This window comes from Coptis chinensis, chromosome 8, assembly GCF_015680905.1.
Source record: "Coptis chinensis isolate HL-2020 chromosome 8, ASM1568090v1, whole genome shotgun sequence".
Taxonomy (NCBI): Eukaryota; Viridiplantae; Streptophyta; class Magnoliopsida; order Ranunculales; family Ranunculaceae; genus Coptis; species Coptis chinensis.
Window position 1 is genome coordinate 93,202,637 of NC_141463.1, and position 144,179 is coordinate 93,346,815.

Below are 144,179 nucleotides of genomic sequence, written 5' to 3' on the forward strand. Positions count from 1 at the left end.
GGATGAATGGTCCCATAATGTCCATGCCCCATGTGGAACCGCCAAGGGCTCGCGATGTTGATCGGTTCAGCGGGCTGGGTCAGATGATGTTGTGACCAAATGTTTGACATTTGACACACTTCGGACATACGATTTGGCATCAATCTGCATCACGGGGCCGAAGTATCCTTGGGAGATCGCTTTGTGGACCCGATGGCGACCTCCCGCATGATTGCCACACTCTCCTTCATGAATCTCGGCGAAAATTAAGCGACCTTTGCTCGGGTGATGCACCTCGGATAGAGGTCCCCTGCGGACTTATGGAATAACACATGGTTCACCAAACAATAGCTACGTGCACGTGTGGAACCTTTTCTCGCTTTGAATGCGCTCATCCGGGAGTGTGTCGCGTCTTTGGATGTATTGTATAATAAAATCGCATCCATGTTTGACTCATCGATCTTGGAGAGTGGGCACAGTCACCGATTGCCAAGACATGGTCCGCTTGGTAAGCTAGTCGATCGACCAACTTCAATGGTCGGTTGTCTAGGGGCACAATTCGATTATGCGAGTGGCTAGGTGCGCTTAAAAGCTATCTGGCGTGACGGTTCGTCCGCAAAAAATGGTGTCACCGTAGCTCTGCTAAAAGAAGGAAGCAAATCATTAACAACTTGAAGGTACTTGGAAAGGTTACCTTCACGGGTAGTGTAATACTCTTTTTCGCGATCGGGCGAACGACCGATTCAGCGAAGTCACTAAAGATTTGGAGCTCCCTTTACACCGAAATGGATTGCCGCCGCGCATTCCCATTATTAGTGCCGATACTTTCTGCCGTTATTGGAAGTTGTGAAGTCTATGCGGTCTGCTTTCTCTATCATAACTCCCTCGGGGGATACTAAGATGATTCCGTTACCAATCGCCTCTCGGGTTCTTTGGAACCATCGGCGTAGAGGACAATTTCGCCTTTATGTTAAAACTTTGTGGGTGCGACCTCTGTTTCGGCCTCCCAATTAGGGTTGTCGACTAGAAAATCTGCTAGGAAATCTGCGACGACCTAGTACTTTGATTGGATGGGCTTGGAAGTAAGGTCTGAATTTTCTTGCCGAGTATAACAAAGCAAGGACTGCTCTCTCTACGTGGGAGTAATTCCTCCGGCCGGAGTGAGTGTCTTACTTGTGAAGTAGATCGGCTTTTCTGAACTGTGTTCTTCTTTGAATAGGACCCGAATCGATGGCGAAGTCCGATCTTGCCGGATAGAGCCCCGAGTTTCTCCGTCTGCATTGGAAAGCTAAGGCGGGAGGTGTTGTGAGGTATTCCTTAAGAGTGGAGAATGCTTGGTGGCATTGATCGTTCCATGAGAACTTCTCGCCTTTTTTTAGTATATGTAGGAACGGTCGGCACTTATCTGATGCTCTCGATATGAATTTGTTAAGTGCAGCGACCATGCCTGACAACTTTTGTATCTGTTTCTTTGTTTGTGGGTCGGGCATGTCTAAGAACGCCCGGATTTGATCTGGATTAAACCGATACCTACCATTGCGACCCGATATCCGAGAAATTTTTGGAAGGCGGCGCTCAAAAGGCACTTCTTTGGGTTCAGCTTCATTCCGGTTCGTCGTAGTCTGGAGAACGCTTGCTAGAGGTGAGTAAGGTGGTCGCCTGTTTTCTTGCTTTTGACAACCATATCGTCGATGTAGACTTCCATGGTATCTCCTAACATGTCTTGGAACATGTCAGTTACTAGTCGTTGATATGTCGCCTCTGCATTCTTCAGTCCGAACGGGAGAACGTTGTAACAATAAATTCCTTGCTCAGTGATGAATGAGGTCTTCTCCTGATCTTCTTCAGCGAGTGGTATTTGGTTATACCCACTATATGCATCCATGAATGATAGCAGCTCGTGCCCACAAGTCTGGTCGACAAGTCGGTCGATCCTGGGTAGTGGGAAGCTGTCCTTTGGAGTTTCTTGGTTGACGTTGGTGAAGTCGACGCACAGGCGGACTGTACCATTCTTTTTCGGAACGACCACTATGTTTGCTACCCAATCTGGGTAATCGACCTTCCGGATGAAACCTACTTGTTTGAGTTTATCGACCTCATCGTTGACTGCTTTTTGAAAATGTAATGACAATCTTCTAGGTCGTTGTCGAACTGGTTTGACACCAGGGTTGACGTTTAACCGGTGGCATGCAACGCTAGGATCTATACCAGGCACGTCGATATACGACCAAGCGAACACATCTTTATTCATGGACATAAAATTTACAAGATGAGCCTTAAGTGTGGGGTCGAGGTTAGCCCCGACATAGACGAGTTCTTCTGTTCCCAGATTCACTTGCTGCCTTTCTTCAGTCGGTGCCTGGTTCTGTGCGTTTTGAGTGCTCTCTGGAGGATTGCACTTTGCAGATGTTGTCTTTGGTCGATGATAGGGCCGGAGTAGCCGTAGGAGCTGGGAGCGTCTTACGTGGTTCTGACAACGAGGTCGAGGGTGAATTCTTTATTCGCGACAAATGTAAACCGGTTTCTTCTGTCGACTCCTTTGGTTGTAGGAGAGCGGTGGGGCGATCTCTAAGCTTTGTTTGCACGTGACGTTCTCCACTGGGGCGACCTCAAGGATTTGCAACGTTGGTACAACTGCTGCCTTGGTGGAGGTCGGGATCTGGGCTGGTGAGAGGAAGTTCTTGTTGGAGCCCCCCGTTGCTTTGGTCTTGGCTCTCACCTCGCCACTAAGTCTTTGACCATTAGATAGGTGGGCTCGTTTCTGACGGTGATGGGAGATTCGGCGATCTTGTTTGCTGCGATGATCTGGTTACAATGATGGGCCTCGAGTGGTTGCTTCAAGCTCCATCATTCCCCTGGGGCGGGAAAACGGATCACTTGGTGCAAAGTGGATGGTATCTTTACCTGCATTTGATGGATCCACCGTCGTCCCTAGAATGGCGTTGTAAAGGCGACTTGGTATCGAGGGCGCTAAAACGGCGTGTTGAAGCCGACCTTGTCTTCTCGAGCCCACCGAGATTTGGGAGTATGATGTCTCCTATTGGGTCGACCCCGGAGCCATTGAATCCGAAGAGGGTGCGATTGGGTCTATGAAGACCGACTTTGGCGAGTTCATCTCTTGGATCGTGTGGTAGAACAAAAAATATCGCAGAGCTGCCGGGATCTATCAAAACTCGCTTTGACGGTCTAGTCGGCCGATTTTGACGTGGACCACGAAAAGGCGTCGTTGTCGCGGGGAGGCAAACCTTGTTGAATGATAAGCACCCAAAACTGTATTATAAAACACGTAGAGACATAACATTTCGGTCAATTTTGTGCTTAATAATCATGAAATAATCGCGATCTTCGTGCTTTTGCAGTTTGGAGCAACTAATGTAAAATTATGATAAAGCCAGATTTAAGCACGGAATAGGGAAGTATACACATGCCTTCCGATCAAGCCCATGTGAAGCCCAACAAATTCGGACTAAAGCCCAAAGACTCAAATAGTACGTAATCCAATCGAAACGGGATTACATTTATTTAGCATCAAACTTCCGAAGCTCATATCTCTTGAACCCGGGACTCGAATGTGACGAGTGAGTCTGCTCCGACCGATCGCTGTGATGAACTCTACAAATAGGCGGAAGTTGTAAAAATGCTAAAAGACCGGATGCCACTAGACAGTCGTGCGTGGACCCACTAGGGCGTGCCCATAAGATTTGATGAGTCATCATGCAAGTCAAGACAAAGGTGCAAATAATTGGTGCAATTTTGACACCTTGCATGAAGTTAATGAGTTAGTTGGATTTAGGTGATGATTATCTAAAAAAATGAAAGGTGTCAAATGGGGAGTTAGTTGTGGATAAGTGAAAAAAATAAATGAGGAGAGTGTTTCCGTGGGGAGAAGAGAAAAAGGCTCTCTTATGTAAAGGGGGGCTGATTTTGGGAGTTGGAAGCTTTTACTTCCTTGACTTTTACTTTTCATTTACATCCATGTCTTTAATTTTGTTTTTAGTTCTTAGTTTTGAGAGAAAAGCTTGTAACTTGTTAATGGGGAACTCTCTCTTTTTAATAAACTCTTCTTCATTTAGGTAAGCGGGTTGTAGTTTTCTTGTTTCATTCTCTTTCTTTTTTCATTTCACATATCTTCTTGTAGTTTAATTCAATCCTAGGATCATGAGCTAAAACTTCTCCCAAGGGAGGGTTAATGATGCTCATGTGAGGATCATCTTTACAAATTTAGGATTCCAAAATCACTACTTAAAAGACTTAGGTTCTATTTTTCATCCACGTCCCAAAATGACAGAGATTGACAATTATCGATCAATTGTTGTAAAGTAGAACTAGGAGTTGGAATGATATTTCGAGATGAAATATCATTTCAATTCTACATGCTAGCATGATATGTTTAGAGATAGGTATATTATGTTAGGGATTTGAGATGGTAGTGACTGTTTCTAAAAGACTTGTAGCTAGGCCTTGCATGAGTAGGATTAATCCTTCCCTATCTCTCTCTCTCTTTTCATTTAACTATAAACAAACTTACAAATTTTAGATAACTTGTTGTAAAAAAAATCTATCTATAAAATCCTTCTCACTTAGTTCTCCAAAGTGTAGATTCGGTTGTGATCATTTAAATTCTTGTCTTAGAAGTTGGAGCGAAATCCCTACTTTCGAACTAGACCGACATTCTCAAAGAAAAAAAAAAAAGTGAGTAAGGAATTATTGAGTTTTAGCACGTAGTAAGTCAACTTCTAAAAACACCTGAAAAGTGCAAAGATCATTGAGGGTCGGCCTCGAGAAAGGTGATGTCTCCCGCCCCTGCGTCTGAAGGCTGCGTGGCTGGTGCGCCCCGTGAAGAAAAGTTGTAAACTTCATGAAGGGCTTCAACGCCTTCTCTTTTCTCGCTAACTTGAGGCGGAATCATCCCGTGTGATCATGTGGATGGTTTACGTCATACTCGCTGACCTCTTGATGGTGATGGCGATCTTGGCGGGGCGTTCTCACGAACGTCCTCCTCTGTGAGGGCGACTTTGGGACCGGGATCACTCGTCGGTGAGGGGATCTCGCTTAAATGATTCTCGCGGGCCATGAGCTTGTGGCCAGGGTCGCCGTCGGGTATATTGGTGTATTGCTTGATGTGTCCCGCCAACCAGGTCCTGCAAATAATGCTTGAGCCCCGGCAAGACATGTCGGTCTCATGGCACCTAGCACCGTGAAATCTTGATAGAGGTCGGTTGGGCGTCTGGCTGGTCCCTTATCTCCGGTCGGTAGAAGGCGCTCGCTTTGATCTTCTCTAGTATGTAACTAGGAGATCCGGTGAGCATGGCGAATTCGGTTATTGCTTGGTTTGGGTTTGGAGGATTGCCGCTTGTTGTCGGGTCGCTTTTTAGAGGATGATGTTACCTCGTAAACCTCTCCTTCTTACATTTTTTCTTCTTCTTGGTTCTCGATCTTTCAAACCTTCTTGCGGCTTGATGTATTTATCAACTTCGAAGTCTGATTTCGGCCGTTCTTCGGCCGGTCTTTCAAGAGCGATCCGGTGAGTCGCGGTATTGCGGTGGCGGCGTTTGTGAAAGCCACTGCAACAAATGACTCTTTGAGGCCGTTTTCCATGTCCAAAAGTTCGTTTTGAACCGGCTTAAGAAGGAGTCAGGGTTTCCTCTTTACCAAGAGCGAGCTGGAAGAGTGAATTGAGATCACCCTTCTTACGTCTGTTATGGACGTATTGGCTTGCGAACAGGTCGGTGAGTTGTTCGAAGCTTTTTATTGAGTCTGCCTCGAGGGAGAAGAACCAATCGAGTAGGCCATCTTTTAGACTCGCCGGAAACAGTATGCAATGGAGATGATCGAACTCTGGTGCACTGTAGAGTGCAAGACTTTGAACATACTGGGCTATATGCTGGCCTGGGCATGTGCGGCCGTCGTACATCGGGAACCATGGTTGGACAAAGTCTGGAGGAGAGACTTTGTGAAGTATTTCAGCAGCAAATGGAGATGCGCGGTAGGTTTTCAGCATCTTTTGCACTATCTGGGTGGAATCTTTCTTTACCGGCGTTTTGTCGAGCCTTTGGCTCCGACTCGTTGATCTGTTGGTGATGTTGATGGCGCCGCGTCCTCTGCTGCGGTGACACCTAGTGGGTTATGTGTATCCACCGCGTGCGTAGTGTGGCGTTTTTCTTACTGAGCTCGGCTATTTGCTCGTTCACCGTCCCTAGTTGTCCCGCTAAAAGGTGGAGTTGAGCTTGAGGCTTGCCATGCCGTGGGCTTGAGAGTTTTGGCTCTGATTTGTTTGGAAATGATTTGGTATCTCAAGTAATCGAGACCACGAGGCGGCCAATGTAAAGGTGTGATTTGGTTTTCCCTTAAAAGCGATCACCGGGACTGGAATAGGTTATTGGATGAGACCGAGTTCAACTTGAGAGCGAACTGCCTACGTATCTTACTCTGAGTTGTATGGGGGAGAGTAGAATCAGGTCTGGCGTAGTTCATAGGAGAGATATTTATAGAGATTGAGAGTGTATCCTTGCTCACCACGTGTAAAGGATGTCCCCAAATGAGGGGTGGAGATTAGGATAACATGTGAGAACTGCCCTCCTAGGTCTGCTGTAATTATGTGGAGTGGCGATCAGTACAAAATAGCTTTAAAGTCGCGTGACCGATGGTGGCCGGTCAAGATATGTGCAAGTACACCTTTAGTCATGATTGCTTCGGATAGGGAATCGTGTCACTTCCTCGTGTAGTTAAGCTTCTAATCGCGACCGTTTGTAACGTTCTACTAGCTCATGGATGCGACCTGTATCCAAAGGTCGATGTGTCATTCCCCCCATGCTAGACGCGTGCTGGATAGAGAATATCACTACCCTACAGGACATATGTTAAAAAAACAAGTAATCAAACTCAAAATGATTAGGGCATTTGTAAGTTTTAGATTAGTCTATTTTTTTTTCTAGATATGATCTCTTAACTATTTTAAACATTATATTATCACAACAAATCAAAATAATCAAAATTTTATAAACTTGCCAAATATAGCATCAAAAATCGTAAAAATGAATGGTCTACAATTATTAATTTGTCGAGTACATTTTGGGATTTGAATAATTTTTTCTGACAATGTTTAAAATAGTGATGAGATCATATTTTTTTATTTTGTTTATGTGTTTTTTTGAACATGTCCCTAGAACGGTAGAACCCCTCCGGTGCAATAAATAATCTTTAACATGTTTTACGCGTCTCTCTCTCTCTAGAGGTGAAAATGACTCTCTCTCTCTGGAAGTAAAAATGAAAGTGATTTGAATAAAATATCATATCTAGAGAAGGCTTAGATATTGAGCAAGCAAGGCACTCACTACATTCTTCACTATATAAATACACCCCTCACTTGCACACAACCCATAAACCACTCACTTCAAGCCATGGGGATGCCTTCATCCTCTCTATTCCTCACCATTCTCATATTCCTCTCATACCTCTTACTAGCCCTAGGGTCCGACCACAAATGTGACTCATCGGACCAGGGCTCAACCCTTAAAGTCATGCACATCTACGACCAATGCTCGCCTTTTCGACCAGCCAAAGCTCTCTCATGGGAAGAGACCGTGCTGGACATGGCTGCCAAAGACGAGGCTCGACTTCTTTACTTGTCAAGCCTCATCGCAGGCAGATCGTTTGTGCCAATTGCCTCTGCGAGGCAGATTACTCAGAGTGCTACATATATTGTAAGGGCGAAAATTGGCACCCCAGCTCAAACAATGCTCATGACTATGGATACTAGTAATGACGCGGCATGGATTCCGTGCTCTGGATGCGTTGGGTGCTCTTCTACTGTTTTTGCTTCAGCCAAGTCCACAACCTACAGGCCCCTTGGTTGCCAAAGTGCTCAGTGCAAGCAGGTACTTCATTATCATTTTGATTCATTTCTACCAAGATAGTGTTTGTCTCTGTAAAAGTGCACAACCACTTTTTAAATAGATTTACAACAGTATCAATGAAACTGAAAAATCCTAAAATTTGGACGCATTTACATTTTTCTAGCATATTCCTTCAATCCTACATTCCTATTATAAAGAGTGTCATTAATTAGCTCATGGCCAAGGGGCGTGTACAGACCTACATGGAGTGCATATTAAAATTTACAAAGGCTTATTCTGCTAATATGTACCTGCTTTGAATTTTCAGGTGTGGAATCCTACCTGTGCGGGTGCAACCTGCTCGTTTAACCAGACTTACGGCTCTTCAACATTTGCAGCCAACCTCTCCACTGACACCTTCACTCTCGCTGCTGATACCATTCCAAATTACTCCTTCGGCTGCCTTAGCCAGGTCACTGGCACCTCCCTTCCACCGCAAGGACTTCTGGGCTTGGGTAGAGGTGCATTGTCTCTTCTCTCACAAACCCAGAACCTATACAGATCGACATTCTCTTATTGCTTACCGAACTTCAAGTCCTCCAACTTCTCAGGCACTTTGAGACTTGGACCAGTTGGCCAGCCCAAGACAATTAAGACCACTCCACTCCTTAAAAACCCAAGAAGGCCTTCTCTTTACTATGCTAACCTGATTGCAATTAGAGTTGGACGTAAAATTGTTGACATTCCACCAGCTGCATTAGCCTTTAATCCAACCACTGGTGCGGGTACAATTTTTGACTCTGGCACTGTGTTCACTAGACTAGTTGCACCTGCTTACATTGCAGTCCGAGACGAATTCAGGAGGCGAATTAAAGGGTGCTACTGTATCTTCACTAGGTGGTTTCGATACTTGTTATACGGTACCAATTGTCGCACCAACAATATCGTTCCATTTTACTGGGATGAATGTCACATTGCCACTAGATAACATATTGATACATAGCACCGCAGGAAGTACTACATGTTTAGCCATGGCTTCAGCACCAGATAATGTGAATTCAGTGCTTAATGTGATTGCTAATATGCAACAGCAGAATCATAGAGTGATGTTCGATGTTCCCAATTCAAGGCTTGGCGTTGCTCGTGAACGTTGCACCTAAAGAGTCATTATCTGTTGTCGGGATGATGTAGTTTTGTTGTTTTTATTTATTTATCTCTATCTCTAATTGGTTGTCTGTAGTAAAGGTAGACAACTTTGGATGCTTTCGGTGGTTTGTATGCTTTAGAGCAAAAGGAGTGAAAATATGGATTTATTGAAGATGTTATGGCGTTACTTACATTCACGGGTTCTATCAAGTCAGTATTTCTATGACCTTTCTTTGTTTTATTGTGATTCTTTTCAGACTTTTGTTGGAGGTGATAGAAGTGGAAGTGGACCACTTATCACTGGTTTTGCTCATGTGACTCTTTATGCCATTTTTGAGGTGATGTTGAAGATTTGTAAGAGCCATCAGTCATGATGAATGTGGTTGTTATTAAAGAGACTAAGAGTCATGGTCATGATGAATGTGATTGTTTGCTCTCTTCATAGAGTTTATGCACCCATTTTGTTCGTCATCATTCTATTTTTTCTTCAATGGCGGGGGAACACCCAGGCTACAACACTCCCTGTCTTAGACTTTTAGTTCAATTTTCATAAGTACTCCATACCAGCTCAAGTTTCCATGGAAAAGTATCACAGCCATATATAAGACTTGTGGTCCTCTGAACACCCAAACATGCCTCCATGATCCCAGCAGTTTTGGGAATCACAGAAGGGATAGATGTGACTATGAGAGAGAGAGAATATGCTTTTACTTCAAAACAGAGCCAGAAGCCCACAACAGCGTTGCGAAATCAGAATGCATTGCTACGAATTAGCTTCTTCTTATATACAAAGGGATGTTTCCTTCATCAAAATTCAATCATATTCCTCAGTAGTTAACACTTAACACAACCCTACCATGCCACAATGGTATTCAAAACTATTTTCATCTCAATGTTATCTGTCAAATGGTACTCGCCACAGAAGTTTCAAACAACACAAACACCAAATTTGCATGCCACTAAGAAAAATAGATATAATTCATACAATGTTGGAAACCACCACCATTTAGGTGACTTTAAACGAATGTTGACGGAGATCATAATTGTCAACTCCTTTGCAGGGCTGTCCGAGTGCAAAGCAACTGCCTCGGATGATTTGGCAGAATTTTGGGCTGTCAAAGAAGGTCTAGCTATCCCAAGTGCTGCGCCCAAAGTCTCCATCTGTTTCTCCTTTCTAGCAGCAATTTGATGAGTTCGTGTATCTGAAACCCTGAAAACGCAACCCAAGTAATTTGAACAAATTAATTTTTTTGTGGATAAGCATATATATGAAAAAAGTAAAAACAAAAAAAAACTAACACAAGGAACATCATTTGAGTGAAATCTCAGCCACCGTTACAAATTTTTCATAATATTTTGACTACTAAAATAAAGTGGTGAAGAAGACAAATCCCCTTGCAATCAAACACAACCATAACTGGAAAAGAAAATACCGATAACCAGGGACAAACCCAGGAGTTTCGGATAGGGTATTCAAGTCAGAACTTCAACAACCAAAAAAATTCTTTAGTGTTAAAAAAAAAAAAAAAAATACACCCTGACCCGACATCTGAATGCAGAATTTGTTTGGATGTTCTCACAATGCCAACACATGTTTCACAGAGAAGAGAATGTATATCTAAGTGGGTGAAGTCCTCTGGGATCTGGCATATCATGTCCTGTTTGTCGAACTAAGCTTCCATTGATTAATGTGTGAGTTTGGAATCATATGTAGCCATAGCCCATAGAACCAGAAACAAGACTGAATTTTCTTTTTTGTTTTACGGTTTTGTAGTAAACATGTGATTACTTAAACTAACTCTTTCGACTTTTCCTGCTTATTTTTAGACTAAACTAGTATATACTTTGCTAAATCTGCTATGGTGACTACTCCTTACGTTTCTGTTCTCCTTGCATAGACACTACATACAGGCTTCTAGCTAGTAATATGAAGTTAAATACTAATAACACTACTACTTTTGTTTTTGGCAAACTTGAGGGTATTCAAGTGATTATCCTCCTCATACACTGGTTCCGTCCCTGCTGATAACAGATTATATCAATTGTAAAGCTTGCGACACTAGCGAACTTGTAATGTACCAAGTATCCTGAAGACTTGTCACAGCTCGAATTTCTAAACAATTAAAAAAAATGAATATTTGAAATATAAATATCTCAAACATCACTTGGTTCAATTGTCTAAAAACTCAGGCTATGACGGGGTGGATACAACACATGTCAAAACCTAAAACCCACATCATAAAGAATCTTAACAACAAAAATAATCTCCAAACATTCTCTTTATTACTTTATGCAAGTCTATCTTCCATAAAAAAATCATCAATATAACATTCTAAGAATAACAGGTCCTCAACATCGTATTCTCATGTCATATGAAAAGAAAACTATGTTATTACATCCTTCCAATAAGAATCGGACTAAAAGAAAACTAACGGTTGCTCAGGGCAAGAATCCCAAATCAAACGCGCCCGGCGGTTCCGCTTTGCGCTTCCACCTATGTTCCCAAGAACACACTCCGTTGCCAAAACAAAGCAAACATGGGTTGAAATAAAATGGAATTTCTTTGGTATGAATAAACTAACCACATATAAACATTATCATACTTTAATTATCCAAACAATCACGTTATATTTTTCCATAACTTAATCATTCTCCGACTTGGAAGATAGGTAGTTCCGTCATTTCAACCCAGGCATAGTTTCTTTCCAAACAAAACTTCCATTATATTAACTTCATTCTAATACTTTCGTTTAATATCTAAATCATTGAATTAAAACTTACCGATATCCATTCTTTGTATAAAAAGGTAGGACCGCCCTTTACCTGAAAAATGTTATTAAGTCTATCCTCTGCCGAAAGTTAGAACTTCTATATAACATATGTAGATATTATATTAGGTATTCAAAAGTAAGCTCAAACACACTCACATAATCAAATCAATACCACTAACCCCTTGAGAGCGAATACCTTAGTTCCTTCCTGCAAGAGTTTCAAACAATCACGGTCATTCATGACACATTCAATGAATACGGGTCATTCATGGCACATTCAATGAATACCCCTATATAACGCAATATTACGGGCATTTGGCACGACATTCAATAAATGCTCACCTAACATATGACATCAACAATCGTAAAAACTCAATTTCAAAACTTGAAGTGGAGAGTTCTAAAGAGGTGGTAAAATTGGTTTTACGCATTATTGAAATTTATTACATATATTATTTTAGAGAGCGAAAGAGTATCTTGATTAATGTATTATTAGTTTTACGTTATTAATTATAGGGATGTCTAAGTGTCATATCGTTGCATATCATAAAAGCTAAATATCACATAGTAGTTAATACACATACACACGTATATATAAAGGTCTTAAATGAAAGCCAAGCAAGCTAATAGCCACAGACCTATCTTAATAGCCCAAATCATAATCCAGGTTAAAAGTCAACTTGGGTCAACCGTCAAAAATCAACTCGGTCAAAATCAACCACGGGTCAAAGTCAACCACGGTCAAAGTCAAAGTCGACACAAAGGGTCAGCAATGATCAACCCCCAAACTCCTCTAACCCCAAAGCCTAAAGTCAAAGCCAGAAAGTCTAATTGGTTTTAGACCAAGCCAATGTGGTCTAACCCAAGAACAAAATAGAACTGGCCCAACCCAAACTAATAGATTTATTTAAAATAAAACTAATGTCTCAAATTGCCAACTAAACAAACTAAGGCCCAAAACAAAAATAGATCTCGGCCCAATCTCGGCCCAAGCCCTACTAAGGAACAGTGTCATCTTCTTCACTAACTTCTCTCCAGCAGCTCCTCTCCACCGCCAGCCACCACCGTATTTCTCTTCCTCCTCCAATTCCATCATATCGGTTTGACTCCTCGAAAAACCCTACATGCCGATGTCGCCCCAATTGAAATTCCATCACTCTTCAAAAAAATGCGTTTTGGCGCCATTCTTTGACATTCAAGCCTCAACACCACCCCTTAACAGCGACCTCACACACTCACTACACTACCCCATCACTAACAATCCATTCCAATTACATAACCAAAACCCCACTTTTAAATAATCTAAGCTCTTGAAGTGATTTCTCGGCGCCATTAAGCCCTTTAGCTCCAATGACCCACCCAATCATCAAATCAACAAATCCACAATCCATACAATTCAATGTAACCCGCAACGAGTTAACATCACCACACAATTAAACAAAATTCATCATTCAAACACAACCAACAATATATGGGGCCGGTTTGGTTTTACGATGGCGACACCATTAGCAACCCGATGTCAAGATGTCAAGGCCGACGGTTTAACTTTTTAACTTTATCAGAGTTTTACATACTGTAGTCAACACCATTAATGGGGTTTACACTATCTCAAATTTGGAAAACTGTATTACTGGTATGAATAGCATAAACAAATATAACAAAAACTTCAGACTACTCACCTTTTATAAACCCGAACAATGAAAAACTTCGAAAGACCGAAGTCATTTATTCTTGTGAAGCGGCGATCTTCCTCGTTCAAAACCTTTTCTTATATTTCAGAAAAATCCCATTTTTCTGTATAAAACCCTCGCTGTGTTTTTCCCCAAAACTCTACGTTAGAAAACTCACCGAAAAACAAAGACAACCCTTATCTATTTACCTACGGGCTTTATCCGTAATTGCTGGATATCCTATATCTGTTTTATCTATTATCTATTATTATTATTATTAGGAAAAATAAACGAAATAAAACACGGGGTGTTATAATACCCATAAACATAACTCGAGGAGAAAGCCAGGTAGCAGAAAGAACTAAACTATCAAATCGTTGCTTGCGTTTCAATATGTTGTTACTATACAATATTTCATAAGTTAAAATAATCATAAAACGGGATCTTTATTCACATGCATAACACTTTACAATAATCTCATAAAAATATAACATAACTTTGTCTGAAGTCTTAATCATATCGCGAAAAGCTTTATGGGAAAACGACATCTCTCTCTTATAGCTCATAAACCTTCATTGTGTGCTTTCAATGGTGTTAATTGGTAGAAATTAAAAACATATTTATAGGCAGAGAGAGTACTTTAGTTTCCAAATACAATAATATCTCCACTATATATCATAGTAGGAATTTTTTTTTAATTAAGGAAAATTTCTATTTATTAAACCATTATTATTAGCAATCTTTAGATATATATTATAGATGTACCATCTTGGCTCTATTTTTGGAGCCTTTACAGAGTCTCCAATATTTGTAAAACTCTTTGACTAATTACAAAAAAGATGGAAAAATCAGAAAATTGGAGCACTCACAGAGACTCCAGTTTTTTTTTCTAAACTCTATTACTAATTATGAAAAAAAAAATGATATAAAAAAAGAAACAATCCCATCTAGAGTTTCACAGATTTTCCAACTTTTCCTAAACACTACTAATTATGAAAAAATAGGAGACAAAAAACTAAATTGCTAAAAATAATAGTTTCCACTTAAAACGATTTTCCTAAAACCCTTACGCCACGAAGAATAGTTTCCACACTAATCTTAGGTGAAATTTAACATAACAAAGTTTCTTTTTAGAAAAAGACAATGAAATAATGAAGGAAAAAATGAATTAAGTTGCATGAACATTTACTTTCTACATTTGTTAACCAAACATGTGACTGGGACAAAAAAAAATAAAAGTCAACTAATCATAAAATAAGTAATAGTGTACACTCAAAACTAATCGGACAACAAATAAAATTGTATTGTATGCACTATGCACTATATGTCTATATGGGCCTAAACAAATAAAATTGAATAGATTTAATGCATCATCCACTTTGGGATTTAGACATTTAGTCATCGTTAAGGATTTAAAAAACCACAGTAATTACGACATATTCAAAGTAATTACAACATATTCCAATTAAATTTATGAATTTATAAATTTTTTTTCAACACTATAATGTAATTTCCAATTTTATAATATATTAGTGTTCATTTTTTTATTTTTCATCTAACGGTCCAAAACTTTTGTGAGCATGTTCTAGGGTCAGACTTCTTTGAATGAGATGAATTTTTGTGAGCATGTTCTCCATAGTGGGTAGATCCTATCTACAAAAATTCAGCACTTCATTCAACTTTTAAATCCACAATTTTGCTTGAATTCGTTTACAATGTGGCTACAGTGAATGAAGTGCTGAATATATCCATCCCCTATATATATATATATATATATATATGAGGAGGGGTTCTAGGGACATATTTTATCTTGACACTTAAACAAACTCAAAATCATTGGGATATTTATAAGTTTTGGATTATGCTAATTTTTTGTAGATATGATCTCCTAACTATTCTAAACATTGTCACAAATAATCAAAAAAATCTAAAAAATCTAAATTTGCCAAATGTAGTTAACAATTTACAAAATTTGGCTAATTATAGACAGTTCATTTTCACCATTTTTGATACTATATTTGGCAAGTTTAGAAATTTTTGATTTTTTTAATTATTTGTGACAATGTTTAGAATAGTTATGAAATTATATTTACAAAAAATTAGCTTAATCCAAAACTTATAAATGTCCTAACGATTTTGAGTTTGTTTACATGTCAAGATAAAATATGTCTCTAGAGGGGTTATAGGGACATATTTTATCTTGACACTTCAACAAACTCAAAATCATTATGATATTTATACCAAACCAAAACAAATTACAATGGAAAATTAAATTATACAAAAAATAATATCACAAAATATATAATAGAAAATTTTGCATTCATTCTAATGTAAGCTCACATGTATAAAAAGTAAATAAAAAAATAATGGCAAACCAATAATGACAAATATTTTAAAATATATATAATACTACATGAAAACTAAACTCAAAAAACAATTAATTGGAAACCGAAAACTGGATGCAAATGCATCGAACTAACCTCAAATAATATTTAACGGAAAATCGGAAACTTGATGCAAATGCAAACATTAAACTAATCTTAAAAAGTAATTAATGGAAAATCGGACTATGGATTCAACTATATTAAACTAATCTCAAAGAATAATTAACGAAAAATCAAAACTTGGATGCAAATACATCGAATTAATATAAAAAAATAATTGTCGGGAAATCAAAAACTGGTTAGAAATCTATTGAACTAACCCTCAATGATTAAATTAATGGGAAATCGGAAATTGGATGCAACTACATTGAACTAACATCAAAGAAAAATTAACTATAAATTGGGAACATTATATGCAAATGCGTAGAACTAATTTTAAATAATAATTAATGAAAAATCGGAAATTGGATGCAACTGCATTGAACTAATCTCAAAAAATAAACTAGATGCAACTGCATTGAACTAACCTCAAGAAATAATTAACGGAAAATCGAAAACTAGATGCAAATTCATTGAACTAACCTTAAACAATAATTAACGAGAAATCAGAAATTAAATACAAATGCAACCTTATCAAATAATAAATGAGAAATCAAAAACTGGATGCAAATGCATTAAAATAATCTCAAAGAATAATTAACGGGAAATCGGAAATTGGATGCAAATGCATTGAACTGACCTCGAAGAACAATTAATAGGAAATTGGAAATTGGATGCAAATGCATTGAACTAACCGCATTGAACTAACCTCAAAAAATAAATAACGGGAAATCGGAAACTATATGCAACTGCATTGAACTAACATAAAAAAATAAATAACGAAATTGAAAATCAGAAATTGGATGCAAATGCATTAAACTAACCTTTTTTTTTTTGCTCGATAAGTGTAAATTGAATTAAGAAAATAAACGAAATAAAAGAACTGTACAGGAGTGGTAGAACCTATATGCTATACGATGTAGGCTCAAGATATTCTAAAATTGCAACCATATGGAACCTCCTATATTCATATAGCCATGGGGGTCTTCCATTTGATACAAAAGCATCATTCTCAACTAAAAAGATCCAAATTTTGCCGCCTGGTCTGCGGCTAGATTAGCCTCTCTCCAGTTGTGCGACACTTTCAAGCTTTGCACCTTCGACGTACAAATTTTCCATCTGCATAGGAGTTGCCAAGGGATGACCTTGAGTTAAAAGCTGTGACAGCTGCTGCCGAATCTGATTCCACCCAGAGATTGCTCCATCCATTTGAAAGGGCAAGCTCCACACTCTCCAATATAGCCATGCACTCGGCTGTATAGTTGTCTGCAATTCCGATACCCTTGCTCAAGAGTAAGACAAAATCACCATGAACATTTCTAAAGGATCCACCCAACCTAGCTGGACTTGGGTTCCCTCTAGAAGCCCCATCTGTGTTGACCTTAATTTGATCACCAATTGGAGAAAATATTAAACTAACCTCAAAACATAGTTGTGTTATATGTTGTGGGAGTATCTCAATATGTATAGTTTTACATTTAAAATAGTGTTTATCTTATCTCTTTTCGTATGATTGGGAACACATTGCTATTCAAGTAGTTTCAATATGAACTTCGCCTTATTAGGCAATTTCACAAAACTTCAATCAAACTTCTATTATTAAACAACAAAATAAAGTTGAAGGGTTTTATGAAGAGTGAGTTTTTTTTTTTTTTTTTAATGGATAGTGGGATTTTCACGTTATAAGAAATTTGGATGATTGATTAATATAATATTCATATATAATAGTTATGTATATATAGTTGCAAATATTTTTCAGAATAATTAATATAACATTACACGTTCGTAGATAATCTTTGAAGATCCCATATAGTGAGTCATGTATAATTTAAAGAATAATTAACAAGAAATCGAAAACTGGATAATTTTTTATGGTCCCACATAGTAAATCAAACATAATTTATTTTTATGTCCTGTTTGAAGTTGATATTACACACCGCATTGGATAATTAAAAGGAAATCGAAAACTGGATTCAAATACATTGAACTGAGCTCAAAGAGTAATTAGTAGGAAATCGAAAACTTTATGTAAATACAATAAACCAGACTCAAAAAGTAATTAACTAAAAATCGGAAACTGGATGTAACTGCATTAAACTAACGTCAGAAAATAACTAACGAGAAATTAGAAATTGGATGCAAATCCTTGAAAAATATTTAACGAGAAATTGGAAACGGTATGCAAATACATCAAACAAACTTCAAATAATAATTAACGAGAAATAAAAAACTGGATGCAAATGCATTGAACTAATTTCAAAAAATAATTAATATAAAATAAAAAATCGAATGCAATTGCGTTGAACTAACCTCTTAGAATAATTGGCAGGAAATCAGAAACTAGATGCAAATGTATTTTAATAACCTCAAAGAATAGTTAACGAAAAATCAGAAACCGGATGTAATTGCATCGAATTAACCTCAAAACATAAATAATAAAAAACTAGATGTATATATATTGAACTAACCTCAAAGAGTTATTAACGGGAAGTCAGAAACTGTATGCGGCAATGAACTAATTTCAAAGACTAATTAATGAAACATCGAAAAATGGATGCAACTACACTGAAGTAATCTCACTGAATAATTAACGAAAAATCATAAATTTGATACAATTACATTGGACTAACCTCAAAAAATAATTAACAGGAAATCGAAAACTTGATATTGAACTAACCTCAAAGAACAATTAACTAGAAATCGAAAATTGGATGCAACTACATTGAGCTAACCTCAAAGAATAATTAACGGAAAATCAGAAATTGGATGCAACTATATTAAACTAAAATTAGAGATTAAATAATGGTAAATCATAAATTGGATGCAATATCTTGAGAAATATTTAACGGGAAATCAGAAACTTGATACAAATGTATTGAAATAACTTCAAAGAATAGTTAACTAGAAATCAGAAATCGGATGTAACTGGTCGAACTAACTTCAAATCATAAATAACCAGAAATTTGAAACTAGATGCAAATGCATTGAACATCGAACTAACCTCTAAAAATAATTAACTGGAAATCAGAAACTTGATGCAAATGTATTGAACTAATATGAAAGAGTAATTAATGAGAAATTAGAACTTGGATGGAAATGCAATAAACTAATCTCAAAAACTAATTAACGAAATATCGAAAACTAGATGCATGCAACCGCACTAAATTAACTTTAATGAATAACTAACGAGAAATCATAAACTTGATGCAACTGCACTGAATTAACCTCAAAGAATAATTAACGGGAAATTGAAAACTTAATGCAATTGCATTGAATTAACTTCAAAGAATAATTAATGGGAAATCGGAAACTAGATGCAATAACTACATTAAACTAACCTCAATAAATAATTAATAGAAAATCGGAAACTTAATGCAAATGCATTGAACTAGCCTCGAAATATAGTTGTATTATTTGTAGGGGGAATATAATGTCTCAACAAGTATAGTTTTACATTTTAAATAATGTTTATCATAATTCTTTTATTATAATTGAGAGTGTCTTGTTATTCAAGTAGTTTCAATATCATCTTCGCCACATTGAGCATTCTAACAAAACTTCAATCAAACTTCAATTATTAAACCTAATAACTAAAAGAAGTCAATAGGTTTTATCAAGGTTTGGTGTTTTCTTTTTATTGAGAGTGGTGCAAGAAATTTGAATGAGTGATTAATATAATTTTCATATATATCTCATAGCTCTGCATAATTGTTAATATTTTTTAGAATAATTTAATATAATGGTACCCGTTCGTAGGACGAGTTCGAAAACTCTAGTATCCAATTATATCTATATTTCATATTATTATCGAAAAAAAAAACCTATATTTCATTCTCACTGGACCATAATCTAGGAAAGGTTTCCATTCGTAGGAAATCCTTGTATTTAGAAGTTTCCATATCGTTAATGGTTTAATGTGGAAAACATAAGGCCTGCATAATGCCGAGTTAATATTTAATGGTTATCGTAAGTACCATAGTTAATGGAATCATTAATGTGAGTCATAGTCGTTCCACGCAGATTAAGTTACATGGTTCCTTCCAGATATCATAACACCAATGATCTTCTCAACTAGGTCTTTAACAAAAAGTGTCAATAATGGTCCAATAATGTCTTACCAAAAGACTATCTATTATTTTTCATCCATTTACATACATGTACATAGATAATGGAAAACAGAAAAATTCAGAATATTCTAAAATGAGCTCAAAATTATGTCAAATAAATAAGCACTAAGCGATCCACAAAATCATAACTTACTGGCTACGCTCAAAACCCATATATTTAGCATGATGCTTGAATATCTTTGGTGATAGCCCTTTAGTAAGTGGATTTGTTATATTAAGACGCGTACTATCAACATATGCAATCTACAGAAATAGATACATGTGTGTAAATTTTATTACATTTAAGGATTTCCTAATAATTGAAACCACAGATTGTGGTCCATATAGACTATAGGAAATATATGGAATATAGGTTTAATTGGATAGTGCCGATAATAATGTTTTAATAAATAGAGGTTTTTACTTAATTATAAAATTCGTACTTTGATAGATAGTGGAGATCTTATATTGTATTTGGAAACTAAGGTCCTCTCTCTACCTATAAATAAATGTTTGATTTCCGTCAATCAACACACTTGAAAACACATAATTAAGGTTTATAGGTTAAATAGAGATATTGTTTCCCCATTGAAACTATTCGTGATACGATCATGGTTTCAGAAAACAATAAAATTTATTTTATAAGATTAACGTAAATATGATTATATAAACTTAATAAATATTTTCTATGTGGTATCAGTCGCCTTGTTGCAATCACGTGTTCAGTCTTATGATTGAATCACGTAGTATGTAGTATTGTTATCGTTTCCGCATTATGTTTATTATTTTTAATGAACGAATTTCCCATTTCTGACATACTATGAAGAGACCTTATTATACTGTATGTAATAGGTTTCATGTTACATGCATGTCTGTTTCCATCGATTTCAACTATGTAAAGGAACATTATGTTTAACTGTCAAAGAGTTTCATGTTGTGATCATGTGATGGGTTTACTCTTTCACATCAAAAGCTTGTCTTTCTCATGTTATTGTTATTACATGTTTAAAGCTTATGTATCGAACCTTTATGTTTTGCTGCATTTGGGTAAATCAGTAGAGGACATTGTCGTTGTTATTGGTAGTCATTAGCGCCAGATTCTGGTGATTTAATATGAGGTTTTATTGGAATTTGTTAACTTACCAAGGGTTTCCATTATTAGACTAACAGCATATGCAACTTAGAGAAACAGATACATGCGTGTAAATCTATTTTACATACAGTACAATATTATTTCTTCAAAATATTTTGGTAACGGAAAATGCATTCATTAAAAATTAACAAACATAATGCTGAAACGATAACGATACTACGTGATTCAATTATAAGACTAAACACATGATTGCAACAAGGCGACTGATACCACATATAAAATATTTCTTAAGTTTATATAATCATAAAACATGATTTTTATTCACATGTGCATAATCACTTTACATTAATCTTATAAAATATAGTAAACTTTTGTCCGTAGTCATGATCGTATCGCAAATGGTTTCAATGGAGAAACTTCATTTCTCTCTTAGCCTATAAACCTTAATCGTGTGTGTTTATAATGGTGTTGATTGAAGGAAATCAATCACCTAATTATAGGTAGTGAGAGAACCTTCGTTTCCTAATTCAATAATATCTTCACTATTCATCATAGTAGGAATTTTGTTATTAAGGAAATGCCGCAAATTTCAACAAGGAGCTCTATATTACTCTCCAAAAAACAACAACGGCTAACCAAAATAAATAACAAAACTCCAAAGTGCAAAAGTTGCAATACCAACGCAAAGAACACACAGAATCAATACGAAACATAACCAGGATAGACATAATTACTTGTTATCCATAAGTATGCTAGCTCCACCACGATCAATAGCATCAGCAGCTTCTAGAGACTTCCTCAATTCTTCAAGCTTCTCAGCAATCTCATCTTCAGTATACTCTTGTTCAATCAACTTATCTTCCAATATAACAAGCTTAAGCTCAATCTCTCTTTTCCTATCATGCTCAAGAATTTCCTTATTAGCCTTCTTAACAGCCCCAGTCCCATGATCACCTTCAAATCCTTTAGTTTCCAACTCGTTCCTGATCCCCTTGGACTTTGTAATCCAATTCCGTCATTCATTGTTTAAAACCAAAACCTTAAATCAAGAGAGAGAATCAGATTGAACGGCCCAATGGCCCATACAAATTGTGTATGCAGGTGGGCCGACATGGTTTTGTTTTCCTTTGCAAGTTACGTATGTTACTCAATAAGATTCTACTTCATATCGTTTTTAAAGAGGAATCATAAGTGCGTTTATGTACAAGTACAACGTACATTTTGGTATAAATAAAGTCCTTAATTATTAGTCTTAAGGGGGTGGAATGGAGGATCTGGTGGTGAGGGATGGTCTCATTTTGACAATTTGTTCTCCATCAACACCCATTCTTTTAGCGGAAAGTCCAGCCTCAAAGAATCCTTTCAAAGCATCTTCCATGTAAAGTTGCCCATCCTTGACACTCATTTGCTTTCCTATCTTTTCTGGGTAACTAGTTAAGACGTCATGACCTTTTAATACTGCTGCAAGCTGCATTAACTCTTGTTGGAACTCACTTAAATTTGCATTTTCATTAGCTTCACTCTGTCTGATCCTCACTGGAATTGGAAGTTGAGCTGCATGTAGTATTTCAGTTCATAAACATATCAAAGATTCGAAGTTAATGTCGAAATCAGATTAACAAAAGAACTTGTACATAGCCAATTGATACAAGAAAAGAGACTAACCTGGGCAATCAGTTCTTGGTTGGGCCCTTGTGAGGACAATGCCCTCAAAGGTTCCGCCCATTGGTCTCTTTTTGTGAGGGATGGAGAGGAGAGGTTAAACACTTTCCTTACTGTTGCTGGAATGGATGAGTGCTCAAATTCGGACGTAGAGAAAGGTGATCCATTTGGCCCATGAACCACTGCAAAACTCAAAGAGCTTTTAGGTCACTAGTCTGCTAGTCCAATAAGTAATATGTTCAGAATACAATAAATTGAAGTCCCCTTATCGCAAAACTGAAAGTTTGTCAGATCTTCTAATGAATAATGATTAAACTCAATATTGTCAACTTAGTTCATCTAGCTGCTCAAAATCGAGAAGTTACTTATGGTTGAAATAATGAAGAATTTAAGAGAGGAATTTATTGGAAAAAGAAGGACACATAAACCAACTTATTAGATGAACATCTCTAACCACACTAGAAGCTAAAGAACTTATCTATTCGCCAACACAACCTCTAGACTAGTTAACAAAATGTCAAAAAAGCACTCTGTTTGGTTAATTTGGGTCTTTTTAATTTAGATTATGCTAAACCTTGGCTTTAGCTTCCTAATATTTCCGGAAAATATTGTGTGGACATGTTGACGGCACCAGTATCCTTCTTATCTTGTATTTGTATTTGAAACTAACCATAGTATTAAAAATGAATTTAATTTGGACAGTACGTGCTAATCAACCACTAACCAGTATCTTATCTTATCTTGTAAAGGCCAAAGGAGTAACCGGCAGAAAAATGGTTGGACTATAAAGATTGGTGCTAAAGATTCGCACCCCCAATTTTTTTTTTCAGAAACTCCACTACCGCACCTCCTAATTCAATTACTGAGATGCGTATACTCTTGCACCCTCCATAAATTGAATCCTAATTCCGTTACTGTTACAGGGGCAGTTGCAACAATAGAATCTCCCTAGACTGCTAGATCCTAGTTCCGTTACTGTTACAGGAGCAGTTGCAACAATAGAATCTCCCTAGACTGCTAGACATATATGCTTTAGCATGGGCTTCTAATTCACTAATCCTATTTTTAGTAGTTATAATCTGGCTATAGACCTATAACTCTATAAGTTATAATCTGGCCTGAGGCTATATTAGCCAGTTGTGGCCTTTGAGAAAGGCAATGTACGTGGTCTTTAGCTCGCAACATTGTGTGGGGGCTAAAAACCCTTGGCACTAGACCAGCCACTAGAGGCTAGGCACCCACACCTAGCCAACTGGGTTGCATGCGACGAATATGAAAAATGGAATTTTCTCAATTATTGGTCTTTCCACATCTATGATATGGAAAGGTGTGTGAATGTGTGATATGACACCTAATTCGATTATTGGAAGAAAAAAATTCACGTACCAGTACCCTTGTCGATCCAAGGTGAGACCATAATAGTAGGCACCCTAACACCCAACCGATCAAACCTAAACAAAAATGGTTCAGGTCCAACAATACCATCCGGGCTAGGAACGCCACTCACTGGCGTTGCAACATGATCATAAAACCCGCCATGTTCATCGTAGGTAATAATAAGCAACGTTTCATTCCATTGAGGACTAGCTCTCAATGTCTCATAAACTTCCTTCACAAACATCTGGCCTTGATACACATCATGCGAGGGATGATCATCGTTCGCCGGTGTCAGTTTCGAGTCCATATATCTTTGCTCCACCACTACATAATTTGGTAATTTGGCCGCCTTGGCATCGCTCTTAAAAGCGAGACCATATGGATGGAATTTTGTTAAGTACTTAATTTTTCGCAAACTTTGGTAAAATAGAGTTGCTGGTATGTTTTGGTAATAGATACCAAATGAAAGGCCAGCCTCGTCGATTTGATCAAATATAGTCTTTTGAGGATACCCTTTGATGAGTAGTGAAGGAATGTTACTAGTTGCGCCATGGGAAGTACCCGAATGCACGTAGAGTCTATTAGGCTGTGTAGAAGAAGGGACTGAAGCAAACCAACGATCAAAAACCGCGAATTCTTGTACAAGAGTCTTGTATACAGCCACCATATCGGGGTCAAACCCGTTCATGACACTTTGGGACATGTTTGTTGAATTACCCATTGAGTAAGCCTGTTGTGCAAAACCATTCATGGGTGGAGGAGAGGCAGAAGTAGTATTGGAACCAAAGATTTGTTCACGAATAGCTTGAAATGAATGACCAGGATCTGGGTCTACATAGTGTGATTGGTCTTTGAAGAAAATATGTGGAGATGTGTGATCAGTAGTGGAAAGTGGATTGAATTCAGTACCATCGACACCATTTATGTTGGGATTGAGTTTTTTCATCCAACCAAGCATGTGGTCAAATGAACGATTTTCCATTACTAGGACTACCACTGTTTTAATAGGACTTGCTGCATGGCTTGGACTACATAGAAGAAAATGAACAAGAAGAAGGTGTAGGGTAGCCATTAAAGATATCTTGATAACCATTTTTCTTGCATAGGGAGAGGGAGACAGACAGAAAGAAGGATATAGGTAGAGGTAGAGAGATGCGTTTATGCGTTTCTTGATAAAAACAAGGATTGGTTGGGGTGTTTGTATTCACTGCGGCTTGAGTGGAACCCGTGACATTGTTTTTGACCTCTGCCTTGTGCTAATAAAGAGATCAAATTGATCAAAATTCAAAACCATGTCCACACCTGATAGCTGACCACACTCGTCGCCTATAACTGGCCACAGCTCAAAGTTTTTGTTGTTAATTTGACAAATGTAGCCTTTGGATTGCAATCACGTTCACATATTGGAAATTTAATTGGGCCTTTGAATAAAATAAAACCGACAACAACAATATCGGTGGTATGGAGAAGAAGTGTGAACTTGTTAACGTTCTCTTTAATTAGTTTTTTTTTAAATGATAGTAACTACCTGATTACCTTGTCATTAGTCGCCATTATTACTCCAGGAAAACATCCAAGATATAAATGTGAAATTGCGTGATTCAAAAGGCAGGTACAAATACAATTGAATGCGACTCTGGTGCTTTTCAAGTTTAACGCTAAACTACTAAAGTATTAAACAGTTAAACTATCGTTTTGTACGAGTAAAAACTGCACGGGAAAAACTAAACTTGAAACTCTTTGCTTTCCTGTGTATTCAGTATAAAATAGACTTACAGACAGTCGTTGCATGCTGCAACTATCCATCTAATTTTTAGAAGCAACTTTTCAGAATCGATGGAACATATTACGGTCACACATCCTCCATGTCCATTTGGTTGAGACGGCAAAAGAAAATCAGAAAGGACGAAAAACTACAAATTTGACTCTAAGAATCACGCACGCCTCAACAATTTTTTCCTTAAACGTAACAAATATTGACGTCCCCTTTAATGAAAAACCCAGCACCTTGGCTTTTGACTCCAGATATCAAGTTCACTCGGCATCCTTCTGTCCCAGGCCAAACAACTACCAAAACGACCGTACAAACGTAGACTGAAATTTGGGCAAGTTTTTCAAACAATTACGCGTGATTCAGGATTTCCAGTTTGTGTTTCATCAAAAAAGGATTCTTCCCAGCGTACCTAAATAGAATTTGAACTGAACATATTTGAGAAATGTTCATTGTTATAGATTACTTTGAGGCTTATATTTGTGTGAAGTCAAACAGTGTAATCTCACATCTCTGCTCCCATATTCTTTAAAAACTCTATGCTAACCCCCCAAAAAATTTCTATGTTCAAACAAACACAGCTGGAGTTAAGAACATACTCTTTATCAAAAAATAAGTTAACATACTCAAGAAATGAACCCGACTAACCACACACGAAAATAACTGCAAACTTAACATGAGATGTCACCCCAGTAATCATAAGACACGTATCACAATCAATCAACAACAAATATCTTCAAATGCAAAGACATCAATTGCACAAGATAACATACGAGAAAGCAAAACCAATGTAAACATAATCAAATTTATTATATATAACCACAGACAATAGAGGTCTGCCTTTAGGCCAAATTTTAAGAAAGACGATTACTTCCACACCATCATATAGTTATCATACCAGGATAACCAAAACCACCAGGTTTTGCCTAGAAGGCAGAAACAGAATCCGCTGTAGACCGAAGTACACATTATATAACTAAACATATTTTGATGGAATATTTATTATAGTCATTCTGTGGCATCAGACTTCACCATATCCCAGCCAACCCAGTGACATTCAATAAGCACTTTAAACTTTAAGCAGCAAACATGCACTGGTTATCTAGCATATCCACAGCCACTCCGAACTACTCTCTGCTGGATTCAGCTGTGACAGTAACAGTCCTACCACTTCTTGGAAGGTTCTGACTAGTAGAATAGCAAGCAGTTTACTCTGATCCAGTCAAGTTCTAGGAACTACGGAGGCAAGCCCGTCCAGTAACTTGACACCCTTCTAATAACCAGCATCCACATAAGAAAAGCCACTACTAACTCTTCCATAGATATACTCGTTACCCCCCTTCAACTTTTCTATTCCTTTGGCCTGGATGCTCGGCACCAAGCTGCACAAATAAGCACAGAAATTAGCTAACACTCTTGTTTAAAAACTGTCCTTCCAAAAGTCAAGACAAACGGCACAAAGGGCACTACTTAATGGTTGCAAAAAAAAGTTGTTGTAATAAAAGTAAAAACAATTGTCGGAGAGGACCATACAAAACCGGCTCAAATACATTTGTCATGCCCAAATTTTACAACAGAATGCTTATCTACAACTGCTGTATGTTCAAGCGAAAACAGTCTCACCTGTTTCAAAGGCAGGTGCCTGCAAAACTCCATTACCATTCATGCTCCAAAATAATTATGATAACATTGACAAACGCTTCAAATGAGGAGTTCAATCACGATATGTGCCTCTGCAGAACAATCACCAACACAGATTCTTGACACTCACAAGAGTGGAACAAAACCGAATCATCCATACTGCTGTCAGAAAACCATGACAAACGGTTCAAAAATAATTTTCAGCAAATTTGCAAGAAATCATTAAATTATATCAGTGAAAAACTCAAAATTAGAAGAGAATGGCTAATCAGATCAAAACGACATGCATACTTACCCATCTATGCCCTGCAGTAGTGGATCTCACACGAAGAAACGGCCTGACCACAGGGACTGTCCCTGATACTGCTCCGGCAGTAGAGCAGACTGCTGATTTGCTTGCTGGAGCTGCTGCTGCTGTTGCTCCTGGTATATTTTCAACTGCTCGAGAAGCTGGTAATCTTGCCAGTTTTTCTGGTTTTCATCTTGGACCGCCATAGTCGGAACTTGTTTCCCAGGAAAAGGAAAGTTGATAGTACCAGTTGTGTTACTCTTGCCATTCATGACATGTGGATACATTAGTGCCGGGTGATTGATAGAATTGTTTGGGGCCATGCCCATGGTTGACGACAAATTATATCCATCAAGCCAGCTGTAATCATCAACTAGTTGATTCTCATCCCTAAAATTAGATCCATTTATGAATTCGTCCAATTGCTTTGGAGGAACATTGCTGAACCCAGGCGGAGGACCAAGGTGCCTAACAGGCCTGCTCACAGGGTTCTTTCTCAAACTTGCTTGCAGGGCAGCAGATGTGTTCAAAGTCATACTATCGGTGTTACCACCTGAAGACATAACTGAGTCAAACTTGGATGGTATCATAGCTTCAGGGGCTATGATTTGATCAGAAAATATACTGTTCACAGGGAGATTAACAGGCTTTGGAAAAGGAAGTGAATGTGCAGGTGGCTGAGAAGACCCAAATCCATCCTTTAACTCGGAGCTTGTGACAAACCCATTTCCCGCAATGCTCAAATTATTAACTCCATTAACTAGATGAGCTTGTTGGTCCACATACCAGTTTGAGGCAGCTGAAGTAATTGGTAGCTGATTTTGAGCGGCAAACCAAAAGATCGAAAGTGGCTGCTTAATGGCATCCAAAGTGTTTTGCAGGCTAACATTGTTGATAGGAGCTGAAACAGATCCAGTGTAACTTACCCATTCAGCTTTAGGGCGATTCTCACCAGGCTCAATAACCTTGTAGGTGGTCGACTTTGGGGCAGGAACAGTATCAATCTTCTCAGCAATTGTTGGTTTAAAGACAATCTCTTCATCATCTTCTTCTCCCTCCATATATGACATAACACTGGGAGGCACAAGTGCACTGTTCCTCATCTCTACTGGATGATCTTGAGATATACCATCTGATATACCCATCTCAGATGAACTAGTAACCAAGAAATCATCCGCACTTTCAGGTTCCACCCCAATTACGAATTTCTTCAGCTTCTGATCAAAGTATATATTTTTCTCATCAATCTTAACAACATTCGTCAGCGCCCTTCCTGCAGCTAATATCCTTTGGACACGGGCCATCTTCTCCTTGCTTCCACCATCACCACCAGTGTGTTGCTTTCTTGAAAAATCCAAAATCAGCTGAGCAGGAAGAAGCGGTAAGAAACCTCTCAATTCAAAATCCTCCCACAACGCGAGCCGGTTGTCTGTTTCGCCTTCATCGTACCGGCTCATATTAAAGAAACAGGTCTCATCCTCATCCTCCGCAACAGGCACAAACCTGCTTGACATGAGCTTGTTCAGAAAGAGTGTACATTGATTCCAAAAAAAAACCCTAGCAGTAGCCTGTTTCTCGTGCACATCACTGCCAACTGCAATATCTGGACGACAAGCTAACCACTCAATGAAAACCAGAATGCCAGGTAAGAGATAGCTTGATGAAGGATCATTCAACTCTATAGATCTCTTAAGTATGTGCCCCATAAACTCAAAAGCAGCACTAAATGCATTCTGAACCAAAACTGAACGCTGTAAGATCTCAGCATACGACTGTCCCTCGGTTTCCCTGTTCACATTATGAACAGTGAATATGAGAATTGCGATGAGCCTGACTATGACAAGTCCATTCTCAGCAGCACCTGTGCCAAAGTTCAACTCCTCTTCCGGTCCTGAGAACAGAAGCTCGCGCAAATCTCTGCTAACCAATGAAAAGATCTCTTCAAACGTTTCGAGACTGGAGAAAACAGTACAAAAAAAGTTTTGTTATAAGTTTGAGTCTGTAAGTGTGAGTAACAAAACATAATGTAATACGAAGATGATGTACCTTGTGCGTGTGAAAAGAACGCCATTTAGTCGAACAAATCGAACGCAAAAAGCTTTCAAAATCTCAGGTGTATTAAGTGTCCTTTCTTTGATAGAAGTGACTTCAACTTTATTATCTTCTGGAGGATGGACCGTCTCTCCTTTCCCTCTTCCTTTTACAGTCTTTCGTGGAGGCACCGTCTTGACGGAAGACACTTTGGAATCCCCAGGCAACTGTGAGTAACTCTGCCGATTCTGTAAAGCACAGATACGTATAATCACACTCAATTTCATGACTAAAAACATGCAATAAGCAAAGCATCGATTTCATGTGGGATAGTGGCGTAATCTATCAACCCACTGGGAGTCTGTTTTCTAATCAGATAAGACGCTTTCCATTAATAGCAACTAAAATATAACATGAAGCTATGCACCTCCCTGCATCTTGAACTAACTACAAACCTTACATCCCTGATAAATGATTATGCACAAACTGGCAACGCTTCTAAATGCCAAAAAAATAGGAGATGAAACTACCCATCATGTTTAAAATCCATAAAATTATTACCACCTTATGACAGATGTCAGTACCTAGCACTACCGAATCTAACTTCTCACAATCAGAGTCTCACTCCGAGAGCGTACTCAGTAAACTCACTCGAAACAAGAAACCTTCAAGTTGTTTACAAAATCGCAGCTAGCTTGGTAAAAGTAAAATTAATCGTAGGGCATGTCATAGTAGAGATGAGATATTTCTTGCACTGTATTGGATAACAACTACCTCAACTGATATCAACGTTACTAAAACAGTAAAATGCATATTGAGAAAAAAATTGAAGGAAGACTAATATAGTTGTTGCAAGAGTACATGACATGGAACTATTTTTCATTTTTTATGATAAAAAAATGTACATCAAACAATTGTACCTTCTCAAATGCAATAATTAGATTGTCTCTTGCCGTTGTAAAAGGACTATTCACAGCCAAACTTCGGAAGTAACGATAAATTGATCCCAGGTCATCTCCTGAATAGGAAGCCAATATTGCCAGCTGAGAGAGCAAAAAAGTTAGCTGTGATAAAAACTAAACATACTTGTACGAATGACAGTTCAATAAGTGGACAGATAAAAATGTTAACCTGATGATGAGGGTTGCCACTTGCAGGCCAAAGCGAAGCAGCCTGCATGTAGTAACTTGAAGCGGCTGCATATTCACGAGTTTTGGAGTCACCCTCCCCATATAGACCTTTGTAGCGTGCAAGGTCTCCCAAATAAATCAGACAGCGGTGACATGACATCAACCCCTTCTTCACCTCAGAATGTTTATTTCCATCCTTATCTGGGACATTCACATTCTCGGGTCCTGAGAAATGACCAAGAGGCAACCCATACTTTGATCGGATTTTTCAGTATTAGGTCGTGATAAAATCCAGTAGCTTCTGAAAGAAAAGTTTTAAACTGAGAACGGATTTTCTTAACTCGATCAGGTCTGGCAGGACCTTTACCCCCTGGTGTGGCAGATCCAGAAGACGCTAAAGCAGCACTGAAATGAGCCCTCAACTCCTCAATTCTCCTATAATGCAACTGCCACAGAGCATACTCTATTTCATGTTGTTCAGAAAAAGCATGATCCTCGAGGATTATGGCTTCATAATTCTCACGCATCTGTTGCCATGCATTGGGGTCCGAGGGGATTCTTGCTTGGGCAGACTTACGACGCTTGTTCTCCAACTCAATATTCTGTACAAAAGGATCAATGACAATGAGTACCAGTAACAATTTCATACACAAAATAATAATAATAATAATAATAATAAGTTCATCCTCAACTAAGATCCACACCAATAAACAATAAAACAAAAGCAACAAGTACATATAACATACTAGAGATCTTATTTCTTTACTGAAACTTATTAGTATCAACTATCAAGTCAAGCCCTAATTGGATAAATTAATTTCAGAACAAATTGCAGCATCTAGGATTGCCATGTGAAACTATTCAAACTTCAAAGAAGAAACACATTCATTCCACTCAACACATACAAAATAAACAAATGTACCTTCTTGTAAAGACGTTGAACAAGCTCCCTTGATGGAGGAGCAGCCAAGTTATCCATTGGAACGGTCATCATCCATCAAATAAGTGTGACAAATGCTTCTCCAGATCACAACCTTCAAATAGACATGCATATCATCTAATCAGGGAGGCCCACAGAGGTTACCAAGACTTTGAAATATACAGAACATTAAAACTGATTATTTTTGTTCGAAGCCAAACGTCCATCAACTAGAACATGAAGCTTTGGCAATTCACAAGATTGTCAAAAATAAAATTTCGAATCATTATCATATTCTATATCACAACAAACAAAACAAATAACTTAAAGCAGCAGGCCAATGATTACCAAAAACAGAAACAACCTTGTCCAAAAAATTAGAAGGATAAAGTATCCCAGTAATCATGGTCATATTTCATTTTGAGTAGGTCTAACAAGAACCCCAGTATCCCACCAGAGGAGTACAAACATACTTGAAAACATCGGATTACATAAAAAGAGTCGATTAATTGAAATAAGAAAAAAGGACAACACAATGCCGTGAAAACCTGCCTAATACTACAAGACAAAGTGATTTGATGCAATACAATTTTGCTCTATGACCAACTATCACTGCATAAACAGTAACTCTTCTGGTAACAGCTTGTCTTCCCAAAAGAATATCACTTTTCATATCGATTTAATCCTAAACTCCTACCAACAGATTAAAGGTAACAGACTTCTACAATTTCACATATATCAAAAGTCCAAAAGAGATGTCCTATACCAAATTTCCCCTCATCTCAAATCATACAGAAAGAGAAAACGAAAACAAACAAACATGCGATCCTTGGATTACAATGAGTACAAAACACAACCAAAGGAAAAGTGAAACACCTTTATCTATCCTCAGTGACTACTCCAGTGCTATTATTTCACCAAACAAAATATTTTATTAAACACGATAACTTTTCTGCTTTAACAATTAACAATTATCACCATCAAAAACATGTTACCTTCAATCTAACACTCAAAACAACAAAACCCACCTTTTAAAAGTCAACATAGCTCTAAACATATAATCACATGTATACTTTTCCAAATTAAAGGTTAACACCACAATAATATCATGATACCGACAAACAAAACACAAAACATTTAAATAAATCATGATCAAAACCTCATAACAATCTAAACTAACCAGATCAAAGAAAAACTTGAAAGAAAACTTCAATTTCATCGTCAATAATATCAAATATAACTAACCTAACAATATTAACCAATCCGATCTACTATAAAGATAAGGAGATAAATCGTACCTGAGGAACGAGATCTGAAGAAATCGATTGGGGTGGGGGGGTGTTTTTTTTTTTCTTTTCTCTTTGGAGAGAGAAAGAGAGGGAGAGAGAGAGATGGGTTTGTGTTATGAGAGGAGAGATGGGTTTGTTGTTGGTTTGTTTGATTTGTTTATATTTTGGTTTAATTATTTTGAAGTCCAGTCGGCGGAAAGGAACCTCCCCAAAAATCACGAGATGACTTATCCTATTTTTAACATACACCCCTCGTTAATTTTCTTTTTTTAATCAAAACTATTTGTTTAGTTGAATTTTCTAGTTTTATCATTTTCATATTTTAAGGGCTTTTGTGTTAAATAACTAAAATAAGACTATCTAAAAAAATCTTTTTTTGGGATTCTCAACACGTATTATTGATGTGTTGTCCACACTTAATTGGACTCTACCATACTTAACTGGACTCTTTGACGGGTTTATTGACTTACGTTGAGCCCGAATCCGATGTTTCAAAAGTGGACAAATAATTTGGTTATTCCCTCCCCCACACATTCACTCATACAAAGTTTATAAGTCACTATGAACATTGTCAGAAAATTTAGTTCGTGTTTTAAACGAAACGTTTCAGGAAAAAAACGAAAAAAGAAAGGAAAAAAAACGTGGGACATAAAAAACGGGTTCAAAACGTATAATATGTAAAAGAAATGATAAAACCGATGATAAATAATATAATAGATAAAGAGTTTGATTTTTTATAAAAGTGGAAAAAATAATAGGCACATAAAATACAAATAATAATAATACAAATGAAAAAAATTCAAATACATGAAAATATCAAATTATCATTACTCATTCAAATGTTATCAGTTTTAGATTCAGTACCAAAACACGACTCTAAATAATATATTACTAATTATCAACCCTAATGGCATGATTAAATACTACAAATAAGTTAATAACTTTAAAATTTCCAATTATTTAGCAAAATAGAATTGTCTCAATAAGTTAATCTAACGCCCACTCTTCAAAAAGGTAAACTCCAAAACCCCATTTTCTTCTCGCATTTTCTTTTAGATTATTTAAAAAAAAAATTAATAAAATTTTAAACGGGAGATTTTCAAAATCTCGGGTTTTAAACATTTTTTACGTTTAAAACGCGTTTTTTTGAAAAACCCAGGTTTTAAACTAGAACAATATGCTTTGGCAATATCTCGGGTTTTAAACGGGTTTTTTTCACCTTTGTGATAATGACTATAAAGGAAAATGGAGAATTTTCACCTTTGTGGACTAGAAAACACTTGCCCAATGCAAATGTGACAATGACAGTGACTTGTAACTAAATCACAACGAGAGTAGAAGTTGCTACTGAGATTGTCATTGAGTTGTGAACTTCGGACGAAACTTTTTATTCCGTCTCATGTGTTATTTTATTTTTTTTTAAAAAAAAGTTGATTTTTTTTTTCTTTCGAATGGGATGTTTCATTCCGTCAGACAATTTTTTTTAATTTTACATTCAAACGGAATGTTTGATTCTATCAGAGGTTTAAAATCAAATCTGCATTGAGCAACCTTTTATTGTTTTTCACCACAAAAATCGCAAAGAGGAGAAATAATCCTACGTGGAGGTGGAAAAAAGTGACTTGCATTGGAAATGCTTTTAGGAATTGAAAATAATACATTCAATTAGAGGACATCTTCTACATAAACACCTAGACGTTTGTCTCAATGTAATAGGGACATCAGAATTACAAAATTCTTTGAATGTTTTTCAGGCAGCAAAGACATCTTGAAATTTATCATGAAGGGATTGATAAAATATTATGTCCATGATAACTTGTTTTTGTAATAATCCCGGGACCTTGAAATTGATATCGGTTGGCCTTCAAGATGATGAATGCAGAAGTCCATTGAACAGCTGTAAACACTATACTTTCAACCTTCCTTCCAATAAGACTAGGAAATTGAGTTGGAGCGCGAGGCTCTACAAACAAACAAACAAACACACAAATAGAAGTTGATTAGCATTTCTCAGTTCTCACAGATTAAACAAGGAAATATAAAAGCATCTCCTAGTTTTTCTAGGACAAACCAATCGCTTAAAAGATTCGCTTTGTGCAGTTCTATTCGACCCCTCAGAATCAAACTTTGCGCGATCCAGAGCCTGTTGCAATATAGATTTAGATTATTGTTGGCGACTTACATTACTTTAGTGATAACTGAGGAAGAAATGCATGAAATGACTCCACCATAACCCCATGGAATTGAGCCAATCAGGTTTAAGCACTTAACCCAGAAATCACCCGTGCATACACACGTACGTGGGCATCAGATTATCAGGGTGACTGAAACATACTTATTGGCATATTCGATTAAAAAACAAAACTTAGCTAAACAAAATTAAATTATAAAGAACGCATTTGTTGCAATTTGTGGACAAAATATTTTACAACAAAGAGGCAGGTTTGTTGCAGGCTGCAGCAGCCAAAGGATTTTTGCAATAACAACTATTTTTCAGGGATAGTTTGTGGTCTATCTTATTATATAAGTAAACATTGTACACAGACAGGCAAATAATGGCATTAAGGGAACCATGACACAGGAAAGACAGTGGAAATCAACCGCAGAGAAAGAAATGTCACTTCAAGATGCGAGGAACATTAATGTTGGTGTTAGTCCTATTGTTTGGAACGTGACATTTCCTCCCCCCTGTTAGATCTGGGGTCCTTTCGTATATAAACAATGTTATGCCACATGGTATAGTGCTAGGTCTTACATATACATACTAGTATATGAACCAGTATATGAACCATATAGCAGGCTCACACAAAACAGAGTCTGCGGTTGGTGCATGGAACTAGAAGTAAATAAGATGGTATACTTATGCTCAATACAGTCAGCTTTTTGCCGTGGATAACCAGTGTTACCATGAAGAGCGAGTATTTTCTCTAAAACAGGTAATTTACAAATCAGACTAAGTGAAAGAGAAGGTACAAGTACTATTAGTCTGGCAACATACAAGCGTATAGACGTATAGTTGAATGATTGGTACTGAAAAGACTAATTGGATCACAATATACGCTATATGGTACATGAGAACTTTGAAGTTCAAGTAGCAACTGGAGTTGAAAAGGCCAACCTGAATCAATGACTCCACCCGACGTCTCATTCTGGTATGCATAAAACCTTCAGAGCACTGCCAAGAAGGGAAAGACAGGTAACAATTGCTGAGAATAGTATGTTTTAGTTGCATCTGATATATAACACTACAATGAAATGGGAGCCCTCAGCACTCTCTGTTATTCGTAGAAAGAATTTAAAATAAAATATAAAATACATAAATAAGTAATAATACAAACACCGAAAAATGCACTCACTTGCATAGTTGCATTTACAAATTCGGAATTTTCTTAGAATATGTCACCAAAATGATTCAGCTAAAAACTAGATCCTCAAATTTTGAATTATGACAAGCAAAACATTAACAATCTAAAGCTTTAGATTGCTTCCCTTAATCAATGGTCTAAAATGAAAAATCAGGAGTTTCAGTTCCCCAATTTCCCAAGCAAACTGCACAAAATCAATTTCTAAAAGTTTCCTACGAAGCGAAAGCCTTCAGCATTCTGAACACTCTCAATGCCCGAATTGAAAGGCTCAATAACCCAAACACCATTAAGAGTGGTCCAACAGTCTCGATTCCACTAATTTTTATTTTTATTTTAACTTTTTATTTTTATAATTATTTCTTTGGCACAGTATCAAAAGTATGTTGTAGATCTGAAATGGGAACTTATGTACCACACCTAAGATCAGTCGTCTTCCCTGTTTTATGATGGCGTCCCTTGGCGTGCTTCCCAGACTTCTTGCCTTCCTTTAGAGCCCTAAATATGCACTTAAGTCTAGACCCCTAAGGGTTCCACCATCAATGGTGTGGAACATGTCAAAACAATTCTATTTGGCTTTTTCCGCAAATATCCTCTATTCCTATTTTTCCTGTTTAAGAATTTTGAATTATCAGTCTTGACTTCTCAATGCTGCTGGCATATAGTAGCGTAACTAATGCAATTCAACTAATACAAATTTATCAAAGGAAAATACTCCTTGTGGACAAGCCATGTAAAACAGTAAATTAAGAACTTGAAGAGCAACTGAACAAGCGAGATACATTGACTAAGAAGTGATTAAAGAAGAGAAATTTCACCTTGACATGATAACTAACGTATGCATGAAATGTTAATAAACTCCAAACTGTTCTGTCCAATTTTCTGCCTTCCACATGATGGGCGGAAGTCACTGCAATGCACAAGGATGAAAATGACACCATGAGACTGCACACCCGCGTGTGTGTGATAGATAGAAGAGGGTGTCAAGCTTCTGCTAATTACCAAAAGTGAAGAATCCTGCATTTGCAGATAATGCTTGAGAAGGAGCCCCTTCCAACTCTGGAGGTGGAGAAGGAGACCAAAAACATGGAGGAGTATTGTTGAGACTAGCACTGCGCCTTGCTTCGACAAACTCCTGAGTTATTATTTACCACCTGAGAAACTTCTGATATAAACTAAGGCTTACTAGAGTATGTTACAAGGATGTAATAGCATTATCAAGTGAAACTACCATTTTTAGTTGCTCTAGATATATTAACAATGAACCTAATATCACTTGGGGATGCACTTTCCATCATAAATCTTATGCAAGGAAATAAGCAGACCCCATATAGCATTACATTTATGGGAATCTGAGTATTTGGTATTAATGAAATTGGTAATTATTTAACTGCAGGAAAGAAGTTGCCAGAACCGTATCTACGGAGTCCTTGAATCTCATGGGAAACACTACGGTGACTTTATCGTCCTGCCATATTATAGAAAAATGCACTCAATCCAACAATCGTGAAATTACATATACACAATAGTTTATCTTTTTTTTTCCACGTTCTTCTTTTAGCTTACTGTTACTAAATTCAAGTATAACAATAACAAAAAACAAAAACAAAACATCCAAGAACCATCAGAATCTATTAAACTATCAGGAAGTACTAGCTCGCTTCTCTCAAGCATATAGATATCGCGTACATGACAGATGGGCATCCATGGGGGGGAAATGTTGTCCACATTGATCTGAATGAACTCAAGCATGAACAAAATGTTTGCCACACATGAATGGTCATGAGTAGTGATTTAATGCCAAGAAGCAAGAGCAAACAAGCTTTATTTAGTAAAAGAGAAAGAAACTTATTTTCATAAGATGAAATAAATCTTACTTCGGGAACAAGGAAGAAAGACTCCTTTGGACGGTGCACAAGAGCAACAAGCTGGTCTATATCTGGAGCGACTGTCCTTGAAGCAAGATGCTTTAATACCACGCGTAACGGAGCTCCTAAGATCACTTCTCTTAGAGATGCAACTTTTATTAGTAGATCGTACTGTTCGTCTACACAAACAAACAAAAGATCATTATACTGCCACATAAAAGGCCCAAACAATAAAAGATATAGTCATTTGAGAAATTGTTATAAAGTAAAGACGAAAAAAACTGATGTTTTAGAAAAAAGTGTCGTGTGTAAAATGTGGTTATGTGGATTATATGTTCAAAAAGAATAGAATGTACATATAGGTACCTAACTGCTTAGGATTATTAGTTATTACCTTTCAAGCACACAAATGCTGCCGTCAAACACACCCACACACACCAGTGAGGCAGTGAAATTTGTGCATGTTGATTTTTTCTTCTCCGGAACGTTATCTACAGAAGGTCAGATGCTTTGAAATTACTTCCAAGATCAATACGTGTCAAATACATAGGAGACACTCACAATCTATATCTTGAAGATGGTGATTCAACAATCCCAGAATAAATGCGAGACCCAAACTTTGAGTTCAGTTCTTTGGTACATTTTCCTTTTTAAGTCGTCCTCCAAATTGTCAGTTTTGTGCATAATATCTTCCTATAAATGAGAATATGTGTATGACCGTGTATCTATTTGTGTATGTACAAATCAGTTTAGTGCACTGACTCTCTAAGAGTTCTATTTGATACGACCAACTTAAGGATGAAACAAAAGTTAATTGCAGTGACGCAAGGACTATTATTTCCATTGATAAGGGTATGGTAATTGGTCAGACTACAATAAAGACACTTATTAGCTTCCTTGAATTGAATTGTAATCCATGACATCTATTATACAAGTTGGACGTAGAAGAACCAGAAATAAATATAAAAAATATTAGGATTACGGTTTTAAGAGAATACCTACTGTCTTTATCTTTTTAAGTAGGAATGGTCAAACTAATACATTACGCACTACAATCTTCAATGTTAAAGCAGAGCAATATCATAATGGCCCATGAAAAAAAGAATGTACCTTCATCTAGGGGAAGTTTTGCGAAGTTGAGTTTCATGGTGAGATTATATCCATCTTTTGGAGGATCAAGAATTTGCACAATTACACCGTATGTCGCTTTCACAGCTTCTATGGCTCCAAAAGGAAGGCCGCCAAAGAAGACAGTTTCTGGAGGTGGAGTTGGCAATGACATTGATAGTTGCATGAACTGGGGATACCTCGTAGCCACCTGCAGAGGGGAGGGCGGGGGTAGTTAAGTGAAAATATAAAACTTTGAAGTTAAGTTGGCGTTTGATGTTACAAAGTACAGACTTACGTGCATATGGTGAGCATCAACACTGCAGAGTGCCAAAAGCTGTTACTTATATATAAGTTAAATAGATGAAGATTTAAGATGTTCTGGAAGAATGATAAATGAAAGCATCTAGACAGATAAACAAATATTTCCTCATATTCTCTTGCTAGGAGTTCATGAATCTGCATTTATACCAATTCACCATGGCTACTTTAGCCCAAGTTACAAACATGACTAAAAGAAAATAAAGAACCACATCGTTCAAATCTCTATACAAAATCAAATCTCTTCCAGATGAAGAAACGACTACACCAAACTAATTACATAGTTTCACCCTAAGCTCAACAAATCATTAGTGTATGTTAAATGAAGATCTAGCACCGTGCATATATGCATCGAAAGTTCGAAACAAGCCAAACCAAAAATGATACCATAAGCCCCTGGACAGTTGCTGAGTAGATCAACGTAGGTAAGAAGTGGATGACTATGCATGTTTGATAATTATTATCCCGGCAAACAGGATTCAGTTAGCATTGCGAATTTGAAAACCCCATTTTCTTTTTTATCCCCTTATTGACCACGGTTTGAATTAGTGAGATTGTGCTTCAAGAAGGATGTTTGTAGCCACGTTGACGTCGCTTCTGGCCTGCACAAGTGCATGTCTTGCCGAGTTCCTGTCAAAGCCCATTGAAACCAGTGTTGCCATGGAATTGCCAGATGGCTTCACGGTAGAAGCAAGAGGAGCAGCAGAAGGATAATATCCCTGAACCAAGAAAATTAGTTTGTGATTCAGAAGGAGAGAATAATTAATTGTAAGATGAATGAATTATTTGTGGATGGTTTGGCTGTGGAAACAATAATGAGGTTGTAGGTCAAAGGTTTTCCATCCTGGACCATTGTTAATTTGTTACAACTTATAAGGATAAGCATGACTGAGAAGCAGTAATTAGTCTAAAGCTCTTACATCTTTGGATAGAGAAAATAATCATGGTTCTACGGCTATCGATTTTCTTCCAACAATATTGAAATTGTTTAGGGCATGAGATGTTGATAAACATGCATAGGCATTTAGGCTCTCAATGGGCCTAAATTAAATAGTTTTCTCGAACATAAGTTTTAATTAAATAGTTTACCTATAAAATTAACTTGTAATGATATTCATGATCTTACTATTTATGTCATATCAAATCCACATCTAAAACCCAGGGAGCAAAAACTTTAATAAAAACTACTTGGATAATATTCGTCATCTTACAACTATGAATTTGCTACTTCTGCTGATTTAGATTTTTTAAGAGTGCTCACAATTTTTCAGTTTAATAAAATATTGCGAGTATATCAAAGCTTTCTTGTTAACAAGCCAACAACTGAAGACTTCCAAGTTCCAACAAATCTACTAAAGCCCAAGATGAAATACACATTCGCCCCTGAGTAAGCAATAATACAAAAGTACAGAAGTATGGAACCAGACATCATCTTTAAGCTGATGATAAAGAAAGTAAAAGGTGACTTCACATAAAATCAAAGTCACATAAATCAGAAAGGCAACCCATAATTCTAAATTGAAAATAAAAGAAGTGCACCTTTAAAGAATGCCAAAGCAACAGCCTCAAACAAGGATGGGACTACCACGGAGAACAAGATAAAGGCCTGCACAACAGAAATGATAGACATGAAGACTTTGATTGATATAACTAACTAGTTATACCACCATTAATATTTTAGTAGTAAAAAAAAATTGCAAGGCGGCATAGACCAACGAGGGACCATGATTCGCATAGAGGTTCTATTGTCTACCAGTAGTGAGAATATGAATTTTCAACACAGTGAACATGCAAAAATCCAGACAAACAAAGGACTGTGTGGGGGTAGATAACTCACTGAGTATTTATTGGACCCAATTTGCCTCTCAAATACCCTGAAGCAGTAGAGTAAATACAGTCCAAACATCAATGCCAATGTCGATGAAATGGCAAAGACAGACGCAAATAACCTCCAAAGACGACGCCTCCTAAAGATGTCCTGTCAAAAAAAATAAAATAAAAACTCAATCCACAGGTAAAGAGATCTATAAAGAGGAGTTTTTGTGTACAAAAGAGATCACAGTGCCCTGGAATGAGCCTAATTGCAGCTTGAGTTGAAGAACACAAACAAACTGCGAAGTGGAGGAAAAAACGGAAAAAACGACATGAAAATCCTCGTACTTCACACTCTTCTAAAATTCTAAAACACAAACTTAATAATTAAGAACTCGACAACAATGCATTACTCATTATAAACAACAACCAATAATCAAAATATATACCAATCATATATTTCCAATCTAATCAATACCCAAATCTCTAAACACAAATTAAAGTCCCAACCCCACATCCAAAACAAAATTCAAACAAACCCCATCTCATAAAATTAATAAAAAAATCACTACAGAAAAATAAAATAAAAATGGAGTACCTGATATGATAAACCGAGTTTGCAAGAAGAACCTCAAACTCCAATCAAGATCGTAAGAAGAGCAGATGCATAACTGGAGCATTATCTGACAACATGTAGTATCTGCTAACAATTAGACCAACTCCACCGGTTTCGGTGGATACATCCTTATATTCTCATTCTACAGTGGAGAGGGTTACAATAGTGAGCGCTAGAATGGTTTTGACTTCTGGGTATGGGACGCCACTCGAAATGGCTTCTGGTGTTTGACGCCAGGCTAGTGAGAGTGGCGCCTAGTGTAGTCAAACTTTCAAACGATAAGGATTGTGTTCCATTGGGAGTGGGATCATCTGCTCTCTTCTGTGGCCAGACCTGAGCCACCCTGCATATTTAGTTGCATATACATGGTGAGAAATTCAGCTGCAGGTAGAGGAATACGGTTATGGGGGCCATTGAAGGGAGATTTTCATGGTTTTAGAGGGGTATAGAAGGGACCATTTGAGTTGATCTTAACAAAGATTGCATAATAACCAAATTGATACAAAATCAACAGTAACTATCACCTCACAAAAGTAGAGCTTTTGGCCGCTATTTTGTGAATTATGTAGACCTGTACTAGTTGGTAGCAAACACATGTATGAAGAATCTACCTTCAATTTCCTTTTTGCTCTAGTTATATATAGATGTTTCTATACATCTCAGATTAACATAAACGAAGGAAAATTATAGTGCAAAACAATGAGCTCTCTCTATCTTTTTCATATTCATTTATTTGTAAAAGATGTGATTTTACCTTTCAATTAAACCTTCGTTGGATTCAGTTACATTCTCTGTGAACCCTAGTACCAAGAAATGTGTCTCTAATAGCGTGCAATTTGTTACTGACATCTCTAATATCCATCCTCTCTGACGGTGATTCAACAGAACATGCAACCCCAATTTTGACCATTGCAGTCATGCACTTTAGCAGTTTTGTTCTTCTATGATTGCCGATTCCCAAATTATTAGCATCTCCTAAAGCGTCATCTCCTTCAGATAGAAGTATTGGATCTACGATCTTTATAAGTTGATCTTGTAAACTATTGCTAGCATAGTTATGGAGGCTTAAACCGTCTTTAAACATCTCATCGGTTGGTCTCCTTCCTGTGGACATTTCCAACACAAGAATTCCAAAACTGTACACATCTCCTTGTGTGGATGCATCAGCTCCCATACCATATTCTGCAATATATACATCAATCACTAGTTTCCATAAAACCATTTAAATCTAACAAAAATATATATATTAAGTGCCATTAGCCAGTAAAAAGAAAATGAAAAAAATTATAGATATAATAGTAATATCGTAATGCTTTACATACGTCCATTAATATACTACAGATCGAGAGATTGAAAAGCTAGCTCCTCACAATCGTCAGTTAAGATATTGATAGAAGTAAACAAACTAGCTTAATTACCACAACCACAGTTCTTTAGTCCTCGATCTTTTGAATTTTAACTCCACTAACATAAATTGAAAAGAAATTATATCAAATTAATTAATCGTTTTATTATCTCTAACAGCTTTTTATTCGCACTAACATTCCTTTATCCTCTTTTAAGATATCTAAATTAATATAAATTAATAAGTATGCTATAAGCTCCGGAGATGAAAACATCCAACTATCCAAAGCCTTCCTTAAGCTCGTGTACCTAGGTGTTAATGGTGTCGAACTTAACACGGGGAATAAAAAAGATGCAAAAGAATTTGAGTTTCACTAAAATGTAGCTGCACGGAAAGATTAAAACTAATGCAGTATGCCAGATATTGATTTTCATGCATTTATGAATTGTAAAAAGAACTGAAATCAACATACGTCGATCTTTGAATTCCTACCTGGAGCGGCATAGCCAATAGATCCCTTTACCCCTGTTGAGGTACTTTGATTATCATGCAAGTTCTCTATTGGTCCCGAAAGAAGCTTTGCTAAGCCAAAATCACCAACATGGGCTACCATATCATTATCAAGAAGCACATTGCTTGGCTTTAGATCACGATGAATAACCAAAACGTGGCACTCGTGATGAAGATAGCAAAGAGCAGAAGCAACATCAATCGCGACATTTAGTCTTTGAAGTAGGTTCAAATTCGATTCTTCGTCTTGTTTACTGATCTCTTGATGCAGCCACTTCTCTAAACTTCCATTTGGCATGAACTCAAAGACTAGTGCTTTGAATTCAATTCCTTCATAATCCACACTAGAGCAAGAAGTTAGAATCTTCACAAGATTTCGATGGCGGATATTGCGCAATGATTCACACTCAGCCACAAAGCTCTTTAAAGCTCCTCTCAATTGAAGTTTGAACACCTTAACAGCAACAACGGTTTCATATTGGTTGAGCATTCCCTTATACACACTACCAAAACCACCTGAACCAACAAAATTAGCTGGAGAAAATCCACCAGTCGCTTGAGAAAGATCTCCATAAGAGACCTTGAGATGCTGATCACTAAATGATGGCAAAGAAGCCGTTTTAAGTTTACTTTTTCTTCTCAAGTAAAATATTAGAGACCCTGATGCCAAAAGAATGAACACGGCCACACTGATCCAAATTGCTATCCTGGAAGGATCGGACCTTCCATGTTTTTTTACACCTTGCTTTACAGATTTGTTAAATCGGCATGGCAGCAATTGCAATTCAGGTATACCCCCACAGAGATCAGAATTCCCAGTTACTGAAAAATTGCTTGCACTTTTAAAGATCCCGCTCACTAGTACCTCACCCTCAAATTTATTGAAGGATAGATTCAACAGATGGAGATACGGAAAGTCCTCCAAATATTTTGGAATTTCACCTGACAAATTGTTGCTTGATAGATCTAGCTCTTGGACATTCTTTAAAAAACTCAAAGATTGAGGAACTCTCCCTTCAAACAAATTTTCGCCCAAGTACAACTTTTCCAGACTCAAACACTCACCAAGAGTACTAGGCAATAAACCAGATAACTTATTTCCAAACACATCCATTGTGCCGAGATTTTTAAGTTTTCCTACTTCTAAAGGTAGGGGACCAGTGAAGGAGTTCAGAGGGATGAAAAGTTGGAACAGAGAGGAAAGATTAAAGAACTCTTTAGGTAGGGTACCATTTAGGTTGTTTTGTTCCAGACTCAGTTTTTGCAATTGGCTAAGAGCACCAAGACTTGAAGGAATGTTTCCTTCCAATCTGTTGTTTCCTAACCACAACAGATTCAATTTAGTATTGTTTGCTAGAGAAGATGGGATCGGTCCAGACAATTTGTTTTCGGACAGAGCTAACCCCTGTAAACTATGAAGTTTTCCAACAGAAGATGGAATACTGCCGGAAAAGTTATTAGACTGGAGACCTAATACAAACAAACTGACCAAGTTCCCAATTCCTTCTGGGATAATTCCAGATATTTGATTTTCTCCTAGAAACAACTTCTCCATTTGATTGGAGAGATTGGTAATTGAGTTTGGGAAAACACCTCCAAAATTGTTTCCATCCAAGCCCAATTTCTTTAGATTACTGGAGTTGGTCAAATAAGTGGTAAAACTCAAATCATGAGATTCTCCTGTTCCTAGATGATTGTATCCAAGATTTATCACTTCGATAGTTTGAGGAAATTGAAAATCTTTAGGAACTGGTCCTTCGAAATTGTTTTTGAAAATATCAAATTCTTGAAGTTTAGAAGCATTAGTTAATGAAACTGGGAGTAGTCCAGAAAGTTTATTACCACCCCCATTAAATTCAACGAGATTAGGAAGAGTGATGCCCATGTCTGGTGGAAGACTACCACTAAATTGGTTAACGGCAATTCCTAATTTATTCAGGGATGAGATGTTGAAAATTGCTAAAGGGACCTCACCACTTTCACCAGACAGTCTATTATCTCCAACATAGAACACTGTTAAGCTTGGCAGTCTACCAAAGCTGGCTGGAATACTTCCAACCAATTTATTTGCAACTGCAGAGAAGACTTGAAGTGACGAAAGATTACCTAAAGAAAGGGGTAGCACTCCTGTTAGATTGTTTGTTTGAATACTCAAGATTTCAAGTTTTGACAATGAGCCAAGTTTTGCCGGAATATTCCCTGATAATATATTCGAACTTAAATCAATGTACCTGAGTTTAGTACATTGGGTTAGATTGACTGGAATTTCTCCTTCGAAAGTGTTATCCCACATATTGAGTACTTGAAGACGAAACAACCGACCAGTTTCTTGTGGGATCTCACCGTGGAGTTTATTCTGCTCTAGACTGATGAACCTTAGGAAAGTGAGGTTTCCAATATGAGGCGATAACGATCCAACCAAACTCTGGCTGGAAAGATCCAAACTTATGACTCTTTGATGACGCTTGCCGCATTTAATGCCTTGCCACTGACAGAAATGGAAAGATTGGTTCCACGAGCTTAAGCCGCCTTGAATTCCATCTCTAATAGCGATTAGAGAGTGAAGATCAGTCTCATTTCCAGAAGTGACCATAGAAGGTTTTGTTTGTGACATCAACTGGTTAAAGAGTAGGAAGATGATGTAAAAGTTCAGTAATATAAATGCCTGGTTTGAAATCATTTTTGCGAATTGTATAAACTAACAAGTATGTGGTGGAGTAATATAGAGGAGCATAGCGCCTCTTCTTTTACCCCACAATCGCTGTTTTTTTGTTTTTTTTCGCTCTTCTTTTTCTTCCCTACTTTACAACTGTAATCCATTCATTGAATGTGTGCATAACATACTTTTTTGGCTGCTTTGGTTGGCTTGTAAAATAATTTGGTTTCAGTCTTCAAATTTGTTGGCTTATGAGTCAATCTCTCCATTAATCTTGCCTCTTCTTTTACTCCACAATCGTTTTGTTTTTTTGTTTCTTCTTTGTTTTGATATTTAAACAAAACATTTTTTTGGCTCACAGAAATGCCAACTTAACATGTTAGTGGCACCCCACACCTACAGGCTACAGCTACAGCTACAGCTACAACATGAGAAATTGAGAATCTAAACTTGGATAAAAAGTTTTATCTACTAAAGAGTCACAGAGTAATGCCTATAATTAACATGAACATAGAGTGTTTGTTGGCCAGACTGTAAAGAAGAAATATCCATCTGTACATACCACTGAACTTGAGGGCCAAAACTTCAAAAATAGATGAGAAAACAAGTGGTTTTCAACTTAATACAAGAAAAAGGACTTAAAATGACAACAAAGAAAGCCTAAACAGCAAGTTGGTGTTGATGGGAGGTTTCATCTTCACTGAAGCAACAATGAAGCTTTAGAGATTTTCCTAAGCTTAGAGAAGAGTCTGATAAACTTAGAGGAATTGTTTCAACCAACATCTCCCTATGGAGATAGGAACAGTAAGTGTGAAATGTGTTGGGGGTCACATTTAAGTGAAAGCTGAGGCCAAATAAGAAGTCCACTTCAAGGAAGTTCATCTCTGTTAATTTGTTATAGAAAACCTGAAGCCACAGCAATACAATTTGGCAATCAGACGAGCAGTGTTCCTGGCATCATCAAGGCCACAGTGTGCACGTCCCTCCCATGCTAACCCAGCCAGCTGAACTGCCTCTTTGAGATTGCAGCGGACTCCACCAAATACCTCATTGAATGGAACTCTCAAGTTGATCCATCTGATCCAGAGTTCAAAAGAGAACCAAGTCAGAAGCTTTTATGATCGTCGTGAAAAAGCATTCTCCAAAATTAGATAATTCAAATATAGATGGGATTAAAGAATTCACTAGAATTACCTGTTGAAGTAGGGAGGCTTCCGGATCCTCTTAAAACGACACTCTGATTCTAACATCACACGACAATCCCAGTTAGACCATGTAACAACAGCAAAATTTGTGTGCTTAATTCCCTTGTCTTCCAACCACTTATCATGCATCACTAAAGCTTCACTAAGAAGAACGCCTCTTTCTACCTGGCACCACACCCAGTCGTTACAGGATTATTATTAACATTACATACTGATGCATCAATAGTATGGTTCAATTATCAGAATGAGCACGATAAGAACTACTGTATGGAATGGGTATTAATAGATCACTCAGACTCATTGTAATCAGAGAAGACAGAATAGCTGATTAGGGGGACAAAATATTACCTAAAGAAGGTGGTAGCACTCCTGTCAGATTGGTTCTTCCAATACTCAAGACTTCAAGCTTTGACAATGAGCCAAGCTCTGCCGGAATATTCCCTGACAATTTGTTCCAACTTATATTAAGGACCCTGAGTTCAGTACATTGGGTTAGATTGACTGGAATTTCTCCTTCGAAAGTGTTATCGAACAGAGTGAGTTCTTGAAGACGAGACAAGCGACCGGTTTCTTGTGGGATCTCACCGTAGAGTTGATTGTGCTGTAGGCGGATGCGCCTTAGGAAAGTGAGGTTTCCAATATGAGGCGATAACGATCCAGCCAAACTCTGGCTGGAAAGATTCAAACTTATGACTCTTTGATGACGCTTGCCGCATGTAATGCCTTGTCACTGACAGAAATGGAAAGATTGGTTCCACGAGCTTAAGCCGCCTTCAATTCCATCTCTAATAGCGATTAGAGAGTGAAGATCAGTCTCATTTCCTGAGGTGGCCATACAAGGCTTTGTTTGGGACATCAATTGGTTAAAAAGTAGGAAGATGATGTAAAAGTTAAGTAATGTAAATGCCTGCTTTGAAATCATCTTTGCGAATTGTATAAACTAATAAGGTAGGTGGCGTAGTAATATATAGGAGTATTGCGAATTGAAGTGTACTTGGTTGATTTACAAATGTGAATCCTCCGTTTTGGTCTTCAATGGTTTTCTTGCCTGTCAAGATCTCCATTAATATTGCCGTGTAGAATGATTTGGTAATCAGGTTCTTTTCCAATCTAATTAATGTCGAGTATAATTTCTTGTTCAGTTATTCCAGTTTCTTGTTAACCCGTGTACTACTTTCTCACTTATCTAAATGAAGGCATATCGACACTTCGACTGACTTACAGATGTTTTGATTTATAATTAGTCTGAGGAAAAACATGCATGTGTTGATGTAACTAGAGTCTTGCTGTTAATAGAGATGGGGAATGGTTATTTTGGGGTAGAAGAAGTAGCTAATATAGTAGCAACAGGGAAGATGGAGAAACACGAGGAAACGTGTAGGGCTAACCAATATTTATTTTTATTCTGTTTAGTTTCGACACTTTCGGATTCTTGGCACAACAGTTTGTTAAACTCTTCAAGAGACTTCAGAAAGTTATAAACAATAACGTAATGACTAGGGCTGTCAATGGGTTTTAATAACCCGATAACCGACCCGAACCAAACTGATAAAAAATGGTTTGGGTTTTGGTAATTTTGTTTGCCCTCTACCGAACCAAACCGATAAGATATTGGTTTGGTTTCGGGTTTGCCCTCCACTGAACCGATATAAACCCGAACTGATAAGATGACATTTTATTAATATTTATGATTAATTTTGTATATATTTATCAATTGTGTGGCTAAAATTAATTTATTTAATTTAGAATTTAATTGATTTTATAGGTTTTGGTTCGGGTCGGTTCGATTTCAGTTTGCAATATATCTTATTGGTTTGGTTTGGTTTCGAATAAAATATAATATTATCAGTTCGGTCCGGTTTCGGATTCCCAATTTTCTTATCGGTTTGGATTTGGATTTTTCATAACCCGACCCAAACCGATCCATTGACAATTTTAGTAATGACAGCTGGTTCTAACGAGTTTGTTTTTAGAATGATAGGATTTGCTATTCATAAAAGACTTTTGGGTTTGCTTGTTGCACGATTATGGGTGACTTCGGATCGGATCTGATTGGATTAACGTCCTTCGAAATTTTTCCGAATTTTTTTTCTGAACCTAATATGCTAACTAAATCCGATCCAATTTTTTTTCTGATTCAAAATATATTTTCAATTTCGAAACTTTCGGAAATTTCGGAATAACTCGGAAATTTCAGAATACTTGGTAAATTTTTAAAGATCCCTTTACTTTCAATTATTTTTGGAATATCATACGCCAATGTTCATTGTAGGGAGAGAAAACCATGTCCACAACACCAATGTACCAACAACAATACGCACTTGTTTACTGAGAAAACCCATTTTCATTCAAACAAGTGATTTAAGAAAAAATGAGAAAAAGAACTTGCAGCCACCAACAGCAAGCATTGCATTCTGTTGAGGTCTCGATATTTGTAATGTTTCAATCTTTTTGTGTGTGTGGAAATTGAAGCGTGAAGTGTCTGCATGAATAATGGATCCCGGTCTTGGACTCTAAGTAGCTTTACATAACATTATATCTATTGGAATTTGGCTTTTGGATTGGTTTGGAAGTCATTGTATGACTCAATGACATTTTTTTTCATATCATTGTTGTTATGGCAGACGATGTAATGACAATGGAGTGGTCTAATTTAAGTGGGGAAGTAGCTGTTAGGTTATGTTTTTGTTTTGTTTTTGGAAGTAAAAAACTAGAAAATGAATGAAGGGTCGAGATCTAATCAAGTGGATAGTGAAAGAAGTATATATTTCGGAATAAATTGGCAATAATATCAGAAATTTTGGATTGGCTATATATCGGAACTTTTGGATCGGATCGGTTTTTAGAGTTATATCCGAATCCGATCCAATTTTTTTTTTTGAATTTTCGGAAATCGGAAAATTGGCCCATGAAAACTACAACAAATTTCGGGTCGATTTCGGAAAAATCGGAAATTCGGCAAAAAGAGACACCCCTATGTACGATTGTCCTGATTATTTGTAAAACTCATTATCAATAAAATTTCCCCTTGATAAATAAAAAAAATAAAAATAAAAATCTCAAAGGCTTTCAGTTGAGTTTAAGAGTCAAGAATGACACTGTTTTTTGTCCTACAGTTGTGGAATTGAATGTCTTGGATTCTATTACTTATTAAGGTCTTGCCGTGTAGGAAACTTTTCTAACTCATCCCTGTCAAGTGTGATCATGAACTCAAGGATTTTATTGATACTAAAGTTATTTATAACCTTAAACAGTGCGATTAACCTTAAACACGAAACCTACTGGCGTGAGAAATCCAGGTTTTTAAAGCTCTCTTTGGGTGATAATAACACAAATTTTTTTCATAATGTAGCCAATGGTAGGAGAAATCAAAATAAAATCCTTTTGTTAAAAAATGAAAACGATATTTGGTTGAATAACAGGCAAGACATTGGTGTTCATATTGTTGACTATTATAAAAAGCTTTTTGCCTCCTCTACTCCATCCATCCCTGACCATATTCCCTATATAGAAAATATGATTACAGATCAAGATAATGACTTGCTAACGCAATCTATCTCATTATCTGAGATACATGCTGCTCTCTTAGCTATGGACCCAGGTAAGGCTCCTGGCCTGATGGATTTACTCCATTATTCTATCAAGATAACTGGGATTTGCTTAAAAATGATTTACTACATGTTATACATGATTTTTTCACTAATATTAATTTTTTACAATCTTTTAACCACACAAATATTACTCTCATCCCTAAGATACCTCATCCTAATAAAGTCACTTCCTATCGACCTATTAGTCTATGTAATATTGTTTATAAAATCATCTCTAAAATTCTAGTTAACAGGCTTAAGCCCTTTCTAGGAAAGCTAATTTCTCCTATGCAGTCTGCTTTTGTTAAGCAGAGGCAGATTTCAGATAATACTATCATCCTGCACGAGATTCTTCACAAGCTAAAAAAGAAAAAAGGTATTCATGGTTGTATGGCCCTAAAATTAGATATGCATAAAGCGTTTGATCAACTTGAGTGGGCTTTCATTTTGAAAATGCTGGAGCAATATGAGTTTTGTTGAAAATGGATTAGTTGGATTACAACTTGTTTAACATCTACTTCCTTCTCCATCAACCTTAATGGTTCCTCTTTTGGTAAATTTACTGCGTCTAGAGGTCTTAGACAAGGGGATCCTTTATCCCCTTTCATCTTCATTTTATGTTATGAGTTTTTATCTAGGAAGATTTCCTCTCTGTTAACTTCGAAGCATATTCATGGTATTCATATTTCTCGATCAGCAGTACCTGTTACTCACCTTATGTTCGCTGATGATTGTTTTATTTTCATGCGTGCTAATATTGCAGAAGCACATCAATTTTTAACTAGTTTAACCCAATATTGTGCTATGTCTGGTCAATCTGTCAATTTTAGTAAATCTTCCTTGATTTTTAGTCATAACTTGCATCATAAGCATAAAAAAATTATCTCTAAGATTTTCAAAATACCTTTAGCTAATACTAGTAATTCTTATTTAGGTATAGACTTTAACCCGGTGAAACCTAATCATATTAGTACCTCTCGCATTATGAAAAATGTGCTCTCTCGTATCAACAACTGGAATAACAAGTTTTTGTCTATGGCGGGGCATAGTACTCATTAAAAGTGTAGTATCTGCTCTCCCTATTTATTCTATGCAAACCACTTTGTTTCCTAAGGCTTTTTGCCATTCTTTAGACATGATAAATGCTAATTTCTGGTGGGGGCATAAAGAACATGGTAGTCATAAGCTACATCTGTTAAATTGGGCTGCCTGTTGTCGTAAGAAAAGCTTGGGTGGTGTCGGATTCAAGCATTCCTGGTTTCAAAATAAAGCTCTTATAGCTAAGTTATGTTGGAAGCTCTTGACAGAGCCTGAGTTGTTCTGGGCCAGGCTTATTAAGAGTAGTTCTGCTTCTAAGTGGTGGAAGAACATTATTAAGGTAAGAAATGATATCTCTCACCTTCATTGTTGGAGAATAACTGATGGTAATAATATTAGCATTTGGGATGATAACTGGATCCCTTCTCTTCATTTTAAGAAGCCTTTTGGACCTCAACCCAACCCTCCGACCTCTGTTAGATATGTTTTACGAGGTGATTGATAATGTTTCTCATTCTTGGAATACTAGTTTGTTAGATAACGATTTTCACTAAAGCTATTGTGGATGAGATTTTACAAACTAAGTTATTTCCTTTGGATTTAGAAACGTAAAATTTTTGGCCGTTAGAAAAAAATGGGGTATTCAATTGTCAAATCTATTTACATTGGTTTTGAGTCAATCTCGAAATTGTAGTCTTACCGTGTCTATGGTATCTCATTAAATCTATGTGGAGTCATGTTTGGAACACTAAAACTCCTCATCGTATTAAGCTCTTCATGTGGAAGCCGATTAATGGTATTTTGCCTACTAGGAAGTTGTTATTTGAAAAGCATGTATGTTCTGTTTCCATCCGCCCCTCGTTGTCGGTCGGTGTGTGAGAGTTTAGAGCATGCTATTTTTTAGCTGCCCTAGTCTTGATAAGATTTGGTTCGCTTCCCCCCTTGCCATGCGTTTCCAAATTTGGCCTCCAAACTTTTCTGTCTCTGATGTGGTTAGAAAAGTTATCTTCAATGGTAACTCAAAAGATAGCATTATTCATAATTTATCTATTCTAGCATCTATCGCATACATGATTTGGTTAGATAGAAATTATATGGTTTTTGATCCTCATTATAAGGCCATTTCTCATACTCAGATGCTTGAGCAAGCACGTAGGAGTATTATTCCAAATACTCCTCCTATAGTTTTGAAGTATTTGATTCCAGAAGGGCATGTTTCTGAGCTTTTTATGCTTGCTTGTGATGGCAGTTTTGACCCCATCTCTTTGCAAGCTGGTGTGGGCTATACAATGAATAGATGGAATTTTGATATTTGCTATGCAGGAAGCAAGCTGTCGCAGCCAGGATCAGTCGAAGAGGCAGAGCCGCAACCAAAACCGGATTGGAACAAGCCCGTCGACTAAGTGTTAGCAAAGTGGTCGCCCTGCGTTCGATAATAAGAGCATCGTCCCAAGAGCTGAATGGAGTATCGCCAGATGTTTCTTGGTCTTCTGTTGGAATTTTGCAAGAGATACATCATCTCAAAACTAGTTTCAGTTTACGTAAAAATTGTCTTTTGTCCTAGAGAGCTGATCAAACATGCCCATCTTATGGCAGCATCAGCGTCGTCTAATCTGTCGATAGTATGTAACAGCCAAGTTCCTACGGCAGTGAAACTTGGGTTCTATGCAGGGCCGGCTCAAGCCTAGATGTGGCTTTAGGCGACCAATCCAAGCGAGGCCTTTTTTATTTTAAAATTTTATTGAAAAATTGAAAGTAGTGTGCGTGAGAGAGATGTTGAGAAGGAGAGACGTTGGTTAATATGTATTTAATATGTTTTTAATTAGTTAAGTTGATAAAGAGTGGAAAAAGCGCCATAGAAAGCGGAGATTTTTGCATATATTGTAGAATTTTATATTTTCTTTGATTCTTTCTAATTAAGATATCTAACTAAATGAGGACACTCCCACAAAAATTAAGACAACTACACACTAGCAACCATTAGATTCATCCTACAACTCCGAGACGCAAATTGTGTAGTGGTCTATTGGATTAAACTTTCTTCAAACCAATTCACTTATGAGATTTAGTGCGTGGGGAGAAAACAAATAGACTCCTACTATCCTTTTTTGTTTATTTTTTTTTTTATAAAAGATGATAATATCAAATTTATGTAAAGAGAAATAAGGAAATTTGGAGGCCTTAGGCGGCGAACTTTTTGCTCTTGGTTAATGGAATGGAAAGTTTGTGCAAAAAAAAAAACAAAAAAAAAAAACTGGTGAGGTGATATCCAATGAACCAGTGTTACTCAACAGTCAACACACTCGAGATTCTCATGTTACTTATTATTAAGGTCTTGACGCATTGCTTCTAGGCTAGGTAAATCAAATTCTGCAGATTTTGAACATTTTGCGTAACAATTTTACAGGTACCATAACAATTTTACATTTTGCTTCTGTCCTCTCGTTTATTTACATTGAGCGGGTCAATACCATTGGAAGTTGGTAACTTGAAAATTCCTCAGACCTTTAGATGTTTCTATGAACAAACTGTCTGCCACTCTTCCACCCCCACCCCCCCAAAATAAATAAATCTCAAGACTTTCAATTGACTTTAAGTGTCAACAATGGCAACTTTTTTTGGCTTACAGTTGTGGAATTGTGGAGGAAATCATCACAATCAACGTTCTCTTTACTTTGAATGTCTTGGATTCTCATGCATGGTTTACTTATCAATGTAGACAAGGTGTTCGATTAAATTCCGAGGTGAAACTGTTTCTTTTGGGTTATTGTGTGTAACTTGAAAGATGGCTTCCAAGATGTCAAACGCAAGGTTTGAAGTAGAGAAGTTTAATGGGAAGAATAACTTTGGGATTTGGCAAGTCCAAGTAAAGGACATCCTCATCCAACAAGGTTTGCACAAGGCTTTGAAGGGGATTAAATCTAAGGCGGCAAGTATGAGTAATGATGATTGGGAAGAGTTCGATCTTCAGGCTTGTTCATCAATCCGGTTATGTCTTGCTAATGAGGTCATGTATAGTGTGATGGGAGAAAATACCGCTGCCGGTATTTGGCTCAAACTAGAGTCTATGTATATGACCAAGAGCATGACGAACAAGATGTACCTTAAGAAGCGTCTTTATCGGTACATGATGGTCGATGGTTCAACGATGCAAGAGCACGTGAGTGAGTTCCGTCGACGTCTAGCGGATTATTTGAATGTTGGTATGAAGATGGATGATGAGGATCAAGCGGCATGTTTAATATTCTCCTTGCCGAAAGCTATGAGCATCTAATGACTACATTCATGAACGAGAAGTCGCCGATCTTGACGAAGTTCGAGTGCTCTTCTTTCTTATGAGTTAATGAAGAAGACACGCGAGAATAGCATTGATGCAAGTCGGGCTAGTGGCAAGAGGAAATTAAATGCGAACGAGAATTATTCAAGTAATGATAATTCTAGGTCCAAGTCAAAGAAGCCTTTAAAACATGTACATTGCTACAATTGCAATGAAAAAGGACATTACATGAAGTAATTGTCCTCACCCGAAGAAAGAGAACAAGAGAGATGGTCAGAAGAAAGGTAAGGTAAAATTTGAGGCAAATTATGCTTCAGGCTCTGAAGAGGATGAGTTCAGTCTTTGTGTGTCCACACAAGACTATATGACCGAGAGGTGGATTCTTGATTCCGGATGTTCCTATCATATGTGCCCGAATAGAAAGTGGTTTACTTCTTATGAGAGCATTGATGGTGGTTCGTTTTAATGGGTAATGACGTTGCTTGTAAGACGGTAGGAATTGGAACTATACGGGTCAAGATGTATGATGGTGTAGTGAGGACTCTAACCGATGTGAGACATGTTCCTGAGCTAAAGAAAAGTCTTATTTCTCTTGGTACCTTGGATTCCAAAGGCCACAAGTTTGTGGGAAGGTGGAGTCCTAAATATTGTTAATGGCTCTTTAGTTGTTATGAAGGGTCAAAAATATGGAACCTTGTATACTCTGATTGGTAGTACGGTGATAGGCGATGTAGCAGTGGGTGCATGTAGTAATGATTCTGAGTGCACTAAGATGTGGCATATCGCGTTTAGGGCATATGAGTGAAAAGGGTTTGTCCGAAGTTGTGCAAGCGGGGTTCTTGAAGAACTTGAAGAAGCCAAGTATGGGGTTCTGTGAGCATTGCGTCTATGGAAAGCGGTCAGAGAGTCAAGTTCAAGTCAAGCAAGCACACGACAACAAAAGCATCCTTGATTATGTGCATACGGATGTTTGGGGACCCTCGGGGTGGCTTCCAAGGGAGGTAACCGCTATTATGTCTCATTCATTGATGATCATACTCGCTATGTGTGGGTGTATATGATGAAATCGAAAATGAAGTGTTTGAGACATTTAAGAAGTGGAAGGCAAGGGTTGAGAATCGCACGATAGGAAGGTAAAGACATTACGGTCCGACAATGGTACCGAGTATACCTATGGACCTTTCCAAGAGTTCCGCAGGCGCTAACGAGGAATTGCCGCATTAACCGGATGGGCGATCGAGGCACGCCGCCAGAATGGAATGGAATGGAGAGGATGAATAGAACTTTGCTTGAAAAAGCAAGATGTTTATTGTCTAATGTCGGTCTAGAGGCAAAGACTATTGGGCGATGCGGTGTCCATGGCGTGTTACCCGTATAATAGGTCACCGCATTACCGCCTATAGATTGCGGGACACCTTATGAGGTGTGGTCGGTAACCCAACCCGATTATAGTATCTTGAAGTGTTTGGATCGACTTTACTACCATGTGAGGGACGACAAGCTAGATCCTAGAGCTAAGAAGGCCATATTCTTAGGCTTCGCCAAATGGGTAAAGGGATACGATTGTGGTGTCTAGAAGCCCACAAGTTCCCCGGTCGCCAGAGATGTTACTTTTGATGAGACTTCCGTGGTTATCTTCGATGGCGGAAGTAGTCAAGCGAAATGGTGAGTCTATAGAAGTTCAAGCTACCGAGCTTGAGTTATGCGATCGCGCCAGATGACCGGTTAGATCATGATGAGGTACCAAATCATGGAACCACACAAAGAACGGGGAAGAAGAGCAAAGAGCATCCGCGAACTTGTAGTGGTGACCCAGGCCACGAGACAAGTTAAAGAAGTGCACAAGTATGGGCACGAAGCCGGGTGAAACACTATGGTCGGTGGATTTAGTGGCATATGCACCTTTGAATATCGAAGATGATGAGCGGATAGCTTCAAGGAAGCCGTTAGAGATGCTCATTACGTGAGATTGGTTGGTAGCTATGCAAGCGAGATGGAATCTCTTGATAAAAATCACACATGGGACCTAGTTTTATTGCCAAAGCGGCAAAAGGACTATCGGCGATAAATGGGTGTTCGAAAGAAAGAGGTCCTTCCCCGAGTCCGGCAAAGATCGGGTACAAGGCAAGAGTGGTAGCAAAGGGTTTTTCACGAAAGGAAGGAGTTGACTACAATGAGGTATTTTCCCGGTGGTCAAACATACGTCCATTAGGTGTGTTATTAAGTTTAGTTGCTCACTTCAACCGGGAGTTAGAGCAACTTGATGTGAAAACCGCTTTCTTGCATGGGGACTTGGAAGAAGAGATCTATATGAGACAAACCCTCGGGTTTGTCGTTCTTCGAAAAGAAGATTATGTATGCAAATTGAATCGGTCAACCGCGGGTTAAAAGCAATCGCCCGTGCAATGGTACAAGCTTTGACACATTCATGATGCAACATGAGTACACCCGGCAAGTATGACTGCGGTTCTACTTTAGAAGGCTTCGTAAATGACTTCATCTATCTCCCCGCTTTATGTGGATGACATGCTTATTGCTTCCAAAAGCATGGTGGAGATAGACAAGTTGAAATCTCAACTTAGCTCGAGTTTGAGATGAAAGACTTAGGTGGAGCCAAGAAAATACTTGGGCATGGAGATTGACAGAGATAGGAAGAAGCGGCGGATAGTTGTATCTCGAAGAAATAATATTTGAAGTAATTTCGTTTTGGTATGGAGAATGCAAAGTCGGTTTCTACTCCTTTAGTTTGGGCATTTTAGGCTTTTCAGCCTAAGCTCTCTCCTAGTTCGGGGAGGAACAAAAGCATATGGCTAATGTTCCTTATGCAAGTGCCGTGGGTAGTTTGATGTATGCTATGGTGTGCACTGCCTTGGACATTTCCGCGCGCTACGGTTAGTGTTGTGAGCGGTATATGGCAAATCTGGGAAGCGGCATTGGGAGGCGAAAATGGGTACTAAGGTACTTGAAGGGTACTTTGGATGTGGGATTAGCTTATGGTGGAGGCACTTGTTATGTCGATGGGTTTGTGGATTCTGATTATGCGGTGATCTAGATAGGCGGCGATCGACTCACCGGTTATGTGTTTATGATGCATGGTGCACCTCGTTAGTTGGAGGTCTATGCTACAGCTACTGATTGCTCTATCTACTAATCCGAGGCAGAGTATATGGCGATGGCGAGGCGCTGAAAAGAGGCACTATGGCTTCGAGGTCTTCTAGATGATTTGGGTATTGAAAGCGAACAATGTTGTTTGTGTATTGTGATAGTCGAGTGCTATTCATTTGGCGAAGAACCAAGTTCATCATGGTCGGACCAAGCATATTGATGTCCCATATCACTTTATACCTGGATGTCGTTGAGGATGGTGATGTAGCACTTGAGAAAGTAGACACCCATGACAACCCCGGCCGATATCTTGTGAAAGTTGTCACCGGAGTTAAGTTCCAACACCGTTTGGACTTGCTCCAAATCCTACATGTTTGAAAGAGCCCCGTATGGGGCATAGCCCTTCAGGCGGTTGATCAGCGAAGTCTTCCTTCTTTGGAGGTGTTCCTACTGGATGTGATCTTGCTGGATGTGTTCGGCTTGGTTTTATGTGTTAAAACCTCACCGAGGTGGAGAATGTAGAGAAAATTCTTTCTTCTCGGGTCGAGCTGCCCAGGCCAGAGAGTGAAAGCGACTTCGCTCACTACTCCAGTTGATTTAAGCGCCCCACAAAGAAGCGCGCCAGCCAGCGCTTCTTTTTATGGCCTCGCTTTACGCGAAAAGCCTTCAAAAGATTCTCTCAATGCCTCAATGCCCTCGAATTGAAAGGCTCAATAACCCAAACACCATTAAGAGTGGTCCAACAAATCTCGATTCCACTATTTTTTTATTATTTTAACTTCTTATTTTTATAATTATTTCTTTGGTGCAATATCAAAAGTATGTTTTAGATCTGAAATGGGAACCTATGTACCACACCTAAGATCACTTCGTCTTCCCCTCTTTTTACGATGGTGTCCCTTGGCGTGCTTCCCCGGACTTCTTGCCTTCCTTTAGAGCCCTAGACATGCACTTAAGTCTAGACCCCTAAGGGTTCCACCATCAATGGTGTGGAACATGTCAAAACAATTCTATTTGATTTTTTCCACAAATATCCGAAATTCCTATTTTTTCGCTCAAGAATTTTGAATTATCGATCTTGACTTCTCAATCTTTCACGGCATATAGTAGTGTAACTAATGCAATTCAACTAATACAAACTTATCAAAGGAAAATACTCCTTGTGGACAAGCCATGTAAAACAGAAATTAAGAACTTGAAGAGCAAATGAACAAGCGAGATACATTGACTAAGAAGTGATTAAAGAAGAGAAACTTCACCTTGACATGATAACTAACGTATGCATGAAATGTTAATAAACTCCAAACTGCTCGTCCAATTTTCTGCCTTCCACATGACGGGGATATCACCGCAATGCACAAGGATGAAAATGACACCATGAGATCAAGCACCAACTGTGTGTGTGATAGATAGAAGAGGGTGTCAAGCTTCGCTAATTACCAAAAGTGAAGAATCCTGCATTTGCGGATAGTGCTTGAGAAGGAGCCCCTTCCAACTCGGAGGTGGAGAAGGAGATCAAAAACATGGAGGAGCATTGTTGAGACTAGCATTGCGCCTTGCTTCGACAAACTCCCCGAGTTATTACTTACCACCTGAGAAATTCGATATAAACTAAGGTTTACTAGAGTATGTTACAAGGATGTAATAGTATTATCAAGTGAAACTACCACTTTTAGTTGCTCTAGATATATTAACAACGAACCTAATATCACTTGGGGATGTTTTTTTTTTTTTTTTTTTTTTGATAAGTAGACTTTATTGAGAGAAAAGTGCAAAAAGCACAAGATACAAGATTATTACATATAAGAAAAAAGTGAGTGAGAACTTCACCGTTCTGAGATAGAAAATGAAAAAGAAAGAACACCAACTATCCTCATGCAAAATGATCACCGATAACACTTTGTCAATCTCCAAATATCACAAGACTCCATTCTAAGATCGATCCTTAAACCTCAGTAGTTCCTTCTTTGTTGAGTAGTAGACAACCAATGCCATAACAACCCTTTGATCTCTAACACGATTACTTTCAGAATTGATGATGCTTTACTCCCGAAAATACGGTTATTTCTCGCCTTCCACATCACCCACATGGTTGCATCTGATGAAGAGACGCCATATCTTGTTCCCAAAGCTCCCCTCGATCTTCTCTTTGGCCATAAGGTTAAGAATTCTTGTCTTGAATCAACTTGTGCTAGTAGTGGAAAGGCTATGACCATTGGTCAGCGGTTGTGTGCCCATGCCTCAAGAGCAAAAGAGCAATGCAAGAAAAGATGACAGATGATCTCATTAAACATATTGCACATAGAGCAAAGTCGATACACATTTGTACCCCCCATGTGTGAGTACATCAAGAGTGAGAATGCTTCCCAAGATAACTTCCCAAAAGAAAACTCTCACCTTCAAATAAATAGGAATCACCATACCAATTTATGGGGAAACGAGGGAATAGGTTGGTAATCCTCGATTTCTGCCTTCAAATTTATAACATCATAAAAGAGCTCACCGAGAATATTCCGCTCTTAGTCGACCTCCACCAAAGACCTATCATCCCCGCTCAAGAATTACCATTGCATCCAAAATTGCGGTCAAGTTTGCATATTCTTTGCAACTCCCAATCATTACAACATCTCCTAAGAAACAAGTTCCAAGCCACTTGATTGTTGTCGTGTGTGCATACTCATGAACAAAGCCCCTTTTGTTAGTTGATACTTGATAGATTAAAGGGAATCGCTCTCCGCCTGAGCTCACCGACCAACTATCCAACCAAAAGGAGCACTTGTTACCCCTACCAACTCTCGAACTTAATTCCACACTTAAAGATTGGTAAAATATTAAGAATGTCTTTCCACATCCACAACCGTAACATTGGTTTGTGTTATTCGCCACCACCTAGATTCGAATACCCATACTTTGCGGTAATAACTTCACGCCACAAGGACCCCTCTTCGGTTAAATACCTCCATAGCCACCGACCTTGAAGGGGCCTGATTCATTGTCACCAACTTTCGTATCCCCAACCCACCCTCCTCCTTAGATACACAAACCTTATTCCAGCCCGACAAGATGACACTTCCTATGATTGTCGGTGAGAACCCCATATGAAGTCCCTAATAAGCCGCTCAATAGCATTAGCAACACCTTTAGGGATGGTGAATAAAGACATAAAATAGATGGGTAGACTTGATAAGACGATTACTAGCTAGAATTAGTCTTGCCTTTAGAGAGTAATCTACTTCTCCATCCACCTAGTCGTCTTTGTACATTCTCAATCACCGGATTCCACACTATTTTATTCCTATAGCTACCCCCGCTGGCGGTCCCAAGTACCGACCACGGTAAATTATCGATGGCACACCCCATAACTTCGCTAATGCATTCATGTTGTCAACCTTACCCACTTCAAAAATAGATGTCTTGGACATATTTGTTTTAGACCGGATTACGGCCGAAAATGAGAAGTATAGCTTTGATTACAAGCATCTCGTGATACTTGAAGCTTCCAAAAGAACAAAGCATTGTCCGCAAACTGAAGAACGGCTATTTCTGGACCGCTAGGAGCTGCTTTGAAACCTTTGATATACCTCAGATCTGCTGCTTTCATAACCATTACCACATTGAACAAGAACGGAGAGACCGGGTCACCTTGGCGCAAACCCCTTTGACTTCTAAAAAATCCTGCCGGTGAACCGTCCACTAAATCCGAGAAAGAAGCTGAAGTGATACACCTCTTAATCCAATTCCTGTATTTCTCCCTGAACCCCATCCTTTTCAGTAAGTAGTCTAGAAATGACCAGTTTACATGGTCATAGGCTTTTGAGATATCGACCTTGCATAAAATGCCATTTTTCTTATTCTTCAACCGAGTATCAATGCATTCATTTGCAATTAATGGCCCATCCAATATTTGTCTACCGCCAACAAAAGCACTCTGCTGAACTGAAATAACAGAAGGGAGGACAACCCGAATCCTGGTAGCGAGAACCTTAGAGATAACCTTATAAATACCACCAACCAAACTTATTGGTCTATACTCCTTTAGTGTCTGAGCTCCGAACTTCTTCGGTATTAGTGTGATAAAAGTTGAGTTGTTCCTTCTATCCAAAGTGGCTTCATCTTGGAATTCTTTTACAATGGCCATGATATCTGTTTTTAAGGAAATGCCAACATTTCTTGAACACGCACATCTGAAAACCATCAGGCCCTGGTGCTCTGTCAACCCCAAGATCTGTAATAGCTGTCACCACTTCTTCTTCAGTAATTTTAGCCTCCAACCCATTTGCTTGGTCCTCCGAAAGCACATTAAACTCAAGGTCATCCAGGTCCGGTCTAACCAAAGGATCTTCTGAATAGAGAGACTCGTAATAATCAGCTACATGCTCTCTAATACGTTCTTTGTCGCTGGCCTCTGTGTCGTCTATGATTAAGCTGTTGAGGTTGTTAACTTTGTTCATTGCATTTGCTGTTTTATGGAAGAATCTTGTATTGTTTTCACCCTCTTTAAAGTATTTCATTCTCGATTTCTGTCGCCATGAAATCTCTTCCTTTCTCATGAAGACTTGGAGTTCGCATCTAAGATTAGTTCTATGAACCTCCTCGTCAAAGGTTAGAGAAGATATCTCCTCTTGTCGATCCAGTGCATCGATCTCCTCATACTTATTCTTTATAAGTTCATCCACTCTCCCGAAACATTCCTTGTTCCATACCCTTAACTTATTCTTCAATTCTTTAATCTTACACCACCAGACAAAGCTTGGGGGACCATCAAAGGACAACGATAGCCACCATTCCTCCATGAGGGTAGTAAGAGCTTGATCTTCAAACCACATCAGCTCAAATCTGAAAGAAATAGGACCTCTTTGAGATTGAGTGCTATCTAGAACAATCACCCTATGATCTGATATAAACTTTGGGTCGCACAACCTCCTTAGCATGTGGAAAGTGATCGTCCCAAATAATAGATCACGAGAAACCGATCAATCGGTCGGCTTCTTCTATTAGACCATGTGTAAAGTGCCCCATTCAACGGGAAATCAATAAGACAATTTCTTGTAACAAAATCATCAAATATTTGCATAGACCTTGTGATTCGACATCCTCCCGCCCTTTCATGATTGAAACGAACTAGGTTAAAGTCCCCACCCAAACACCACGGCAACGTCGACCATGCCCTCACATCTTCTAGTTCTTCCATGAAATGCTTCCTACTAGTGTTACTATTAGGTCCGTACACACTTGTCAACAGCCAAGAGAATCCATTAATCTTCATTGTACATTCAACTGAAAGAGAAAATGCCCCATGAAGTTCATCTGTCACATCCATTATGTCCGAGTTCCACACAATCAAAATACCCCCTGATAATCCAATAGTAGGGAGGTGGGTATTTCTTCCCCCATCTTTGTTTCTTGTAACAGGAGAATTGCCGGTTTATTCTCCGTCATAATAATCCGCACATTGTTACATGTTTCCTCATTTCCAAGACCCCTAACATTCCATGAAACCAATTTAATCGACATGATCAACTTCCATCTCCCTCAGTTGGACCCCATTGTTCTCCCTCGAAACCATACCTGAATGGTTAGACTCCAAAAAATTCTCCTTAGCCAGCTCACCGAAAAGTTTCTCTAGTCCCGAGTGCCCCATTCGAGAAGAAATACCCAAGTTTCTGGCAATTGGGATTACCATGAACTTTATCCAATCACCAAGGTCTTTTGTGTTCTTGCAACTGTACAACCTCCCGGCCAACTCCCCAACATCTAATGGGATGGGATGTAGTATTGTCCCTGTTACACTGATTTAACTCTTCTTGATCCGTATGAGTAGCCCTTAAAATTGGAACTTGGCAATTCACCAACTGCGATGTTCCTCCTTCTTCAAGCTAATCGGAATAATAGGTATGCGATTGTGGAGGTGGTAAATCCCTACCGTGATCTTCTAGTAGCACAACAAATGGGATCACTAATTGGCGAGAAGGCCGGTGATTGTCAAATATCACTGGTGGGCCTGGATCTCAAACCCTCTAAGTGTCATGTTTTCCCTTTCTTTGACTTATGACTCTTCTTCTTGGGCTGCGAAGCCCTTCCTCCTTAAAACCCCTTAGCCCATGGGAAAGGAAACCACTCCGCATTGCCCCTACTAAATTGATTATGGGCCCTTCCCTTGAGCCATGTGGGCCTTATTACTGCAATTGAGTTAGTGCCTAGTAGTAGTTCCTCCGGCATAACCTCACTTGTTTGTGGGTCAACATCGACATCGGGTATTGATCTAGCACTCCCACCCTCGGAACTCGGCCCTGTGATGTGCATCCATGTGCGCAACATCTGTTATAACCATCGGGTCTCGCTCAACGTCGCCATCGGACCACAGAGTTGGATTACAATTTTCATTTGTCATAAGTTCAAAATTTGAACTTTGATGATTTCCCACTCGCTACGGAGAAACTAGACTACCAACTTGAGTTTTAGTAAGTCTACGTGGTGAGTACTCATCGTGCCTTGATTGGAGGTCCACTTGGTTCTTGGGGTATAGTTGACTCACGAAAATCGAGGCAGTAAAATATCCACTGTCCCTCCCCATTTCTTGATCTTTTGCCACGTCATCCTCCTCCAACCGCTCATCCCCCCCCGTGCGGTTGTTGTTGTTCCCACGGAATATTGCACCTCTCCGCCACCTTCACCAAGTTCCACCACCACCCATATAGGGAAGATATAACCCCTCTCTTCCAAATTAAGGATCGTGGGACACAACCCATATCATTTACTTTCAATTTGACTCTCATAGAAGAACTACAACAGTCAAAGGGATTCTTCGTCTATCACCACCTCATCCCACAGTCCTTGGCGAGCTTTGCTATAGTGCGTGTCCTCAGGTGTAGGGGCACACCAATAAAGTTAATGGTCACCTCTTTAGCTAACAGTGAGTCATTCGAGATAGCTCCCACCTCAGGGTTCCATCGGCTAAAAGAGATTTTGCCATCCCAGAATTCCAAAGGTGGCATCTTTGCTAGTCTCTCAGCTTCACGTTCAGTGTTAAAGAATGCAATTGCTTCTCCCCCTTCCATCATCCTAAAATTTGTAGGCCTACACACCGCCATGAGGTACTGTTTTGTTGGGTTGTTCAAGAGAGCATTGACAGAGAAAACTTCCTAGCCATCTTGCTGCATTTAAAGACGTCGAACATTGAAAGACTCCTTTGCATACTCGCTCCGTCAAACTAACCTCATCTCCACCAGACGAGCTCCTCCACCACTCTAGTTCAAAAGATTTCCCTTCAATTACAGCAAAGCTCCTTCTACCGCTTCTAGATCTGGACATCTCTACATTTGAATTTGACTCGTCATATACCGTAGATTTGTTATACAAGGATTTCCATACTGGCCTAAATTGCACCTTCTCCAACCCAGTTTCTACTCAAACATAGCATTTCGCCATTTACGGCAAAGTTTAAGTAGGAGGATTTTCTTTCAATGTAACTAGGAAATGAACCTTGAAATATAATAGTAAGAAATTGGCAACCTAGCTAGAAGCTAACAGTGTCATGTACAAAGAAACCAAAGTCACTTCAACACTAAAATAAGTACTTTTGAACTGTGTGCATATCAAAGAAGCTCTGTCATGGCATTAACAAATCAGCAACCGAGAAACTAACTGTGTCATAAATCTTATGCAAGGAAATAAGGAGAACCCATATGGCATTACATTTATGGGAATCTGAGTATTTGGTATTAATGAAATTGGTAATTATTTACCTGCAGGAAAGAAGCTGCCAGAACCGTATCTACGGAGTCCTTGAATCTCATGGGAAACACTACGGTGACTTTATCGTCCTGCCATATTATAGAAAAATGTACTCAATCCAACAATCATGAAATTACACATACACAATAGTTTATCCTTTTTTTTCCTCATTCTTCTTTTAGCTTTTTCTTACTAAATTCAAGTAAAACAATAACAAAAAAGAAAAACGAAACATCCAAGAACCATCAGAATCTATTAAACTATCAGGAAGTACTAGCTCGCTTCTCTCAAGCATATAGATATCGGGTACATGACAAATGGGCATCCATGGGGGGAAAATGTTGTCCACATTGATCTGAATGAACTCAAGCATGAACAAAATGTTTGCCACACATGAATGGTCACGAGTAGTGATTTAATGCCAAGCAAGAGCAAACAAGCTTTATTTAGTAAAAGAGAAAGAAACTTATTTTCATAAGATGAAATAAATCTTACTTCGGGAACAAGGAAGAAAGACTCCTTTGGACGGTGCACAAGAGCAACAAGCTGGTCTATATCTGGAGCGACTGTCCTTGAAGCAAGATGCTTTAATACCACGCGTAACGGAGCTCCTAAGACCACTTCTCTTAGAGATGCAACTTTTATTAGTAGATCGTACTGTTCGTCTACACAAACAAACAAAAGCTCATTATACTGCCACATAAAAGGCCCGAACAATAAAAGGTATAGTCATTTGAGAAATTGTTATAAAGTAAAGACGAAAAAAACTGACGTTTTAGAAAAAAGTGTCGTGGGCAAAATGTGGTTATGTGGATTATATGTTCAAAAAGAATAGAATGTACATACAGGTACCTAACTGCTTAGGATTATTAGTTATTACCTTTCAAGCGCACAAATGCTGCCATCAAACACACCCACACACACCAGTGAGGCAGTGACTCTGTGTGCATGTGTAGCCATAGACAGAATAGAGATACTATTTTCATTTTTGCTTTGACCATTTTTCTCATTTGGAAGATACTGACTAATGCTTTAGAGCATCTTTAGGAGTGATACTTTTCTAGCATTAAACACCAAATTTCCAACAATTTGGTGTTTTTTCATTTTCAGGAGAGTCACATGTTGATGAAAACACAAAACCAAACACCAAATAGGCAAAATTTGGTTCCAACTTTGGTGCTGTATCAAATCTCTCACGCGGTTTAGGAATAACTGCGCGGTCTATTATACAGGATGGACATAGAAGAACCGGAAATAAATATAAAAAATATTAGGATTACAGTTTTATGAGAATCACCTACTGTCTTTATCTTTTTAAGTAAGAATGGTCAAACTAATACATTACGCGCTACAATCTTCATTGTTAAAGCTGAGCAATATCATAATGGCCCATGAAAAAAAGAATGTACCTTCATCTAGGGGAAGTTTTGCGAAGTTGAGTTTCATGGTGAGATTATATCCATCTTTTGGAGGATCAAGAATTTGCGCAATTAAACCGTATGTGGCTTTCACAGCTTCTATGGCTCCAAAAGGAAGGCCGCAAAAGAAGACAGTTTCTGGAGGTGGAGTTGGCAATGACATTGATAGTTGCATGAAATGGGGATACCTTGTAGCCACCTGCAGAGGGGAGGGCGGGGGTAGTTAAGCAAAACAACATATATAAAACAAATAAAAAACTAGATAATCACCTGTACATGATAAACGAACATCGTCAAACTCAACAGAATGACAATCCAATTCAACACCTTTATCTATACTGCAAAAAAAAACAAATATTGCCAATATCAGAATGACATCATGCTCTTACTAATTCCATCACTGAGCTGAAAAAAGGGAGTTACTTCTGAACACGGTTTAATAAGACTTGTAAAAGAAATCTGGAAGGGGATTGAAGTAGTATCATTTCTACAAATCCCTTTTTTTTCTCTCTCTTTGATCTGCTGGTATACACTTCCAAGTTTAGATAGACTCGGTGATGATAGAATCAAATGCACCGCTCTATGGGTTCAACGGAGATCGCACTGATGCCATTGGTAACGTCATCCTACTAGTCTCCATTGGAGAAAAAAAGGACATAGTCAAAACTTCAACACGCTTCAGTGTGATCGATGTCAAGTTGTCCTACACTGCCATATTAGGGGCGTAGATGGATTCACCGTGATCCAAGCAATTCCATCAACATTGCACCAAGTCCCGCGGTTCCCGAACCCCGAGGCATCATGGAGCTCAAAAGCAACCACCTAGAAGCTCACCGATGCAATCAAGTCAGCACAACAACCACGCCCAAGCCTCAGGTCGTCGAAGACAAAGACGTTCCAAAGAAGCAAGATCCTCAAGCGTCCAGCCCTCCAACAACAGCAACATACAAGCTTAAAGGGAAACAAGCACAAATAGAACCAGGAGAAAAAGTCAACTTGGGCACAGATGATGACCCAAAGTTGGTTTATGTAGGGGCTGATTTAGACCCCCAAGCTCAAGGAGCAACTTGTCAAATTTTTACCTCTCAATAAAGATGTTTTTGCTTAGTCGTATATTGATATGCCAGGAATCGACCCTCAGGTCACTTCTCACAAATTGAATGTCAATCCAAGTGTAAAGCCTATCAAACAACGACCTAGGAAGCTTGCACTCAAATTTCAAAAAACCATCAACGAAGAGATAGAAAAGCTAAAAAATGTTAGATTCACAGAGAAGTCGAATACCGGCACCGCTAGCTAACATCGTGAGTCGCTTCCCAAGAAGAACGGCTAAGTACGACTTTGCATAGACTTCACCAACGTCAACAAACACTGCCCCAAGGACAGCTTCCCCCTACCAAGAATTGACATTCTGGTAGATCAAACTTGCGACCACGAACTCTTTTTGTTTATGGACACATATAGTGGGTACAATCAAATACCATTTGCAGAGGAAGACCAGGAAAAGACATCCTTCATAACCAAACAATGAACGTTCTGCTACAACGTCCTACCATTCGGCTTGAAGAACGCAGGCGCGACCTACCAAAGGCTAGTCACAAAGATGTTCAAAGACTTCGGCTACACTATAGAGTCTACATAGAGACATGGTAGTCAAAAGCGGAAAGGCTAAAGACCACATTTCCCACTTACAAGAAGCCTTTGGAAGATCATACAAAACAAAATGAAACTCAACCCAGCAAAATGCATATTCGAGGTAGCCTCAGGGAAATTCCTAGGATACCTCATCTCACAAAAGGCGACCGAAGCAAACCCAAAACAGATACGAAGCTCCCTCGAGATGCTAGAACCCGACCTCCAAGCAACAAATCTACAAGTTATTTGGCATGGTCTCCGATCAACAAATTCATCTCACGTGCATCCGACAAGTGCAGACCATTCCTACAAATACTAAAGAAGGGTGCAACATTCACATGGACAGACAAATGTTACAAAGCTTTCAACGACCTGAAAGGTTACCTATCAACTCCTCCCGTCCTATCCAAACCAACAGAAGGAGAGACACTAGGGCTTTACCTTGCAACTACCTACTTCGCTATCAGCTCGGTTCTTTTTCACGAACACGAAGGAATTGAAAAACCAATCTATTTCACCAGCAAGACGTTGGCAGATTTCGAAAAACATTACTCTCCGAAAGAGAAAACAATGCTGTCTTTGATGTACTCTCAACCGCAAGTTCCGACCTTACTTCCAAGCTCACAGCATCAAAGTCATCACAGACGTACCCATCAAACAGGTCTTAAGTTCTAGCAACAAAACAGCCCACATGGCCAAATGAGCTGAAGAACTCGGAGAACATCACATCGACTTCATTCCCAGAATGTCTCGTAAAGGTCAGGTCATTGCCGATTTCTTGGCAGATTTCCCCGTCGAAGATGTCAACTGGGAACCCGAGCTAATTACTTCATTTCATCAACCATCCACCCCAGACATATGGCACCTCTATGTAAATGGAGAATGCAACAACAACGGTAGTGGACTGGGGGTTGTGTTAACTTCATCAAAAGGAACACAGCTATAGAAGTCAATCAAGATCGATTTCCCAACATCGAACAACGAAGTGGAATATGAAGCATTAATCACAAGCCTCCGCATGGCACAACAGCTACAGGTCTAGCAACTCAAAGCTTACAGTGATTCACAACTAATCGTCAAGCAGCTCACCAAAGAATATGTAACAAACGGAGCAAACCTGACCAAATACGCCCAGGTCATTAATGGCATCATCAGCTCGTTCAAAACATTCTCCTTGGAACACATTCCTCGAGAAGACAACAGACATGCAGACAGCCTAGCTTTCCTAGCCTCAAAGACCCAAGAGACATGTCCAACCACAGTTTACATTGACATCCTGGAGAGGCCTGCATACCAGCAAGAAAGTGTCAACAGCCTCACAGATTTTCAGCCCTCATCCGAAGAAGAGATCACTCAATCTTGGATGGGCCCATTTATGCAATTTATCTTACATGGGGAGCTCCCAGCAGAAGCAAAGAGCGCTCGTGCCATATAATTCTGAGCTCCCAGATACACTGTAATCAACGGACGATTGTTCTGCGAATCCACAGGAGGACCTCACCTAAGATGCATAACTCCACGCAAAGGCCAACTCATCTTTGACGAGATTTACAAGGCGAATGTGGCAACCATGCAGGAGCAAGATCTCTGGCTCACAAAGCAATCGCCCAAGGGTATTATTGGCCAGGCATGCACATTGAGGCAAAGACACACGTTCTCAAATGCTATCAATGTCAAACATTTGGACACAATCATCTAAGTCCAGCACGAGAGTTGCTCAACATAGCCAGCCCATGGCCCTTTCATATGTGGGGGCTAGACATCATGGGACCATTCATCCCACAAATGAAAACAGGACTCAAATACGTCCTAGCAGCCACAGATTACTTCACCAAATGGGTTGAAGCAATCCCACTAGTCCAAGTCAAAGAAGTACACGTCATCAACTTCATATGGACCAATATCATCACAAGATTTGGTCTATCCCACAGCATTGTCATGGACAACGGAACTCAATTTCCTGGCTCACAAGTTAAGGCATTCCAACAAAAATGGCGCATCGTTCAAGCATTTTCTACACCTAGATATGCACAAAGCAATAGTCAAGCAGAGGCTACCAACAAAGCAGTCAAGAAAAATCTCCAAAAGAAGTTGGAAAGCAAGAAAAGCCAATGGCCAGAACAACTTGAGAACATTCTATGGGCATACAGAACAACTGCCAGAGCCAGTACCAATGAATCTCTTTTCACACTCTGCTTTGGAACAGAAGTAGTCATACTATCAGAACTCACAATCACAACCACACGTTCTGACATCATCAAATCAGAAGAAAATGACAATGTACATCTTGGCAAAAGAGGTCGATCTCCTATAAGAACGAAGGAAACAAAACAATACCCACAGCTTCGGTACCACCAAATAATCCAACGATCTTATAACAAGAAGGTCGTCCCAAGATCTTTTCAAGCTGGCGACCTAGTTCTCAAAAAGACGCTAGCTCCAGCCAAGCTCGACCCAACATGGGAAGGCCCCTACATCGTTGACAAAGTTGTTGGAAATGGAGCATACTGGATCAAAACCCAGCTCGGTGATATGTTTCCCCGACCTTGGAATACAGCTTTCCTCAAGCGATTTTATCATTAAATTTTTCTCCAGATGTATCAGTCAATATGAATAAAATTTCATCTAACATTTCGAGTACAAATGTCATCTTTTCCATTACATGAGTACCATGCATCTCGCACTACGCAACCCGACCTAGGACGTCACAATGTCAAGCCGTACTTAAAGACGGAGTCCAGAACAACTCAACTACAATTACCACGTAGTGGTTAATTATAAATCAATCCATTCCAAGGTCCCCCAAAAGGACCCTAAATCAACTTAACACCAATGCCAAGGCTAATCATGATTCAACTGTAAATTCCACGCAATTATCAGTCAAATTCAAACATATGGGACCTCCAAAAAGACCCAAGGCCAACTTAAGACCTTTCCAAAAGGGTTAAGCTTGGCTCAACTGTAGCTACCACTCAAAGGCTAGTTATCAGTCAATAGGAGTTCCCCCAAAAGGAACGACCCAATCAAACACACACGAGGAGAGCTAGGTGACAGCTACGCTAATTTAAGCAAATCGTAAACCAAACAATCACGACCTTCATACATTAGATGACCTACCATAGTCCAACAAGTCATCAGGACTACCACTATGCAGCATAGGTCGTCATATAACGAATCAAACAGCAGTGAAAACAATCACATTCATGCAATACTCAAAGACAAAATCAAAGCAAAACAAGTAAGCAATTTAAATACTTTACTTCTTACAAAATTTGGTTAGATACTAGAGGCCCCCAAGTTATCCTGAGAAAACGACCTCAGTACCCCCATCAAAAATCAAAAGTCATCAATATCAGTATTAGTATCAGTAATCAACTACAACAAGAAAGAGAATATTGTTCAAACATTTCATCCATCATTCAAACAAATCAATAACAACAAGAGAAAAGACACAGTCAGAGGACACGGAGAAGATTCTCCACATTCAAAGGCTCCAGTGGGCCACCCTCTTCACCACCATGCCCCCCAGCTGAATCACCACTCACATTCACAACCTCTGTAGAGACCTTTTCAGTTAATTTGAACGACCGAGGAAAGATCAAGGTCGGATGGTAGATCAAGTCATCTACTAGCATCTGGCAACAACACTATCCACTCTTTGTTTGTATCTCCACTTTCAATAGACCTCTTAAGGGTTTTATACTTATGTTTTAGCTCTAGGAAGTCATCCACCAGAACGTAAGTATCACCGCTTTCTACCAAGTTGACCAGATCATTATATTCCTTCTGAGCCCTTTTAGCAACGACCTGCGCATTCTTGCACTCACTGATCCAGTTTGAACCTCCACCCTGGAAGCATCAAGAGATGGTTGCAGCATAGCCACCTTCCCAGCAAGGCCAGCGACCTGCGACCTCAGCCCAGACACTTCAGCTCGTTCCACCTCCAGAATAGCGAGCAACTTGTCATAGGCCTCCTTGGCAGCATCCAACTCCTTGTATAGGTAGGAGATAAGCATCATCTCTTTCAGCTGCCTATACATAGCCAAGACCTAGCAACAAACAAGGTACATAACAAAGTAGTAAAAGCAAAAACAAAACAATGCTCAGGTCGGAGAGGCACTTACAAAGCACAGGGAGCAATCCATATCTCTAATATTCACCCCCAAGTCCTTCCCAGTCCCCAATTGATGCCTATTTCCATCCAGGGCAACGCTCTCCAGCCACTAAATAGTTCTTGAAACTATAGTCCCCATTCTTCACAAACTTTTTCAACCCACTCACTGGGTCCTCATAGGTGACAAGCCTATCCAGAATGTCATCAACACTCTTGTCACTCGGGATCGTACTCCCCGACCCCTTCAATTTTTGGGCAACTGGCTCATTCTCACTAGCTTTCTTCTTGCCCCGGGCATGAGCAACCCCCACATCAACAGATAGTTCCTTCAAATCCATCCTCTTCAATGGAGCCCGACCTGCAGAAGAACAACTTCCACCAGTACTAGATCGTTCCTCAGACTCAAGTCGGGACTTCTTCGACCCCTCTGTCTCAACCACTTCAGAGCGCCTTTTCATATTAGGCCTCCTAAACTGAGTGGGAGATCACCACTACCGCCAAAGCGGCCCACCACCACGTGACCCGACGTTCACCATCACCACCTTCGAGAGCGTTTGGATGCAAAACATTCACCATCACCCACTTCGTGGCGTTTGGATGCGAGCGGCTATCGCTGACTCCTCCACCCGTCCTCACTCGACCCGAGCGGCTATCAGCGACCCCTCGAGAAACAGTGCCTTCCTTTGGCTCTCCCTCTCCATTTTCTTATCCTGTAGAAGATCCCAAATTATTTTTCCATTATTTCAGAAACAATATTTAGCGTTTGAATTTTGATATTATTTCTTGGTCAACGGGCTAGTAAACGTGGGCTTGACTTTTTTGATAGAAAGAGAAAGGAGGAAAAATAACTATTTTGAATTTTGAATTTTTGGTGTAGAGATTTTTAATAGTTGGAAAGTTTTCAAAAGAGATGTTAATATAAGGTATGTAATAAATATAGTATTGTTAATAGAAAATAATATTCCAAAGTTATGAATAGGGATATTTAGTAAAATCGGAAGTTTCTAAAAATGTTAAGCATAATATATGGTAGATAATTTTTGGAATGGAATGACTTATCATAAATTTAGGGTTTTCAAAAAAAAAACCAGGTTTTTCTTAAGAATTAAACTATTTTAACTAAAAGGAAGAAGAAGGAGAAGGGGCAGATTCGTGTGTCATCTAGCTAGCTGGGGATTGGTTTTCTTGCGTGATTCTAGATATTCTTTTTCGCGATATGAAGGTGAGTATATAATATCTTTCACTTAAATTTTTCTATTTTCTATCGAAAGTTCTCTCGAAACATCGAAAACAAAAGGTTTACTATTTATATAAAACTGTGAGAAGCTAGTCTATGTCGTTCCATGTTTTTGGCATGCTCTGTCTGCGAAATTGTCTGCGTAGGTTGAGCAAGGGAATTGATAACAATTTGAATTTATTTGACTCTAATGTGATGGTTATTTACTGACAAAAATTTGTTTAGTTAAATAATGATTGGGATTTCGCAGGTTATTATATTGCCTTTGTTTTTGGTTATGTGAATTAAATCTTTTTGGTTAATTAAGGGTTTGATGTTTGGTTGATGTCGGGGGTTAAGGGAGGGATGTTTGGTTGATGTCGGGGGTTAAGGGAAGGATGTTTGGTTGATGTCGGGGGCTGTTGGAGCTTGAAAGGGTGTTAATGGCGGCCCAGAGAAATCGCCCAGATTAGGTGAACTTTGTTGTGGTGGTTTTTGGTTGATACTTGAATGATGAGTGATGTCGAGGGATTAAGGGTTTGATGGTTGGGTTGTTGTGCTGAAGAGTGGTGTGGTTGAAGCTTGGAACAGGTGTTAATGGTGGTCGAGATCTAGATTGGGGAGAGATCTCGATAGATGAGGGAGTGAAACTGTGGGTATGAGGAAGTGAGGAGCGGTTGATCCGGTGGTGGCTGGTGGTGGAGGGAGCAGATGAGGAAGACGACCTCAGTTGGGCTGGGCTTTGGGCTAAAAATCTATTCTTTTGTTTTCTTTGGGCCAGACCTAAGTTGGTTTGTTTTGTTTGGGCCAGTTTCTATTTTTATTTTGGGCCTGTCCATATAACTTAAAATGGGTCAGGTTGTATAAATAGGTTGTGTAGACTTTTGGGCTTTGTCTTATTTAATTGGATTAGGACAATGGGTTGAACTATTTTAAACATGGGTTTGGGTTAGGACTTGTTTGGAGGAACACCGGTTTGGGACTGGGGACTGGTGACTGTTGGGTTTGACTATTGACTGTTGACTGTTGACCGTTGACTGTTGATTGTTTATTGTATTATTTTTTTTATATATTAATATTTTATGGACTAATCAAATTAATGGTATAATGTTGTGGAAGCCTGTATAAACTTGTTTGTCATTATCTAAGAAAGATTTGACGTTAATATTGTGCAATTTTTAACACGTGACGAGAGTGAAATTTTAGGAGACATGATATTCCTAAAATGCTATAAAAATGTTATGCGGTACGTTTGGAGCAATTGTGACGTTATGTGGTATATTGAAATTGTTGTTCTATTAAATGATATAATATGTTAGGATATCTATTAAATGCAATATCTTTGAGAAATAAATGTAAATGCTCCATCATTATGTCTGTGAGATGCTACTATGAGATAGTATAATATTTGTGGATATTTTCCAAGGGATCGTGGTTTAGTGCAATAATTTATTTGGCACGTGAAAGAATGAAAGTTGTTATGAGATATATACGTAACGAAAATCCTGGAACCTAGCTACCACAACTCATGTGATTGGCCCATGTGAAGGGCGTATGTGATTTGATTGGCCCTTTTAGCGTTTCAGTGAATCTGAATGGCCCTTCTGGTGTAGCTGAATAGTGGCTTGATTATCTCGTTCACAAACTTTAGAACGAGACGCGCGTTATATTTTATGTCGAATAGTGGCAGTACCCACGTAATGACGGTCGTGTGGGGGGTTACCTGATATGCGATATCCCACTTAGGGTAATTACGCACGGAGTGGCTCATTACGTGAGGGGAGACATGTGGATGTACATGTTCGGTGTTGGGGAGCGATTGTGGTAGCCAGGGAAACTAGGTAAGACATAGAGACAATGTGATTCTAGAGACACTTGGAGAAACTTTAAACAATAATGGTGATGATATATATATCAAAGTGTACGTTAAATATATAATAAATGATTTATTGTAAGTTATGTTGCATTCACAATGGTTTTGCAGAAGGGTGGGTTGTATTGATTATTTATGCAGAGATGTGACCCACTATGTGATTAGGTTTACACTAATGTAAGTATAGAGTAAGTTTTAGTTATGTTATTTTATTATTAGATGCAGTTGATCTAGTACGGTTTGAAGCTAAGACGCCTCAGTGGAGGAACTACCTGCCTTAATTATTGTATTTAAGAATGTTGTATTATTCTTGGGATGTTAAGGTGCCTCGGTAGAGGAACTAACTGCTGTATTATTTGTGTATATATATATAGGGTCCGGCTAGGGTGACATCCTAACTGTGACATCCTTATTGTACATCCTATCACAATGAATTAGTGTATGATTTTTTGTAGATATAATCTACTCTTCATGGATTATATCTCTACAAAAAATTAGCTCAATTCGATATTTCTAGCCTTGTCAAACTTAAAATTATTTCTAGACCGTTAGATAAAATTGCAAACTTAAACACCGGGCAGATGACAAAGTTCTACATATTGGATTGAGCTAATTTTTTGTAGATATATAATCCATGAAGAGTAGATTATATCTACAAAAATCATACACTAATTCATTGTTTAAATGCACTTTTGATAGGATGTACAATAAGGATGTCACAGATTAGGATGTCACCCTATATCTATATATATATATATATATATATATATATATATATATATATATATATATATATATATATATATATATATATATATATATATATATGATTTGTATTTTATGGCTACTCATACCAGCATTGTTTATAATGCTGACCCGATTTTCATGTTTGTTTATCGGGTGTGTTTATAAAATGAACATAGTTGATAATGACAGGATTAGTGTTGAAGAAGGTTGATTGCTGCTTGTGGTTCGCGTAGCGTCTCATTTCAGGATATGTTTTGTTTTCCCTTGAGCTATAATAGATTTTCAATTGAGACAATGTTGTTTTGTATTTTTAGTTGTAATTATAATTAAAGAGTTGTTGAAAGGAAATTTGTAACTTAATCATATTAGTGAATTTTTTTAATGAAGAGGACTTTTGTTTATTTAAATTTTTATTGGTTTCAAATTATTAGAATAATTAAATAAATGATGGGTTTTTTTTGGAAGTTGAGAGTGCATCACACCTCGAAAATCGAAGAGTCGGAAACAAATATTGTTTTTCCGATTTTGTCGAAATTCAGGGTGTGACATTATCCGAGCTAGAATCAGAGATATCAAGAACAAACTTTCGAGCCCTCTCTTTTGCTCAGCTTTCTTCTTGTTGATTTTTACCCATCCACGCCTCTTAAAATAATGAGCAACCTCCCCCAACAAAACTTGTTTCTCCTTCCAACTTAAACAAGCAAACCCTTTGATAGCGTCAGTATTAGTACGCCCACAAATGGCAACATCTGCAAAAACAAAACAACACTATCAGAACGTCATCATATCAAACTTATAGCAAAAACAAACGACCTACGACATACAACACAAAACGACCTACATCAAATAAACGACCTACCATCAGTCTTCACACTACGATTATCAAGCGTCCAACCAGGGGGGCAGTAATCACCCACAACCAATAACGGCCTACGCCCCCATTCCTCCTTACTCACCCCCACAATCACATCAGACTTCCTCTTTACGACCTGCAAACTAAAGTTCAATGCGTACCGACCTTTTTCACGAGAAAATGCTCCAACACATCTACTAAACAGATGTTGTAGTAACCCTTCTCATTCAACAAATCCAACACATGGAAAACCCTCAAACTATTCCCTACGGACTGATAAGGGGCTTTTCCACAAAAATTCAAAAACTCCACAATAAGACGAGAAAAGGGCAACCTCATCCCAGCCTTCAACTGATCATAACAAACCACGACACCCCCATCCCGTAGTACGTAATCACTGTTATATAACCTCCTCTCTCCTTTCCAGTCGGTACATGGCGGTCGGTATCTACCTAACCAAACTCCTCCTTCATATCTGCATAAAGCGACCTAGGCCCCACCTCCTCAGCCATTGTCTCTACTGAAGAAGATGATGAAGCCCCATCTCCACTACGAACTCTAACCTCACTTACTGTTCTCTCTCTCCACTGATCTACCTCCACTTCCCTACTCAAACTATCACTGGTCATAGACATTATGAAATCAAAAAGAAACAAAGATCAAGTTTTTTTCAAAGAAACGCACCTGGAAAACGAAAGAACAAAGAAAGGTTGTTTAGTTTTCCTTTTCTCTCTGCTTTTTCTTCGTTGAACTGGTAGAATGAAGAGACGAATGCCCTTTCCCACACAAAAAAACCCTTTGGCAGTGCAAACCTCAAAAAAAAAAAACTTTTCCGTATTCCCACAAATGCAATCATGACTCGCCTACAAACCGTCGCGATTTTGGGCCCATGAATCCAGCCCAACAGTTCCCGCACATTTTACAAAACCCAATTAAAATAACCAGCTGTCCGACACGTGTTGTAAAGCTTTATTTTACCCGTCCTTTTTCCACCACAACTGTCCACAGAACGTATAAAATAAAGGGGGATGTGTAAGTACCCTCCGTTCTACACTACAGTACACGTGTCCACACACCAGGTCGTACTCCATCAGCTCGTACCAATTCATCATAAGCGTACCAAATCCACCCAAACCAGTGTCGTCCCCTAACATCAATTCTGACCCATTTATGGAAGCAAATCCGGCTAAGCAATTCACTCGAGCTCAGTCAACGCAACAATCAAAGAGACATTTACTTTGTAACATCAGAGTAATGACGAATCACCAAGATAGCACACAAGGTGGATCTACACTTCATAACGGCCTAGATCAGCAAATAAAGAAAGTCAGCTCAAACATCTATAAGTAGAGAGATTCAAGTTTGCCCCGAGAAATTTGATACGTAGGCAACTCTTATCCTGATAAGAGTGCAGCCAATCCCTATCAAACAGAACCTCATGTCATTCACCTCCAAAACACCAAACCTCTACAGTAACAGTCTGCGTGCAAGTTTGTCAACACTCTCAGTCTCAATACTCTCAATGGGAGGATATGCTCTTTTTTCTAGCTTCCCAGCAAATTAAAGTAGAAAAAATCAGCATGCCTCTCTACATAAAAGATGAGAAATATACAAGTTCGGATTAGTGGTATAGTTGTATACTAATTATCGCATAGCTCACGATATTCACCAAAATGAATCGGCACAAACTTTTAGACTTAAATTGAAGAATGTAGCTTACAACAGCTTCAACGGGGATGCCGATATAAATATATAATAATATACGGTGAATGTTCAGCCATCGTTAACTGGTTGAAATTAGAATTTCGAATTATAGTGTCCTCGTAAAGCTCTCCAGGGTCCTGAATTCCTGCTCGTGGTAATTTTAATCCAAGATGGTTGGAAATGACTCCAAATTACAAATGGCTTCTACCCCCACAATGAACATAATTCATAACATGCAAAATGGGAAAATCTTATTTACATAGTTACATGTGTTTTCAATTGCATATGGTGAGTCAGTGGAAAATAACGTACTTGTAGTCCAATTTGGAACAATACAATATTTTTTTTGCCCAACCTAGCTACGGCGTTGTGGGTATATAAAAAGTAAAACCATCATCTACTGTAAGCTTGCAACACTGCACAGTCCATGCTAATCAAATATTGTCATTCCCAAATCCCATGGGCTTTGCATTCGTGGGTCAGTTGTCTTCGCAAGTAATAGTAAAAATACTTGAACAAACTGCTTTGCATTGTATTGGCAGTTTAGCGCAAAAATGAAAAGGTCGACTTTCTTTTGTTTTTAATGCACAATGGAAGTATTTGTTATGGCGTTTCTATTTTTTTTATACTGTATGTAAGGCTGGAAATGTAGCGGGTTCGGGTCGGATTCTCACTCAAAACTTTTTACTATATTAAGATCCATCCGGATTCGGGTCGGATTTTGGATATCTATATATATTAAAAAACACAAAAAAAAATATTATTTTAATGATTTTCATATATAAATGTATGATGTAAATTAATTTTTAGACATCAAAATATAAATCTTGTTAAAATGGTTTGGGTTCAGGTCACCATTTCCAGCCCTAACTGTATAGCGTTTCTACTCTCTATATTTGTCCACGCCAAACTTTATTATCTCTGCCTATAGCAAATAGATTAGGAAAGCAGCATAGTTTATCCTTTCCACAACAGTTCATGATTCAAATAATAATAGAAACAACGACAAATCGAAAATAGAAAGTAGATCAAAGGACATTTCCACTTTCTTAAAACAGTGAGGACTCCCCTATATTATACACTTCCAAGTATGATTAGTCTATGCAATTCTAATACGAAAGGGATACTTTTTACAAACTTATAAAATACCATATTTCTAAATTTTAGGTTTTTTATCACTATATATATGTAGATATTCTTCATTAATTGCTATCAAGGTACGTGAATAGAGAATCAGTTTGCTTGAATTCTGCTCCACCAAAGTAATCAAATTTGGTTCTTCAAATCTGCCTCTATTGAAGAAGGTACATTACTTCAATTCATTCTTTTTGATTGACATCAATACAGTGGTGTATTTGATTGATTTCAATAATACGGAAGACGTATTATAAAGAAGAAGATGACAACTGCAAAGAAAAACAGAAGTCTTCTTCCACCTGCTCGTAGACCAGCACCTTGGCTTGTCATCCCTAATGGTGCAGATGCTAATAGACTGAACTTCTTCAATGTATCTGACTCAGAAAACAACAGTTACATCAGAACCTGCGAAGAAAATCTAGAGAAAGAATGTGTAGCATCGATGCATGGATGGTTGGTTATGATGGATTTATGGATATCGGAAGAAGTTCACTGTTTTTTGTGGAATCCTGATACAAGAGAAAAAATTGATTTACCATCATGGGATGTCGAGGCCCCTGAAGATATAGGTACATGTATCCTATTGTCTCCACCTACCACTCCAGATTGTATGGTTTTGTTTGTGGTTAAGAAATCGTTTTTAACATGGCAGCTAGGAGATAAAAATGGACTAAACAGAATTATGAGCTTGGGAGAACGCACCATGGCACAGAAGAATACATTGTTAAAGCCATTAGTTGCAAGGATGGCATTATATATGCCTTAACTACTCAATCAGTGGCTGTTATCATTGATAGGAAAAGTTGTGGCACCCTTTCAGTAAGGTCGCTAGACTTTGGGAGACCTCAATTTTCTGCAACTATACGTTTGGAAAAAAAAGTTGGTGGAATCACGTGGGGATATCTATCTTGTTGTCATACTATATGTAGGCCACAAAGCTATTCAGGTCGCTCACGTTGAGGTTTTCAAGATGGATTTATACAAGAAGGTATGGGTGAAAGTAGAATCCATAGGCCATCAAGTGTTCTTTGTTGCAGAATGTGGTTCTATTTCTCTCCCTGCTACCAACTTAGATTTAAAAAGGAAATTGCATATATTTCTCTATTTCGGCGGACGATCTTCTATACGTGTTTGATCTAGAAGATGGAAATCTATCAAATTATTTGCCTTGTCCTAATTTAGCGACACCTTCCTTCACACCCTTTGGTATCTGCCTAATAACTGGTATGTGATCAGCTTTTTCCTCTCTGTTTTATCCGTTAATGTTTCTTCTTCTTTTTTAACATGAAATCTGATCAGTTTTATTTAATTAGGCTCGTGGAAATCCAGAAAGAAGATGTAAATACAGTCCCTAAGACGGAACTGGAGATGGAGATGGCTGACAATAAATTTGCAACTGTAGAGGAACCTGTGGAGGAATCTATTGGATTTCGGTGGATTAACCTTCCCATGGATATTCTACGATCAATAGCAATGTGTCTCCATTCTAGTGCTGATTTCGTGAACTTTGGCCGTGTTTGTAAATCATTTGCCTCGTCCATACCTCAAAGCCCATTGACAACTCAATATCCCCAGCTTATGTTTTCTAATAGAACAAGTCTATGCAGTTTCTGTGATCCAATGCATAATGTCACTTATTGTTTTGATATGCCGGATCTATTGGGTGCTAGAATTCGCTTCTCAAAGGATGGTTGGTGTCTAATGTCGAAAGGTGATTATTCGATGTTTTTCTTCAACCCTTTCACGAAGGTCACCGTAACACTTCCAGATTTACCACCTAAACATTGGGCAAATGATGGTTTCTCGTTCACACAGGTGCCCACTTCTCCAGATTGTATAGTTTTTGGTATTGCTGGGTTTCATAAATTCTATGTTCAGATTTTATATTTGCATTTGGGAGAAGATGCTTGGACACAAGAGTATCGTGAAAATGAAGTTGAATTTTTTCCTTCTAACAACAATCTTGTTTTCCATGATGGTGCATTCTACTGCTTGGGTGCTGAGAGATATTTGGGAGTTTTGATCTAAGGGATGATAAATGGACTATTCTTCTTACACCCGAACCTTGTTCATCGACTCAAAAACTATTTGGTTGAGAGTGATGGAGAAATTTTATCGGTTTTTGTCGGGCGAGAGGGGAAGTATGTTAATATCTACAAGTTGGACCGTTTAAATTTGAATTGGGAGGTTTTAAGAAACTTAGAGGATCAAATGTTGTTTGTTAGTCATTCAACTTCTATTTTAATGAATGCAGTATCAGAAAGGATGCAAAACAAGATTTATTTTCCGATGTCGTTCGGTGACAAGAACAATTGTCTATTTTATTCTCTTGAGACGCGCAAATGGAATTCCTCTTTGGGCGACTATTTTAGGGAGGATACTTACAATACAGAAGAGAAATTGCACTGTACTTGGATTTAGACTTCTTGTGAGTAGGACCTTTTTTATTGTTCCTTATATGGCTAGAGTAACTCTTTACACTCTCCACCCCTAACTTCTTCAACAGTTTTTGTTAGACTAAACTGGCCTGCCGAAGGAAAATTAGTCCGTCACCACATCCAATCATATGCTACGCTTATGCTATATTTTCTAACTTTCAAATTAAATTTTGTTATCGCAAGAGTGCAAAAAAAAATACAACTAGATCATTTTCTTCTTCAAAGTGTGTGTGATGTGATTTTTTTTTCTTCTTTACTCCATACTTACATCGGCCCCAATTTATGAACTCGCCTAGATCCCCCAAAACTCAAGGCCGCCCTAACAATTTTCTCACTTTTTGCCCTCTTTAAGTGTGAGGGTATGTTAGTCTTTTCACCTTGCAAAATTGTAGATGAAGTAAAATGAGTGTGAAAAATTCAGTTCCCTAAATGTATAACCAAAGGTTTGCTACAAGTACCAAATTAAAATGGTGGGCGGCGGTATTGACACCCCATAAAATGGGACTAGCACCCTTTTGGATGATATATGTCATATATCATTCATTTTTCTCTCAAGTAAAATCTGTAAAAATGGATGATATGTGACATACTAAATTGTAGGCCGCAGATATGTCTTCCGGTTCTTTGAAAACATTTAGATTTTTTTTTAGAAAATTGGGACTACCGTTTTAGTCGCTAACCCATTTTAATTTTCTAACAAATAGTTTTAAATTAAGTTTTAAAAACTCGTTTTTTCAATTGAGAGAGACTATGTTTTAATACTTGAAGATGGTGATTCAACGATCGTGTGGTTGCTAATTAACACAAATCACATCACATTGGGAATCGATGGAAATGACGAAACCAAATTTGCTGGTCCACGTGGTTCTTGTCTAGAAGTATGCGCAAGGGCAAAACAGTCAAAAAACCCTTTGAAAAGTTAAAATATGTAGGCGTGGTCTAATTGAGAAGGAATTGACATGGTATAATCGGGAAATTACCCATAAATAAATCTCAAAGACTTTCAGTTGACTTTAAGAGTCAACAATGACAAATTTTTTTTTGGCTTACAGTTGTGGAATTGTGGATGAAATCATCACAATCAACGTTCTTTTACTTTTAAATGTCTTGGATTCTCATGCATGTAGAGACGGGACATAGGAGGTCTTTGAATGAGTGCATAAGCAAGACATTTTTCCACTACTTTATAGGGTGGAGGACCACCACAATATAATATTTATTTGGGTTAACTAGTATTACCCCATTAGATGAGCTAATTAGGATTTTCATTCACTAGACGGGAAATTAGGGTTTCCCTCTAAGTACAAAAAAAAAAATCAACTTGGGGTTTTTTTTTTTTTTTTTGGTATGGGGTGGGGGGAGACCCTAATTTCCCATCTAATGGAGGAAATCCTAATTGGCCAGGGGCTGGGTTAATACTTGCTAACCCTACTTATTTTAGAACTTCTAAGTCTCGACAAGAGCTTCTAGCTCTCAATCTCAATTGGTTGCCCCTCTCCTTAGAGCATTCCCAATTCAAGCCACTCTTATTCACCTCCACGTCATCTCTATTTCCCCTCTTTTCCACCGTTTTGGTGAAAAGCAAAGTGAGGCTACCCAATGCAAAAGTGACTATTATTCTTGAACGGGATGTTTGATTCCGTCTGAATATAAAAATCGAAAAAACACGCCGGACAGAATGAAACATCCCTTATGAAGTTTAAAAAAAAAAAAAAACCGAAAAAAAGTCGAAAGTCACGAAAAAAAAAACCCCCCGAAAAAATTAAAAAAAACACACGAGACGGAATAAAACATTCCGTCCGAAGTTTTCAACTCAGCTACTATCTCGGTTGAAGGTTTCACTCTCGTTTTAACTTGGGAAAATAGTCACCTTTATATTCACATTTGCATTGGGCAAAGGTTTTTAACCATTTGGAGATGAATATTGTCACATCCCCTTGATATTCATCTGCATTGGGAATGCTCTTACGGGAGAAATTGCAAATTCGAATCCCACAAGTGTTGGTTGTGATTTCTTTATTGTATAATTATGTGATGGGCCTTAGGCAGGGTGAGCCTTCGGGCTAGAGACAGGCTGCCATGTAAGAGCATCCCAATGCAAGTCACAAATATTCACCTCCACATAGACAAATTTCCCCTTTTTTCACCGCTTTGATGAAAAACAAAATGAGGTTGCTTTCAATGCAAAGGTGAATATTAATCTCGGACGGATGTTGGATTCCGCCTCGAATGTAAAAATTGAAAAAACGCACCCAAACGGAATGAAACATCCCGTATGAAGTTAAAACCCGAAAAAACGACGGAATAAAACATTCCGTCCGAAAAAAAATCATTTTTTTTTAAAAAACACGAGGACGGAATCCAACATCCCGTCCGGGTTCGTAACTCAGCCACTATCTCAGTTGAAGGTTTCACCTTCGCTTTGACTTGGAAAATAGTCACCACCATATTCACCTTTGCTTTGGGCAAAAGTTTTGAACCATAAAGAGGTGAATAAAGTCACATTCCCACCACATCCACCTACATTGGGAATGCTCTAATTTGGTTATTCCCTCCCACACACACACATACAAAGTTAAAGAACTGAAAATTAGAAGACAAATGTACGAAATTAATACATTCAATTACAATGCATCTTCTACATAAATACCTAGACGTTGTCTCTATGTAATAGGGACATCAGAATTACAAAATTCTTTGAATGTTTTTCAGGCAGCGAAGGCATCTTGAGATTTATCCTGAAGGGATTGATAAGATATTATGCCCATGATAACTTGTTTTTGTAATAATCTTGTCGGGACCTTGAAATTGATATCGGTTGGTCTTCAAGTTGTGGAATTGAATGTCTTGGATTCTATTACTTATTAAGGTCTTGCCGTGTAGAAAACTTTTCTAACTCATGGAGATTGTTCACCCTGTCAAGTGTGATCATGAACTCAAGGATTTTATTGATACTAAAGTTATTTATACCAGTTACATTCCTACATATCCCATAATTCTTGTTATCTCGTACAATATCTAATTATCTATACATAAATAAAAGATCTCTACCAAAGGAATGGTAAGAGGATCAGAAAATATAATCCAATATAGATAAGCTACAACTGGTGAGGTGATATCCAGTGAACCACAGTGTTACTCAACACACCCGAGATTCTCATGTTACTTATTATTAAGGTCTTGACGCATTGCTTCTAGGCTAGGTAAATCAAATTCTGCACATTTTGAACATTTCGCGTAACAATTTTACAGGTACCATATCAGAACAAGATTTTGCTCTGTCCTCTCGTTTATTTACATTGAGCGGGTCAATACCATTGGAAGTTGGTAACTTGAAAATTCCTCAAACCTTTAGATGTTTCTATGAACAAACTCCCCCCGCCCCCCCCCCCCCCAAAATAAATAAATCTCAAAAGACTTTCAATTGACTTTAAGAGTCAACAATGACAACTTTTTTAGGCTTACAGTTGTGGAATTGTGGAGAAAATCATCACAATCAACGTTCTTTTTACTTTGAATGTCTTGGATTCTCATGCATGGTTTACTTATCAATGTAAAGACAGGACATAGGAGGTCTTCGAATGAGTGCACAAGCAAGACATTTTTTCCCCTACTTTATAGGGTGGAGGACCACTACAGTATAATAATTTTAAATTAAAGTGAACTTTTAAGTCTCGACAAGAGCTTCTAGCTCAATTCTAAATCCCACAAGTGTTTGTTGTGATTTCTTTACTATATAATTATGTAATGGGCCTTGGGCAAGGTGAGCCTTCGGCTAGACACAGGGTGCTGCCCTGTAATTTGCTTAAAGAAGTGAAAATTAGAAGACAAATGTACGAAGTTAATACATTCAATTACAGGGCATCTTCTACATAAATACCTAGACGTTGTCTCTATGTAATAGGGACATCAGAATTACAAAATTCTTGAATGTTTTTCAGGCAGCAAAGACATCTTCAGATTTATCCTGAAGGGATTGATAAGATATACAAAATCCCGGACCTTGAAATTGATATCGGTTGGCCTTCAAGATGATGAATGCAGAACTCCATTCAACACTTGTAAACACTATACTTTCAACCTTCCTTCCAACAAGACTACGAAATTGAGTTGAGCGCGAGTCCTGAGGCTCTACAAACAAATAAACACACAAAATAGAAGTTGATTAGCATTTCTCACAGATTAAACAAGGAATATAAAAGCATCTTGTAGTTTTTCTTGGACAAACCAATCGCTTAAAAAGATCCGCTTTGTGCAGTTCTATTCAACCCCTCAGAATCAGACTTTGCGCGATCCAGAGCCTGTTGCAATATAGATTTCGATTATTGTTGATGACTTATATTACTTGAGTAATAACTGAGGAAGAAATGCATGAAATGGGGCACCATAACCTCATGGAATTAAGCCAATCAGGTTTAAACACTTAACCCAGCAATCACACTTGCATATATATACAGCAGATGAGAAATAGAAAACATTATAATACACACGTACGTAAGCATCAGATTATCAGGGTGACTGAAACATACTTATTGGCATATTCGATTAAAAAACAAAACTTAGCAAAACAAAATTAAATTATATAATTTGTTGCAATTTGTGGACAAAATATTTTACAACAAAAAGGCAGGTTTGTTGCAGGCTGCAGCAGCCAAGGGATTTTTGCAATAACAACTATTTTTCAGGGATAATTTGTGGTCTATCTTATTATATAAGTAAACATTGTACACAGACAGGCAAATAATGGCATTAAGTGAACCACGACACAGGAAAGACAGTGGAAATCAACCGAAATGGAGAAGGCAGAGAAAGAAATGTCACTTCAAGATGCGAGGAACATTAATGTTTGTATTAGTCCTATTGTTTGAACGTGACCTTTCCTCTTCCCTGTTAGATCTGGGGTCTTTTCGCTATAAAACAATGTTATGCCACATGGTATAGTGCTAGGTCTTACATATACATTCTAGGGTACTTTTTTACTCCACCAGTATATGAACCATATAGCAGGCTCACACAAAACAGAGTATGTGATCTGCAGTTGGTGCATAGAAGTAGAAGTAAATAAGATGGTATGCTTATGCTCAATACAGTAGGCTTTTTGCCGTGGATAACCACTGTTACCATGAAGAGCTTAGTATTTTCTCTAAAACAAATCAGACTAAGTAAAAGAGAAGGTACAAGTACACTATTAGTCTGGCAACATACAAGTGTATAGACGATAGTTGCATGATTGGTACTGAAAAGTCTAGTTGGATCACAGTATACGCTTATACAGTATATGAGAACTTTGAAGTTCAAGTAGCAACTGGAGTTGAAAAAGGCCAACCTGAATCAATGACTCCACCCGACGCCTCAATCTGGTATGCATAAAACCTTCAGAGCACTGCCAAGAAGGGAAAGACGGGTAACAATTATGAGAATAGTATGTTTTATTTGTATCTGATATATAACACTACAATGAAATGGGAGCCCTCAGCACTCTTCTGTTATTAGTAAAAAGAATTTAAAATAATATACATAAATAAGTAATAATACAAACACCTAAAAATGCACTCACTTGCATTTACAAATTCGAATTTTCTTAAAATATGTCACCAAAATGGTTCAGCTAAAACTAGATCCTCAAATTATGAATTATGACAAGCTTAAACATTAACAATCTAAAGCTTTAGATTGCTTCCCCTTAATCAATGGTCTAAAATGAAAATCAGGAGTTTCAGTTCCCCAATTTCCCAAGCAAACTGCACAAAAATCAAATTCTAAAAGTTTCCTACGGCTTAAAGCCTTCAGCATTCTGAATCTCAATGCCCGAATTGAAAGGCTCAATAACCCAAACACCATTAAGAGTGGTCTAGCAGTCTCGATTCCACTAATTTTTATTTTTATTTTAACTTCTTATTTCTATAATTATTTCTTTGGCGCAGTATCAAAAGTATGTTTTAGATCTGAAATGGGAACCTATGTACCACACCTAAGATCAGTCGCCTTCCTGTTTTCTGATGGCGCCCCTTAGGCGTGCTTCCCAGACTTCTTGCCTTCCTTTAGAGCCCTAGATATGCACTTAAGTCTAGACCCCTAAGGGTTCCACCATCAATGGTGTGGAACATATCAAAACAATTCTATTTGGCTTTTTCCACAAATATCCTCTATTCCTATTTTTTCTGTTTAAGAATTTTGAATTATCAGTCTTGACTTCAATGCTGCTGGCATATAGTAATGTAAGTGTGTAACTAATGCAATTCAACTAATACAAACTTATCAAAGGAAAAATACTCCTTTGTGGACAAGCCATGTAAAACAGTAAATTAAGAACTTGAAGAGCAAAATGAACAAGAACTGATTAAAGAAGAGAAATTTCACCTTGACATGATAACTAACGATGCATGAAATGTTAATAAACTCCAAACTGTTCTTGTCCCAATTTTCTGCCTTCCACATGACGGGCGGAAATCACAGCAATGCACAAGGATGAAAATGACACCATGAGACGCGACCCACGTGCGGTGTGTGTTATGGATAGAAGAGGGTGTCAAGCTTCCGCTAATTACCAAAAAGTGAAGAATCCTGCATTTGCAGATAATGCTTGAGAAGGAGCCCCTTCCAACCTCGAGGTGGAGAAGGAGACCAAAAACATGGAGGAGCATTGTTGAGACTAGCACTGCGCCTTGCTTCACAAACTCCTGAAGTTATTACTTACCACCTGAGAAACTTCTGATATAAAACTAAGGTTTACTAGAGTATGTTACATGGATGTAATAGTATTATCAAGTGAAACTATCACTTTTAGCTGCTCTAGATATATTAAAAGAACTAACAATCTGAGAAATTTTTTCAATGAACCTAATATCACTTGGGGATGCACTTTTCCATCATAAATCTTATGAAAGGAAATAAGCAGAACCCATAGCATTACATTTATGAGAATTTGAGTATTTGGTATTAATGAAATTGGTAATTATTTACCTGCAGGGAAAGAAGTTGCCAGAACCATTATCTACGGAGTCCTTGAATCTCATGGGAAACACTACGGTGACTTTATCGTCCTGCCATATTATAAAATGTACTCAATCCAACAATCGTGAAATTACATATACACAATAGTTTATCCTTTTTTTTCCTCATTCTTCTTTTAGCTTTTTCTTACTAAATTCAAGTAAAACAATAACAAAAAAGAAAAACGAAAACATCCAAGAACCATCAGAATCTATTAAACTATCAGGAAGTACTAGCTCGCTTCTCTCTCAAGCATATAGATATCGGCACATGACAAATGGGCATCCATGGGGAAAAATGTTGTCCACATTGATCTGAATGAACTCAAGCATGAACAAAATGTTTGCCACACATGAATGGTCACAGTAGTGATTTAATGCCAAGCAAAAGAGCAAACAAGCTTTATTTAGTAAAAAGAAAAAACTTATTTTCATAACATGAAATAAATCTTACTTCGGGAACAAGGAAGAAAAGACTCCTTTGACGGTGCACAACAGCAACAAGCTGGTCTATATCTGGAGCGACTGTCCTTGAAGCAAGATGCTTTAATACCACGCGTAACGGAGCTCCTAAGACCACTTCTTTAGAGATGCAACTTTTATTAGTAGATCGTACTGTTCGTCTACACAAAACAAACAAAAGCTCATTATACTGCCACGCTAAAAAGGCCTGAACAATAAAAGGGTATAGTCATTTGACAAATTGTTATAAAGTAAAGACGAAAAAACTGACGTTTTTAGAAAAAAGTGTCGTGGGCAAAATGTGGTTATGTGGATTATATGTTCAAAAAGAATATAATGTACATACAGGTACCTCCAAACTACTTAGGATTATTAGTTATTACCTTCAAGCGCACAAATGCCGCCATCAAAAACACCCACACACACCAGTGAGGGCAGTGACTCTGTGTGCATGTGTAGCCATAGACAGAATAGAGATACTATTTTCATTTTTTTTCTGACCATTTTCTCATTTGGAAGATACTGAGCGTTAGCTGCATCTCATTTTTTGGTTTAGCCTATAAAAAAATAACATTGGGTACTCAAAGGTACATCATCATGTTAGCCTTTTATTATAGAACAAAACCATTTTCACTTCATACCTTACTACGCACCCATTAGCATTGGTAGTAATAGTGCCTATCAGTTAAGTAGGCTTGTTGTTTTCCTCCGCGTTCAGTGCACGCACACCAAGCAAAACCAACTACACCAAATATAGCAAGTAGCAAGGTAATTAAATTATTTTGTAATCCCAAAATCATTAGCAGTTTCTAATTAAAAATAGTGCAACAAAATGCAATCGTAGAACATAACGAAGCTAGTTACTCTGCCATTCCCAAGTAAACACTTAAATGTGGATCTGTTCTCAGACCATTTGTTGAAGTCCACGATGAAGTCCCTACACCAAAGAAAAGGAATTCAGTATGGTTTGGATGAAGTTATACTAAAATTATCCATGTACATAAGCCAACACCATTTACCCTGCTTTTCTATAAGGAAGTATATATATTGGCGAATCTGAGGTTGCTTTCTCCATCGCTAGCGATGCATTGAGGTTGTACCCAAATCTGCCTTCACATCTTTAAATGGATAATCTTCAACCTTGTTGTCGATTCAATCTAGAAAGTTTAATAAATTACTATGTGACATATTGAGGTGTGTTCATAAATATGAAAGCGAGTTCTAAATATGACATTTACGCAGTTCTAATTGTAAATATGATACTCTATGTGACATATTGAGGTGTGTTCATAAATATGAAAGCAGTTCAGAATATGAAACTTTACGTGCTCTAATTGGAAATATGATACTGCGGTGACATATTGAGTTGTGTTCATCGCGGAAATCGGTTGAATAGGACACTATATGTGGTCTAATTTTTAATATGACAATCTATATTTACATATTGAGGTGTGTTCACTACTATGAAATCAGTCCTGCATATCCCACTTTATGTGGTATATTTTGAAATATGATACTCTATGTAACATATTGAGGTGTGTTGATACTATGAAATCAGTTAGAATATGACACATTATGTGGTATACATTTCAATTTGACACTCGTTAACATCCCAACCAACAAACCACCAATAGATCAGACTATAAAATCATTCAAAAAGTCAAAATATGAAAGTAAATACCTTAATGTAAGTAGAGAAATAGTAGCAAACTCACACAATTACCTCTGTTATTATCCTCCTCTTTGCAAAAGGAGTGTCCGTGAAGGAACATATTGCATCTTCTCACAAGGGGAGGTGTCTTAAAGACATCTTTTCGTAGCTCTCGATCAATTATCTCAATGCCTTCATGTATATCTTCGGTATGGGTTCCTTCCCATTCATAAAATAGGCTCTAAGTATTGTAACATTGTCCTTGAGTTCGCTTAGTGCCGATTCTAAAGCCCTTTTCAGATCTTGCACATCAAGTTTAAGAATTTCCAACTCTGATTGCACCAAATTGACCCGTTCATAAATATTATAGTTGTTTCTAGGTACTGCGGGTGGTGTTGGTGTTGTGCACCTAATATGCTATATTAATAGATCTGAAGAACTAAGAACACGAACCATGTAAAGTGAGCACTAAGTTTAGGGGCGTTGATTCACATTAACATTATGGTCCTCACAATACTAATCATTTTCACTTAGTGTTGGCATTTGAAAATATATACCGCCAAACCAAGTTTAGTCAGCGCAAGTTTAGTGTCCTTACTTTTCCTTAGAAGAACCATGTTTGCTTCAAAACTTCAAAACTATGAAGACCTTGAAAGTGTTAGAGTTTCTCTCTTAAAAACCAAACCTTGTCTCTCTTAGTTTGTGAAGAGAGCTTGAGAGTGGTAATTTTGAGAAATAGATTAGAGTGCTGGAGAGAAGTGGTTATGGAGAGCCATTATATACGTGGGTTGAATAAGAGTAGATAGTGACATATTGTTGATGGTGTCCTTATTTGTTTTGAGTCCCCAAGTCTGCTGTGAGAGTACTCATTTACAAAACAAGGCATACCAGAGACACAAGTATGCGGTTGATACGATGTGCATTAATTGTTGGTGGCAAGGGCGTGAAGGAGAAAGTTGATGGGTGTGGGGTTTTGATAGAATGGTAACGAGAGGTACTTACAAAACAGGGTTTGTGTTGTTTGATCTCAAATACACCCTATCGGAAGAATAAGAGATAGAGGAGATATTCCCATGTGGTGCTTTTATGAGCAAGGTGCCACTAAAATCGTGGAACCAGGTGTAGCATATTGACTAATTGGGTTAGTGAAGTGAGGGAAGCAAGGCCCAAAATATCGGCCGATATATCTGATATATATCATTTTTTTGGTACACCGTAATGGATATATTTGATATATCTCAACCGAATATTGAATCCCTCTTTTTTTCCGATATATATCGCAATTTCCGATATAACGATATATATCGACCGATATATCCGTTATAAATTTTTGACTTTGATCGATATTGTTGACTTTGACCAAATATTGTTGACTTTGACTGATATGTTGATGATATTTCTGATATAATCGACGATATTTCCTTTATATCGACATAAATAAAATTTTGACTGGTCAACAAAAAAATACATATCTCTGATATTTCCGATATATCCGATATTTTTCCGTTTTTGGGTACATCGAAATATTCACTTAATTCGATATTTTGGGCCTTGATGTGAAGTAGGCTTTGATGAGGATCATGATGTAGGCCTCGATGACCATCTATTATGACCATCGCATAGTGGTTAATTACTATTACTATGACTCAATTACTACGGTGTTATTACGAATTAAAGTATTAATTATTGGTGTTAATTACAAATTAGTACTAAACAAATTTATTTCTTATTTGGCCCTCTTCTTATTTTTATCTTTTGTTCATTACTAGGGTATGCCCGTGTCGTACAACATTGATGAACTCAACGCGTCTACGACACTATCTAGCATGAACTCGTCGCGCCTTCGGTGCTATCTCCTCTACCAGTCCAATTAGTCATTATCCATAAACCCAATAGCATCAATTGAGCCAGCCCTATATACAGTACCATGTTAAATTTGGAAGCCCAATTAGTTTTGAAGCCCACCCACAATTGTTGACTTTTGAGTGTTTTTAGATAGATCACATGGATACTGATTTGGAATATACAAAATTGCACAAACCCCTAAATCACTTGGATTAGCCATGTCATATTTTGTGAGGAAGATTTGTAGTCGCGGATGGGGCCCTTTGGGCCACACATTCTGTTTGGTTAGATACATAGTTCGAAATTCCGACAAATCCAAAAACCAAAATTCATCAAATTTGGACCCCTTTATATTTGGAATTTCGACTAATTTCGAAATCCGAAAAGCTAGTGTGCGTAGGGTGTACCTATGCGTAGGCATCTGGGCCACTTATATAGGCACACAAGTACTGGTGTATTGCAACAAAGAAGTACTGTCAACGGCTCTCATTCCTGCGCACACATACATACTGATGCACCCTAGATGCCCTCTTTCGGAATAATCAAAATTTCGACTCTATATTCAAAATTCTGGTTTTTTGAAAAACCGAAATATTGGGCTGAATTCCAAGGTTTCGTTTGGAATCACGAACACTGGTTAGATCACAGATACGCGCACCTTTGGTGCTCCCCGATGCGCATCCCCCCCCTCGTACTAAAAGAACTCCAAACCGAAGCCCGCCTAAAAAAACTCCAATCAAAGCCCATAAGAAGCCCGACAAAAAAGCCCAGCCGCAGTCCACTAAAAGTCCAGCCGCATTTGTTGACTTCAAGAATGATGCAACACTCTTGTTCCACACTATTAAACAACCCACACCTCATAAGCCCTAGGATTCGCCACCTCATAAGCTAGATCCAAAGGTTAGGGGGTGGTGTTGGATGTCCAACACCACCCTTCTTTGTTATATTGATTGGTGTTAATTATTTGGCCCCACACCATTTATTCAGATATTTTATTTTCTTTTCAATTCAGTGATTTATGTCCATAATATTTCCTCATATTTAGGCGGTGTTATACAAATTCAAACTTATCACTTATAAATGTTCCTCATAAATGTTTTAAGCTTTTAAGGGTTGCCATGTTTTAAGACCCAATGTCGGTTTTTAACTCTTTAAATTACTTAATTGTGCATTTATAAAAACCGACTCTTATAAAATAGAGGTCGGTATAAAATATGTGTATTTTCCACAAGGATATCAACAACGGAATTTCACGAAATATGTCACTTGAATTCGAAATATCGAAATTGATGTAATTTCACTAAATGTTGGAAATGTTTATGGCTTCACTGTGCAGTTTAAGCACTAATCGGGAGCAAGTTGCTCCAAAAGCTTATATCGATTAATTGGAATTAATCGGGGATTAATTGCAATTAATCGACTTAGCTAACCTATAATACATATGTCACATATAAGTCATATAACAACCTAAAACAAAATGAAGTAAAAAAACTACAAGCTTGAGTGGTGGAGTGATAGCCGGATCAGGACGAGTTTTCTTTGGTTGTTTTTCACTTTTTACGGTTTTGATTATTTCCTCGGTGAAGTGAAACATTTTCAATATACCAACCTCTTCAATATATAGATTCGTGAGCTTTTCTTTTTTGGGAATTTTAGTTTTTGAGGACGTCTAGGGTGCACCCTGCTGTACGTGTGCGCAGGACATCTAGCCGTTCACAGTACTTTTTCCTTGCAATACACACGAGTCCCTACCTATATGAGTGGCTGAGAGGCCTGCGTATGGGTACACCCTGCGCACCCTAGATTTTCACTTAGTTTTTTGTTGGCTTAAATTTAACAAAAAAAAAAAAAACCTATAAACCTATTAATCGGTGCTTTTTTTATACCGATTTTCTGATTAATCGCCGATTAAGCGATGAAATCGCCTGTTTTGTTGCACACGCTCAGACCTCTAAATTTTTTCTTGATCGGATTGGTCGAAGGGCGCATAGCGCTTATGCCCCAATTAAGTGGTGATTAATAGGCGCTTAAACTGCCCAGCCGGACCTCTAAATTTTTGTTGATCGGATTAGTCGAGGGGGGCATAGTGCTTATGCGCCGATTAAGCGGCGATTCATAGGTGCTTAAACTGCCCAGGATTTGGCTTGTAATTCTATTCTACATTGTAATGAGGCGTAGGGAAATGAGCCATTTGAGCGTGGCAAATCCGTTCGCACCAGTTGAGACGGTTTTGTCCTCAGTTTTTATCCTAAATTTCAATAGAGTCAGCTAAATGCAATTGAAATAACTATTATATTTTAGGGGCTAAAACGTAATATACCATAAAGATAAAGCTTCATTTCCTGTTGGCGTGGGCCAACTTTTTGCTTGAGTTGTCTCCATCAATAGAAATTATTTGGATGATTATGTCCCTATTTTGCTTATTAAATTACGAAATAATTGTGTTTACATCATTATAATAATTGTTATATTTTAGGGGTAAAATAGTATTAAGCATTTTTTATTTCTTTTTATGATAAAATTGATTAGTACAAACTAATGTGGGATAGACACGTGGCATAACCACGTGCTCAAAACTAGTGTTTGTAATTCAGATCAACTCATTATTGTGTGGTTTGATTGTTCAGCAGGTATTAGTTTGATTGGAATTAACTTTGACTATGGGTTATGTTACATTAAGTTTCATAAAACATGAGAGAAAGCCATTCAATCTGGTTGCAGACTTGTAGGTACGCATGGAGTTGTTCACTGACTTGACTCAACTTAAATGCTTCTTATATGTGGCACTCTTAGCTCACGTCTCTAACCCTTGGTTTTGGGCAATAGAGCCACCGCACCCTACCTAGCTAACTAGCTTTAGCCATAATTAATTTGACCCTCTTATACTAAGTGGGTCAAAGAGTAAAACTCAAGAATTGAACCATGATGATGGCACCTGTCTATCGACATTGTTTGGGTCTTCATTTCTATCCACTTCTATACTCATCCAAAACAGATCAGGAGAAATGGTACGAAAGGCATACCCTATTACACTATTGTTTGGGTATGTCATTTCTTGTGACATACTATAGTCCATGGTACAAACTATTGTGATATATCGCGATATATATCGAGATATCATAAAAGGATACATATTACATAAAAATCACGATATGCTCCAGGATATATCTCTCTCCTTTAAAGAACGCGCCCCCACCTCCAATTTTTTCTCATACGCCATTTTTTTATTTTTTTTTCTAATTTTCCCCTCGCCAAATACTATTATTACAACCCATGCCATCCGAAATTTCGACAATTCCACCCGAAATTTCGACGATTTTATTAGAAATTCCAGACAAATTTTCAAAAATTATTTATTCCTATTTTATTTCGGTTTTATTTTAAGAGGCCTCTTATTTTAATTTTTGTAACCCGACAAATTTTAACATATTTAGTCTAAATTAGTGGGTTTGTGGCATAGTTAGCAATTCATAATACGGCAAAAATTCGATACGGAAAATAATTGAATAAAATTTGAGTTTCGACAAGAATTCGTTTTTTCAATTCGGATTAAAAAAACCGGAAACGGCAAAAGTTCCCATTCGTAAGTAATTTGAGTATAATACGAAGCTAAAATTTTAAAAATACGATAAAATTTGACAACATACTAAACTTATAGTGAAAATATGAATAATTTGCGAATTAATAATTTCTTGCCTAATTAACGAATTATTTCGTATCATTGATAAATATGCCATTTTTAAACATTTTCCGAATTAAACGAATAATTCGCTGAATTGCTAACTATGGTTAATGGGACCTCCTTACATCTAGAACAACAATTTAGGTCGGAAATTTAAATAAATTTTGAATGATCGATTCAAATTTCAATTTTTGGAATCGGGATTTTTTATTAAGAGGGCATCTAGGGTGCATCAGGGTGTATGAGTGCGCAGGAATGAGGGCCCTTGGACAGTACTTCTTTGTTATAATACACTAGTACTTTTGCCTATATGAGTGGCCCAGATGCTATACGCTGAGTACACCCTGTGCACACAAGCTGTTCGGTATCCATAATATCCACAATATTTATCGATATTTTAGATGTATCCACGATATTTGCATATGAGACAATGTCAAATATCCCCAAAGAGAAAGATATATCCACGATACATATCCATAAATCAGAGATCGATACTTTGCCATATCCTGATATTTTGTACTATGGTTTTACATGCAAATATCGTGGATATATCCAAAATATCGACAAATATCATGGATATTGTGGATATTTCTTGATATATCTTGATATATAATTTATATTTATTTGAAATATAATGATAAATATTTCTCATAAATATTAACCTCAAATATTAAATACAATTGTTAACTACATAAAATATCGCAAAATATCTCCAAATATTGCAAAATATCGCATATATTGTAAATATCGTTGATATTTACAGTTGAACTAAGCAGCACGCACGGCGCATGATGCCCCGTTGTTTTTTTCAATTTTATTTTATGCTATCTATCCGAATTCAAAATCAATCTGGTTAATAAAACCGAAAAGCTAGTGTGCGCAGGGTGTACTCAACGTATAGCATCTGGGCCATTCATATAGGCAAAAGTACTAGTGTATTGCAACAAAGAAGTAATGCCCTCATTCCTACGCACTCATACACCCTGATGCACCCTAGGTGCCCTCTTATGGATATTCTTTGATATATCATGATATTTAATAATTTATATTTATTTGAAATATAATAGTAAATATTAAATGCGAAAATCTACACAAAATATCGCCAAATATCCCAAAACATCGCAAAATATCAATAAATATCACCAAAATATCATGGATATTTGCAGTCTTATATATATCTCTAAGCATATCGTAATATTTATATATCTTTTTGTTGACATATGGATATTTATCGTGAAATATCACGATATATCATGATATTTTGTACTATTGGTGAAACAATGTCAAATATCCCCAAAGAGGGGGATATATCCACGATACATATCGAGAAATTGGGTATCGATAAATACTCAAATCCTCATATTTTGTAATATGTTTTGTACTATGCTATAGTCATCCCAAAATTTCCTTGTTGAAAAATACATATAATTTCAAAATTTCATTAGGCACCTCATTTTATTATTGATGTCCATAAATAAAATACACGTATTTAATTAAGTAATTTAAATAAGGGGTTTTTTGACTTAACCCCCCACGGATGTACCACCATTTGGCGATAACCCCCCATTTGAAAAAAATCATTACTGATTGCCCCCCACTCCGTTTGTTTTGTGATTACCGTCAGTTGATATTTTTCATATTGCCCACTTTACCCCTATTATATAGCAGGAATATTTGAAAGAGAGCCCCCCACATTAAAAAACATAAAACATAAACACAATTTGTGTAAAACCCCCTAAATGTGCCCTAATTTTATTCGATCATTCTCTCTCTCTAACGCTTTGTTGATCTTCTTCTCATTTGATTGTGGTCACTTCTCCGAGTCTTTCTCTTTTGTTCTCACTTCACTTATTTCACTGGTAAGTTCACTCTCACTATTTACTTTTTCGTATGAAATTTAAAAAAAAACTGCACATTTATGTTTGTCGGGTTGTTTTGTAGTTTGGGGTGTTTATTTTGTAACATTTGGAAGTTTATATTCATGTTCCCTTTGTAATGATGATTGTATGATCAGAAAAATGTTTGATTTGTAATACTATGTTTGATTTGTGATACTGTGTTTCCCGTTTCAGAAGAATGTTTGTTAGAGGGTATAGGGTTTTAAGGATACATTTTAATGGAGAATGGAGAGAAGCAACTAGGGATGGTGTTAGGCGTAATGTGTATGTGGGTGGGAACACAGTTGATACAGACATGATTGATGGTGATGTAGCAAATATGGTCGAATTGGTTGCTTGGATCACATGTAAAATTGATTGTCCCCCAAACCCTATACTTGAGATTAGTTGGGCTGATGGAGAAAATAGAAGACAAATTGTGTCTGATGCTGATTTGTTTTATATGTGGGGTCATGCAAGTAGAGATAGGAGAGGGTATAGCCATTTGTATGTCAAAGTTATTGAAGTGGAAGTACTGATGATGAGGATAATTCTAGTGAGTATCCACCCACAGACTATGAAGCAGAAGAAAGTGATGATGATGTCATATATGTTGATGGCATACCATGCAAGAAAGGACAAGATTTTGATCTTGATCATGAATGGCCAACAGTTGAAGAAGTTGATAGGATGATGGACTTGACAAGTGGCTCTTTTAAGGGTAAAAAATTGTTGGAATATAATACTATTGGTGATGGGCTTGGGTCTGGGTCCAATACTTCCAAAGATCTTGGGTCCAATACTGTTGGTGATGGGCTTGGTGTTGGTGATGGGCTTGGTGTGGGTGATGCGGAAAAGTCTCAAAACTCTACCCAAAGGAAGAGGAATAGTAGGAGAAGTTCTCACTCCTAAGCATCTTGTTCTCAAGTTGCAGGTACGCTTTGTTTTTTATTATATTTTTTCTTGAGATGTCTTCATATTTCTGAAAAATGTTTTATTGATTTTAGCAGATAAAACAGGCCATGGTGAGTTTGATGACACTTTAAACTTTGACTTTTTGAACTTTGGAGTGGAACAGAATGTTGCTCAAGTTGATAATGTGACAACACACAATGGTATGTTACATATTAGGGGCCCCTACATATTATTTTACATATTATTTTTTATTTTGTACTGTACAAGAAATAGGTTATGATATATACTTACTAGATCTGTTTGATAAACCAGCAAGGCCAGAAAGACCACAAGTTGATGTGAATCAAATTGATGCAGAAGAGGCATACCACAGTTGTGAATCAATAGATGAGGAATACATCCCTTCTGAAGGTGATAGTGATATTGAATTTGATGCTTATGTTGTTGGAGAGCATGAGCATGAGCTTGATGAAGATGTAAGCAATGTTGGTAGAGTTAGTGATGTTGTAAACAGAACATTCAACATACCAACTGATGAAGGTGTTACTAGTGGTGCAAAACCATTGATTTTGGAGGTTGGAAAGACAGGTATGAATTAAGGGATTACATTAGACTTTATGCTATTAGTACTAAGTTCATATTGAAGCAGACAAGAAATGACAGTGATAAGATGGAGTGGAAATGCAAGTCGCAGGATTGTAAATGGAGGTGTTATGTTAGGTTGATGACAAATGGTCATACAATGAAGTGTAGAAGCATGAATGATATACATACATGTGTTGGTGCTGTAGAAGACAGGAATCCAATGGCAAATGCCCAGTGGATAGCAAGTCGAATTGAGTTAGAAATGAGGCTGCATCATAGGAGTTTTACTCCTAATGACATCAAAGAAGAAATGATGCATAAGTTTCAGGTAAGGATTAAGTATTGACAGGCTTGGCATGCAATAACCATAGCAATGGAGAAAATACATGGAAGTTATGATCTTTCATATGCAAAATTGCCTAAGTTGTGTAGGCAACTTGTTGCTTCTAACCCTGGAAGTGTTGCAATACATTCTAGGCATGAGAATTTCCATACTTTTACAACTCTATGTGTTGCTTTCAAGGCTGCTCTAGATGAATTTGTACAAGGGTGTAGGCCTATGATAGGACTAGATGGTTGTTTCTTGAAGGGGAAACATGGAGGTGTGTGTCTATCCATCATTGCTTTGGATGGTAATAATGGAATGTTTCTGATTGCCTTCTATATTTGTATTTAAGAAAACACAGAGTCATGGACTGATTTTTTGGATAAGATGACACCACACTTAAACAAGCATCATGACAAGTTGACTATAATTTCTGATAGGCAGAAAGGATTATGTAAGGCACTGGAGACTATTTTCCCCGACTCCAACCAGAGGTTCTGTTTTAGGCATATGGTCCAGAACATGAAGATAAAGCATAGAGGAGTTGACTATAAAGCTTGGTGTGCTGCCAAAGCATTTGCACAAACAGAGTTTGACAAGTTGATGCAGGACCTGGAAAAACTTAATAGTGGAGCTAAGGAGTATCTGATGGGTGAAGACCCTAGGCTGTGGGCAAGATCACACTTTGATCATGTGTCCAAGTGTGAGCAGCTGTCAAACAATTTTTCTGAAGCTTGGAATAGCTACATACTAGATGCTAGGGACAAGCCCATTGTGAAGATGGTGTCAATGGTGATGGTGTTACAAATGAAATTGTTTTATGATAAAAGGAAAAATGTGAGTTTTGGGGTGACAATGAGTTGGTGCCAAAGTTTAAAGCAATCATAGATGACAGATGTAACAAGATTGGAAACATGAGTGTCAGTGGTTCTCAAATCCAGGGGAAGTATTTAGTGAATCATATATATGGTAAATGGTGGAATGTGGACTTAAACTTGCACACATGTGATTGTGGTGAATGGTAACTCACTGGGATTCCTTGTCTTCATGCTATAACAGTAATCAAGCTTAGAACATTTCAATGGCATGAGTAAGTGTGAGCAGTACATATTGTCATGTCCTTTGTTAATGATGATATATGTTAATAATTCATACATTGTTGCTATAGGTATTGTAGCCCTTACTTTACTGGAGCAGCTTATAAAAGAGCTTGTGGTGGTCACATCACACCTTACTTGCATGAAGATGAGTGGGCAATAGTGAGATACTTATCCCTAATTTGAAATAAGCTTTAATATGTGAATCTTCAGAGTTAGCCCTAATATTATAATTTTTTTGTAACAGCCAACTGAAGCTGAGTTTATCTTTCCACCAATCAGAAATAGGCAGCCTGGGAGGCTAAAAGTGAACAGAAGAAAAGGTGCAGATGAAGCAAATGCAGTAAGATGTTCAAGGTGCCAAGCTTATGGGCATAATGCCAGAGGTTGTCAGGGAGGTGCAGTGGGAGACAATACCAATGCAGAAGCAAATGCACAAGCCAATGCAACTGCAACTGCAGCTGCCAGAGGCTTTCATAGAGGAAGAGAAAGGCCTGGGAGACCTAGAACAAGCCCACTACCAAACCCTTTTCTAAGCAGACCAATCAATGCTGCTGATGGGAGTCAAGTTCCTGAAAGTGAACTGGCTGGAAGGGGAAGAGGAAGTAGAGGTAGGGGAAAGGGTAGGGGAAGGGTAAGAACTGCTGAGGATGGGAGCCAAGTACCTCCAAGTGTGGATGGGAGCCAAGTCCCTCCAAGTGTACCTGGAAGCTAAGGAACTGCAAGTGTGGAAGGGAACCAAGTTCAAACAGAGGTGGATGGGAGCCAAGGACTTGTAAGAGGGAGAGGAGCTGGCAGGGGCAGGGGCAGAACCAATGTTGAATATGAACAAGGATCTTCAATGGAAGAGCTACTATTTGGAAATTCACATGGTCCCCCACAGCCTAGCCAGTCTACACCAATTCAAACTCAAGACAGTGTGAATATACCTCCAATGCCACTAATGGCACCTCCAAGAAAGAGATCAAGGAGGTCCTCCCAGGCTTCTTCTGTTGTAGAGTCTTGAATGCAGCTATTCTTGTCAGCCTTAAGTTAGATTTTGTCATGTCAAACTTGAAGTGTTATGTTGTTATATTTTGTCAGACTTAAGTTAGATTTTGTCATGTCAGACTTCTCAAAATGGAAGTGCTATGTTTTGCTATGTCATGTGCTCTGTTTTGTTGTTTTGCTATGTCATGTGCTATGTTGTATTGTTTTGTTAATTTAGTTGGCTTTATATGCTATGTTTTGTTGCAAATTTGAGAATTTCTATTAAATGTAGACTTGAATACAACAGGTACAACGTAACAACCACTCCCCTCATTCAACGGATACATTACAAATCACATGTTCGGGTTTCCTTACAAGCTCAGTTACATCAGATACATTGCCTTCAATGTGCATCTTTATAGGACCATCAATACAGAACTTAAGTTTACCTTTCCTTTTCCTCTCATCCTCTTCCTCATTCACAACAACAACCTTTCCTTTTTCTTTCACATCAACTTCCTCATTAACAGCAACAACCTTTCCTTTTTCTTTCACATCAACTTCCAAATCCATCCATTTGAAACCACCACATCTTGGTGCTCCCTTACATCTAAGAAATCTCTGTCCAAAATTGCATTCTTTGGAACTCTAGCGAACAATCATAGTATCTCCACATCCCTTAACACAAGGAAAGTTAAGCCAAGGGCAATCAAACTTCCAATGACTAACATCCCCACATAGAAAGCATGATTCTCCTTTGTTAGTTGATGACATTATAGTTGGTACCTAAAAAAATTGACATATGTTGATCAACATATGCTTTGTATAACCCCCTATAATTCAATATATGTTTTGTATAAACCCCCCAACTATCAATATATGTTTTGTATAACCCCCCATTGTTTACATAGGTCTTTGACCATTAAAAATATAAATCTACGCTAGTGCCCCATCTATGTTGATCAATATATGTTTTGTATAAACCCCCCATTGTTTACATAGGTCTTTGACTATTAAACATACAGATTTACGCTAGTGCCCCATCTAATTTGTCAATATATATTTTGTATAAACCCCCCATTGTTTACATAGGTCTTTGACCATTAAACATACAGATCTACGCTAGTGCCCCATCTAATTTGTCAATATATGTTTTGTATAAACCCCCCATTGTTTACATAGGTCTTTGACCATTAAACATACAGATCTATGCTAGTGCCCCATCTATGTTGATCAATATATGTTTTGTATAAACCCCCATTGTTTACATAGGTCTTTAACCATTAAACATATAGATCTACGCTAGTGCCCCATCTATGTTGATCAATATATGTTTTGTATAAACCCCCCATTGTTTACATAGGTCTTTGACCATTAAACATACAGATCTACGCTAGTGAAACAAATTAGATGAAGGCATGGAGAGAAGATGAATTAGAATGACCAAACCTTTTCAGAGCCCGAACCACCACCCATGAGAGCAAAAAAATTGGTTTGGGAAAGAATCGTGTTGGAGAAGACAAGTTTTTCGCCGGTCCAAGTTTGGTCCAAGTCTGGTCTTAAATAAGCCAGGAAAATGAAAAATACAAATAAATACAACAACTATTTTTAAGGGGTAAAGTGGGCAATATGGAAAATATCAACTAACGGTACTCACAAAACAGACAGAGTGGGGGGCAATCAGTAAGGATTTTTAAAATGGGGGGTTATTGCCAAAGGGGGGTACATCCGTGGGGGTTTAAGTCAAAAATTTAGTACCGACTCTATTTAGTATATTAGATATTCCATATAAAAAATCATCCATAATTCCGGTTAATAGAACTGGCTTCAAAGAATCATACATTCCAAAGTACAGACCCGTGTAAACAATAATGTTGAAGGCATGGTAAAACCCAGCAATACCACCGAACTTTAAAGTCTTCTTATAGACATCAATCACAACTTCAAGAAATCAATATTGTCATTCTAGTACATGTCTTAATTTTTCCGAAAGCACTTTATCCGATCCAATCCGAAGTCGGGGGGTTCACACACAACCTGTATGCAAAAATATCTGATATTTCACAATTATATTCTGAGATATATATATATATATATATATATATATATATATATATATATATATATATATAATAAAATATGTATTAATTTTAAAAAACCATCAATAATTTAATTACATATTAATGAAAATTGAATAATGAAACATATCTTTATCGAATGAATCAATATGACAGCTAATCCTTTTCCTTTTAGTCGTATATTTTAGGTTGTTAGGATAGTGAGATTTTAAAAAATGACAAAAGCTAGTGTGCGTCAGGAGAGAGAAAAAGCTAGTGAATTTGGGCTACTCATACACACAAGTTGAGGGTGTATTGCATGGCAAGGTACTGGATCTATGCCCTCCTAGCCATATCTTAAAACAAGTTATACATGTCACGGGTAGGGCTGGAAATGGTATGAGATTCAACCCGAATCCGACCATATCTGAATCCATTTTAACGGATATGGTTTCTACATTTGTGACTAGAATCCGACCCGAGATTCGAACCATTTTAACTAGATTCATAATTTGATGCCTAAAAATTAATTTATATCATACATTTATATATGAAAATCATTAAAATAGTGTATTTTTTTGTGTTTTTAATGGATATGGATATCCGAAACCCGACCCGAAACCCGATGGATCCTAATATGGTAAAGGGGTTTGACCCGAACCTGACCCGAACCCACTCCATTTCTAGCCCTAGTCACGGGTTGATGTCCTGACCCATTAGCCCCGAGAACTAATCGGGTCTACCAACGGGTTAACATATGTGACCCTAACCCAACCCATTTATTTGACGGGTTTGGCGGATCAACCTTTAAATGACCCAAAAGCCTTTTTTCCTAACCCAAACCGCTAATTTCATGTCGGGTTAGCGGGTCGTGTACAAAACTACCACCCCTATATATAACATATTAATCCCAACTGAATGGGATAAATCGTTGATAAGGATCGATATTTCGTGGGTTGATGGTAGGAGTCGGTTTGATATATGACCCAAATTTGCCGCAAGTATTTTGGGCGGGTCTTTTTCGTTGTTGGCGCTCATATGAAAAAATTGAATTGAATCATGTCCTTAAAGCCACCTAAAACACTAGGAAATCGCAAATATCTCGGATATTAGTTATTTCGACTAATATTTCATCGGTATTTAAATCACCTTATTTAATTTAAAATTTGGGGTCGGTTCAAATAAATTCAACCAAATTCAATTCTCCGAAAACACCAACCGTCTTTACTTAATTGTTCATCGCGTCTTTTTGGCTCCTTTTCTCATACAACTTTGTTTCAGGCCTCTTCAAACTTCCGTCTCCTAATATTTCTTGCGTGATCCACTACCAGTTCAAGTAGGTATTACAACCCCATTGTTCACTGATTTCTTTTGTTTCTCACTTTTATAGGATTTTAACCCCAAATTAATTTGTTGCAGATTGTTGTGTTCATTTTCTGGTTGAGACGGCTTTTTGGCCTCAAGACCGGTGATTTCAGTGTTCTTTTATGTTCATTTTATATTTTGAGTGCAGTGGCGGAGTTAGAAATTTGAGTGAGGGTGAGCAGTGGCGAAGCCAGGTGAGACTACAAGTATTCACCCTTTACACAATTGAAGTGTACAAGCCTTTTCTTTATTTTATTTTTTGGTTTTTTCTTAATTTATCTTTTATGAAAAGCAAAAAATTGTTAGTTTATTTTGTCAATTTTTTAAATCGAAATCATATCAATAGTTCGGTTAATAGTTTAGTTAATAGCTTAGTTTATTTTATCAATTTTCTATTTTTGCATTACAATTACACCTAGTCGTTCCTAAGACTAATTAAAGTTAAGGCCTAAATGTATGGATAAAAAGCAAACTCCAGAAAGTTGCATGTAATATAACACTTTCGAGGCTTTCGAGGGGGTAAAAGATAAATTTGCCTAGGGACCCCACATAATAGACCAATGAAAAGGCCCCCACTCAAGGTTACCTCTGAGTACATACTAGGCTCAATTTTGTTTTCACTTTGTTATTTGTGTGGAAAAATGCATCTGAGAGGGAGTTGAACTTGGGTGGAGCTATGAAAACATAAGGTTACCATGTTCTGATGGTAGAAGAGATATAAAATTAATTAATGTTCTAAAAACAAAATCTGCATAATGATTTTTCTACTGGACTTTTTTGGGTTTTACAAGGCCCTGATATAAGAGTTGGCCTAGGGTCCCCACAATATCAGGGCCGGCTAACATAGAAAATAAATATGGATTCTAGTCTCACTCTAGGCACCACCTGGGTGTTCTAGGCCCTATCTTTTCTTCCTCGAAAAAAGTACAGCACACACAAGCAGCACTTGAGTTTAATTTTCATACATGGGTGTGGAGGGCCATGCATTTAGGAAGAGAATATTCAAAAAAATACAGTCTAGGAACATGAGTATAAACCAATGTAAACTAAATGCAAAAAATTAATTCTAAGACTATGAGCTTACATACATAGTTACCCGGAAACATTTAGAAGTGAGGGAGGTGAATGCTAAAGTTCTCTTAGTAGGTTAATAGTTAAAGAAATGCCATGTCAAATGGCAGTAATATCTCCCATTTAAAACCAAGAGTAATCTGTCTTTACAAAGTATATACATAAAGAAAAAAAAGCTTTATCTGAAAGAGTTGGAAGTTAGTAAGAGTTACCGAATTACATAACCAATGAAATAGGTTGTTGAGGAGTAGGTGGTTGCAGGTAGAGTCTATCTTGGACTGGAACAAAAAAAATTGTTTTCTTGTCCTAAGGATTCCTAGAAGGGTTCATTAGACGACGTTTACCCTTATCCAGCAGAAATAACAAACATAAAAAGATTCACAGCGAAACTAAAACTTTGTTTTCCTACATGGAGAAGTACTAAGTGTAGGGCTGGTCTGGGCGACTAGCTGGGATATAACTTAAGTGTCTCCATGATCCAGTACTCCAAAAATTTGCCACGTTTAGTTAAAAACCTGTCTGAAAAAACTTGCTTATCCTAAAACCTTTGAGGTTCCTTTCCTTTTCGGGGAAAAAATCCCATCGCTGCGAGTTAGAGTTTGACAATAAATTTTTTTCTTTTTTCTGTTAGTAGCAATTTGTAAGAGTGAATCTTTTCCCCAATCCTTAGGTAAAATCCTCCACTGTTCAACAGTGGTAGTTCTAAAGATTGGAGCTGCTCTCAAACTTAAAGACCATTCCTTTGTGGGTTAAATCCTACACTGCTATACAATGTGAGTTCTGCAAAGGTTTAATCATCATGGATCTCTATGAGTTCGAGAACCCAAGCAAAGCTTCTGAAAAGGTAGCAGTGGGACTCACTGAAGTTGTTGTGATAGCGGCAGTACAACCACAACGACACAAGATCTCCTTTGCAGACAAGGTGCGTGGAGAACAGCCCCATCATATTGATGTTGAGGATCTTCCAGTTCCAACAATCAAAGGGAACATGCCGTCTATCAAAATACCAAAGAAAGCAGTAGAAAGAGGTCGTATTTACTGTAAGTACTGCCTTGTGGGAAGATTGGACTTTAACAAAATTAAGCTTGATGAGGTACGCTTCATAACATCAGCTATGTGGAGGACTCAAGGGGATTGGAAGATTATACCACTAGGTAAGGGCTTCTTCATGATTCGACTGACGTGTGAAATGGATTGGAAGAAGATTTGGGGAAGCATCAGCTTTGAGACTCTCTAAATGGACACTTGATTTTGATCCGGCAGTCCACATAAGGACAAAAGCTTTAGTATGGATTAAATTCCCTAAGCTTGGGCAGCAGTATTGGGATTATGAGATCCTTATGTCAATGGGGAAAATTGTTGGCTACCCAATAGGAGTGGACAAACACACCCTCGAAAGAGACTTCAGCAACTATGCGAGTGTGCTTGTGGATGTGGATTTGTCCAAGCCAATCCCAAATCAGATATGGGTAGAGGAAGAAGAGGGCATATCTTTTATGCAAGATATTGAGGTGGTGAAGATGCCAAAGTTTTGTGGCCACTGTAAGACGGTGGGACATTTGGTAGCAGAGTGTAAGATGGTACGCAAGAACATCATAATAGAAGAAGCAGCAAAGGAAGTGGCCCAGCCTGAGCCAAACCAGGGAGTATCCAGAGGAAATAAGAGGAGAAACCGGCCAAAAAATAAGAACAAGAAAGATGCGGGTACGAGCGGAACCAAGGACTTAAATGGAGAGTTCATCCCAACACAGGAACTAATAGAGAGAACCTCAAATCCAACTATTCCGGAAGTTGTTGATTTGGAGACATCCCTGGGGCAGACAACTGGAATGGTCACTGCTCCACTTTAAGGTCCTATTATACCAGAAGCGGATATTGAAGTGGCCCAAGCCGGGAAATCTAAGGAATTGAGTCAGAATCCAGAAATGCATCAAGCACTGAACAGAGAGGAGGGCACCTTGCAAGGGGAGTTCTTTGATGCTCAGGATGCTATCGAGTCAACTTTGGCTTTGGTTGTCAAAAACTCGGACGAAAGCATTATTGAAGGGTGTGAGCCCACAAGTAGAAGAGATGAAGTAGAAACAACAGAATTGGTCTTGAGTATTACTCCCTCCTCGAATCGCTTCCGTGCCCAGGAAGAAGCTGATAAGATACTAAATGGGAGCTGGGCTGACCAAGGGGAAGAGGAAGAGTGGCAAGTTAAAACTAAAAAAGGCTATAAGCCTCAGTGGCAGGTTCAGGCATTGCCTACACCTAATACAAAGGCTAAGGCAAACCCTTCTCATCTATAAATGAATACAATATTTTGGAATGTGAGGGGAATGAAGAGACAGGGACCTTGGCACTTTATTGAGGAACTTGTCTTAGAACATAATCCTTGTTTTCTATGTATTGCTGAACCGCTTATTAAACCACCTACTGTCCTACCACCATTGTTTAGTAGGCTTGGTTTTAGTTCTAGTTTCCTACACAACGACACCCCTCCGAGAGTAGGAAACTTATGGCTTTTCTGGAAAGATGAATTAACAGTTGATCTTGTTGATGTATCTTACCAGCAGATTACAATAAAGGTAGGGAATTTTCTGATTTCTTTTGTTCATGCTAGTAGCTCATATGGCACCCGAAGAGGGCTGTGGCAAGAGCTAGGGAGGTTGGGAAATACAGTGGATGCTTGGGTTGTGGTCGGAGACTTCAACATAGTAGGCTCTATAACAAAAAGAAGAGGTGGCCGATCTCTATGTATCACTGCCATGAATGAATTTAACAGCTTTATCCACTCGAATGCCCTGAATGACTCTACTACATGTGGATTCAATTACTCATGGTGCAACAAGAGGTGGGGGAATAAAAGAATGTTACAGAAGTAGATCGAATGCTCGTAAATCAGAAATGGATTGAAGTAAGTGCTGGATGGAGAAGTAAGATTCTTAAGCGCAAGTTGTCAGACCATAGTCCAATTGTGGGCTGGAACTCGTGCATTCCCAAGTTAAAAAATACCCCTTTCCGATTTTGAAAAGCTTGGATACTACATGAGAACCTCAAAGCAGTAGTTGAAGCAAGCTGGAATGAGCCACTTTATGATGTTCCGATAAAAAAAGTAGTGAAGAAACTAAAAAGATTAAAGCTTAAACTGAAGCAATGGAGCTTTGAGGTTTTTGGAAGTCACAAGCAGCACATGAAGCAGCTAGAAGAGGATATGGAGCAGATCCTTAAGGATCAAGAAACAAATCCTTTTGAGACTAACTTGCATCAAAGGGAATTGGACAAAGCTGTTGAGTTAGAGGAAGCTGAAAGAATCAGATTTGCTATGGTCAAAGAAAAGTCAAGAACCTCAGAAGCCTTGAATGGAGAGAGAAATTTGGCTTATTTCCATGCCACCATCAAAATGAGACTCGCAAAAGCATAGATAACAGAGATAAAGAACAAAGAAGGAGCCATGATCAAGCAACAAGAGAAAATCAAAGGATATATTGTCTCTACCTACCAAGAGAAATACAAGTTTCAGAGTGTCACAATGGATTCGGCTCTTCTGGATTTGATTCCTAAGTTGATTACTGACGAAGAGAATGACTCCATAACAGCCACTCCAACAAGGGAAGAAGTCAAAGAAGTTGTTTTCTCTATGGATGCAAATAGTTCCCCTGGCCCTAACGGTTTTCAAGGTATCTTTTACCATACCTTCTGGAGCATCATTGGCTTGGATGTAAGTAATGCAATTATTTCTTTTTTTAGAGATAATGTTCTCCCGAAAGGCATGAATTCCAGCTTCCTTGTCCTAGTACCTAAAGTTGTAAATGCAATCGAGGTGAACAAGTTTAGGCCTATATGTTTAAGTAATTTTTTGTTTAAAATTATTACTAAGCTTCTATCTTTAAGAATTAAGTAGGTTGTCAGCAAAATCATTAGCGGAGAGCAGTTGGCTTTTATCCAAGGTAGAACAGGCACTGTGGGGATCGCTTTGGCTTCTGAAATGATCAATGATTTGGACAAGAAAACTCGAGGTGGGAATGTTGGCATCAAGTTGGACATCACCCAAGCTTTTGATACTCTAAGTCGGGAGTTTTTGATTGAGGTTCTTAGTAGATTTGGATTCTGCAAGACCTTGTGTTCGTGGCTGACTACCATCCTGCAGAGTACAAATATCTCTATCATGATTAATGGAGGGCCTTGTGGCTTCTTTGAAGCGGGAAGGGGGCTCAGGCAAGGAGACCCCCTTTCTCCCATTCTTTTTGACATCGCAGCAAATGTTCTCAGTAGGGGAATAAACTGGTTATTCCTCCAAGGCAAGGTCAAACACATGACGGCAGCAGGAAAATGTCCTAGTCCTACCCACATCTTATTTGCTGATGATGTGTTTGTTTTTGCAAATGGAGAAATCCGAGGTCTCAAGATGCTCAAGAAAGTTTTCAACTCCTATGAAAAATCAGCAGGCCAATATTTCAACCCTTCTAAGAGTAAACTGTTTCTAGGGGCTATGAATGATGCAAAGAAAGAAAGAGTCTCCAATCTCTTTGAGTTTAGCGAAGGCAACCTTCCAGAAAAGTACCTGGGTGCTCCCATATTCCAAGGCAGAGTCATAAGGGAAAAAATTCAGAGCATGGTTGACAAAGTGCGAAAAAGGGCTAGTGGATGGGCTAGTCGAATGTTATCTTTCCAAGGTCGGGTAGTCATTGCTCAATCTATTCTAAATAGCCTTCTGGTGTATAACAAGTCAGTGTACAGGTGGCCAACTAAATGTATCAAAGACTGTGAAGCAGCTATTAGAAACTTTATCTGGTCAGGGGATCCTACATTAAGGAAAGGCATCACGCTCAAATGGGAAAAGGTTTGTAAGCCATATGAGGAAGGAGGACTCGGGCTTCGAAAGTTCAGAGAGCTTAATCTAGCCCTTCTCATGAAGCTCACTTGGAGCTTCCTCACTGGAAATTCTGAATGGAGTAACTTTATGAAGGCAAAATTCTCTATGATATCAGGTCGATGGCTTACATACTTCAAAAAGTCATCAGTATGGCCAGGCATTCGATGGGCTCTAAAAGAGATGTCACCTCATATGGGTTGGGAGGTGGGTCAAGGTAAGAACATTAGGCTTTGGCAGGATAATTGGGCAGGAGTTGCAATAGCAGACAGAGTACAAGGCATCAACTGGAGAAACTTCAAGGCAAATGTCGCTGACATCATAACTGGAAATGATTGGAACATTCAGCTCGAGTGCACCAAGTTTTTGAAAGAGTGGGAATAGATCTAAATACAATCCAACCTCCAACTGGTGAAACAACCGATATCAGGATCTGGAAACCAGCAAAGGATGGGAAGTTCTTAGTGAAGGAGGCTTTTGATGCTATTAGAAAAAAAAGAACAAAAGGTCCATTGGAACAAATGGGTTTGGAACAAGACTCTACACCCGAGAACATCAGCGCTTGTATGGAAACTCCTACAAAATGCAGTGCCCACTGGTGACAAGGTCAAGAAGAAGGGAATTCTCATGGCTTCTCAATGTCGGCTTTGTCAAAAAGAGGAAGAATGTGTTAACCACTTAGTCTGGGAATGTGAGGCAGTAAAGGAATTATGGGGATGGCTCGTGGATGTCTTCAAGGTAAGGATTTCGTTGAACTTGTAGGAAGTGATATCGGCCACAAAGCTTCTTAGTCCCATAAGAAAAGAACTATGGAATATCAGAGCTGCGCACCTAATGGCACAGATTTGGAAAACTAGGAGCCACATCCTATTTGATGAGAAGAAGATGAATATTATTCTCATCAAGTATGAAGTGATCAAAAGAGTTCAAGCTGCAGGTTTGGTTGCTACTGGGCGCATGTTTAATTCAGTGGAAGAGTTGGAAGTTCTTCACTCTCTTAAAATTAGAGGCATCTCTAAGCCACCACGCTGCCCAAAAGAAGTCTGCTGGAAGCTCCCCCAACCGGGCACAGTCAAAGCCAATACTGATGGCTCATCCAGGGGAAACCCAAGAAATGGGGGGTATGGGGATTATATTTCACGATCACCATTGTCAAGTTCTGGGGGTCATGGCTTCTGGGCTAGGAGTTACCACTAGTTTCGATGCTGAATGTGAAGTAATTGTTATGGCGATGGAGACAGCAGCAGCAAAAGGTTGGAGAAGAATATGGATTGAAGCAGATTCACAACCGGCCATCCTAGCATTCAGTAAGGGGAACATTCCGTGGGCTGTTAATGCAAGATGGCTATGAGCAACTCAGAAGATGGATTCTTGGAAACTCTATCATATCTATCGTGAAGCTAATTTTGGCATAGATGTGGCATCAAAGAAGGGATCATCTATGCAAAGAGGAACATCTTGTTGGAGCTTCACCAAGCCATACTACATCAGATGCTTAGAAAATCCTCATAGAATCTATTACCGGTTTTAATTAGCTATGGTCATGTATCACCCTAAGTTTTAAGCTCTTATATCTCTTGTAACTATATTATTATATTAATAAAATATCCCTACTTGTGTGCAAAAAAAGTGTAGGGCTGGTTATGAGACTCAGTGCTCATGAGCAACTCGGTGCTTGACTCATTTTGAGATCGGTTTGTGCTCGCTCATGAAAAAATATGAATCAAATATGAGCTTAGTTTTAGGCTCGTTTCGAGTTCGAGTTTGAGTTGAGTAGCTCTCGAGCTACTCATTATTTTATTTATTTTTTTTCTATATATCATATATGATCCAGAAAAATACCCAGGCCCATAAACATATTAAACCACAAGGTAATAGGTTTAGAGAATGTAATAGGTTGGCGGATAAATTAGCAGAAAATGTAATGTTTATGAACTTACCCCAAGCTCATTTTCTGAAGATATAAAGAAAATTGTGTTTTGAAGATGCTCTTGGGGTAGAGTATGTAAGATTGTAATAATCAAGTTTTTTTCTATGAGAAAATAGGGGACCTCTTAATTAAAAACCCCGCTTGCCCATAAAGTAATGTTTCTGATAATAATCTACAATGCTAAAGATTCTAATAATGCTAGTTTTGACAATGAATAAATCTTGCGAGAACTCTAACCGCTAGTAAAACTAAAATAAAATTGTTTGCTATTAAGTTTTATCAAAGATTCTACTCTCAATCCTATTGAGATATAGTGGAGTAGATGATTCGTTCCACTCCTAGTTCTTTAGCATGAGATGTTTCATAACCTAATCAGTCTTATCTAAAGTCTATGAGAGTGAGAGATTTATGACTTATACTACGATGCAAATACGCATAACAAGATACTAACTATAATTGATTCAAACTACAGAAATACTACGTTGATTCTATAATAAGGAATTAGGGGGGATTGATTCCACTTTAATTCAACTTAATTTACTAACGACGAATTGTCGTAATCCAAATTGAACTGCTTCGTAGAACAATTGGTTCATCCTAATCCCTAATTATACATGGCATTTCTATCAATTCATAACTAGCATGTGAACGATCAAACCCATTCTCATGGTAAACTAATCATTTCTAGAGTGAAAATGAATTTATGACTACTCTACGCTAATCGAGAATCAAGCTTTCATCAAGGCTTCTCAACCCCCTCTAATGGAGGTTTAGCCGAGAATCATTACGCAATCCTTTCCGTATGAAATTGAATATGACATAATAGAAAGATTCTAATTTTATGCAATTTAACTAAACAATAATCCAACCTAAAATCAATAACTACGAAATGAATAACAAACAATAAATGAAATTAGATCTAATAAATTTAACTGACAAAATCGAATTTGATCAATAATAAACTATTTTATTTATCTAATCAAGCAATAACAATATTCAATGCTCTAATTAAAACAAGAAGAACAACTAAGAGTAAATTTAACTTCGATATTAATGCTAAGGGTAAAACTTTGAAATGGTTACTCTAATTAAAACTAGATCTAGAAGCTATTCTAATGGTTACTTTTTATCCTAAGCTACTCCCCATTCTTTGAGTTAAGTCTTCTTTGTTGATATGGAGGAAATCAGATCCAAAATCGTGCATGGGCTTGGAGCCATATTTTGGGCCGGAAAATCGGGCCTAAAACCTAATTTCTTCAGTCCAAAAAGGGCTCTTCAACTAGATTCGGCTTCAAAAGACTTTTAGTCCACTTTTGCTCCTCTGATTGGGCCAAAGCTTGGACCATTGGAAATCTCTTTCCGAGCCGGTCGTTTTGACATAAGGTAGGCCTAATTCCAAGGTCTGAGTCCAAAGATACGGTTTTCGGAAGTTCTACTGACTTTGTGCATTGTTTCTGCCCGAGTGGACTTTGACTTTAAGCTTTTGACCAGGCTTTACAAAGGCTTTTTTCTCCTTGAATCTCGGCCTTTAATTATAGAACTTCTTAGCAACCAACCCTTGCTCCTTTATCTCGCCAAAGTGGCACAGTTCTGCACATAATTGACTTTACTGCTTGAAATACATAAAAACACGTAATCAACATTAACTCTTATTTATTACTCGCATAATTGGTTTAAAAGTATGATTGTTAAGGGGTTAAAACTACAGTTTTGGGCTCTTATCAAACCACCCCCAAACAGCATTTTACTTGTCCTCAAACAAATATGAGAAATTAGAATAAGTGACCAAAAATGGAGTTCTAACTACTCTCGTTTCGCCGAGTGTGATTACATTGACCATATGCAACAAGGCCTTAAACCACTAGGAATTCCCTAGTAGACGAGTTATAGCCTCGTGAGAGTTTTCCAGTGAAGGTACTCACAAACTTCATCTATACTACAACGACTAAGAAATAAAACTATTGTTTTCTTATTTATGCCTCAATTATCTATACATCTCACTAGCAATGAATACAGAATAATCAAGTCAAAACTTAAACTAATATATGTATAATAATCAATCATCTATGAATAAACATATATACAATGAGTAATACTATGAAATGCGGTAACAGGTTCATTTATGAAAACTTGGAATAGCGTCCTTAAGTAAGTTCTCACATATAAGTCAAGATACAAACACTTTGATTTTCCCGCTCAAGTTTCGCTACTCAAGTGTGCAGTGGGCATACTTTACCTTACAATCTCAATGACACACAAGGAAGTCGGAGTCGATCAAACACATCTGCCATTTACTATCACACTAACCTATTTCTAATTTAGCTAGAGGTATTTATTAGGTGTTGTACGGGGATTAGGAGATGGTTTAAGAAGGAAGGAAATGGATATTCAAAAAGGACAAGTCTGAGATAATAGAGTCTTCATATTATGTAACTAGAGAAAACCTTGTTATTTACTTTTGCTTCAACACTTTGTTCCCTCCTTAGCCATATTTTTCTTTTTCTTTGGCTTTTGACTCCCTTTTATTCTATTTTTGGAGTTTTTATTTTTTTTTTTTTTTTTTGTTTTCTTTGGATGAAAACTTCCTTTCTTTTTCTTTTCTGAAGCAGCTACTAATTTTTGTTTACACAAGTTTTTCTCTTCTTCTTCCTTCACTCATTCTATTCTCAGACTTATTCTAAATTGGGTAGGTTAATTTTTTTTTTATTTTGTTTTGTTTTGTTATAGGGTAAAGGATTTGTGGTTTATGAAAGGCTAAAGAAAGGCTCAGAGGGGCTACTAGCGGAAAATAATTTATAGGTTTGAATTTCTGGCTATATCGATCCAAAGAGGGCTTAAATTCTCGCTTAGGATATGGTTTAGTGATCAAGCAAGTGGACGTGTGATTTCTCTATCCGGATTTTACTTCTCCCTTGTGTCGTTTCTCAAATGTTTCACTCATATAAGGCTTTAGGTTATATTCTCACAGGGTTTGTAGAATAAGTACTCTAGCCTAGATTTCAAAAACTTACTGCCAAACAATCATAGATACTCATGTAATATATTTATAGATAGATGCAAAGATTATTACCTACATATTAACTTAAGTTTCTAAAAACTGTTCTAATGCAAAAGCTACGTGTGACTTCTAGATTATTAAGAGCATAGAGAAAGAAAACAATACCAATATTCCTAAGTGTATAGCATAAACTTTTTTATTTATATTTTTGAATTTTTGAAATTTTACTAGAAAACAAGTGCATATTATACATATCTATATTCTAACAGATGTCTTAATTACACGTGTTTCTATGCCCACCCCCAAACAAGAAATATGCTTTGTCCTCAAAGTATTTAAATAAATAGGGTAGGAAAAATACCATGGAAACGCGTGAAATTCTGGAACATCTGCAAAACCAGGTTATAACATACTAATATAGAAAATAAAACTTACGCCACTCTGTAAGAGTTCCACCCATTATGGGTTTAACAAGAATTAAATTGCTTGGGACATAAGCAGACACTAACTGTAACTAAAAAGTTACCTTATCTCCCACTTTTATTCATCATTCTCCTATCCTCTCCTTCTATAAAGAAGTGAGGTTCCTTCGCGTCCTGCCATGCTATGATAACTTGCTAGGCTTCCTACCATTTATCATCTATTATTGCTAACCTATTAAGTGATACTTGGTCTGACGGGGTGTAGGGTTCAACCTGATGAGGTCCACCCTTGCCAAGTCATTGCACGGAAAGATCGAATAATACTATTGGTGGGTCGCACAGTGTTGACCGTAATCCAATCCGTGAAACGTGTACAAAAAATAGGGAAGAAACATAGCATAATACGGGAAATTAGAACAGGCATAAGAAGGTACTTATGCCTCATGCTATGGGATCGTGCTAAACTAGACATCAAGGTTCTGGGAAGGTCATAGAACTTACGTCCCGTGGCTAAAGCAAGGAAGACGCTGCAAGTGGCATCATTCACAGAAGAAAAACGCCATTCCCCTAAAATGTTTAGCATGATCCAAAACATAACAGTTCCTATGTTCATGGACAGGCTACCAAAAGCGACATTATAGTCCCCTTGGTCCTCGATACGGAAAATGCCAGCCCCATAAGCCTCATGCAAAAACTCGTATGTGTAGACATACATATTATCTACCCAATAGCACCATGGGTCTTGTATTTCAGCTGGCATAGCAAGTCCAAGAACAAATGCTATCAAAAACCTGGTAATTTCCATTGGTTCATTGTCAATGTTGATGGAGAACACTTGTTCTCCATCCGGTCTCTCAAAGAACATGCAATTATCATAGAAATAATATGCAAGTGTTGGAGAATAAAGTTCATCAGGTCTTACCATTAGCGGTTCCCAGCCTACGTGTGTGATCACCTCGCGAAACCAAAGCACCATAAGTGGTGCTTTGGAACAAATCTTTGAAAGACTGTTCCGGTATTATCGTTGGAGATGTCATCTCAAAACTACACTCTGGAACAGCTGCAAATGATCTAGGAACAACCCGCAGAAAACTGGAAATTTTTGTGTTTACGGAGGTCAGGGCGCAGGTGTGCTTCACATGGGCGATGATTTTCGATGATTTTCGAGTTACAGTACTCGCAGGTGTGCTCTAACTAGAATTTCTGACAATGCTTAAGGCGCAGGTGCGCTCCTCTGGGGGGCAGGTGCGCTCTGAGCTGCCGAGTTGTGAAAATGGTGAAGAACAAATGGGAAACGAGGGAGTGAAAGGTGAGAGATGGATGTGAGTTGTAGTGTGGGTTGTGAGTGTAGAATGAATGAAGTTTTTATAGGTTTTAAATTGTTAAAATGAATCGGGAAGTTGCCAAAAAGCGTTAAGGCAATTTTTCGGAAATAATAAAATTTCCAAACCGAAAACGGAAACAAATCATATTCTTGATTCTAAAACAACCCTAATATCTTTTAGGTTGAATTTAGGATAGAAACTGCCTAACTTCTCTAGATTTCATCCTATCCAATATCTATTCATAGATATGCCCATATCGGCAATATTTTCAACCCCTACTCCAAAACAACTTCTAAACTTGATGATCATATACAAATCATGGTAGAATAAATAATAACCACCCCCAAACAATTTGGGAAGGTGGGATCCATAATAACAACCATGCATAATTTGAAAAGAACCACATTATATTAATATTGGCATTCAAACAACTTTTCACTACAAAATTCAAATTTAACTACGGAATTCATAAACTTTACATTGAAAGGAAAAAAACCCATTAAAACTACAAATAAAATATCATCAACCTATACAATCCTTAAACACATCTGCTGCTTGTAGCGGATGGCACACGCTCAGGAGATGGCTCCTGAGCTCTCGATGGGTCATTGCCCTTCGTCTTTCGGCGATGACGCTCGTGCCTCACAGCTATATCCTCAGAAGAACTCCCATGGGGTGGGAAGCGTGCAAGCATATCGGCGCGGAATTGGCGCTGAGATTCCAGCTTAGCCCTCGTCTGTTCCCACCGCTCATCCTCACGCTGGGTACGACTCTCAAAGTTATGATGCATAGTAGCCTGCCGAGTCTGGAAGTCTTCGCAAATAGTATTGAGAGAACGTATGCCACGATGAATCACAGCCATGCGTTCTGCATCTGACCTACACCTCTCCAAGGCATCGACATCAAAACATGCCATGTCATCCTCATTCTCCGAGCCATTCTCATTCTCCGAGTCAATCCCTTCGACTACCCTATCCTCAGACAACCTCCAAACTCGTTGGATACATTCCGTATAAATACGAGGATTTCGGTGTTGGTTCAGGCAAATCCTATCAGATGTCGGAGTCGCGTTAAAGATCATCATGATCTTTGTTATCAAAACAGGGAGAGGTGCAATACTCTTTCCAACTCCCCTAATCATGTTACCCAAAAACTCCAAAATACAGAACTCATACTTCTACTCCTGGAGTATCCATAGAACGTGGAGGCAGTTCAGACCGATGTCGCTGACTTTCTCTTTCCCTATGACATTCCTACTAATCCACTGAGCTACAGCAAGTTGGTTGGTTCTGAGGGACGACTGGCGAACATAATGCTAGCTCGCATTGTAGTTCCCTTTGAAAATAGTCGCGTTCATCAACGGCTCGACCCCAGTAAATTGGGACTCCTGCAATGTGGCATCGAGATGGCGTCTAGGCGGAATGCCCAAAATCTCGGCCAACAACTCCGTAGATACTTCTCGCCTCCTCCCATCCACCTGGACAAAAATTCTCCTCCCATCCAACTCTCTCGTGTTGTAAAACTGTCGGACCAAATTTTCGTGGTAAAAATCATCAGTCGAGTACCACAAACTACTCTAGTCTCTACTAACCGTCTCGTCACCATAAAACGGCGCGAAGTGGTCGGCAGTAAACGCGTGCTCCGGCAAAATTCGACGTCGTTGAGCCATTGGAGTTTTGATCTGATTTGAGGTTTGATAGAAGGTGTAGGAAGCAAAGAGAAACAACCTCACTAGAAAAACGATGGTGGTGGCGAGGTGGAGGCGCGACAGCTCCAAATTTTTGAATTTTTAGTGGTTTTCGGTTGTTTAAATTGGTGGAGGTGGCGGTGGGGGTAGGTAGGAGAAGATTTGGGGTGGGTTTGAACTTTGGGCATGGGTGAATTTATGTTTTCTCTTTATTTTTAGTTTTATGTTAGGGTTTAAAGCTTTGTTTTTGTTAATGGCGGTTTGAAGGTGAAGATCGTGAACTGATAGTTTGAAGGTAAGGCGCAGGTGCGCTTTGAGTGTGCGTGAGTTTGGGCCCAAGCCCAATATGATTTTCCGATTTTTGTCAAGTTTTAGCACAACTTCAAACTAAATTTGCCGCTTCGTTACCGGTCCGATTTTTGCGAATGAGATATGGAAATGATCAGGAGAGAATTTCCAATCCAATGATCCATAAAACATTCTATTCCGACCATGGGTGACATATAATAAAATGGAAAATGCCTCAAAGCGTGTATGACGTAAGTTATACGAACTAATGAAATCTAAATTCATAGATTATGTCAACCCAAATTAGAATACAATTAAACGGCCTAAGCAACATAAATGGAAAGTTAAACATTCCAGGATGGAAACACGAACACCCCACCCCCAAACAAATTTTTTACAACAGTTTTAGAAAATTTGTTTTACAGTGGGTCTTTTAACGTCAGATTCCCGAGACTTCCTAGATTATTATGTTTATGATTTAATATATTTTTTTCTCTTTTTATACATATGGATTAATATAAGGAAAAATAATAAGCAATAAAGACATAATTCACACCATAGAGAAACATGACTCAAAAACTGAGAAAACATGTGCAAGCGGAAACCATGAATTATGTTAAACGTGGACTTGGGATCCGGTAGTTATAGCCACACACTCCATAGGGAGGGCCCGGTTACCTGAATGGTGCACTTACCAATATATGGAAGTGAAAATAAGTACCCCAAACAATAAAATGAGTCATTTATAGTCAGATTCTCGAGACTTTATCTAGAACATATGCATGAACATGCAGTTTATCATATATCAACAACCAAAATAGTTGTGGATCGTTCCATAAATAAATATCACAGAAAATATATCCAAACATAATGAAGCACCAAGATTTCCCTCTGTGGCCTTAACTTAGTGAAATGAAAGCGAAGTCGAATAGACCTATAACGTACTCGAGCATGCACCTTCTTCTTTATCTTTGAACAAGAGGTTGTCCTAGTGAATGAGTGTGAAAAATTGAATGGTTGTGGAAGATATGGTGGATATGAAGAGTGGAAAAAATGAGAATGTGGGTTAGGACAAGACTCATTCGTGGTGTAGGTAGGAATTGTCTCAATTCTGAAAATGAAAGTGTCAAGTGCCTTTCCATTGGGCATTATTTCCGTTTTAGGAGAATTTAGAAATTCATGAAGCACAGGAGAAACAAGAGGGTCTAGTGCAAACTCTAGGTTCCTTTGAAAAGGTGGAAGGTGGGGAATATTGGTGATAGAAGGTGAATGATATGATGTGGGTGAATGGTTCTCGGCTAGAGCTCTCAAGTCCATATCATCAGAAATCTTGATATATGCAAGACATTCCTTAATAGGTGGGTCAAAAGGATCACTGGGGTAGAGATTTAAAAATTCATCTTCCATCATAGCGTCAAGGGATGAATGGTTGTTGACAAGGAGGGACTCGCGAAGTGGTAAAGAAGAGGTGCAGAAGAGTTGAAGGAAATCTTCCTCTATTTCCTCTACTACCATGGTGTCATTGTTAAAGTCGGAATTTCGAAGGAAAGAATTTTGTGCATTGGATCCTTAGGAAACATGTTTTTGAAATAATCTTGAGCTAAGCTCTCGATCATGCTAATCTCTCCATTGACAGTCATATTTGGAAACTGCTCCGTCGGTTTAAAAACATTTACGTCAACAGAAAGATGGCCAAAAGACATGGACATCGAACCATCACGGCAGTTTATGAGCGCGTTGGCAGTAGCCAAGAAGGGACGCCCTAAAATGATAGGTACAGAGTCATTAGTGACTTACGTGGTCGAGGGATAACGAATAAATTTGGGTAGTAAAAATTTTGGACTTTAACCAGCACGTTTTCAACCACACCCTTAGGATACTTAATAGACCGATCAGCTAATTACAATGTTATTTTAGTGGGTTGCATCTCTTGTAGACCTATTTGTTTGTATAGATAATATGGGAGTAAGTTAACACTTGCCCCCAGGTCTAATAATGCCTTCGTCGTGTGGGAATCTCCTAAGATGCATTCTACAGTAGGATGACCAGGGTCCTTGTACTTAACAATTCCTTTATGTTCAGATAGAGTTGGGAATTGTTCAGTTAAGAAGGCGTCTCTTGGTATATTGGTCTTACGCCTAGTAGTACACAACTCCTTAAGAAACTTAGCATGGTGTGGTAGCTTTTTAATAGTTTCAAGAAAAGGAAGGTTTATCGTTAGATTTTTAAAAACATCCCTAATCTCTTCATAATTTGTATCCTTGGTCAACATAGCTAATCTCTGGGGAAACGGTGGTTTCTCTCTATATTTTGCATATGGATCAACAGGGTGGTTCACCTTGGCTTTCTGTTTCTTTGGTTGTGGTTTAACTGGTACCTCTACTAGGGTAGGATCTTTAGTTACTACTTTAGTATTTAGTAAAATATCTTGTGTAGGGACTACTGATGGGGTAACTATAGGCATAGTTACTTTGTTATCAACCACTCTACCTGAACAGAGAGTGGTGATGGCATTTAGCTCAGCAACGTTTTCATTTTTATTACTAGTATTACCGTTTACCTCAAAGGCTGTGTTTGTTGTTTTAGGATTAGGTATCGCTTGACCTGGAAACACACCTTTGGGTTGGGTTTTATATTGGGTTAATTGTTGGCTTAAATTAGTAATGGATTGTAAAAGTTGTTCATTAGATTGAGCCATGGTTTGGAAAAGTTGTTGGCTCACTTGTATGAAGGTGTCAAGACGATCCGGTTGTGTGGGTGTAGTGGTCACGGGTGGTGTGACTAGAACTATCGCACATTGATTATTAATAGGTGGGTTGTGATAGTTATTATTTACCAGAACGATGCCTCTATTAACATTATAATTATTATTGTTATAATTATTATAATGACCTTGTCCTTGTCTCTTTAGGGAGCTTGGTTGTAATTAGGCGATAGCCTAACATTTTGATTATTATACCCTGGAGGTGTGACTTGTTGATTATTTCTCCAACCGAAGTTGGGATTTTGCCTCCAAGGGGCGTTATGTTCGCTATTAATGGAACAAGCATGTTCATAGGATTCGTATGTGTCAGCCAAGGTGTCCTGCTTTTGTTAAATTCCCAGCTGCTTGCCGATGGAAACACGTCAAATATAGACCTTCAAAGCTCATGTATGAGCATCTAAGTGCAAATATGGACACGCTACGTGCGAATAAGGTTAGTCGTGCAATGGTTGTCTTAAGTAGATATTTAGGTATTAGCGATATGCATTTATACTTGATATCTGTTATGCATAAACAAATTAGCCACGTCGTAAAAAACCAGTGCAATTAGGTTGTTTGGAGCTGATCACTATTTATTTATGTGTGAATGTGAATGCCAAATAAGTGTATATGCTAATCTTGGTATGATGTTTGCTATTTTAGATAATATGGCAGCCATGGGATGCACGGGTGAAATCCCCGGTTTGCTTTTAAACGCTTCATATACGAAGCCCATATCGACATGGCTTATACACTTCGACATTATAGAGAGGTATATGCCAGAAAGATGCATGAGGCAATTTGGGCGGAAGCAACACATACCGGATCCACCTACTAGGTGGAGAGATGATCCTAAATCCCGGAAGCCGTCCAAAAAAATATGCGCAGACTGGGAAATCTGGTGTACATCATTTATCTTGGGGAGGAACAAGTAGAGTTCACTAAGGCAAGTCATGCAGCTTACTTGGAGTGGTATAGAACCCACAAGTGTCGCATAAAATTCGACCCTTGCACCCTTACCAGGCATTGCTGAGGGAAAAGTGGTGAAGAGGTTAATATGTTATGAATTCATTCCGTGTGTTCACTATGTTTTTGTTTAGAATGACGTTTGCTTAGAATGCATGTTCTTAACGACATTTGTTTAGAATGCATGCTTTTAGAAAGTAGCTTGATTATGATATGATGAGATTTCCCTTAAAACTTCTTCTTGCTAGTAACTTCAACTTTTGTTATGTGGATAGTTATCCATGTGTATCTTGTGAAGCTAAAACTGCATTTGTTTTTGTGTTTTGGTGCAGTGGAAGCGCTCTTTTCGCCTTGCTCAATTGCTTGTGCCTTTCTTCCAGAGTATCACTGAGCAAGTAATCCCAGAAGATTTGCTCGCCGTGCATTCAGAAATAGTAAGAGCTGGTGAAACGGGAGTGATCTTGATGTAAGTGAAGATATGCATTGTGATGAGAGTCGCAGTGGTGGTCGGGGAAGGCTCCAATGACATGAATAGTGAGTCTGATCCTTTTTTGGCACCAACTTATGAAAGTGAAGACAGCGCTGATGACATAGAAGTCAATGAACAAGGTGAGCAGATCAATGTAGTAAACGAACCAGTCAATGTCCCATCTCCAGTCAATGTGCGGTTGTTAGATGAAAATATGCTGCTGACTAGAACACTTCCTGCTTCTCGTGGTGGTAAGTTTAGGTTGTGATGTACAATATTATCGAATTAATGATGTACTCTTTAGTGTAAATAAATAAACACATATTTGAACTGATGTGTAGAGAATGTTGAAGGAGGCATTGCTAGTGGTCATCCCCAAGTCGACCCAGAAATACGTAATGGTAACCTGGAATTGTCTAAATACATAAAGGCATCAAAGAATTGAATTCCCAAAGTAATAATTATCATTGATGCTTATGGGCTGGAATTTGCGACAATTGGTTATGCAGGTAATTCTTCAAGTCCGGTTGACAACATTATCACCTTAGTGCATGAAGAATGTGATATGCAAGACATGCGTGAAGGTAAACATGTTTTCAACCTCATTTATTAATGATGCAGTTTTTTTAAAAAAAAAAAATTATAAGGTTTAGTACACCCCAACTTGTATTAACTTAACTTAATTAAAGAAGTGGATAAAGGTCCTGACTTTTGCAAGTTTGCATTAGTAGGTAGACTAGACTTCCAAAACATCAAAATTTAAATGGTTCATCAATATGGTTTTATGGGCACCCAAAAAATAATGTTTGGACTGGAATGTATACGTAGTTTCTTCACCAAATAGGTTTTCGATATTTTCATTTTCATTACATGTGATGTGCATGTTTTGTAGAGGATTATGTAGTTTCTACAGTCTCATGATCACCTAATCTGGGCTCTATTAAAAATTCGAAACTTGGTTGTGTGCATAATAACTCCATTGAAAATGAGTTTGGAAAAATAACACAGGGCATGTTGGATGCGGTTTCTTGTGACATAGGAACACCTTTGAGGCTTTTAGATGTTATCCAAGGTTAGTGCTATGCCGAAGCTAAGAATCCACTAAAAGTGACCGAGAACAAGTATTGAGCAACGTGTTTCCCGCATTTTATTATATTATAAAGTAATGTATGTGTATAATAATTAAAATCAATAAACAATTACAATTATAATTATGACAAGACAATTTCACTAGAGGTTAACGGAGATGCTCTTGGCGAGGAGTTTAGGGGTTATGTGTTCAAAATCATGGGAGGGTGTGACAAATAGGGTTTTCCAATGAAGTAGGGTGTCGTCACTCTTCACTCCTGGGCCCTAGCCATGTTTTCCTTTTGCAGCACAGAGGCATTCCCTACGTGGACACGTGGACCCGGAGAAAAGGAGAAGGAAGTCTGTTCATCGTAGCAACTTTAATGTGTTTTTATTACCATCTTCAAAGTTTGAATTTGCTTGATAAATTAAAAAACAGAAGTACTCCTGCTCTTGTCTTTAGATGGACCAATTATGGGAAATTAATTAAGTGATGTTCTAAGATTGTGTAGAGAATGTTAAAATAGAGGTTGTTGCTATATAGAGTGTGAATTTCTTTAAATAGAAGATGTTTTATATACGCCCATTTCATCTACCTTTTTAATATATATCATTTTGTGGCGTATATAGATGTTCTGGTGAAAAAGAGGTTCGAGACGATTGAACAAGCAGCTCCAATCTCCGTCGATGAGGCAGTAGGTTCAATAGGTTGTCATCCACAAAGTCCACATCTTGTTGTGACTACTGTGGAAAGCACCGGGGATTGTGGAATGGATGGTAAGTCGATAGTGTCTTATCATCCTTATCTATTTGTGTATCATGAAAGTTAAATTTTTCTAGAAATTTTTATAAGCTATAAGGACTTGAGGACTTATCATCTAAAATGTTTATTATTTCCCTATCTAGTTGGTCCAGTGAAGAAGAAGTTAGATATGGACAAACAGAGAGAAATCCAAGCAATTAAAGCTGGCCTCCCAAATAAAACTTGCCTACGCCGACGACCCGGACATTCTTCAATTGATGTCACTCCAGGTAGTTTGTCTAACCAATATTAATTTTAAATTTCCTAATGAGATTGTTATCGTCACGGCGTGGGGCTTTTATAAGCCACACTACTCTGAAGCATCTAATTATTGCAAGTGGTAATGACATGAATTCAAAATATTTTCAGAGCTCCTCCAACCTGATTACAACGTCACCGTGGAATACCGAAAGTATTAGAGAAAATACCCGCAGAAAAAGAAGACTTCAAAGGAGACAAATGCATTGTCGACAAAACTTGGTGAAACTCTACTAACACTTAATGAATATTTTATGTTTTCGTGCTAATAACAACCTATTTCTATTTCCTACATAAATAGTATTACTACATGTAAGATCTATCTTTCCCTTCTAGACCCCTTAGGGAGGCTGAAAAGTCAGCTGCTCTATTAGACTTTTTTAAAAAAAAATTAACAACCTTCACTTGGCTAGGCTGTTGCATTAACTCCCAAATCTCTATCGCCTCATTTTTAACAGACCATGGCATGGTTTCTTTCTTGTTAAGAATCTCGAGTCAGTTGCAATCTCTATCTTCTTATAACCTACCTGGTAGTATACACAATTTCAAGCCATTAAGAATAGCTTGTAATTCCTTATGTAAGATTGTTCTTGCGACTAGCTTCCGGTTTGTATAGCACATTATACTAGTTCACATTAGGTCTCTGACTATGCCTCCATGTCTTGCTCCCTTAGGTGCTACGCTTCCATTAGTCTCTGACACAATAGCAGTGCTGGGATCCCGTGAACCGGTACCAGTATAGCAGGAGGAAGCAGTACCAGTGTAGCAGAATGTAAAAGAACAAGCACCTGTCAGAGTAACTAGGTCAAAGAGGCAATTGTTACAGGAATGAGAGCTAGGTTGCTAAGCTTGGGAATAAAACTTGTTTTTGGATGATACAACTTTATAACTTATGTCCATATGTGTGTAAGTTTTGTAATGGAGGTGCAATGTTGGATAGTTGATGTGGTACCATTGTAGGTAATGTGGGGTAGAGTTCTAGGTAAAAACAAGAAACTTTTTCTTTTTATTAGAGGTTACTTTTGACATATCAATTGTAATGTCGCAAGTTGGATATCGTGTATTAGTTCTTAGATGGAGTATGTTTTTTAGTATCCAGAACATGTGTGTTATACAAACCAATTGGAGAGTTCTGATGTAAGTACCATCAGAACTCAGAAGATCCCTAGGTATTATCTTTGGACCTGTTTTGTTTCTCTTTTTGAAAGTTGTATAGTAAGTACCATTTGTTAATGATGTAAACCTTTTGATAGCTATCAGACACAGAAGTATATATTTAATTTGTGTTTTCGGTAATGGCTTTATACGAGGTGCTTGGATGATCAGTAATTAGTTGAGATATTTAAGTTCTTTGGCGTACTAAGTCTTTCTATTACAGTGATCTCATTTCTGTCAACCAGTTATTTAAGTGCTCTGGCATTCATTGAGACGGTTAAGTAGCTGGGTTAATGACTGAGAAGTACATTGTTTTAATTTTCAGGTTATGACAAGTCTTTTATGAAAATGTTGAAAATGATAGAGGAGACTCTGCCGAAACTTTTCTAGAAAAGTCACGTATCTTAGGTATATAATTGTTTCAGATTTGGGGCGTGTTTATTGATGGAGCCTTTGTTTTTTATTTTGATTTACTTTATTTTTTCAGAGAAGTTAGATGGCTGCTCAAGTTAGATTAGGTACAACATAAGTACTCTGCACATGAAAAGAAAATGACAGCATAAGTATTATGCTCATGTTAGATTAGGTAGAACATAAATATTATGTATTGTATAGCTGACATTCATAATATCAAATTGCAAACTTGTATTGCTTTCTTTTCTTATTGGTAATTAACATACATTTGGACTTCATTTGATGAAGACAGCCATAAATAAAGAGAAAAAGAATATAATGGACTTTCTACTAAATTGTAATTAGGCTACTACATGCAATGCCATTTGGTAGTCCTAGTATCAAATAATAACATATATACTAGGGCCTCATATAGTATAAAGTAGGACAAGTAATTATGAAAAGAAATGTAAATCAAAATGCAGAAAAACACACACAATGTGAGAAGCCCTCATCTTCTTTCAATCATTATAGCATGTGTCTATGATACAATAAATAGCATATGAGAATTGTGGTTGACTGGTTGTAATGTAGTTTGGTGTTTCACTCTTGGGTTGCACTTAAGTGTTTATGTTTGTGTTTCAATGCCTAAACATTGTGGTTTGGTTTTTGAATCACGACTATGTTTTTAAATGAAATTACAAATATACTTGGTACTTAAGTGTTCACATTCAAATTACAGGTATATGTGGTACTTGAGTGTTCACATTCAAATTACGGCTACATTTTTTTGTTCAAATTATCGTCAACATGCATATTTCATTATGATGTACGCATTGGAAAAAACTCTTATTCCAATATAGCTCTATTACTTTGCCATCGCTCGCAATACTTATTAAATCCAATATAGTGATTTAATGGGAGTATGTTACAGATAGTAGTTTAATAGGAGTATGCTACATCTAGTGGCTTAATTGGAGTATGCTACATCTACTATTTTAATATAAGTTAGTCAACGCATTTGTTCCCTCCGTATGCTCCAACAGTATAACCCATCCCTCATTTTACTTTTCTCTTATATAAACATCTAGGGTTGGGGTTTAGGGTTTTTACCTTTTTTTTTTAAAAAAAATCTTAGTTATTGCTACTGCATAAGATCCATTCAAGCATAAGAAGCACGAAGCAAGCATAAGAGCACATTAATTTTGCAAAAATGAAGGTAATTTCCCTTTAAATTCATGAGTTTGATTAAGTTTAAGTTTTAGGGGTAATTAAGAGAAAATTTTGAGTTATTCATTCTTCACTTAGAACTTTATCAATTCTAAAGAGCATGAAGAATTTTATCTTTGAAATGTTAAAGATAAATTCATGAAAAAATCATGAAAAATTTGTTGGTTGTGTGAAGGTTTTCCTTCCTTTATGGATTACTAATTCTTGAATAATTGAACTTGGTTGAGCTATTGGTATGAAGTAGCCTATTAAAAAGTTTAATTTCTGCATTAGTTGCTGATCGAGACATTTGTTCATTGTCGCTATCTTCATGAGTTTCAAATTGAGAAGTACATGTTTTGTTCACCACAGGTTGAATGTCAGGTATGTGATCAACTTGGATACTCCGCTATTGAGTGCCAATTTATGTACTCTTGCTGTAAAGAAGCTACATGTGATGGGATCCGATTGTTGGGCAAATCGCAAACAACAAGCAATCCAGGAAGGAAGTACTTTAAGTGCCAACATGATTCATGTCGAAGTTATTTGCAATGGTTAGATGAAGCTGTTTCTTATCAACTTTTTGGATCAAGCTCATCAACAAACGAATGCTTTAAGTGTGGTCATCCAGGCCATTGGATGAACGAGTGCCCTTGGGTAAACTATGAATGCAATACAAAAGACTGTAAGGGGAGGAGGACTGTTAAGACTACCAAGTATGGATTAAATGTTGGAGAAAGGTATTTGAAATGCAAGAGTTTCCAGGGATTTCAATGGCTTCGTGATGCAGTCGTGATGTAGTGAAGATGGCATCAAGAAAGAAAACAACCACTTTGACTACGAAACCCATTGTTACACTGAAAATGACTCTGTCTGAATTCTCAAACCTAAAAATAAATTGAAAAATGTAATGTGCAATGCAAAGTTCAACTTTGAACTTCTGCACAATTATAACTTTGTAAGATGGCTCCTTATAAGATGTATTCTAACTTTTTCTCTCTTTTTCTGATTGCAAGTTTTTACTTGGTAAGATGTAACCTGACATTTTTATGATTGCAACTCTATAATGCTCACGATGTATGTATCTTAAGCACTCGACAAGCGCTTGACAACTTTTTTAAACTGAAGCACATATCTATGTCTTTTTGCTAATTTTGCTGTAACTTTTTCGGTAATAGCCCATTTTGTTATGTCTGTTCAGCCATGCTAGTAGTTAAGATACAATATGATGTAACACGTTTGCACTGTGAACACATGACAAATATAAAAATAACCTGTCAGAACTCCATAACTCTCTTTTTAACATAAATCTTCTTTACTATTTGGAATCCATAATGTAATGACATACAAAACAAAGTTGCATTAACTAGACGCAGTTTCAGGTAGTATGCCGACTTTTTAGGAAAAATAGTTTGAGATACAATGGTTTTATCATATGATTAAATACAAACTTTTATCATATGATTAAATGCAATCTCAACACCAGTTTTGTAGCACTTAAATGTATATAAAACTCAGAGTATCATACTATTGAATTATATGTAACTTGGAGTATCATATTATGGAAAATATGACTAGTGTAGCATATTATTGAAGTATTATGCGATTGATAGTATCATATTCCCGAAATATATTAAACTACTAGTATTATAGTATTGAATATGGGATTAATAGTATCATACTATTAAAGTATATGTAACTTAGAGTATCATATTATTGAAGTATTATGGGATTTATAATATCATATTCCTGAAATATATGTAATAAATAGTATCATATTATGGAATATGTGATTTATAGTATCATACTATTGAAGTATATGTAACTTTGAGTACCATATTATTGACTATATGAGTAAAAGTATCATATTACTGAAGTACCTAATCTTGGGTTTATATAGGACATGATTTGAGTGCCACAAGCAAGTAACGGGGTTTCCTAATACTTTGCACAAAAGTTTTGCTTCTATAGAGGAAGGACAACGAGCTATAGAAGGACAACAACGAGCATGGACTCTCTACAATATGTAGTCAACACAATGCTTCATGTTAGAGTTATCTCTCACATGAGGAGAGGAGAGAAATTCATTTTCAGCTTGTGTGAAGAAGACAGAGCGTGCCCCACGCCCTCCACAAGCCATTCTGAAGCGCACCCTGCGCTCAAGAGCCTGGACATCGTCCAAGGCATGACCCCGCGCCCTGCATAGGCAAATTTGGAGCACACCAAAGACTCTCAAGCACTGGACATCGTCCAAGGGCAAAGAGCTGCACCGCACGTTGTTGTACAACAATTCCGAAAGCACGCCGTGCCCATGCCTATTTTGGCAAGATTCTATTTTTGTGGAACCACGAGTTTTGCATCATAAGTTTGGGTTTTGGCAAAACCAAACACACAAGAGATAGCACAGAAGTTAGAGAAAACCCAATCTTGAAAGCTATCAAGATTGAGAGATAACTTTTACAGAGAGATAACCCTTTAAAAAGATAAGAGTGATCTAGTAAGGTGAGAGACTGAAATGAGAAATTGTAATATTCCTTCCCACTTTATAAAATGACTAGCTCTTGTGGAAGTAGACATCATTGGCCGAACCATGGTATATCTTTGTGTTGTGGTATGCGTTTAATTATGCTTTATATTATTATCTATTGTTAATAATTGTTTAGCGAGTTGGGCATGTTAGCATAGGTTGTAGTTGATATTTAGAAATTTGTCTGGAGTTGAATTGTGTTCAAATACATGTGTAGTAGGGAAATCGATTGGTATTGGTATAAACCCCAACACTTCACCGCACCCTTCAAAAAGCCACATGCAACTATGTCTCGAGCTAATAGGTCACAGGTGCTTCCTAAAGCTCCAATTGTCCCACCAAATTTTCCATCAACACTATCTCCTCTTCCAGCTATGCCTAATCTCGTTCACTCGATTCAATATGCCATTTATTGTTCGATACTAACGTATATGCTATATGTAGTAGTTTAACTAAAGTATGCTGCAACTAGTGGTTTAATGGGTAGCTTAGTGACCCAATTGAAATTTTTTCACCCGGTTATTCCAGTTTTACCCTTCAAAATATGTGGCTAAAAATCCTGCGCACGCAAAATTAGGGTGCACCCGACGCACCCTAGATGTTCTCTTATATTATAATGTATTAGTTTGATTATCTTAAATGTAATATGATACTAAATTTTGTATATCAAAATCATACTAATCGGTTCCAATTTCGGTTTGGCTACCCACGGGTTTTTTTACTATTCGGTTCTTAATGACCCGTTTTAAATGAGTCTAACTTTTTAAGACCCAAAACTCGAATATTTGGTTTCAGTTCTGGATAATCGGTACCCATTGGCACCCTTAATTAGAGTTGTGTTGTATTAGGAAATTTCTTAAGATTAAGAGTTCATGTTATATTAGGAAACTTATTATGATTAATTAATAGTGTCCACGTGGCATACCTATGTCTCAAGAATACGCCACCTAGGAAAGAGATTGTCCACATAAGATGTACTCCGCTTTAATATAGAGAGAGGTGATAGTTAACGCATGTTAGAAAGATTAGAGCAACTACGTAACATAGACACCAAATATAATTGAACAAAATAAAAAAGGACCGTCCAAATTTGATTGCAAAAAAAAAAAAAATAGTCACCAAATCGAAAAAAGTGTAAAGTACACTGACCAAATCAATAGTTATAAACATTGTCAAAGACTGATTTGGTTTTATTTTTTATTTGTGTCTGACGTTAACTTCTTAACCTTTTGTTTCAAAAAATTAAGTAGACATGAGTAGTAATGCCGCCATTGTTTGCTAGGGTTGTTATGATATTTTTGTGTCAAATCAGTTGTGCAAAATTATGGCCAAATCCCTCGAATACACTTTTTCATGCATTAGCAACGCCCTATACAGTTCTTTATATAGTTTTTTTTTGGTTGAAAGATAAATTCATTATTTACTTATAAGTCTATATTTACAAAAACCCCAAGCATCAAAAGCTAGGACTGAAGCAGCAAAAATAGGTGAATGATGCAAGCATACAGAAGAGAAAGGAGGTAAAAAAACTTAAGTCATCTAATGACCATGAAGTGTTTTTGCATCTGGATGTTCCCTCCACGTATCCGACAATGCCAAACTAGCAGCATGAGAAGCAAAGCAGTCAGCACATGAGTTCCCCTCCCTGTAGCACCATTGAATACTAAACTCCTCAAAATTTAGTAACAAAGAAAAGATTTCCCTGTTTATTTTCTCCAACATCCAATTTGTATCGACCATTGTAGCAGTCATATATTTGTACAACAATTGAGAATCAATTTCCAATACGATCTTGCGGATGCGAAGTTTCACATCCAATTGGATAACTTTAACCAGAGTTGGGGAAGGAAGATTTAATAGCCTACTGGTCCTAAGGTTCCTCATATAACATAGCCAAAAACTCAGCCAAATTGTTAGAGGTGGGAAGTATTTGGATCGCAGCACCTATGATAAACTATCCATTAGCCATTCGTAAAACACATCCAGCACCGCCGAATCCCGGATTCGCAAGAGCGCTCCATCTGTGTTGAGTTTTTCCCATCCTTCAATAGGTGGATGCCACTTAATATATATAGTGATGAGCTCCTTTTGTTCTTTTTCATCTAGGATGTCCTTAAGAATTTGCAGCTGTCCATAAATCTTTCTGATGTAAAAAATAGGATTTTGAGTGTTACGGTTGAAATGTGAATCATTTCTTGCAAGCCAAATGAACCACAAACCCAATCCTAGCAGGCAAACTTGAATATCCCTTCAGGCTGCTTCCTTACTGTATTAAACATCTGGAAAACTCTTTGTTTAAAATCTTGAACAGAATAGTAGAGTACGTCATTGATCATTGACATGCAATTTGTACCACACCATACGACCTTTGCAAAGCTACATTCAAAGAAAACATGAAATGGAGTCTCGAAAGTAGTCTCACATAGAGTACACCGTGCATAAACTTGAAAATGAAGGGATGCCAAATGATCCACTGTTGGGATGACACCCTGCAAACATTGCCAGAAGAAAAATCTGATTCGAAAAGGTAACTTGAGTCTCCATACAAATTTGAACAAAAAACTTTGTTCTCACACCATACTACTCCCGGAATTCACCAAATGTAGACATCCATTATATGTTGACTTAACAGATTCCATTCAAGTTTATCACTATCAGTTGTGTGAAACAACAGAATGGAACCGATTTTATGAACAAAATCAGTCGGCCAAAATTGACGAAGCAATTCCAAATTCCATGTGTTATTAGAATGGTTTATAAAATCAGCAACTAACTCCATATCACATGCCCGTGGTTTTAAAGGCATTGACAGACGTTCATTGTCATTTAAAATCCAAGCATCCTCCCATGCATTAATTGATGAACCAGTTGCAACGTTCCAAATACCACCAGCTCTAATCACCTTTCACACTGCACAAAGTTGCTTCCACATGATGGAGTCATTACTTCGAATTTTTGCATTTAGAAAGCTTGTTGAATGGAAGTACTTGCCCTTCATCTGTATCATCCACATGGAATTTTGCTGCAGCAAATCCCAAGTTTTTTTTTGGCAAACAGTGCATAATTTTGAAGTTGTAGGTCTTTGATACCAAGTCCTCCATTACCCTTGGCAGTACATGCTAGCCTCTAAGAAAAATAATGTATCTTGCGTTCAGAAGGAGAGTGCTCCCAAAGAAAAGATCTTCTTATTACATCCATAGTATCAATAATTTTTGTCGTTAGCAATGTGCAAGACATAGTGTGAGTCGGTATTAAAGATAAAACGGAATTCACCAAGGTTAGACGGCTCGCTTTAGATAGAATCTTTGACTTCCAGCCAACAAGCTTATTTTGAAAACGCTGGAGTAACGGAGCAAATTTATGAATGCGGTCTCTGCCAGTAAGATTTGGTATTCCCAAATAGGTCGGCGTACAGCTGGTGGATGGCATTCTGAAGGATTTGTGGAGAAAATAAACAAGCCTCCTGTGGAGCTTTGGATGATGAAGAATCTGAGACTTGTCTCTCTTAATTGTTTGGCTAGATACTCTGCAGTATTCTGTTAACAAGTTGTTCAAGTGATATTGCTCCGACATACCACATTTCCCGAACAAAAAGAGATCATCGACATACATAAGGTGGGAAACAGCAGCACAATGTCTTGCAAGACGGCAGCCATGAATTAAACATTGTCTTTGCAACTTCAAAAATTCAAAGACAAAATCTCCGTGCATAGAATGAAGAGATACGGAGATAAGGGGTCTCCTTGCTTGAGACCTCTTGTTGGTTTGAAGAAACCATGAGCAGCTCCATTTAAAAGAATAGAGTACAAAACTTTCTCCACACAAAACATAATGCGGTTAATCCAGTCAATAGGAAATCCAAATTTGGTAAGTATAACTTTAAGAAAAGACCATTCAAGTTTATCAAAAGCTTTTTGCATGTCAATCTTTAAGGCAAAGAACTTGGATTTCCTATTGCCATGACCCATAATTTTATGGTAAAACTCATTTGCTAGAAGAGCATTGTCATGGATACTTCTCTGTGGAAGAAAAGCGGTTTGATAAGGGTTGATTATTTTCCTCAGAATAGGTCGTAACCTATTTACAATAATTTTTTAGATTAATTTGTACACAACATTAGTTAAGCTGATTGGGCGATAATGTTCAGGGGATGTGGGATGTGAAATTTTTGGGATTAATGCAATGAAAGAATGGTTAAGCTGTAGTGAAAAAGATCCTTGGGTAAAAAATTTGTTTACCGCATCACAAACCTGCGGTCCGACAAGGTGCCAGAAATGATGGAAGAAAATTGTTTGGAAACCGTCTGGGCATGGAGCTTTGAAAGGGTGCATTTGTTTTAAGGTGAATAAGATCTCCTTATTATCAATCATCTTCGCGAGAAAAAGAAGATCCTCAGTGGACAAAGCTGGTGTCTCTACATTTAGAATCTCGAATCAAAAGAAGGTGCAGAAGTTGTCATTAAATTTGCAAAGAATTCCGTCAATCTATCTCCAATCTGCTTCCTTTCTGTGAGTATAGCACCTGTAGGGTCGCTAATCTGGTGAATGAAAGATTTTTGCCGTCGACATTTGACAATAGCATGAAAATACTTGGTATTCAGGTCACCGAACTTATACCAGTCAGAGCAAGATTTCTGGCCCCAGTGAGTATCTTGTTGAACCAAAAGATCATTGTATCTTTGAATTTGAGTGTGCTCTACCGCAAACAAATCATCCCCAGGATCGGTGTGAGTAAGGATTTCGTATTGAATTTTCTCAAGTTTGTGCTTCGCTTCTTGCATTATGGTGTCTAAAAGACCGAAAATGTTCTTATTCCACCATTTGAGGTTCTTCTGACATTGCTTTAGCTTATTACACAAAGTAAAAGAGGGAGAGCCCACAATGTCAACTTCGAAAGCCAACTGAACTTGTTATGTACAACTCCTATCTTGTAACTACATGGCTTCAAAATGGAAAGGTCTTGGGAGGTGATTTGGTTCATTGCAAACTTTGATGACCAAGAACTTATGATCAGAAGTCATAGACATTTGATGATAAACATTTGTGTTCACAAAATGCAGTATCCAACAATATAATGAACGAAATCATTCAAAATTGGGAGGAGAATGAGTAACCTATTGATTGGGTCATGTGATATTTTGAGTGATTGCTAGAGTGAATATTTGTTGAGGGCAAATACGTAATCTACACATAAAATCTTATATTTAAATCTATTTTCATTTTCATTTCATTTTATTTATTTAAATTATTTTTTTTTCATTTTTTACCCAATTTCTTTTGTTTTATAATCATTTTAATTATTTGAAAAAAAAACTCAAAATTCATAACTATATATATACGATTCATCTTGGCCTTAACAATCTCCATGAAATTGTGTGGTTTGTATGAACTAATATGTCAAATTCAAGAGGGATAGAGGGAGAGTGAGTGCTAGAGGAAGTGTTTTGTTTTCAAATAAAGGTAAAAAAGACAATTTTTTTGGTGAATTGGTAAATATTGCAAGTTATATGTACCAGATTTGTGTACAATGTCACATTATTAATTCTTTGTTTGGTATATTCCCCTTACTATAGCCTTAGGACTTTCCTTGGTTCCTTTTATAGGAAAAAGTGTAGGAAATATGTGCTTGTTGGGTCCATTAGAGGTAAACATAAGAAAGACATGCATGTGTTGCAGGCCGATTCCTACTTTCATATATAATGGGGAAATGGTTATTCTCAAAAAAAAAAAAAGATTCCTACTTTCACATCATACATTGTTTCCTTTCACATATCTCTACTAGTACGTAGTATCTCCTATAATCAACCTGGCCCCTTAAATTCATTTGGGTATTTTTCTTACGCATTCACATAGTACCCCTCCGTGAATAATTAAATTAAAACACCTGTATACTATTTAGAAGGACTACTTTGTCTTTTTAAGCCTTTGTAAATTCTTAGTTCCCATATTGCCTTTAAATTGAAGTATTGGCTAACACTTTAAATAAGAGTACGTAATTGGTCTTTTCATGGGTTAGTGAATTAAAATACCAAATCCATGCATCAATTTTAATTGTATGCCACCATAAATAGCATTTAATTGGGAATTTAATTACCAATTTAATTTGATGATTTAGAAAAATGAAAAGACAAGAGAGAGAGAGAGAGTACGAAGGGAACTCTCTATTGCCGAAAATTGAAAAGTCCCGAAATTAACCAACAAAGATTTATTTCCATCTTTATCTCATCGTTGCAATCATCAATTTTCTTATTTTTTTTCACACATCTTGATACTGCTTCAACACCAACAACAACTATTCATCCTCCTACTGGCATTCATGAATTGCTTGAGTGTTCTGTTTGTACCAATTCCATGTACCCTCCTATTCATCATGTTAGTGTTAATGACTTCTGAGTTTTGTTGGGGTTTGGTTTTTGCATGTTTGGGTAAGTGGGCATTCTTCATTCTTCTCTTTGTTTCTTTTCTTTGTTTGCTACTTTTAATTAGAAACCAAATAAAGGTGGTCCTCTTTGTCCGTACTCTCTCTGCAATGTTCTCTTTGCTTCCTAATATGAACTTTTGTCCCGCAAAGAAGATCTACTTCAGATGCCATATACTCTACTTTATTTTCTTCTCTTTCTTTCACATTGGCTATTTGCTTTATTCTAATCCTGCTTATCGATGGCATGTTTTCGTCATATGTGTGTGTTTTTGTGTGTAAAAGACACATGGCATGGTGCTTCGATCAAAATGAATTCAAGGTTTGTACCTTTGTTACTTATAGTAATGGTATTGTGACGGAAATACAAAGGGTTGACAGTCCAAATTGTCACTGACACTTCACAATCAAGAAATGAATTCTAGTTACACTACAACAGAACATGTTTTTAGCAGCGCCATACCCCATCGCTAAAGGTGCCTTTGAGCGTGGCAAAAGATCTGTCGCAACGCACCAGATGGCGTTGCAAAGGCGTGGCTAAAAAGTGCGTCTGAAATACTCAAATGCAACGCCAAAAGTGGCGTGGCAAATGTTCCTAGTTTGTTACGACGCCTATGGGCGCTGCTAATACATTAATTCTGTTGCTACTTCATTTATGCAAATTAAATTAATTGCAAATTTATTTCAAACTATTTGCAGCGCTTGGCGTCGCAAAAGAGAGCTTGTAACAACTAGGATGGCGTTGCAAAAGTGATACCTTTAGCTACACAAGTAGGCGTCGCAAAAGGCAACCTTTGCTACATTTCCGTTCTTGAGAAAGTTTAAATATTTGGCTACCACGGTCTTGGAAAGTTTGAATTTTTAGTTTGTACATTTAAGCGTGGCAAAAGACGTCCATAAATTTAGCGACACACCAAGTGTGGCAAAAGGTGTCTACGTTACGGTAGAATCAAAGCTTTTAGCTACACCAAAATTGTTGCGAATGATATAAATTCCAGAAAAGCACACACTTTATTTAGGACGCATTTAGCATTACAAATGGTCCAATTCATACATATACTGTACATTTTCATTTACATAATCCCGCCCCAAAACAATTTTTTATAGAACACAAAGAACCCTATAACAATTCACCACAAATCATAACAAAATGAATTTCATTACTAAATCATTTAATACAAAAGATCTTAAAGAATTCACATAACTATTTTTTTCGAAAAAGCATCGTCTCACATAATCTTAACAACGTTCAACTAAATTTAGACGAATTATTCAAAACTAAACTTCCACAAATAATGTCTATAGCATGCTAATTTGAGCAGCATCCACTCGGAGCTTCTTCTTGATTCTACTACTTCTGGCGACCAATCGACCAATCTGCACAACAAACAAAAAAAAAAAAATCACTTTAGTAAATTTATTAGAAACGATGTAAATAAACCTAATATACACAAGTTGGCAATGCATGTGAAACTATGCACCTCCTATATGCATAAATTGGTGCCCATGACCAAAAGCTTATAAAGAACTTATCAAAGTTATAACTCGATCACATTCATGAAGGTACAGATCAAATAAAAAGACCAAAATAGCCAAAAGCTAATAGATTTTGAACTAAATTGTACATGTAAATGTCAAACCATTAAAAAACCTCGTGTCATAAAGTTATCACCAATGAAACAATAAAATAAGCAAGGCTAAACATCAAGTAAATCAAGCAAACAATTAAGCTCAACTTGAAACCAACTGATAAGACCCCTATTTTATGCCTGATGATTAGCAATGGAGGTTGGTGGAAGGTGGTAGAGGGGGCATATCTTACTTGAACGGATAACAATGGAGGTTCTTCCGGTAATGTTGCTTCATTGTCACCAAGACGGAGTCCAGAAATATCAGATGTTTGCTTAAGGTCGTCATGCCTGGTTGCAGGAACAACTCTAGAATATAATCATCACATCCAGACAATCCAGTGTAAGTGCTACGTAAACAGATAGCAAAGCAGCTACTTAACCCAAACATGCGTGCGTAGTGTACCAAGGGATACTCACTTTTGCTCAACTGTGTCATATCACTAGAGAAACACGAGCTTTTTGATGAAAATGCCCTCCCACCAACCCCCTGCCCCTTCTGTAAGTGATGCTCTGACCAGGCGTCGCCAAAACCCCACATGTCAGCATCTACTACATAGAATGCTACATCAGTTGTTCACATGCAAACTTGCCCCATACAGCTTCCATCAAAGCTTCTGCAGCTCTTATTCACACCACCACCACCGTCGGCTAAAACCCTACGATGCTTGCATGGAACCCTGGTTTGAGCTAAAGCTAATTTATGGGTCTCGCATACCATGGTCAATATTTGAAAGATTTCCACAAGGGCATTTTGACGCACACCATTGCAGATCTGCTTTTAATGCATATACCTGTAAGTAGCAGTTGCAGAGAGGAAAATAAGTATTTAGAATACAATGGCGTCTAACCTCAAAGCTTGGGTGATCCAACAATTCAGAACTTTTCAGATTTACAGCTTGTGAAAGAACTGAACTTGGGTCACTCAAAAGTAATGCGCAATGCCAGAGCAAGAAACAATCATCGGATAAAATAAATTCTGCATTCTCCAGATGAACGCACTGAAACACTAGTAAAATAGATAGATAGAGTAAAACCAACCTCAAGAGCTTTACAGACTTTATCAACCTCAGGACCGAAGTTTGTCTTCTGCGACATCATTATAAGCTCAACAACACCAAGACATGACTTTTTTTATGGTTCAAAGACTGGTAATGCCAATGACCCACGAACATTATAATGCAAGGCATCATTAAGTCGTGGATACTCCTTGCAACGTAATATTCAACATCTGGCGTCCCATTCGCAACCTCGCCGGAAAACATGTCGGAAGCCCTAGGTTCCCATCATTCTCACCTTCTACGTAAAGTATATACATCGAGACACTGTTCTATACTCAAGTAGTCCATTACTTTGTGTATCAAGAACAAAGGGTTGCCCGAAAGTTGTAATAACATGCTTTTGTACAAAAGCTGCACAAAACCACATGGTTTTCTAACTAGTTTTTGCATGATCGACATAAAGAATATGGTGGGTCATGCTTTGCTTTAGCAAACTAAAATTATGATAGCATCGTCAATAAATTACAGAGTTAAGCAAGAGAACTTCAAAACCACTAATAGTAGCGAACCCATTCAATATAAACTATAAAGCATACTACTCACCAAGGGTTGTTACACTGAGTCAGAATGGCCAGTAGCAGAGTACCTTGGTTTATGATATTCTCCTTAAGTCATCTCTTCATCGATCTTCGAAGTTAAACATGGGAAGCAGCTTCCATCCGCAATTGTTGTTGGTACTGCGGTAATCGTTGTGACATGTTTTCAACAGGATTTTCTCGACCCAACCACTTCATTTCAGGTTCATCTCAGAATTAAAATAATTTTGGTTTGGTTTGGTTTCACCTACTTACTAAAAGTTATCTATGCAAAGGTGCTTACATTTGCGGTGAAGTGTGGCGGTAGGAACTCAAAACAAGTTTCAACAAGGAAGTGAAGACTAATGAACATGGAGTCTTTGAAGTTCATTTACCTACTGCGGTGAGCAAACATCTTAACATGTAATCAAAGGATGCTCGGTTAAGTTAATTAAAAGCATTGAACCATTTTGTGCGGTCGCCTCATCGAAGCGTCTTCATTCCATTTGAAGGGTAGAAAGGAAGGAACGATATTTTATCAGCTGGTTTTTTTTCACCTTCAAGCCACTAAAACAGCCAGAGTTTTGTAATCGAAACCAAGTTTACCGGTGCCTAAGGAATTCGTTCTAGCAAAACGCGTTTTCCTCTCTCCTAATATACCAACATTATCTCCTACAAGCCCAAAGCCTACAATACC

General features: G+C 37.8%; 4 protein-coding genes, 1 long non-coding RNA gene and 3 pseudogenes across 20 annotated transcripts; 1 reads left to right on the forward strand and 7 right to left on the reverse strand.

The window, feature by feature from the left end:
* The first annotated feature begins 7,348 nt into the window (after positions 1 to 7,348).
* Positions 7,349 to 9,151, forward strand: LOC147484498 (aspartyl protease AED3-like; annotated as a pseudogene). Its single transcript, XR_015205889.1, has 2 exons — positions 7,349 to 7,856; positions 8,143 to 9,151. The product of XR_015205889.1 is annotated as an aspartyl protease AED3-like (transcript).
* On the reverse strand, positions 8,400 to 22,098 carry LOC147484499 (uncharacterized; the record flags this gene model as incomplete). Its single annotated transcript, XM_086579759.1, has 2 exons — positions 8,400 to 10,170; positions 21,818 to 22,098. Coding segments are annotated over 2 exons (564 nt in total), but the record flags the coding sequence as incomplete, so codon positions are not given.
* A 134-nt stretch (positions 22,099 to 22,232) lies between these two features.
* On the reverse strand, positions 22,233 to 25,581 carry LOC147484500 (non-specific phospholipase C2-like). Its single transcript, XM_086580341.1, is given in 4 exon segments — positions 22,233 to 22,637; positions 22,749 to 22,782; positions 22,785 to 22,927; positions 24,132 to 25,581. Coding segments are annotated over 4 exon segments (1,563 nt in total). The 5' UTR covers positions 25,216 to 25,581; the 3' UTR covers positions 22,233 to 22,335.
* Positions 25,582 to 26,684: 1,103 nt separating this feature from the next.
* On the reverse strand, positions 26,685 to 33,343 carry SMG7 (Telomerase activating protein Est1). Its single transcript, XM_086576204.1, is given in 9 exon segments — positions 26,685 to 27,275; positions 27,517 to 27,696; positions 27,830 to 29,779; positions 29,870 to 30,102; positions 30,775 to 30,897; positions 30,986 to 31,252; positions 31,254 to 31,586; positions 31,907 to 32,018; positions 33,202 to 33,343. Coding segments are annotated over 6 exon segments (2,952 nt in total). The 5' UTR covers positions 31,979 to 32,018; positions 33,202 to 33,343; the 3' UTR covers positions 26,685 to 27,275; positions 27,517 to 27,696; positions 27,830 to 27,855.
* Positions 33,344 to 34,803: 1,460 nt separating this feature from the next.
* LOC147484502 (actin-related protein 2/3 complex subunit 2A-like) lies at positions 34,804 to 68,670 on the reverse strand. 15 transcript variants are annotated; one of them, XM_086575500.1, is made up of 12 exons: positions 42,261 to 42,621; positions 41,688 to 41,828; positions 41,390 to 41,456; positions 39,828 to 40,569; positions 39,533 to 39,740; positions 38,432 to 38,601; positions 37,945 to 38,022; positions 37,557 to 37,689; positions 37,373 to 37,464; positions 36,311 to 36,367; positions 35,264 to 35,335; positions 34,804 to 35,155 (listed from the first exon to the last, which is right to left on the reverse strand). In XM_086575500.1, the coding sequence occupies exons 4-12, from the start codon at positions 39,831 to 39,833 to the stop codon at positions 35,099 to 35,101; spliced, it is 873 nt and encodes a 290-aa protein (XP_086431626.1). In that variant the 5' UTR covers positions 39,834 to 40,569; positions 41,390 to 41,456; positions 41,688 to 41,828; positions 42,261 to 42,621; the 3' UTR covers positions 34,804 to 35,098. The 15 variants fall into 15 exon arrangements, 7 of the variants coding, with proteins under 7 accessions (XP_086431626.1, XP_086431628.1, XP_086431622.1 ...); XM_086575502.1 differs by lacking the exon at positions 37,945 to 38,022; XM_086575496.1 differs by lacking the exons at positions 37,945 to 38,022; positions 38,432 to 38,601; positions 39,533 to 39,740; ... (2 more) ...; positions 41,688 to 41,828; positions 42,261 to 42,621 and adding exons at positions 66,750 to 66,827; positions 67,234 to 67,403; positions 68,148 to 68,355; positions 68,446 to 68,494; positions 68,580 to 68,656.
* A 17,791-nt stretch (positions 68,671 to 86,461) lies between these two features.
* On the reverse strand, positions 86,462 to 87,988 carry LOC147484503 (uncharacterized). Its single transcript, XR_015204789.1, has 2 exons — positions 87,876 to 87,988; positions 86,462 to 86,674 (listed from the first exon to the last, which is right to left on the reverse strand). It is a non-coding gene; the product is annotated as an uncharacterized LOC147484503 (long non-coding RNA).
* A 3-nt stretch (positions 87,989 to 87,991) lies between these two features.
* LOC147484504 (actin-related protein 2/3 complex subunit 2A-like) lies at positions 87,992 to 91,780 on the reverse strand (annotated as a pseudogene).
* A 50,316-nt stretch (positions 91,781 to 142,096) lies between these two features.
* Positions 142,097 to 143,255, reverse strand: LOC147484505 (protein NLP6-like; annotated as a pseudogene).
* Between the last annotated feature and the right edge of the window lie 924 nt (positions 143,256 to 144,179).

Bases quoted from the DNA above. Each gene is read 5' to 3' on its own strand.
- LOC147484502 (XM_086575495.1), bottom strand. From the start codon at position 46,813: ATGATTTCAAACCAGGCATTTATATTACTGAACTTTTACATCATCTTC. The intron at 43,461-44,095 runs GTATGTTGATTT...TATATATTGCAG, and splicing joins GTAGGAATTCAAAGATCGAC to AATATGGTATGGGAGCTGAT.